Consider the following 144,179-nt stretch of genomic DNA (forward strand, 5'->3'; position numbering starts at 1 on the left):
AGATAAGAAACTTCTGCACAGTGAAGGAAACAATCAACAAAATGAAAAGGCAGCCTTTGGAATGGGAGAAGATATTTGCAAATGACATAGCTGATAAGAGGTTACTATCCAAAGTCTATTAAGAACTCATCAAACTTAACACCCCCCAAAACAAATAATCCAGTTAAGAAATGGGCAGAAGACATGAACAGACATTTTCCCAAAGACATACAGATGTCTAACAGACACATGAAAAGATGCCCAACATTACTCATCAGCAGGGAAATACAAATCAAAACTACAGTGAGATATCACCTCACACCTGTCAGAATGGCTAAAATCAACAACACAGGAACCAACAGATATTGATGAGGATGTCACACCATTGGTGGGAATGCAAACTGGTAAAGCCACTTTGGAAATTAGTATGGAAGTTCCACAAAAAATTAAAAACAGAACTAACCTATGATCCAGCATTTGTACTACTAGGTGTTTACCCAAAGGATACAAAAATACTGGTTTGAAGGAATACATGCACCGCAATGTTTATAGCAGCACTATCAACAATAGCCAAACCATGGAAAGAGACCAAATGTCCATTCATTGATGAATGGATTAAGAGGAGGTGGTGTATATACAATGGAATATTATCCATCAAAAAGAATGAAACCTTGCCATTTTGCAACAACATCAATGGAGCTAGAGAGCATTATGCTAAGAAAATCAGTCAGTCAGAGAAAGATAAATACCATATAATTTCACTCATATGTGGAATTTAAGAAACAAAACTGATGAACATGGGAGAAAAAGAGAGGCAAATCTTAAACAGACTCTTAACTATAGAGAACATACTAAGGGTTGCTGGAGGGAAGGTGGTCCATGGGATGGGCTAAATGGTGATAGGTGTTAAGTAGGGCACTTTTGATGAGCACTGTCGTATGTAAGTGATACGTCACAAAATACTACTACTGAAACTTATATTATACTCTATATAACAAGCTGGATTCTAAATAAAAATAAAAGAAAAAGAAATTATAAAAGAGTAGAACTTGAAGATGTGACTGAATTGCTGCAATCTTATGATAAAACTTAAATGAACAAATTGTTTCTTATGTATGAGCAAAGGAAGTGCTTCCTTAGAAGGAATCTACTTCCGGTGAACATGTGCAAAGATTGAAATGACAACAAAGAATTTAAAATTTTGTATGAATTTAGTTGATAAAACAGCAATAGGGTTTAAAAGGACTGACTTCAGTTTCAGAAGCAATTCTACCTTGGGTAAAGTGCTATCAGACTGTACCACAGACTACAGAGAAAGGGTTCATGAAAGGAAAAGTCAAATGAAACAAGCTTCATTGTTATCTTATTTTAAGAAATTGCCACAGCCACCCCTCCTTCAGCAAGCACCACACTGATCAGTGAACTCCCATCACATAGCAGCAAGATTCTCCACTAGCAAAATTGAAAGTTTAGATAATTGTTAGCATTTCTTTGCAATGAAATATTTTAAAATTAAGGCATGTATGTTGGGTTTTTTTAGACATAATAACATTACACACTTCATAGACTACAGTATAATGTAAACATAACTTTCATATGTACTGGAAAACAAAAAAAAAATTCATTTGACTCAATTTATTGAAATATTTGCTTTATTGTGGCGGCCTGGAACCAAATCCGCTGTTATCTTTGAGATATAGCTATAAATAAGCAAAAAGTATAATGGGCAAGAAAGAGTAATTTCTGAGTCCAAATTAATTTTGTGGACATTGGCTTTGCCAATGATGTTTCTTAGATTAATCTGAGTCTGAACTGAGGGAAAAATATCTAAATCCTTTCTGGCAAGCGAACACTGAGAAAATTTATTCAGAAGAATATCTTTGGTACAGATTTAAGCAAAGCGCTCCAATTTTCCCAAACTGACATCAGTTGAATACCCAAATTCAGCATATTGGTGAAAACTTCAAATGTTATCAGGGTGGTTTGTTTGTTTGTATTAGAGAGAGAGAGAGAGAGAGAGAGAGAGAGAGCAGGAAGTGGGGGGAGGAACCGAGGGAGAGAGAGGATCTTAAGCAGGCTCCACACTTAGCGGGGATCAGTCTCATGACTCTAAGATCCTGATCTGAGCTGAAACCAAGATTTGGTTGCTTAGCCCATTGAGGGTTAACCACCCCACAAGGTGGTTTTTGAAATGTAAAAACTTCTTTGTATGGATGAATCTCAGTGCAACAATCTATTGTAGAAAATTTTGGTCATGTACACATCATAAAGCCAACTGGTGAATTTTCGTTTACTGAATAAATTTTGATGCCCACTACTGTAGAGAGTAGTGTCTCTATATCTATCTATATCTATATCTGCTGTACAGAAAATAAATATAATGAGTAAGAATATAAGAAACTGAACTGGTTCAAAATTTATGTAGCCAGAAACATAGATACATATATACACATACATGGAAGGAAGGAAGGAAGGAGGGAAGGAAGGGAGGGAGGAAGGAAAGAAAGAAATTTCAACCAGTCTAGCTTCTCACATTTTCATCTGTTACATTTATTTTCCATATCCTTATTTCTATTAGAGCTTCTAGTAACAGCTCTTACCTCTTAGCACAGTAATGCAACAGTGCATCTCTACCCTTTTTCTCACCAGTGCCTTTTCCTATCACTAAGAAGGTACTTTCATCCTTCATTTTGGGCAAAGAGTTGTATTCTGTAGAGCAAAGTGTATAAAATAGAAAAGCAATGGATTTGAGAGACAAGACAGAGGTTTAACCTGAAAGAGTTGATGGTTGGAGAACTAAGACAAAGAGGACAAAATAGAAGAGGTGGAGAGGAGGTTTTGTCTGAACGTTTCAAAAGACAGAGCCAGCACAGGGCAGGGTGGGGCAGGGTAATGGGTGTAGCCTGAGTATAGTGAAACAGAGGAGGGCTGTTTACAGGAACGCTGTCTACCAGGGAAAAATATCACTTTAAAAAATTCATTTCTTCCCTGCATTAGCTGACAAGACCATGTATCCAGAACCTTGGACCTCTAGTGATCTCTATTTTTTAACAAGCCTATATCAAGGTGCTTCTACTGTTTGAATAACAATCCTCACCTAAAGGCCAGCTTCACTGTATAAATAGCATGCAAAAGCAGTTCCTATGGTGCTATATTTCATAATGACAGAATGGCTAGAGTACTTTGCCAACTACCATGGTTTTATTTTATCAATGCATTCTACACTTCAACTCAGAATATCCCATTCTATTGTTTCTATAGTTTTCAGACCTTGTATTTTACCCACATCTGCAATTTTACAATAAAAAAATTACCTATAGGAACATGGTTCAGATCGACTGTCAGATCACACTAAAGACTATTTTAAAGGTACCATTAACAGGAGTTGAACTCTACTCCTGGAGAGCTTGTTTTAGTGAGAAATTTTCCTGGATCTCTTTTAGCTTACTCAACCATATTAAAGACACTGATGGGGGTGCTTGGGTGGCTCAGTGGGTTAAGCCTCTGCCATCGGCTCGGGTCATGGTCTCGGGGTCCTGGGATCAAGCCCCACATTGGGCTCTCTCTGATCGGCGGGGAGCCTGCTTCCCCCTTCTCTCTCTGTCTGCTTCTTTGCCTACTTGTGATCTCTGTCAAATAAATAAAACCTTCAACAACAACAACAACAACACTGATGATAGAAAGGTATTAATTCTGTGGCTTTCACCTACAATTCCTGCCACCTGGATGGATTCCCCACCCCCACCAGTGTTCTACACAGGACCAGGCAGGATTCTGTATCCCTTGGGGAGCCCCTCACCTAGTAACTATGAGCATTGCATGTTACCTTGATAGAGTATCCTAAGTGAAAAGTGCTTTCCATCTTGTTTCAAAAAGAATTTAATAAAGTTTTATACAACTAAGTACTATGATTTATGGCAGCCAATGCTGGGAGAGATTCTTCTAGCACCAAGTGAGCTAAGGAGTATACTTACCAGCCAGTGGGCCTGGGACCTCACTGCAGTTCTGAGTACCATCATTGACTCACTGTTTACTTCCAACACTGCCTCCTGATGGCCAGGAGGGAGAAGCTACGCCAGAAGCAGAGCGGTATCTCAAAAATAGACCTGAAAAAGAAATGCTGTGGGACAAAAAATCATGCTAGGGTGAGAAGAATGATTATCTAGAACTCTATCTCGAGGGATTAATAATATAGAACCATATGATTATTTTCTTCTACAGGCACTCCTCTCAGTTTCCTCCTGAATCAAATGGTACGGGAATTGCTTTAAAATGGCTCTTGACAGCCTCTTCTTTCTGCCTGCTCTTGAGTCTCCTTGTGTCATGAAGGGAGCTATTCTACCTGTGGCTCATTGACTTCTTACATTTTACACTATGCAGATTTCTGCCTCTGTCCAGGCACCCTCCCATGGAGGGTTTAAGAGTATTTGTTTGAGAAGGACTGTGACAATTTAGGATAGATTTGAAATATAAATGATAGCAAGTCCAATGGAAGTAGGCAAAATATAAACTAGGCATTAAAATATATAACAATTGGGTGGTAGAAACTATAGTTGCTTATATTATAAAAAAAAAAAGCTCTGGTGAATTTTTATGCTTTTGCTAAGGTTGTATGGTCGCATCCTGATTGAGAGTTGGTAGGCAAACATGTATAATCTAAGTATAAACTTAGAATTATTGAAATAGTATTGAAATACCTATAAGATATATTGGCCAAAGTTTGATAACAACCAGCATATTGTTATTAATATATTAGAAATTCTGCTGTTTGTTAAACTCAATAAAATGGTAGAGCTGATTGATATTGCTGTTTCATTAAGCAGAAATATCTCAAGAATGTGTATACAGAATACGAATAAGTGACACTGGAAAAAGAATAAAACAAATGAAGTTTTGAAGGAAGCATAGTAAAGCCATTTATGCTTCTATATGATTAAGTTCCAGGAAGAACTGGGGTTTCATTGGTCATGACATAAATTCAGAAATTGGTATTTCTGTTCACATGCACGGGACAATAATCTCAGTGATAGACCATATTCACGCAATTAATTAATGCAACTTGTTAAATGTATGAAGATGAATGTTTATCTGAGATTTAAATATAACAATATCAGTAACAGTAACAAAAATCCTATCATCACTTTTTTCCCAGTGATCTTTAAATACTGGTTTATAACATAACTTCCTGTTAACATATACATGCAGTGTGAATGTGGAAATTCTCCTGAGTTAACTATTCCTGCCTCAGAGCCTCAAAAGCCATCCTCTGATTTGAAGAAAAGCAGAATTGAGCTGTAATTAAATTCTAACGTTTTTGTGATCTGTGTAAATGTTATTGTGAAGGAACAATTCCCAGAGATGAAGAGGTACCTAAAAAAAGAGATGCCTGATGAGGTTGGAGACTCCAGATGATGCAGGTATTCTGGTGATAATAACAAATGACAAAAGGATCCTCTAAAGAGAAAAGAGGGACAAAAAGGAGGAAAAGGGGAGGTGGGGAAGAAAGAAGCCTCCAGATGTTGGCTATGTAGGGGCATTCTAGTTACAGGGACAGAGGAAGCTGCTCAGTAGTGAAAGTGAAACTAATCAGGCAGTCAGTAGGCAAAGCCCTGAAAATTACAATGGCTCAGATGTTAAGTGGTTAGAAATATAGACCTGAAGTGGTCATGAGGGGGAGCATGTAGTACCCAGACAGAATAGAAGTGGGGAAAGTCTAACCTGAATTGCCACAGCCTCTCTCCAAAAGGTGCTGTTATATTTCTATGACGTGGGAACTGGACAGAGGCAGAAACCCGGGACATGCAACATTAAGAACCAGAGAAGCTTACTTCATGAAGGAAGGACACTCAAGAGGAGGCAGAAAGAAGAGGCTGCCAGGAGCCCTTTCAAGCAATTTCCCATATCATTTGTTACAAAGGTAGTGATGGAAGAAAATTGAGTTGTCAGACTGGGTCTAGAAATAGAGGTAAAGTAAATTAGGAGGAAAGAACAAGAATAAATACAGGGAAAGAGAGTCTAGGACATATTTAATAAATATAGGTCAACAGAAATGATTACCCTGAGAATATAGATATGGATATAATTATAAATATATAATTTTACTTAAGTCTTTATAGGATATGACCAAAGTATGGTGATTTGTTTATGGTGCTCTACTAATTATATCTTTTCTTTATCAAAAATGAAGTCTCTTTTTGATTATAAAAGTAAAATATGCTCATTGAAGAAACTTTGAATAATATGTACACACTTTAAAAAAATCAAAATTGCCCGTAACACTGGAATACTATTCAGATATAATGGCTGTACACATTTTGTTATATTTCATTCCTATCTTTTTTCTATACATTTTTTATCTGAATTGAGAGCATACTAATTACAAGTTTATATTCTTTTTTAAAATGGTTATATAATGCATTCCTCATGTTATCAAAGCCTCTTTTTAAAAATCGGCTCTTTTAAAAATTTTTCTAATGGATGCATGATTCTTCATGCTATGGATACACAAAATTTTCTTCTTCTTTCTATTTTTGTAAAGTTAAGCTCAACCCCACCAATTTTTGCTTTTGGGAAAATTACTATTATAAAATCATTTTATATATGCATATTTCAAACTCTAATTTTCTTTTGAGTTCCCCAAATGATTTTCAGATGTTAAATTATTGCATTGAAAGGATAAGAATTTTTTTAAACTTTAAAATACAATTTCAAATTGTCTTGGGAGAAAAATCAGTTTCTACTTCATTATAGCCCTAGTTTTAAAATTATTATTATTCTAAATTCAATAATATTAAACCTATTAATAGTTTATTCAAATATTTATTATTAAATTTAATAATTATTAAATTTACATTTATTTTTATTTTACTTTGACAATCTGAAAAACATTAAGATTCTAATGTGTAGATTTGTATTGCTTAATAGAATTGAATATTTTCTCTAAGTTTATGAGCTTTTAAATTTTTTTGTATTCTGTCCAGTTACTTTATTATAACATGGTAAGGACATTAATTCCTTGAAGCTCTATTCGTGATAGATAATATTTACCACATGTTTCTCTTTTTAAATTATATTTATAGTTTTATGTTATTGAGGAATTTAAATTTTTATGTGATCTAGTCTGTTGAGTTTAGAAAATCATCACTCAGACCCACAGTAAAAACATATACACTTATATTTTCTTATGAATTTGATTTTCTATTTTCTTTCCTTTTTTAAAAATTTTTAAGAAAGGGCGAAAGGGAGGAGGGGCAGAAGAAGAGAGGGAATCTTAAGCAGGCTCCTCACTCAGTGCAGAGCCCAATACGGGACTCGATCTCACAATCCTGAGATCATGGCCTGAGCTGAAATCAAGAGTGGGACATTTAACTGGCTGAGCCACCTAGGTGCTCCTTCTTATAAATTTCAGTTCTCTAATTAAAAAAAATATATATTTAACTATGGAAAACTAAAATGTATTATGGTTAAAAGCATAATTCTAAAATACTTCTATATTTTTTGTTTATTTATAAATATTTATTTAAACTGAATGGGTGTCATGCTCTATAGTAAACTCTTTGGGTATCAGTGAACAAAACAGACAAAGATCTTTGTCCTCAGGGAGCCTACATTCTAGCCAGGGGGTGGAGCTATATACACACCTACGTATCATCTCTCTCTAAAAATATAAATATAATATAAAATACACATAATCTATTCATCTATCTATCATCTATATAATTTTTGTTCCTCAATTTTTAAAGCTCTCTATGAAGTAAGATGTAGAAAGTAAAAGCAACAACGTATTATATGCGGAAGGATGGGCTGGGTGTTCTAGAGGAGACAAGAAGGTAGGGAATTATTACAGGGGGTTGTTGGCAGAGTAAAGAAACTAGGTAAGTATAGTATGATTTCCTAGCAGTCTGGAGATCCTACCTGAGCTTAGTAAAAATTAATGGAGAGAAAAAGCATTCAGAATGATTTTAAGCTTTTCTCCAACCACATTCAACCACATAGGTACAAGTATAACGCGGGCAGAGTTGAATTTACTCAGTCTGTGAGTACAACTGAGTACAAAGAGGCCAGAAAGGGAGAAGGAGCAGAAGGTGTATATATAAGGGGATGATGATGATGGAACTGAAGATACTAAAAAAGAAAATGAAGGGTTCAAGGGGATAAAGGGCTATTAAGATAGCAGGATCAATCAGTTGGCAGGATTGGAGATTTATTGGACTGGGGTATGAGAAGAGTTGGAAATGTAGGACATGGAGGTTATCAAAGGGTTGCATTTATTGGCAGTGAAGAGAAACTGGCATGCCTCCTTAAATTTTGTACCTGCTCACCCTAATCTCATCCTTGCTAAAATATGGAAATGGTCTAAAAATAAGAAGACATTATTAGCTAGAATAATAAAAAACTGAGAAAAGTTCTTGAAAAGTGAGAAAGAATGTCCTGAAGAATAGCAGATGACAGTCAAAATGAGGGACAGAGGATGATGTGCTGTGATTACCTGTGACAACTCAGAAAAAAGAAGGGGGCACAGCAAGAAGGAGGAGCTCCACCTTTAGACCCAATGAGATGACCCCAGAAAAAGGAAGTACAGATCACTGAAAACAGAAACGTAGAAGTAGTATTCAATGCTCATAACACTGGAAACTGGCCCTTGAGCTCCCATAGCTACCATCTGTCTCAGCCTGATCTCTTTTTGTCTCTGCAATCTGCTGTCTGCTCTAGATTTTCCAGTTTGGCAAACCAATCGTTCAGTTTCTCTGGCTCTCTACTGTTTCTCTTCATTTCCCAGCTGATGGCTTAATTTCCCCTCTGGCCTACCACTTGTTTTGAAAAATGCTTCTTTGCCTTGGCTCAGAGACCTGCTTCATGTACGTGCCTCAGTAGTCCTGTAGGATGTATGCAGGAATCATGAAATACACACCTCTCTTCTTTGTTTAAATACAGCTAACAAGAAAAGCACACTAATGGGGGCAATTTTAACAAAATGATCTTGATTTCAATCACAGTAGAAAATTATATAACTTGATCTACTGTCCATTTGTCTCATAGAAATTTGAAGTGAGGAAATAGCAAAAAACTAAAATTCTACATCAGTATCTCAAAAAAAAAAATCACTGGACTCTGTTTCTCAATCTATTGCTTTACAGATTCCTGCTTAAATTAAGTCTCTTCAACTTCAAGCCAAAGGAAGCATTCAAAATCTCATTTCTTTTGCAATAGATATTTATATTCATTAGAGAATATTATAAAGATATGTAATATTTCAATATCTGGTAAATGTAGTTCCAGGTATTTGTTTGTTTGTTTTTATCATTTTATATTTCAGGAAATCCCATATATCATTAAGGTATATGATTTACAGTTAATTACAATGTTCTTTTACTCTTGAGGTCTAGATAAGAAATGTATCTTCTCTGTCACATACCTTGCTCCAATATTTATTCAGTTTGGTTTCTGTGCAGTAAACTCTTCTGTCCTATCTCCACTTACCCAAAACACTGGTAATCAACATTCCATTCCTCTATAAAACACCCAATGCTCTTAACTGATCAGCCACCATCCTATAGCCTTGAGTGCTCCTGTACTAAACTCTTTGACCTATATGTAAGTGTGATGGAAAAGTGTGCCCTTATATGCTTTAACTTAAAATAAATGTTAAAAATACATCACATTCCATGACTCCCCATTTAAGTCTAGATTTGAAATGAGATCAACTAAAGTTTCTAATAACATTAGATAGGATAGCATCTACTGTATGAATATTCCCCTCTATACTACAGTCTTCCTGAAACCAAAATTCAAATCTGTTCCATCTGAATCCAAATCCTTTGTTTTTAATCACTATGGTAACATTATTCAACTCTTGCCTAACTTTTCATAACTTCAAACAAACAAACAAAGGATAAAATCAACAAAAAACTTCAGTTTTATTATTACCTTCTAGCCAAAACCCAGTATTTCTCTTTTTCAAAGCCAAGTTCCTCAACAGAATGGATGACGATTTCTTCCTCCACTCCTTGTGCTCCTCGAGCTATAACAGATTCTGGCAGAAAACTCTGGTAAAAGCCTGGAGATACTTTTGGAAAATCCATTCAAGACTCTTTCAATCAGAATTTCCCAATGGATTCTTTTCATCCCCATCCTATTTGATCTCACCACAGTATTTGAGACTACTAGCTATTCCTTCATCTTCTGGAATAACATAATTATTATGTTTTTTACATAATTTATGTAATTATGAGCCTAAGAGATGGAGAAACAGCATCTATGGACTAAGTAAGACACTGGTGTCACTGTCAGCATATGTGGAAAAGTTTCATTCTATCTATCTGAGAGTCCACTGTCTTGGATTGATTAAACTGGCCATAAGGAATTTTCATTTCTTCAGGAAGCCCATTTAAAATATAAGATTTCTATGAAAAAATCAAGACATAGTTTTCCTTAAGGACAAATCTTGAGCATGTACTAGTAACTACAGAAGAAAGTAACTAGTGTGAGAAATGTATGATGATCAAGCTAAAAAGGGAAGAAAGTTTCATTTAAAAAGAATAGGCTAACATACTTTATTTATTTCACTATATAACCTGGTAATCCTTCTGTTTGAAATATTATAATACTCTAAATGAAAAATTATAATACTCTAAATGTCCTATAACTCACATGTTTTGCATTATTAACTCATATGAAGTATGCCATTCACATTTAAATACATTACAAATTTCATAGGCATTATAATATAAACCCCTAAAATACATGTTTCAGGAGATTTTCCTATTGAAATCTGTAGCATCGCTAAAAATTAGAATATATGTTCACATGTATAGTGTACACATTGTTTAGAACTTTAAAATTATTTAAAAATTAGGGCATTCACATACACGCACTGGAATATTATGCTGCCATCAAAAAATGGAATCTTGCCATTTGCAATGACATGAATGGAATTAGGGGGTATTATGCTAAGCAAAATAAGTCAGTCAGAGAAAGACAATAATCATATGATCTCACTGATATGAGAATTTGAGAAACAAGACAGGATTGTAGGGGAAGGGAGGGAAAAATGAAACAAGATGAAACCAGAGAGGGAGAAAAACCTTAAGAGACTCTCAATCTCAGGAAACAGGTTTGCTGGATTGGAGTGGGGTGGGAGAGATGGGGTTGCTGGGTGATGGGCATAGGGGAGGATATGTGCTCTGTGAATTATGTAAGACTGATGAATCACAGAGCCATACCTCTGAAATAAATAATACATTATATATTAATAAAAATAAATAAAAATAAAATAAAAATAAAAAATTAGGGCACATTTTATTGTAACAACTATGTAAATTTTGTATCACATGAAAGTTTATACACCTGCTACTTTATAACTGTGAGGTTCGCTTTATGATTAAATTGTCTTGAGTGAAGGGTTTCTTCACTTTCAGGTTACTTTATTTGTACTTTTTTCCTAATGATAATTGTCAAGGACTTTGAAGGATCTGAGACTCTGCCCTACTTTCTGGTAACAAGCTAGCTTGCCTTAGTTCCATAAATGCTGTCCCACATGCATGGAGTTCCGGGAGAGAAATAAAGGACTTTCTTACTCATGGCAGTAGCAACAGCCAGAGTAACAGCATTTTCTTGTGCTGGTTCTTCAAGCTCAATTTGCCTCAGAATAATGTGAAGCCAGGTGACAACTTCACACCCAATAGGTTACATTACAGAAGAACTCTGAACTTAGGGTCCTGAATGCTTTATAACGGGAAGATATCATGCCTGGAGGAAGGCATTCTGTCTAATTCCCAAGGATGTTTGCTATACAAAAAGTCCTTAAAAGGTGGTCCAGAGCAAAGAGCAATTAGTACTTGACTCCCAAGATGTGCAGAAATTTAAGACACTCAAGACACCCAATAATCATTTGTAATATGTTTAGTACTTTGTGATAATTTTTGAGCATACAAAATAAATACTAAACTACATATTCACATTAACCTTATTGGGATAGATGACCTCTCTTTTCTTTTACAGCTTTAATATTTTATGTCTAGTGACAATACCTGCCTATGTTTTAAAATTTTGAACCAGTTCTTTAGCTTTTCAAATACATAAAGCATGTAAGTAAATGAAGTCAGTTTGGGGCATTTTTAGAGCTAACTTGTGCCTGTGTTTTGTCCTTCCCATGGAATCTTGTAAAAAATAGTTTAGTGTTTTTAAAGAATAAATCTCCAAATAAATAGGTCAAGCATCTATCTCAGTCAAAATGAAAAAAAAAAAAAAAGAAAGAAAGAAAGAAAGAAAAAAGAAAAAAAAGCCAAGATAAGAAAATAGCACTTGGAAGAATTAGAATTATATTCATGAAATTTATATTAATTTTTTTAAATTTATGTATTCTCATTTTATGAAAACATACACAGTAGTACTTTATGCTACTTTGAAAATCATGGAGAATATTGTTAGTTAAGCAAAATTAGAATTCATATGCAATAAATAAATCAGTTTGCTACTGCTATGTACACTCATACACACATAATAGATAGGATTACTTAGGATGTTTACATCTCCAGAAAAGAAATATAGGAAAACCCCACCAGCATACCATTAGGAAACAAATGTGGCCCATCTATCTTTTAATCTCTCTAAAATACAGAGTATATTATATCTATAGTACATATAATAAATAGGTTATATATAATATTTCAGTATGGACAACTTGTTTTTAGTATTTTAGGTTCTCATATTTTGATAATACATATGATTATGTAGCATATGTTTAATTGAAAAATCCTGCTTTTCATTCTGCTTTTAAGAGTCGTAAAATATATTCATGCGGTGTTAAAATGAAAACATTTGAGAGGGGCTTGGGGAAAGCTGCAGACGAGAGGCTAGACAATCCTTCCTCAAAAAATAGATCTATCCACTCCTCAAGAATGATTCAAATACTCGTTATCACTTAGATACCTGCCAAGCAATTGAAATCCCTCTAATTGCAAGGACCCTAAATGTAGCTTATTGCCTTCCTCTCCCATCTCCTGACCTCTTTGGGTCATTTCATTTGCACCTCTCTTTCAAGCCATCTGGGATCCCTGGTACAGCTGAGTTTTAATGCCGAACACCTGGCCTGACAGTGTTTGCTGCTCTCTTTCACCTGCCAGCCCTTTGTTCCTCCCCAAGATTGAATGAGCACTGCAAGTCCTGTCAAGCATGCACACACAGCAGTTCTCCTTGCGTTCAATCTCTTCCTCTGGTCCTTAAGTCTGGTAAATCCTTTTATTATTTTGCCTTTCCCGTATAGCTGTTCCATCTAGTTTGTGATCTTTAGGAGCCAAAAATCCACACGAGAATTAAATCTAGATAAATGTGATACCTCTAGAACACCAGAGAGGTAGGGAGGAAAAGCATAAGTGAAGGAAATCACATAAAAGACTCCCTGCTCTTGCTATGAAATAGTTATAAATCATCTGAGTTTGCACTCAAATTTAAAAATTCAAAAGCTATGGGATTTGAAAAAATGTGTTATCAGTACTTAGAGCAATATCGAATAGCTCCTCCACAAAGCAGATAAACCCAACTTACCACCCAAGCCTTGGTTTTTCATTCTTTGTCTAGTACCTCCTGGGATTCATATCCCACCTCTTGAGCTCCTCCCACACACCAAAGCTCCTTTTACACTTCCAAAAATAATTTCTGATCTGACATTCCCAGTGATATTGAGTCTACACCTCAACTTCCATCTGTTTCCCACTCTCAATTTCTATAGACTATACAACTAAGAATATGGTACTTGGCTTAGCAATCATTCTTCTTAATTATTCAGAAGTCTTTCCAAACTTTAGCCTTTTCCAAGTTTCTTCTTTCAGTCAATACAGACAACTTTCCCAGTTTAACTCAGACACAATTATACTTCTCAGAGGCTTCTGTTAAAATGATATCATTCACTTCTGGGCTCAATAAAACAAATGTGATTTAAAATTTCAAAGCTTGAACAACTGAGAGCAAACAGGGTCCAGGGATTCATGTGGTGTAGGACTGACTCTGAGGTGTGCAAGCACTCGTGGCATTCTTCAAATGTGTAACGAGTAAAAACATTTATAAAAATGGGGAGGGAAATTTCAAAATCTGGAAAAAATATTTTCCATTCTAATTATATAGGATAAAAGAAAAAGAATAAGAAATCCTATAACTTTACTGATTAAAAGCCAAAGAAGTGAATAAGCCAGAATGTCACAGAATCTTATGGTAATCCTTTAGTCAAATTAGAATATTTCCATAGAAAACTATGGAGAAGCCAGCTTTGGGAATGAGGTAAGCAGAGTAATTTTATATTATATAGAAATCATGGGGATATGGGTCCTATTACAGAGGAGCTCAGAACAAATTAGGCAAGGCTTTGTTTTTGATGACTTATTCTTTTTTTTTTTTTTTTTTTTTTTTTTTTTGTCAGAGAGAGAGAGAGCGAGAGAGAGCACAGGCAGGCAGAGAGGCAGCAGAGGCAGAGGGAGAAGCAGGCTCCCGGCTGAGCAAGGACCCCAATGCGGGACTCGATCCCAGGACGCCGGGATCATGACCTGAGCCGAAGGTAGCCGCTTAACCAACTGAGCCACCCAGGCGTCCCAATGACTTATTCTTGATAAACCAATTCCAGAGAAATGTTTTCACAATGTGCTGGGGTCTAGCAAGTACCAACTCAGTCAGGTGACTGTGGAGAAATGTTAAACTCTGATTCTTGCCTCCCCCACTCTTGCTCTGTACACCTGCTCCTGGGGTCCTGCCTGCTGTCCCTTCTGTTTCATATCCTGCTGGTTGCCAGAAAGAAACCAATTTTCATAATTAAGCAAAAAATCAGAATTAATTAATCTATTAGTGATATAGCTCTGAGAAATCAGGTAATATGTTTAAAAACTGAAAGAGGGAGAAATAGGAAATTCTAATCTAAGAATTGAGGGAGAGAGAGAGGAACATTTCCAAATATAATCTCTGTGTGTACTATGGCCTTTGCTGGATAAAACATAGGATAAGGATTATCGGTGGCGAAAGTGACTTATAATTCACCAGAACATATTCTGGGGATGGTGTGAGAAACAAAACTTGCAGTCTCACGTATGTCTGGTGTATAAACTTAGTTAACTTGAGATTTTAAACTAAGGAAGTAAAAAACAGAACTGAACTTTTGTGAGACAAGGCCATATGTGGAAAGTGGAAGTGGAATGATTCTTGGCTTAAAAGATAAAGATGGGGGTGGGGGGAGCAAAGTAGCATAGAATACCAAGGGACTCTATAACCATAGAGAAGCCCATGGGATGCTGTGGGGGGATCTAGATGAAAGACAAAGGAGACATGAATATAGGTATACACTATAAGTCACCCAGCTGAGCCTAGAAAATGTCACAGAGGGAAAAATAAACCATGTTGAAACCAGATATATGAATATGTTTTAACTAATGATAGAGAAACTTTGGGCAGAGGATTACAGTAGAATGCTTCAGGAATCCTTTTATTGTCTCTGTTCTGATGGACATTTTTATCAGTGATTTGGACAAGGCCATAAATGACAAGTGGGTATATCTGCAGGAAGAACAAACTGGGCAAGGGTTTCAATAACTGGTTTATCAATTTTTCAACTCTTCAACTGGTCCCTCATTTTTCTCTCACTACTTATCTTGATTTCCCTATGTTTCTTCTTCTTTTTTCCTCTTTCCATACAAACTTCCTAACAATCTTTTTTTTCCCTAACAATCGTTTTATACCATGACAATATTACCTCAACAATATTCACATCTCAGATCTCTGATTACTGCCTCTATGGTCCTACCAGAACAACACTTGCTAATGTCCTTACAATGGTGTCCTAGTCATCAGATATAATGGACTTGTCTCATACCTCACTTTATCAGCCTCCTTGGTATTTACCTCCTTATTATATTCCAGTCACCTCCTTTGGGTCATTCTCCGATCGCCTTCCAACACTGCAGTGTCTTACAGTCACTCCTTGTCTTCTCATATTCAGCTGTTCTGAGGGCAAGTTCATATACTTTCATGATTGAAACAAATATCTGTAGCAATTATCTACTCTGAGTTCCAGGCCCAATATCTCCTTCTGAACATTCTAGAGGAAACTACAGTTTAACTAAACTAATACAATAAAACTAGTAATTTCCTGCTACATGAAATCTAACCCTCTCCTCCAGAAGGCATTGACTCAGAAAAAAAGAATGAGAAAACACACAGTCACCCATAAACTAACTCCATTTCTATGTCCAGTGATGGGTTGGAAGTTAGTTGACTATGGGCTTAACCAGCCATAGTATGTGTAGCAACAACAAAGGTAAGTTATTGATCACAGGTTACTTTTATTCTTATAAAGTCATCATTAAAATATCATCATTTTGAAGAGATATAAAATACCCACTCCAAATTCTTAGTGCATTATTTGCATTATTCTTTCTTTCATTATGTCACAAACTTAATTTTCCCCATTATATCATTCTTACTCCAAGGATAGAAAGTTTGTGTTCTATAAAAAACACCTTCCTGTATTAGAAAAATACAAATTATTTCTATATTAAAAAATTGCATGTTTAGTTTTTCAAGGAAAACAATCAATATATCTTAATTTAAAAATAGATGCTCTTAAAATAACACATTTAATTCTTCCTCCTGACATTTGGATGATATGAACATACATGCATTATTATTTTGGGGGGGGCATAAAGTGTTCCTCTACAACTAAACAAAACTTCCTTTTTCCTCTTGTATGCAACCTTTTAAAGTAGGACAGAGAAAAAGCTGGTTTGCCAGATTCCAAACACATGAAAACCATTGCACCTAAATTTAGAAATTTTAAAAATCTTTTTCCATATTCCAATTTGGCTTTGAAAAAAAATTGAATCCTTTAGCTGCACTTTAAAAGTTATTCCTTCTTTCTAGTTCTAGGCTCAGGAGCATGATAACACTGTTTGTTTGTATAGCACTTTATGTCATTATATGTGTTAAGTCTAATCCTACAGAGGAAGTGGGTTGTTATAAAGTCCCCCAATGTTCATTGGAATTGATGCAAGCAGTAGAATAGCAGAGCAAGAGAAGAAGAGTTATTTTATCCATTCATGGATGATATAGAAGAAATAGTTCCTCCTGTGTGTTCTCTTGGCCAGTACCATGAGCTTAGAAGCATAGGTATGAGAAGACTAGGAATGATTTGTTGACCATAGATAAACCGTGATCCCTTATTTTCAATGTTCTAACCATAGTTTTTACCACTCAAAAATATGCATGAGTTCAGTTATCTGAAAGTCTTTTTCCTCTTGTATCATTTAGGTATTGCTGTGTAGTGACCCTCCCTACTCTTCTACTTCTTCCTCACTCAAAAAAAATTTTTTTTTAAATTAAAAAAAATTTTAAATAAAAATTAAAAAAAAAGAAAAAAGGAAAAGAAAAGAAAAGAAAAAGAAGAAAAGAAACTCAGTAACCTAAAACAATAAACATTTATTATTTTTCAGTCAGCAGGTTGTTTTTTCTGGTTTTAATTGGGCTTTCTTGTTCACCTGTAGTCAGCTGCAGGTCAGGGACATAGCCCTGGTAGTCAAGGCTGTGCTCTCTCACATGATCAATTGTCTGTAAGCTAGTCTGGTTATGGATCTTCCATCAGGCTAGCCCAAACTTGAGGTGCAGTCAGGGTTCCAAGAGCAGAAGTGTACACAGGTTTCTTGAAGTCTAAGCTTAGAACAGATAAACCTTCATTTCTGCTTCATTCTTAGACCAGATTTGAGGGATGGAAAATAGATCCCACTTATTGATGGAGGTGTTGCAAAGTCACAACCCAAAGAGATTTGTTCCAAGTATTATTGTAGCATAACAACACCCTCCAAAACATAATTGCTTAAAATAACCATTTAATGTTTCTTACAGATTCTGTGTGTCAAGAATTTAGACAGACTATAGGTGATTCATCTCTACTCCATTATGTCTGGAAAGACTTGAAACCTAGAAGGAACTTGGCAGCTGGGGGCTGGAGTCACCTGAAATTTCATCACTCACATATCTGGGACCTGAGATGAGGTGAGGTGACTTGAAGACTAAGAGTGCTAAGTGGGGAGACTGTGTGTGACCTCTCCATGTGGTTTGGTTTCCTCATAGTATGGCAACCAAAAGGTAATCAATCTCTTTACACAGTAGTTTTGGGGCTCCAGACCCAGAGCTAGAAGGCAGAAGCTGCATTGCCTTGTAGGACAGAGCCCTGGAAGTCATACAAAAAATATCCCACCATACTTTATCTATCAGGGCAATCACAAGCCTTCTCTGACTCAAGGGGAGAAGAATTAGCACCCATCTTCTGATAAGAGAGTGCACCAAGATCCCATTGTAGATGATTGTGTAGGATAAGAGATACTGCTGCAGTCACTTTAGAAAAAACCACTCTGGGGGCGCCTGGGTGGCTCAGTGGGTTAAGCCACTGCCTTCGGCTCAGGTCATTATCTCAGGGTCCTGGGATCGAGTCCCGCATCAGGCTCTCTGCTCAGCAGGGAGCCTGCTTCCCTCTCTCTCTCTCTCTGCCTGCCTCTCTGTCTGCTGTGATCTCTCTCTGTCAAATAAATAAATAAAATATTAAAAAAAAAAGAAAAAACCACTCTGCTGTAATCTGTATTTTTAGCTACATCAATTCACGTTCCCCTAACAAGCAAAATACATTCAGCCCTTCTCCCCAAAACCTGCATTATGGCATTAGCTTGAAATCCAGTGTCTCATTATCTAAATCAGGTCCCATTGTGGATGAGACTCCTTAAGTGTAATCCCTTGACTACAGCTCCTACAACAGTTTCTCCAGTGCTCTCTAATTCTGAAAATCTTTCAACTAAAGAGTGTCCCTGTCAGGCTACTCTGGAACCCTAATTTTTCATAGAAACCTTCATAGGCATGCACTTAAGTCCTTGGAAAGATTTATTTCTGTTGGAAGGGCCTATGAAGTGTGTCTGTTAATATTTCTGAAGTCTTAACAAAGGGTTTGATCATCAATCCTTGGCTTTACCTTGATCCTACTAGTTGAAACAGTTATGAGCCCAGTCTACCTCTTGATGAAAGAGTGGTAAGATTACATCATGGAACAACACGTGATAGAGGAGATATTATTGCAACCATCTTTGGAAACCAGAACCTGCCACAAAAGAGATACCAGGAGGGATATCAGTGGGTGGGATATCAATGTAATTAATCTACCAGACCCTGCCTATAAAGTTGTTCATTCAGTTTTTGAACAAATATGTAAAGTATCTTCTATGCGTTAGGTACATTTCTGGGCATTAGCAGTGAACAAAACAAATATTCTACCCTCATAGGTCTTTAAATTTTCATTGGGGGACAAACATTATTAATAAGCCTAATACATAGTATATTAGATATGGTACATGCAAAGAAGAAGAAAAAAGCATAGGAAGGGAGATAGAAAGTACATGTCATAGATTGTAAGTTCATATGGGAATACCAAAGAAGGTCTCAGTGAAAAGATAATCTTTGAGTAAAGACTCAAAGGAGTTCAGACAGTAAGCCATAAAGATTGAGGAGAGAGGACTACAGGTAGAAGTTATAGTAGGTGCAAAGTTTCTAAAGCAGTAGTGTGCCTGCTAAGTATTAAAGGAATAGCAACAGAATGAACAAGGGATAGAAAGTGAGGTCACAGCAGTAATGTGGGCCAGGTCATGTAGGGACCCATTGGCTATTGTAAGTAATTAGACATTTACTCCGAAGGAGATGAGAAACAATAATGGATTTGTAGCTCATGAATGAAATGAATGAACTCCTTCTTAACAGAATCATTCCAGCTCCTTTGTTGAAAATAGATTAAAGAAGGCAAGAACAGAACAGGAAAAAGATTAAAGAAGGCAAGAACTGAATAGGGAAATTGGTTAGGAAACTAGAATTAACACAGATTAATGGGCTAAGGTGGTAGTAGTGGTGATGAATTGTCTGATTCTGCATATAGTTTGAAGGTAGGGACAACAGGACCTGATGAGGTAGTGGATGTGGAGTATAAGAAAAAATTGAGGATAATGCCAAAATTCTTGGCTTGAACAATGGGGTGAATTTATTGGGGAGAGGAAGCTGGAAAAGTATGAGAGGGGAAGAAAGCTAAGTGCCTGGATATTCTACTGGGGTTTAAGAGGAGCATCTGATTCACAAATTGGTTCTTCTTTGCCAGACCAAGAACACCTGTGAGTTGTTTGTTTAACAAACAAAGGCGTACATAAATGAATTCTATCCTGTGACAAAAGGGGAAACCTTCTAGTCATCCAGTGCTATATCAAACAAGACTGCTTGGGAGTGATTCAGACAGATCGTGTCTTTTCAACACTTCAACAATTCCCTTGTGAATGGCTTCCACATAGCTAAAATTTCCACCTAGATTCCTATCCTTTTTACCTTGAATATTTTCAGCTTCCCAAATAGCTAGGGTTCTTAAGATGTCAAAAAGCTTTCTCAGTGAACTTAGCATTGTCATAAATGGGACACTTTGAGGCATAAATGCTGAAAGGGACAACTCCTCTTTAATTGCATTGATTACTATCAGTTGCCAGTCAGACAGTTACTTACCCTACCTGCTAACTAATCCCAGAGCACACTTATCTTAGACAAAGGCAAAAATTAAACTCAAAAAGCTGACAGTTTCAGCTGCTAACAACAGTCATTAATTAACCATTTTGCAGAAGATCTTCTAACTATTCATTGAATCTTTATTGTGATTACCAATACATTTACTGAGCACCTACCAAGTGCTAAGGGTCCAAAAATGGTACAAAACTCAGCCACTGCTATTGCTTGGATTGCAAACCATTAAAACACATACAAAATTTTCAGGTTTCTACATTTGTTTAAGGTTCTGGTGTGTACCTAACTGTAATAAGGGGAGAGAAAGGAAACCAAAGGCAAGATACGACAAACAGATGAAAAGACAGTTCACTATGTTTGCAGGAAGAAACATTTACCTAAAGCCTCCTAAGTGATGTTTTGATGAAAATGGTTTATCTATGAGATCCAATTCTATAACTGAGAATTTTCTTTGAAATTTGCTGCTGTTTATGTCTTTCTAAAAGGATTACTATGCAGAAATGCCTTTAATGTATTTTCTAATGGTAGAAAGAGAAGTGTAGAGTGATATAAAAGAAGTAAAGGAGGAAGAATAAGAGCACACAAAGGTAGGGATTATGATCGCGAATTCCCAGGATTCAGAATGGAGATTGACACACGTCATTGACATTGAGGCAGAGGCTCTGTAGTAGATATTTCCTAAAAGAATGGAGGGATGGTTGGATGGATGGATGGATGGATGGATGGATGGATAGGTGAAGATGTGAATACACGAATGAAGACATTCAAAATTGCAGTGACTAAATCCAGGTTAAAAATCTTCACTTGGGATAGAGGATGGGGACTTTTCCTTTAGTTAGTTAGTGACAGAGCTATGAATTTTGCTGTCTGGTTCATAACATGCTCATCTCTTAAAGAAGGTGGCAATATTTAAGATCATTTCTAGGTCTAAAGTACTTGCATAATAATGATGACTTTTACGTTTTTGAGCCATATATTCAGCCACAGTTCTCTCTGAACCAGTAATTTGGGAATCTATTTTTAATAATAAAATTTTAATTATAATTTACTGTCAGCATTAATTAGATATTTGGATTTAACAATTCTGCATGATAAGGGTCATTATGTGCCTCATTATACAGATGAGGAAAGTGAGGTAGCATTCAATAATTTGCTCAAGGTTGTAGAGAAGGGTATAACAGACTGGGACTCTGGATCACATCTGTCTGACTCTGATTCCCAGGTCCTTTACTGTTGTCTATTTATTATTCTATACAGCTTCTTTCATAAGAATTTTTTTTTGAAGTGTCCATTACTTGGGAACGGATGCAAATTTTCTTCCTTAGAGCTAGGGAGGTCATCAGTGTTGCTGCGCTGGGCATAGGACTAGGACTAGAAAGTGCCATCAAGCAGGAAACACGGCAAGGATAAATATCCTGTGTCAGTGTGATCAGGAGTCAGCCACGAGGCAAGGGGACAGATAACAAGGCACAAGGCACTAAGAATATAAGGCGTTTTGGAGGGATTGAGGAGGAGGACAGTTTGAAATCCTGGACAAGTGGGCAGAAATCAGGGAATATATCAAAGTAGAAAGGGTCAGGACAACAAGCAGGAGAGCAGAGCATTGTACAGAGTCCATCGACCTTAATCACTGAAGCATATCCCTCCTCTGGGATTCTTTACCGTTGCATGTAGCAGGCACCAATTCTGGATTGCTGGTCTAGGCACAGCATGAAAAAGCCGTATTGGCAGCTCTGGGCAAAGGGGGCAGGGGATCAGTAGCAGCTGCTGGTGAGCAGCTCCTGACACCTTAGCATGCCTTCTTAGCTCTTGAGAGATTTTCACTATCTGTTCAGTACCTTTTGCAAGGGGGAATTGGTTCTGCAGCATATATCGTAGCTTCCCAGCTGGAAGAGTGCAATTATGGAACGCTGGAGTCTACTGCAGCTGACAGGTTCTTTCTTTTTCTTCCCCCTGTCAGGAAAAAGTGACTCATAGCAACCATATATTGATATCATACACATGACTCTCTCCTCCCTGCTCCACTGAACCCTCCCCCCACACAATTACTCACTGTTGGCGTAAATCTACTTCTGTAACTCTACACTGCAAGTTGCTGGTATTTGCAAGACACAACAGTTAAGTGGAGGATAAGAAAAGATAAATGAGATATTATTTTACCTCTGAGGAGTTCATAGTCTCTATGAAAGAGAGATACAGAAGCCAATAATCATAGCTAACAGGTAGGGAGTACTGTAATGAGGTATGAAGTATTTATAACAGGGCAGGTGCTACTACACTTATTGTAAGTCCTAACTCATTTAATCTTCAAAGCCATCATATGAGGCAGGAGCTGTCTTATCCTCATTTTACAGATAAAGAAACTGAGGCACAGAGGTGCTAAATAAATCAGTCAAGGTCACTCAACTAATAAGAGTCAGAAGCAGGATTTAAAAGCAAACACTCTGGCTCCACAGCCTTGTGTTGAAAGATAATGACTTACTGCCTTCATACAAACAAAAAAATTACCAAATTTAATTATAAGGCCAAGAAGTAAGACCTGCAGAAGAGGCAAGCTGATTATGGAAAAGTGCAGATTTGGAGTGAGTGGCTTAAATGGGACTCTCTTAGCTGTTGTACGACTTTGGACACATTCCTCAATTTTTCTGAGTCTCAAGTTAATCGTTGAGAGAACGATACCTACTTTCAGGTGTTACTATAAAGAAAATAAGACTGAAAATACCTGCCACAGTGCCTAGAGCATATTAGGTCCTAATAAGTGATGCTTGCAGTTGTGGTGGTTGTTATGAAAGTATTGTGGGGACACACACACACAAAAATAAGGACCCACTCTGCCTAAGTGATCAGGGAAGGTGGTTAAGGGAAGGTCCTGCGAGGTTTGCCAAGGTGGGTGGCATTTGAACTGCATCGTGAAGGATCAGCAGGAATGTTCTAGGCAGGTAAAGGGAAGAAAAGCATTCTAATCAGAGGGAACAACATATGTATAACATGTTTGGGGAATATCAAGTTTTTGTGTTTGGGTAACTTATGGTCTGTGTGTGTATACACGTGTGTGTGTGTGTGCATGTACTGGGAGAGAGTGGCAGGAGATGACATGAAGGATTTGGAAGACACAAATCACAAGACACTAAAGATGGTCTGATAACTAACTCAAAGAGTTTCCTAGACCCTCCTAAACTGTTTTTTAATAGTGTGTTGTCTTTTGTTCCTCCTAAATATTTTAAGACATGTTAAAACTGCTGCACAACACAGGCATACAGTATTTTGTGATTGGGAAGACTGTGTTCTCTTTTACTGGAGTTATGATGGGTTCCCCTCTATCTACTGTAGCTCACTGCACAAATCAACCAGTGTGCAGAGGTGGATGATAAAGAACAAATGTTGCAAGAACGTCCCTTTAATTATGTGTTGGAACTGTTGTCTTTACTATCACCCTACTTTTTTTTTTTTAAGATTTTATTTATTTATTTGACAGAGATTGCAAGTAGGCAAGAGAGGCAGGCAGAGAGAAAGAGGAGAAAGCAGGCTCTCCACAGAGCAGAGAGGCCCATATGGGATAGGGCTCGATCCTAGGACCCTGGGATCATGACTTGAGCCGAAAGCAGAGGCTTTAAACCACTGAGCCACCCAGACGCCCTATCACCCTACTTTTGATTCAGACATAAATGTCAAAACACCAATGTCCCCAAATTGCATGAGGACCCATTTTTTTGGTTGCTGTTAAAATTTTAAAAAAAGATTTTATTTATTTATTTGAGAGAGAGCACGAGCAGGGGGATGGGCAGAGGGAGAAGGAGAAGTAGACTCCCTGCTGAGCAGGGAGCCCAACAGGGGGCTAGATCCCAGGACCCTGGGATCATGACCTGAGCTGAAAGCGGCTGCCTAACTGACTGAGCCAGCCAGGCACGTGGTATTTAAAATTAATTCTTCCTAAGTAGGGTAAGCTGCCTATGTGTATGGGACAAGACCCTTGCTTCTGTAACTGTTGCACACATTTGACATCTGTATTTCCCAGGATTTTTTTTTTTAAGATTTTATTTATTTATTTGACAGAGAGATCACCAGTAGGCAGAGAGGCAGACAGAGACAGAGAGAGGGGGAAGCAGACTCCCCTCTGAGCAGAGAGCCTGATACAGGGCTCGATCCCAGGATCCTGGGATCATGACCTGAGCCGAAGGCAGAGGCTTTAACCCACTGAGCCACCCAGGTGTCCCTGTATTTCCCAGGACTAAAACAAAAGAAAAGCATACCAAAAAAAGGAATACATGTGTAAGATATTAACTTTTGGAAACAACTGTTGAGTAAAAAAAGCATATAAGTTTTTCAAAGACTGAAGGAGTGGAAAAATAAAATGCTATTGTTTTCTTTGAGCTTTTGTCAGAGGGAAAATCTCAGTGTCACTGGTTTTGTAGTTACATGTAAAAGTTGGTGAGAAAAAGGTCACCTGCTCTCATGGCCAAGGTAGCACTGTCCAAACTGCTTTTGGACAACTGTTTATCCAACTGTTCAGCGGTTACTGGTATTATAACTGATTCTTATTGCATTATCCTCCTTTTGCCACATGGCCCCTGGAACACATCAAATGATTACATGGTAAATAGCTGTATAACGTGTTACAGCTGCTTTTTACCATTCTGTCAGAAATATATCATAGTTGTTTTCATGAAATACTAGATAATCTGGAAAATTCATAAGAATGCCTAGTGCTTCGTTTTTGTTTTCTGTTTTGTTTGGTTTTTATTTTATGCCTAGCACTTTGAATGAATGGAGTTTTACTGTCCTATTCTTTAGTGAAGAAAGTTGTTACATACTGTCCCTTGTACTTACTTTTCTCGGTTTATATAAGATTAATTATTTCAGTCTTTTCTTAGAAGTTCACCAGGCCCACTCCTTAATTTTTTTTACTCCCCATCTCATTTCAGATGTATTTAATTCTGCTTTCTTATTTTTGGGTGTATTGATAAATACTAAACTGTTTTCAATATTTAAATATTGGTGTCATCAGAAATATGAAGAGAAACAGTATTTTCCTCCCATTGTAAAGAGAACAATTAACATAGCTAGTTCTCAAATATTATGTTAGTTTTGCCTCTATTACATTATTAACAAAGTCAAATCTTTTATAACTGGATGCTAAATTCTTTCTCTATGTTATCTATGCCTTACATTTCCTTTCATAGGAAATTCTGCCATTTCATTCACCTGGTTTTTCAAAGTAAAAGGTCATTTTTGCTCACAAATACTCTTTCAAAATCATTTATCCATGTTGTCGTTATGCATGCTAACAGCACCCTTCAACTTAAGTATCATCTGCAAATTTCATTAACATATTGTTTACTCCCATTTCCAGGTGATTAATGTAGATATTAAACATGACTATACCTAACATCAATCCCTTCATGACTTGGTTGGATATTTCTTTAAAATAAAATAGCATTATTCATCATTGCTCCTCATTTACAGTTGTTCTATCAATTTTCTTTTCTGGTGGCACCAGAATATTCAACACAACTTAATTTTAAGATTCTATCTCAGATTACTAAAATCAAATATGTTCTGCCTGCTGCATTTCTCACATTCATTAATAATCCTGTAAAAACTATAGACACCCTAATTAGCCTGTAAAATTAATTTACAAATCCAAGTTATGCTTGAAACATGAAACCATCATCTTGGAGGGGTTTAGAGGCCTACAAAGTATTTCTAGAGCTTTATAATAAGCTGATTTTCTAAAAGTCAGTCTGAGAAGTGACATCTATATTTCACTTTCCAATATTAATTCATAGGCAACTAAGTCATACTTTGTGTGTGTGTGTATGTGTGTGTGTGTGTGTGTGTGTGTGTGTGAGAGAGATATGATTTTGAAGATACCTCAATAGAATTCAGTTGGTTCTGCACTCTATTCTAAGTTTACATGCCTTCTACTTTGAATTATTGCAGAAAATACTTTTTCTGGTTGAGCCAGATGTAAAAAGGGAAATGTTTACTAGTTACTCACAGTATATTTTTTTCCATAACAAAATTGATATTCAGACAGTAATCTCTAGTATAGCCTCTGTGTTTTTTTTCTTTTTTCAGTTGGCCTCCAGTTTTATTAGTTGCACACAGAAAGTAATCAATCTTTTTTTTTTCTCATCTGCCTTGTAGTCCAGAAATTAAAATCATCCAATCATAGGCCACATAAAAATGATAATTTAAATGAAAATATCTCATAACAGGCTGCCAAGAAGTTCCCAATACATAAATCGAGTCACATAATTATGAAGTAATTTTTATAATAACAAAATATATTTTATTTAACTAAATACTCCCATGTCCTCAAAAGGTTTTACTATTACACATGAAGAAGTCTGGCACTATAGTGGTAATTTTCCTCTTCCTCAGGCTGATTAGGCTAACCAATCATGCTAATTTTTCTGCTTCTTAGAGATGGGGAGGACTAAGGCAATATAGACTAGTGAGAGAGCAGGAGACACTTGTTGCAGGTTCCAGGAAAGGAGTCCCTGTCATGAATTCAGGATCTCCTCTCTTTACTCTTGACCTCTCCTTATCCCCCTGATACTCCCCCTGCCCCAAGCCACATGACTAGGCAGACAGCCCAGATTGCCACTGGGGGCAAATTTGCCACAACAGGGGAACCACCTGAGAATGGAATCTGAGTGTGGGTAGCCAAGTAGACAGAGAGAACCTGGTCCTTGCGACCTCACAAGGAACCAGTGAAAAACCCAGTATCTACCCTGAACCACAGCATAGCTAGCTCTCTAGACTCGCTCATTTACAAATACACAAACGCCCTTTCTTTATGTCTTACCCAAAAAGGATTTGACATTATGCATATGCTTTGTAAGCTTAAATTGTGTCTGATAATTTTGTATAGATTTGGTAAATATCTAGATTCTTGTTTATACTAGAAATCAAAATTATACTTTTCAATCTTAATGTATATTCTATGCCACGAGCCCCTATTAAGGGGAGGTTTGGTAACCAGCCCAAGGCCAGACAGCTAGTAAGTATAGAGTCAGGATTCACACCCAGGAGGTCTGGCTTCAGAGCACACACTCAGAAACACCATGCTGCACTGCACTACATCCCAGGAGAACGAGAGAAGACACCTTAGGGAATATGGACAACTGTGCTCAAGACGGAGGAGACCTGAAAGCAGACAGTGTCTGAAAAAAATGAAAAGAAAGAATTTCATACAGAATGGAATGGCCATTAACGTGAAACACAGCAGAACAATCAAATGTAAGAAAAACTAAAACTCAGCCTTTGCAAGAATTGGATTTTATTTATGAGCTTTGAAAAGCCAGGTACTCTAGTACTCACTGGATTATCCATCTTGGGTAGTGACTAAAATAATAAATGAGGGGAAAAGCAAAATATCACACACTTAATTTCTGAGGTAACTAAAACTGTGGTTGTTGTGTTCATTATAATAATAATTATTATTATTATTGTACCTCTATCACAATATAGAATCTTTCTCATCCCTTGATCTTCTCTATATATTCTCCAAAAATGATATGTTCTCTTGGAACCTTCCTGTGTTTCTCAGTATCTGTATCTGTACCTTCGTAAGTACAAGAACAATTTATATGTTGGAAAGCATTTATTGGTGTATACTGAATTAGAATCCCAGTTTCCCTTAACAACCAAACTTTTCTTTCATACAATTGCATTTGGCCTTAGCAGCAAAGTTTCTCAGTCAAAGCATTTATTTGCTATTGTACATACAACCAGAGTTATATTATACAATCACATCACTCTGGCATCTAAACAATAAGGCAGGTGGTTATCAGGTATTCAGGACAACCATATACCAAGAATTCTACAGGAAGAAAAATAAGAAGATTACCCTAAAAGGTAGAATGAATAAGGACAATAATCAAGCAGTGTCTAAATTAGTCTAGCTGACCTGGGTTGGAATTCTATTCTACTACTTCTCAGTTATGTGACCTTGAAAATTTCCTTAACCTGCCTGGGATTCAGGTTTCTCTTCAGTAAAATGAGGAGAATAATACTGACTTTGCAATATTGTTGTTATAATTAACCACACAATACAGGGCCTGATACGTAGTAGGGGTTGAGTAAATGATAGCCATTATTATTGTACGTATTTTTCTATCTTATGCCGACATAACTCTTAAGATTAGAGAAACTTTTCTCATGTCATATGAAAATGCAGTTTAAATGAAGGAACTGAATAGTGTTTTCTCAATACCACTGCATTGAAACAAGAAGAGTAAGAAGTGGGAAAGTTGCCACTCCTCTGAAAAGACATTAAAAGAGGTCCCTTCTCACCCTGTAACAGAACTGACAGGTTGAAATCTTTACAGAGATCAGGGAGACAATATAAATGATGAAAGCAGATGAGTATCCAGGTTCTGGGCTTGCTTGCCTTCATATACCTGGGTCTTTTTCTTGCTCTTCTCTGTGTCAGAGAAGGGCTCACCCCTGCAGGATGCATTTCCAGACTCCTAAGTAAGCTGGCTTTCTGCAGGGTGAAGTCAACAGTAGAAGACTTGAGAGCAAGATAAAGAGGGAAGTCAAGTTCTTCCTGCCTTCCTTTCTTTCCCTCTAATAGCTTCTCTAGCCACTGCATCTCCTGTGGGTTCCAGTACCCTTCCTGGAGCCATGGCTCCCAGGCTCCTGTAACACTGTCTCCTTTTTCTCTCTGGACAGGTGGTAGTAGTAGCTCCTTGCTGTGTCAATCTCTGGGTTATTTCACAGTGCCTTGTGTTTCTCTCTTCTCCTCCATTACCTGTGTCACTAGTTTCCTATGTTACGGTTTGGGTTTCCATATTCCTGTTTAGACTCTATGTCATGGAATCCATAAGCTTTGATACCAGAATACCTGATGAGATTCCAGGAAATGGCCAGAATCTTCTGGTCACTTATTCATCATCTGTGGCTGATTGGTGCATTGAAGGAACATGGGCACAGTGTAGTCAAACCCTATGAATTTTTAAAGGGGGCTGAACATTTGGACTTTTATGCAAAATCTGCTACTTAGAACATATTGGCAGCTAATTCAATATTTGTAAAGATTGCAGTCCAAATTAAGCACCTCTGCAGGCCCACTGTAACTTGAAGGTTGGAAATGTATAACTTTCACTTATTACTACTTATCTGACAGTGTGTTACTCCTTTCTCAGTATCAGGTCTTCTTTCCAGGTTTATGTACGCTTTAAGAAATACCATAGCCATCCTGAAAAACAAAACAAAACAAAAACTGTGTTAAGGTAATGCTAGGTGCTCGAACAAACCCCCAAATGTTAGTGGTTTACCACAAAAACATGTATTTCTCATTCATGTAATGGTTTGGTACAATTGTTTCCTTTCAGCAAAGGTTTTTCCTTTCTCAGTGATCCAGGATTAGGGCCCTACCCTTTCCTGGGGCCTTCAAGTCCTCTGCATCCAGCTGGCAGATGGAGAAGAGAGTGGAGAGGGCATGCACACTGTCTAACCATGCCAGCCTACATTTCTTTGGAGAGAATTAGTCACGTGGCCATGCCTAAATGAGTGTTGCCTTGGCTGGGCAGCTCTTTCCAGGCCCTGGTACCATATACTCTATGAAGCGTTTGTAACTTTCAACGTACAGACAGCAGACTCGGCCACACCCACACTGTCTAGCTCTAAGGCAATATAAAACTGTGCAAGGGAGCTTCACATATGAGGCAATCCATACCGATAAATACTTTGACTATCTAAACAGAGGGAAAAAGGATAATCAAGACTTCTTCAATAGTTAGCTCTGGTAAATAAAAAGAAAGAGCCAGGAAAAGAGCTTGATAGACTTATAAATCTCATTATAGCACAGGTTAGTGAATATTATCATTACCTTTAGACCAATGTGAAATCTGAGGCCTGGAAATATTTCAAATAACTGGTCCAGAGAATCACAACCAATAATTAGGGTCATTGTAGCACATGCTATTTTGGAATTCCCTCAGAAGTTTCTTTTAGATGGGGTTTATCATCTTGTAATAAAGTTGCTTTTAGATGGGGTTTGTCCAGTTGCAATAAAGTTGCTTTCAAATAGTGTTTATCCTATTGAGATGAAGGTACTTTTATTGCCTTCCATGGAGACAAAACAGAATAGGAAAAAGGTCTTGCAGAGAGGCACAAGGATATAGTCAGTGTTTCTTATCTTATATGATTGAGTCCTTGGGTTGAACTAACCCACAAAATAATTGGGTTACTTACTTAATGAACTGAAGGGAACTGCAGCTGTCATAATTTTCTAGGGAAAATGTGGGGGGAGCTGTGACTTAGTGACTTGATGCTATGGAACCTGCTGATTTGTGATCTGGAATTAATCAACATTGAAAATGAAGCACTACCAAGCTGCTGAATTTGTACATTGATTATTTCAAGAAACATTTTCAAGTGCCTACGCTATATTACTCACCGTGGTAGATGCCAAGAATACAAGAAAGAATAGTAACTACTATTAATTGAATACCCACTCTGAGCCAAGTGCTTATACATACATTATCAAATGTTATCTTTGCTATGATACTTCGATAGTAAGTGATACTATCCAGAAGTTTTATTTCCTTTTTGTACTTCCCCATTTATACATAGCTGGTTTGAAGAAGATCTGACTTAAAGTCATAGCAGACTGACTCTAAAATTTGTTTTCTTTCTGTTGTGATAACTGCGCTCATACTGGCTTATGGAAAAAGGATGATGCATGTCATTAAATAAGTTACAATTTGGTGGGGGTGGGGGACAAGTAAACAATTACAAAACAGTGAAGGAAATACCATGGCAATGGGTATATTTTAATCCTCCAAGCCTTGTGTTTATACAATAGCTGATTCAATACACAGCTTTACACATGAGTTTTCTTTCTTAGTCATACCTCAAGGCCACTTTTTCATAATTTCTAGGAAGCAGATGCTCAGAAAAGTTTTTTAACAAAGTAGCTGTGTACCATGGATGAAGATGATGAGATCATCTTTGATACTTGCAGCTGATAAAAATTTGAAAGATATTTAAATGTTTAGAATAATCTTCAAACACATGGCAATAGTTAGCATATAGACTGAGGATTTATGTACCTGAACTTATATCTGTGAACCCAGAACAAACTAAAAACTGAACATTACTTGGTGAGACACCAAAATGAAAAATATTTTTCAGTAGTGCATTTTATACTACCTATACTGTCCACACTGATTCACATTTTAAAAATATTAGAGTTTTCTCCATTTGGTACAATAACTAGTGCAAAGGCAAAGCAAAAAAAAAGTCTGGTCTTTCTACCGAGAGAAATTGCAAAATGAGTTTAATAATAACAACCAACACCTACAGACTGTATTCTTACTCTGGGTAAAGCACTTTTTCAAGCACTTGCATACATTGCCTCATTTAGTACAGCAAACCTTGAAGAAGCTAATATCAGCACCCCCAATTCGCAGAGTGTGAAACTGAGGAAGAAGCTACATAACTTGCCAGAGGTCACAGAGTACAATTTGCAGATCTGCAATTCACATGGAGGCACTTGGGTGTCACGCTTCCCTGTTCTTAACCCTGTCACCCAACTGCCTCTCCATAGAGGGCCAGGAATGCATACTGTATACAACTTGTGGTGCTATGCCGTCTCTCTTGGGTGACTTATAATCTAATTAGAGAGCCACAACATACCACCATCTAAATTTATATCTGTGTTAAATTAATTTTAAGGAAGTACCAAACAACGGACACTGAATTAATATTGTTGAGTGAATAAGAAAAATCAGAGAAAGGGAAAGTGGACTAATTAATTTTTATTGCCGGTATATACAAACATGGAATATATTTTGATTTGTGTAAATTGCATAATGGTCTAATGAAATACTATTAGCATCCCCAATTTACAGTTAGAGACTAAGTAACATGTCCAAACCCATGTAGCTGGGAGATGAGTGAAGGAAGGCAGTTGTACTCAAAGTGGGTTCCATGGACAAACAGCATCAGGACCTCCTGGGAGTTTGTTGGAAATGCAAATTTTCAGGCCTGACTCAGACCTATTGAATCAGGTTTCTGGGACTGGAGCTCAGAAATGTGAGTTGCAATCAGCTTTCTGGGTGTTCCCTGTGCTCACTGAAGTTTGCGAAGCACCCAGCTAGGATAGGATAGCTGTGAGATTTGTGGGATGTTGAGCCTCCTACTCTTGTTACTACACCATGCTGTGACCTGGGCCAGGTGAGAGGACTCCTGTAGGAGAGAAATAATAGGACTGTTCTCTGAAAGCTTTGTGTAACACACAAAGAAGAGAAAGAAGAGGCAATACAGGAAGGGTCATTTACTGGACATGTCACTCACAATGCCATCATCACCTTCTTCTAGGTACACTTATTCCACCTGAAACTCATGTTTAAGCTCATGTATTGGCCTCAGGGTGGGTACTTGATACAAGGTCAGCTATCTGCAGTCTTTTCAGTGATTCACGGAGAAGCTCTGCATAAAGTGCCCTTTAACAAACCCAATTATTTGGATTTGGATTGTGGACTATAGAGGGAGAATCAGCAGTGGGTAGTGAGAATAATGGAACAGGCATATTAGGAAAGGCAGGTAAAATAGAAGAAAAACAGAAAGACAAGCTTTTCCCTAGATTTTTTATCCAACCTTTTCATTTTTTGCCAGTCTCATTTCTGAGTACTCATAAGCTTCTTCTCTAGGTACACAGAGTAAGTACAATCTAAGGCTAACCATTATCCTTTATGTCACATAAGAAAAAAACAAGGAGACTTGAAGGAGCAAGAGATTAGGAGGGGACAGCTATGGGACCAATCTGAATGGTCAGGGCTCTTTCTGTCAGGAAGTGATAGGAGACAGGGCTGGTGAGAAAGAGGTGGGAAGATGGAAAAACAGGTTCTAGGATAAGTCCCTAGTGTACTTTCTCTCCCTTAATTCTAGCTTTCATGATTTTCATCTCCTACCATGCCACAACGGCACAAAGCCATGGACATTAAAATCTCTTTTTAAAAAAGATTTATTTAGGGGCACCTGGGTGGCTCAGTGGGTTAACCCTCTGCCTTCAGCTCAGGTCATGATCCCAGGGTCCTGGGATTGAGCCCCACATCAGGCTCTCTGCTCAGCGGGGGAGCCTGCTTCCTCCTCTCTCTCTGCCTGCCTCTCTGCCTACTTGTGATCTCTGTCAAATAAATAAATAAAAATCTTTAAAAAAAAAAGATTTATTTATTTATTTGAGAGAGAGCAAGAGCATGAGCATGGTGGGTGCGGTGGGGTGGGTGAGTGGAGGTGCAGAGGGAGAGGGAGAAACTTAAGCAGACTCCATGCTGAGCACAGAGACTGATGCGGAGCTCTATCTTAGGACCCTGAGGTCATGACCTGAGCCAAAACCAAGTCGGAGGTTTAACTAACTGCCCAACATTAAAATCTTACAGTGCCACCTTCTTTCACACAAACTACCTATACCTAATAGCAAAGGCATTCTCTCCTCTGAAGAGGCCAACTTGTACAGAGAAATCCACAAATTTTTGCTGTTGCTCTTCTGAGGTGCCAAGAAGTTGACTCCTCTGATGGCACACAGCAGCCCTGCCCTCGACCCTAGGCAAATTTGCAAATCTCTCTCTGCCCTTTCTTTTCTGTGTCACATTCCCTTCAGCCCAGCACAATGCACAAAAAGAAACCATTTATGCTCAGGTAACTAAACATGGTAATAACAATATTTATAGTAAATATTACCTTTCTACAGGGCTGTTTTAAGGATATAATGAGATTGTGCATTTAAACACAACTTGTAAATTGATAAGGAATAGATCTTAATGGTCATAATATTGTTCTTATTCATGGCTCCACTAGGTTTTCAAATTTTAAGTTGTTTTGGATGTGAATAGTAAGAATTTAGACTTTGTTTTCTAGTATCCTAAAGATTTAGAGCAGTGTTGTGACAGGTTAAAAGCCTGAGTTTTAGAGGGGAGGGTATGTGCTTTTGTGAGCACTGTGAATTGTGTGAAACTGAGGAATCACAGACCTGTACCCTTGAAACACATAATACATCATATGTTAATTTAAAAATAATAATAATAAAATAAAATAAAGAAATAATTAATCTAATCATAAAGTAGGGACCAGAGAGAGACAATACCAGGATTGGGAGGTTAATTTAGGAGCTTATTATTCTATACCTAGTTTCTTGGCTAAAAAACTGAATAGTAGTCAAGGATATGAAAAGGAAAGGATAATTTGATGCGGGATTTAGGCTGCTAAAACCACTCCCTGTCCTCCTCCCTCTCCAACTCCCCCTCCCCATCCCATTCTTTTGTCATTTTCCAGGCATACTTTTGGATCTTGGGGGCACTTTTATCACAACATAGGTCTTGTTTTCAACAATCTGGATCGAAACCACTTTTCTAGAATGGAGTCCTGATACAGTTCTGAGGTACAGAATCTTATATTGTCCTTGAGATATGGCTGAAATAGTGACCCCTCTAAACGAGACTGTCTGTGAAGGTGCTGGAAAGGGAATCCAGCTAGCTCAGCTCAGCTCCCAACTTATGCTCTTTGGTTTTTCACTTCTATTCCCTTCCATTTTAGCCTGGTGAAAATACTCCCCAAAGTATCCTATCATAGACGGCTATAGAGCTGCCACTGTAGTCCAGGCCTCTGAAAGAAATTTAACTAAAGATTTCAATCGGAAAAACAGAATTATTTATGTCTTGTAAGCACTGTGCTTGCACACACTCACAGGTATGTGAGAGAGAGCCAGAGACACAGACAGCATACAGTTTATTCAACATAAATATGTGGGCTTCTTTTTCCTCTGATGGATACATAAACAATTTTGAGAATTCTTTTTTTTTTTTAAAGATTTTATTTATTTATTTGACAGAGAGAAAGATCACAAGTAGGCAGAGGGGCAGGCAGAGAGAGAGGGGGAAGCAGGCTCCTGCTGAGCAGACAGCCTGATGTGGGGCTTGATCCCAGGACCCTGAGATCATGACCTGAGCCGAAGGCAGAGGCTTAACCCACTGAGCCACCCAGGCGCCCCAATTTTGAGAATTCTGTAGGGCAGCCATCATTCATCAATCTTTGATCTTAAAAATGACACTCTATTTTCTATAAACATTGCCTCTTTTCCCAAGTTATCGGTTTACTTTCACCCTGTTTTCATCCTTTCTTTAGGAAAAGATGGTGTTAAAAAGCCATCAAGTAGGGAGGAGGAGTCAAGATGGCGGAGAAGTAGCAGGCTGAGACTACTTTAGGTAGCGGGAGATCAGCTAAATAGCTTATCTAAAGATTGCAAACACCTATAAATCCAACGGGAGATTGAAGAGAAGAAGAACAGCAATTCCAGAAACAGAAAATCAACCACTTTCTGCAAGGTAGGACTGGCGGAGAAGTGAATCCAAAGTGATGGGAAGATAGACCGCGGGGAGAGGGGCCGGCTCCCGGCGAGCGGTGGAGCAACGGAGCACAAAATCAGGACTTTTAAAAGTCTGTTCCGCTGAGGGACATCACTCCAGAAGCTTAACTGGGGTGAAGCCCAGGCGGGGTCAGCGCGGCCTCAGGTCCCACAGGGTCACAGAAGGATCGGGGGTGTCTGAGTGTTGCAGAGCTTACCGGTATTAGAACAGGGAAGCCGGCTACAGAGACAGAGTGGAGGAGTGATTCTCAGCTCTGGGTTACCTTGAACCGGTCGCAGGCTTGGTCAGCTCAGAGCGCGGCCAGAGGCCAGGGTGACGGGAGTCATTGGGTGCTGTTCTCTGAGGGCGCACTGAAGAGTGGGGCCCCGGGCTCTTGGCTCCTCTGGGCCGGAGACTGGGAGGCCGCCATCTTCACTCCCGTCCTCCGGAACTCTACAGAAAGCACTCAGGGAACAAAAGCTCCCGAAAGCAAACCCAGCAAACCCAAGCGGATTACTCAGCCCGGCCCTGGGTAAGGGCGGTGCAACTCCGCCTGGGGCAAAGACGCTTGAGAATCACGACAACAGGTCCCTCACCCAGAAGATCAACGGGAAACCCAGCCAGGACCAAGTTCACCTACCAAGGAGTGCAGTTTCAATACCAAGGAGAGCGGCAGAATTCCAGAGGAGAAGAAAGCAAAGCATGGAACTCATGGCTTTCTCCCCATAATTCTTTAGCCTCGCAGTTAATTTAATTTTTTTTCTCTTTTTCAATTTTTTTTCTCTTCTTCTGCTAAATTTTTTTAAATTTTACCGTTTTCTTTTTTTAACGTTTTTTAAATAGTTTATCTAATATATATATATATTTTTTTCCTTTTTATATTTTTTATCGGCTTTCTTTTTTTAATAGTTTCTTTTTTTTTTCTTTTTTTTTTTCTTCTGAACCCCTTTTTATCCCCTTTCTCCCCCCTCACGATTTGGGATCTCTTCTGATTTGGCTAAAGCATATTTTCCTGGGGTTGTTGCCACCCTTTTAGTATTTTACTTGCTCCTTCATATACTCTTATCTGGACAAAATGACAAGGTGGAAAAATTCACAACAAAAAAAAGAACAAGAAGCAGTACCAAAGGCTACGGACCTAATCAATACAGACATTGGTAATATGTCAGATATAGAGTTCAGAATGATGATTCTCAAGGTTCTAGCCAGGCTTGAAAAAGGCATGGAAGATATTAAAGCAACCCTCTCAGGAGATATAGAAGCCCTTTCTGGAGAAATAAAAGAACTAAAATCTAACCAAGTTGAAATCAAAAAAGCTATTAATGAGGTGCAATCAAAAATGGAGGCTCTCACTGCTAGGATAAATGAGGCAGAAGAAAGAATTAGCGATATAGAAGACCAAATGACAGAGAATAAAGAAGCTGAGCAAAAGAGGGACAAACAGCTACTGGACCACGAAGGGAGAATTCGAGAGATAAGTGACACCATAAGACGAAACAACATTAGAATAATTGGGATTCCAGAAGAAGAGGAAATGGAGAGGGGAGCAGAAGGTGTTTGGAGAGAATTATTGGAGAGAATTTCCCCAATATGGCAAAGGGAACAAGCCTCAAAATCCAGGAGGTTCAGAGAACCCCACTCAAAATCAATAAGAATAGGTCCACACCCCGTCACCTAATAGTAAAATTGACAAGTCTTAGTGACAAAGAAAAGATCCTGAAAGCAGCCCGGGAGAAGAAGTCTGTAACGTACAAGGGTAAAAATATTAGATTGGCAGCAGACTTATCCACAGAGACCTGGCAGGCCAGAAAGAGCTGGCATGATATATTCAGAGTACTAAATGAGAAAAAAATGCAGCCAAGAATACTATATCCAGCTAGGCTATCACTGAAAATAGACGGAGAGATTAAAAGCTTCCAGGACAAACAAAAACTGAAAGAATTTGCAAATACCAAACCAGCTCTACAGGAAATATTGAAAGGGGTCCTCTAAGCAAAGAGAGACCCTAAAAGTAGTAGATCAGAAAGAAACAGAGACAATATACAATAACAGTCACCTTACAGGCAATACAATGGCACTAAATTCATATCTCTCAATACTTACCCTGAATGTTAATGGGCTAAATGCCCCAATCAAAAGACACAGGGTATCAGAATGGATAAAAAAACAAAACCCATCTATATGTTGCCTACAAGAAACTCATCTTAAACCCGAAGACACCTCCAGGTTTAAAGTGAGGGGGTGGAAAAGAATTTACCATGCTAATGGACATCAGAAGAAAGCAGGAGTGGCAATCCTTATAGCAGATCAATTAGATTTTAAGCCAAAGACTATAATAAGAGATGAGGAAGGACACTATATCATACTCAAAGGAACTGTCCAACAAGAAGATCTAACAATTTTAAATATCTATGCCCCTAACGTGGGAGCAGCCAACTACATAAACCAATGAATAACAAAATCAAAGAAACACATCGACAAGAATACAATAATAGTAGGGGATTTTAACACTCCCCTCACTGAAAGGACAGATAAACCAAGCAAAAGATCAACAAGGAAATAAAGGCTTTAAATGACACACTGGACCAGATGGACATCACAGATCTATTCAGAACATTTCATCCCAAAGCAACAGAATACACATTCTTCTCTAGTGCACATGGAACATTCTCCAGCATAGATCACATTCTTGGTCCTAAGTCAAGTCTCAACCGGTATCAAAAGATTGGGATCATTCCCTGCATATTTTCAGACCACAATGCTCTAAAGCTAGAACTCAATCACAAGAGGAAATTTGGACAGAACCCAAATACATGGAGACTAAACAGCATCCTTCTAAAGAATGAATGGGTCAACCAGGAAATTAAAGAAGAATTGAAAAAATTCATGGAAACAAATGATAATGAAAACACAACGGTTCAGAATCTGTGGGACACAACAAAGGCAGTCCTGAGAGGAAAATATATAGCGGTACAAGCCTTTCTCAAGAAACAAGAAAGGTCTCAGGTACACAACCTAACCCTACACCTAAAGGAGCCGGAGAAAGAACAAGAAAGAAACCCTAAACCCAGCAGGAGAAGAGAAATCATAAAGACCAGAGCAGAAATCAATGAAATAGAAACCAAAAAAAACAATAGAACAAATCAACGAAACTCGGAGCTGGTTCTTTGAAAGAATTAATAAGATTGATAAACCCCTGGCCAGACTTATCAAAAAGAAAAGAGAAAGGACCCAAATAAATAAAATCATGAATGAAAGAGGAGAGATCACAACGAACACCAAAGAAATACAGACAATTATAAGAACATACTATGAGCAACTCTACGCCAACAAATTTGACAATCTGGAAGAAATGGATGCATTCCTAGAGACATATAAACTACCACAACTGAACCAGGAAGAAATGGAAAGCCTGAACAGACCCATAACCAGTAAGGAGATTGAAACAGTCATCAAAAATCTCCAAACAAACAAAAGCCCAGGGCCCGATGGCTTCCCAGGGGAATTCTACCAAACATTTAAAGAAGAACTAATTCCTATTCTCCTGAAACTGTTCCAAAAAATAGAAATAGAAGGAAAACTTCCAAACTCATTTTATGAGGCCAGCATCACCTTGATCCCAAAACCAGACAAGGATCCCATCAAAAAAGAGAACTACAGACCAATATCCTTGATGAACACAGATGCAAAAATTCTCGCCAAAATACTAGCCAATAGGATTCAACAGTACATTAAAAGGATTATTCACCACGACCAAGTGGGATTTATTCCAGGGCTGCAAAGTTGGTTCAACATCCGCAAATCAATCAATGTGATACAACACATTAATAAAAGAAAGAAGAAGAACCATATGATACTCTCCATAGATGCTGAAAAAGCATTTGACAAAGTACAGCATCCCTTCCTGATCAAAACTCTTCAAAGTGTAGGGATAGACGGCACATACCTCAATATTATCAAAGCCATCTATGAAAAACCCACCGCAAATATCATTCTCAATGGAGAAAAACTGAAAGCTTTTCCGCTAAGGTCAGGAACACGGCAGGGGTGTCCGTTATCACCACTGCTATTCAACATAGTACTAGAAGTCCTAGCCTCAGCAATCAGACAACAAAAGGAAATTAAAGGCATCCAAATCGGCAAAGAAGAAGTCAAACTATCACTCTTCGCAGATGATATGATACTATATGTGGAAAACCCAAAAGACTCCACTCCAAAACTGCTAGAACTTGTACAGGAATTCAGTAAAGTGTCAGGATATAAAATCAATGCACAGAAATCAGTTGCATTTCTCTACACCAACAACAAGACAGAAGAAAGAGAAATTAAGGAGTCCATCCCATTTACAATTGCACCCAAAACTATAAGATACCTAGGAATAAACCTAACCAAAGAGACTAAGAATCTATACTCAGAAAACTATAAAGTACTCATGAAAGAAATTGAGGAAGACACAAAGAAATGGAAAAATGTTCCATGCTCCTGGATTGGAAGAATAAATATTGTGAAAATGTCTATGCTACCTAAAGCAATCTACACATTTAATGCAATTCCTATCAAAGTACCATCCATTTTTTTCAAAGAAATGGAACAAATAATCCTAAAATTCATATGGAACCAGAAAAGACCTCGAATAGCCAAAGGAATATTGAAAAAGAAAGCCAAAGTTGGTGGCATCACAATTCCGGACTTCAAGCTCTATTACAAAGCTGTCATCATCAAGACAGCATGGTACTGGCACAAAAACAGACACATAGATCAATGGAACAGAATAGAGAGCCCAGAAATAGACCCTCAACTCTATGGTCAACTCATCTTCGACAAAGCAGGAAAGAATGTCCAATGGAAAAAAGACAGCCTCTTCAATAAATGGTGTTGGGAAAATTGGACAGCCACATGCAGAAAAATGAAATTGGATCATTTTCTTACACCACACACGAAAATAGACTCAAAATGGATGAAGGATCTCAATGTGAGAAAGGAATCCATCAAAATCCTCGAGGAGAACACAGGCAGCAACCTCTTCCACCTCAGCCGCAGCAACATCTTCCTAGGAATATCACCAAAGGCAAGGGAAGCAAGGGCAAAAATGAACTATTGGGATTTTATCAAGATCAAAAGCTTTTGCACAGCAAAGAAACAGTGAACAAAACCAAAAGACAACTGACAGAATGGGAGAAGATATTTGCAAATGACATATCAGATAAAGGGCTACTGTCCAAAATCTATAAAGAACTTAGCAAACTCAACACCCAAAGAACAAATAATCCAATCAAGAAATGGGCAGAGGACATGAACAGACATTTCTGCAAAGAAGACATCCAGATGGCCACCAGACACATGAAAAAGTGCTCCATATCACTTGGCATCAGGGAAATACAAATCAAAACCACAATGAGATATCACCTCACACCAGTCAGAATGGCTAAAATTAACAAGTCAGGAAATGACAGATGCTGGCGAGGATGCGGAGAAAGGGGAACCCTCCTACACTGTTGGTGGGAGTGCAAGCTGGTGCAACCACTCTGGAAAACAGTATGGAGGTTCCTCAAAATGTTGAAAATAGAACTACCCTATGACCCAGCAATTGCACTGCTGGGTATTTACTCTAAAGATACAAACGTAGTGATCCAAAGGGGCACGTGCACCCGAATGTTTATAGCAGCAATGTCTACAATAGCCAAACTATGGAAAGAACCTAGATGTCCATCAACAGACGAATGGATAAAGAAGATGTGGTATATATACACAATGTAATACTATGCAGCCATCAAAAGAAATGAAATCTTGCCATTTGCGACGACGTGGATGGAACTAGAGGGTATCATGCTTAGCGAAATAAGTCAATCGGAGAAAGACAACTATCATATGATCTCCCTGATATGAGGGAGAGGAGATGCAACATGGGGGGTTAAGGGGGTAGGAGAAGAGTAAATGAAACAAGATGGGATTGGGAGGGAGACAAACCATAAGTGACTCTTAATCTCACAAAACAAACTGAGGGTTGATGGGGGGAGGGGGGTTGGGAGAGGGGGGTGGGGTTATGGATATTGGGGAGGGTATGTGCTATGGTGAGTGCTGTGAAGTGTGTAAACCTGGCGATTCACAGACCTGTACCCCTGGGGATAAAAATATATGTTTATAAAAAATAAAATTAAAAAAAAAAAAAAAGAAAGAAAAAAAAATGAAAAAAAAAAAAAGCCATCAAGTAAAAGAAGGGGTTTTATGCTGAGTTCTTTACATCAGTGAGTTTACATTTTGTAAGAACACCCTCAGGGGATTTCAACTTTGTCCCTTAAAAAGTTAAATGGATCCATTTCAGATGTGCACATCCAGCTTCATGGTCTAATGTGGCCAGATTGCCATAGCTTCAATTTAATGCACAGGTTTCTGGTGATAATATACATTTACACTTTTCCAGTATTGGCTGAGAATGAGAGTCTCCAAAGAATCTGACTTGAGTTATTAGTAATGAATAACTTAAATGTTTCACTCCAAACAGATGGATGGATTCTGCTAATGTTATTTGATGCTTTCTAAACATATACATACTTGCAGGTAATATGATTCATTTTCTATTAAGAAATATTATCATGTATATCTATGCAAAATATTTTTGTTGTGTGATAAAAGGAAAAATTGCTGCTGAAGGTCAAAAGCCAAAGCAGGCTATCACAAATACTAATATTAGTTCTGTAAAAATATAACTGGATTGCTTCTGTATAATTTAAAATGTGTCGAAATTAAATGTGCTTGATTTTTTTTTTTTTAAGATTTACTTTTTTCTTTTAGAGAGAGAAAGAGTGTGTGAGCTTGGGGAAGAGCAGAGGGAAAGGGAGAGGATCTCAAGGAGGCTTCCCATTGAGCACAGAGCCTGACTTGTGGCTTGTTCTCATGACCCTGAGATCATGACCAGAACCGAAATCAAGAGTCAGACACTTAACCCACTGAGCACCCAGGTGCTCCCATAAACTTCCCTCTTAGAACTGCTTTTGCTGCGTCCCATACATTTTGCTATGTTGTATCTGCATTTTTGTTTGTTTCTAAATATTTTTAAATTTCCTTTTTGGTATCTTCTTCCCTCATTGATTGCTAAGGAGTGTGTTCTTTAATTTGTGTATTTATGAATTTTCCAGTTTTCCTCCTGTTATTGATTTTTAGTTTCACACATTTTTACTCAGAAGAGATACTTGGTATGATTCTAATATTCTTAAATTTCATAAGGCTTGCTTTGGGACGTACCATATCATCTTTCCTTGATAATGCTCTGGGTGCACTTGAGAAGAATATTTATTCCAGTGATATCAGATATAATGTTCTGTGTATGTTTCTTAGGTCCATTTGCTTTAGGATATAGTTGAAGTCCAATGTTTGCTTAGTGATTTTCTATCTGAATATCATTCCCGTGTTAAAAGTGGGATACTGAAGTTCCCTAGTATTATTATATTGTTATTTCTCTTTACAAATCTGTTAGTATTTGTTTAATATATGTAGGTACTCAGATTTTGGGGACATATACACTTATAGTTATTACACCCTGTTGATGAACTGATCATTTAGCATTATATAATGACCTTCTCTGTGTCATTACAGCTTTTGGCTCTAAGTGTATTTTCTCTAAAATCAGTATAACTACCCCCACTTTCTTTTTGTTTCCGCTCACATCCTTCACTTTGAAGCTGTGTGTCCTTAAAGTTGAAGTGAATCTCTTTTAGACAGTGTATAGTTGTATCTCTTTAAAAAAAAAATGCCCATCCAGCCACTCTATGTGTTTTGATTGGAGAATTTAATCCATTTATATTTGGAGAAATTATTGATATTAATAATGATCAATTGATATTGATTATTACTAATGCATTATGTTGTTTTCTGGGAGTTTCATAGTTCCTTATTTCTTATTTCTCTCTTGCTGCCTTCCTCTGTAAATTGATGATTTCCCATAGTGGACTCCTTTGGTTCCCTTTCCTCATTTTTTGTGCATCTACTGTTAAGTTCCTGCTTTGTAGTTAGCAGGCTTATGTAAAACATCTCACAGATATAAATTTTATTTTATGTTAATAATAAATTACATGCAAAAACCTACTCTTTTTCCACCCTTTTTAGAGTTTTGATGTCATAATTTATCTTTTATATTGTATATTCATTAACATTATTATAGCTATATTACAGTATTACATATTATAGTATTCTGATTTTGACTATGTACTTCTCTTTACTGTGTGTTGTATATTTTCATATGTTTTCACGTTGCTAATTAACATCCTTTTATTTCAACTTGAAGAATCGTTTTAGCATTTCTTGTAAGACATTTCTAGTGGTGAAGAACTCCCCTAGCTGTTTTTTTTTTTTAAGATTTTATTTATTTATTTGACACACAGAGAGAGAAATCACAAGTAGGCAGAGAGGCAGGCAGAGAGAGGGGGGGAAGCAGGCTCTCTGATGAGCAGAGAGCCCAACGCGGGACTTGATCCCAGGACCTGAGATCATGACCTGAGCTGAAGGCAGAGGCTTAACCCACTGAGCCACCCAGGCACCCGGTTTTTGTTTTTTTTTTTTTAATTTTCTTTTACTTTTTTTTCAGTGTTCCAAAATTCATGTTTATGCATCACACCCAGTGCTCCATGCATATGAATTACCTTAGCTTTTGTTTGTTTGCAAAAGTCTTTATTTCCCTTTCCTTTTTTTTTTTTTTTAAGATTTTATTTTTAAGTAATCTCTACACCCAACATGGACCTTGAACTTAAAACCCCGAGATCAAGAGTCATTCCATTCTCTTCTGGCTCATAACTTAAAAGGTAGTTCTCTTGTAAGTTACAAAGTTCTTTTACCTTGATACTTTTGAGATTCTTTCTTTCTTTCTTTTTTGGGGGGGCAGTTTTATTATAATGTGTCTTGGAGAGGATTTCTTTAACTTTATTTCATTTGGTGACCTATGAGATTTATGAACTTGGATATCCAAAATCTCTCCCAGGATTTGGTTAGTTCTCAGACATTATTTCTTTAAGTAAGTTATCTTCTTTCTTCTCTCTCTTTTCTGGGACTCCAGTACTTCAGATAGTTTCTTTTGGTGGTATTCCATAGGTCATATAAGATTTCTTTACTCTTCTTCATTCTTTTTGTTATTGTTGTTCTTCTCTGAGTGGAAAATGTCAAAGGTCCTGTTTTCTAATCCACATTCATTCTGCTGATCTTTTTTTTTTTTTTAACTTTAGGGGAGAAAAGGCTTTATTTAATAAAAAGCATTATATTTATTCATTTAAGGTATATTGTTAACATTTTAATTTTTTTTAAGATTTTATTTGAGAAAAAGCAAGAGAGAATGAGCTGAGAGAGAAAGAGAGAGGGAGAGAGCACCCATGTGTGCACACAAAGAGAGAAGAAGAAGCAGGCTCCCCGCTGAGCAGAGAGCCCTATGTGGGCAGGGCTGCTGATCCATTCTTTTTGTTGATGCTCTCTCTTGCATTTTTCATTTCATTCATTGTATTCTTTAGCTCCAGAATTTCTGTTTGGTTCTTTTTTATGATTCTATCTCTTTGGTAAGCTTTTGTTTGGATATTGTTTTCCTGATTTTGTTGAATAATCTTTCTTTTTTTTAATTTAATCTTATTTTTTTTCAGTGTTCCAAGATTCATTGTTTATGCACCATATCCAGTGCTCCATGCAATATGTGCCTCCTTAATATGCACCACCAGGCTCACCCATCCCCCCCATCCCCCTCCCTTCCAAAACCTTCAGTTTGTTTCTCAGAGTCCACAGTCTCTCATGCTTCATCTCCCCCTCTGATTTCCCCCAATTCACTTTTCCTTTCCTTCTCCTAATGTCCTCCATGTTATTCCTTATGCTCCACAAGTGAAACCATATGATAACTGACTTTCTCTGCTTGACATATTGTACTCAGCATAATCTCCTCCAGTCCCATCCATGTTGATACAAAAGTTGGGTTTTCATCCTTTCTAATGGAGGCATAATATTCCATTATATATATGGACCATATCTTCTTTATCCATTCATCTGTTGAAGGGCACCTTGGCTTTTTCCATGGTTTGGCAATTGTGGCCATTGCTGCTATGAAGGTGAAGGTACATATGGCCCTTCTTTTCACTACATCTGAATCTTTGGAGTAAATACACAGTAGTGCAATTTGTGGATCATAGGGTAGCTCTATTTTTAATATTTTTTTAAGATTTTTTATTTATTTATTTGACAGAGAGAGATCACAAGTAGACGGAGAGGCAGGCAGAGAGAGAGAGAGAGGGAAGCAGGCTTCTCGCCGAGCAGAGAGCCCGATGCGGGACTTGATCCCAGGACCCTGAGATCATGACCTGAGCCGAAGGCAGCGGCTTAACCCCCTGAGCCACCCAGGCGCCCTCTATTTTTAATTTTTTAAGGAATCTTCATAATGTTTTCCAAAGCGGCTGCACCAACTTGCATTCCCACCAACAGTGTAAGAGAGTTCCCCTTTCTCCACATCCTCTCCAATACTTGTTGTTTCTTGTCTTGTTAATTTTGGCCATTCTAACTGATGTAAGGTGGTATCTGAATGTGTTTTTTTTTTTAATTTATTTGTTTTGTTGTTTTCTGATTATATTTTTAAACTTTTATTTATTTTTAAATTTTTATCACTAGTTATCTGTCTAAGCTCATTCTTGTCACCACTGGAAGTATACCCAGAGAGCCAGCCATAAGGTAGGAGTGCTTGTGGATGATGCATGTAGAATGCCGGGGATGCCCATTTTATAGTTGGGGAGATATGTGGGCAAGGCATTCACTTGATGTTCTCTCATGATGCAGTTAGTAGGGCTTATGTTCCATTGATGCTCTTCAAGAATATTATCTGTTTCTCTCTCACCCAAACCTTAATAGTCTGAATGGGATATGAGAGAGTCTCTTTGGTAGCATCCTACATAGCTGGGGAGCTTGGCACTCACTCACACACTATTCCCCTTGGAAGAAATCATGGGCCGAGAAGATTTCTCTTGGCACTGAGCTCCTTGGGGGAGGGGTCATGTGAATAAAGTCAAACAGTTCCTTATATACATCTGAACTTATATTTGTTGTGTCTAGCAGTGCGCTGGAACATCTTTTCTGGAATTTGGACTTTTGTAAAGGCTCTCTCATCTGTAGGTGACTATCTAAAATAGTGTTCTCTAGGGGCTTCCAGATTATGGGCAAGAGGAGCTGGAACTAGTTCACTGGCCACTTTGGTGTCTCCAGCTAAGAATAATGTCTATCTGCCTATAACTCAATGTAAGGGTATGTGAGACTTCTCCTAGGTGCCCTGTTATATGATGTTGGATCCCACAGATTCCACAAAGACATATCTTTTCAGATGCCAAATTACTGTTGTAAGAGAATATGATGAAAAACATCTTATTCAGCCATGTAGCTAATATTACTCCCTTACTGCCTCATTTTAAAGTAATTTTCAAATAATAGGATTTCTTAGTCCACTTGCGATGTTATAACAAAATATCATAGACTAGGTAGCTTAAACAACAAACATTTATTTCTCTCACTTATGGAGGTTTGGAGGCCCAAGAACAATGTGGACTGGTCGATTCAATGACTGGGAATAGAACAATTCTTGGGTTGCACGAGGTTGTCTTCTTTCCTTCTTACATGTTAGAGACAGGGAAAGCTCTGTCTCTGCCTCTTCTTATAAGGGCACTAGTCTCATCATGGTAGTTCCACCCTAATGAGGTTATCTAAACCTATATATATTCCCAAGGCCCTAGCTCCAAATTCTATCACTTTGCAGGTTAGGGCTTCAACATACGAATTTTGCAGCCACACAGACATTCAGTCCATACCACAAGGAAAAAAACATCAGCCATCACCACATACTCATGTTTTCTAGAAGATAATGTGGCTTTGTCGTTGGTGTTGTTTTTTCCCAGAGGACTTTCTTCATCTACTTTATTCTAGAGTTCTTTGGCACATGACACTGCAAACTAAGGTCATCTGAATATGGAAAAGAGATTAGCAGGGTTAGGATAAACAGAAAAGGAGTAAAAAACTAAAATGGGTAATTTCATTTGCAGGTTCTTTCCTGTTCAAGCTATTTTGTTTTTCCTTCTTTGTGAGTAATGATACCTTATATATCAGTTACATAATGCCACACTAATGATGTTTAACAAACCACTCCAAAATTCAGCTTTAAAGGACAATAATAATCTGTTCTCATACATATATGCAGGTCAGCTGGGGATCAACTAATCTAGATTGAATCTAGCTAGGAGGCTCTGCTTCAAGGTATAGGTCTGTTGGGCTTGGTTCACTCAGATAATTCTGGCTAATGGGGCAGCAGGGATACCCTTCTGTGGATATGGCAGATATACAAAGATGGCAAGTACAAAAATAATAATGCCCCTTCTTTTCTAAGCTCAGAATAGGCACACTGCCACTATTCTCCACATGCAATTAGATAATGCAAGATACATAGCTAATGTCAAAATCAAGGCAAAAGAAAGAGCATTATGCTCCAGATGAGGTCATAGAAGAATCTGGATGTAGAAAAGGATGAAAAACTAGAGACAAAATTTTAATCTACCGCAGTCTACACTCTGGCCACAACTACTCATTTGTAAACCCTCTCCCATGTGAAAATAAAACATCAAAAACTGAAAACAAAACACCCTCTTCCCAGAACCTGTAAAATCTTATGCCACATATTAGCCTCAAAGTCCAGTATCTTGTAATCCACATCAGTCCAGATGAAATCCTTTTTTGAACTGGAAACCTGTGAGTTAAAATGGCCCGTTATTTCCCCCAAACACAACACACATAGTTGGAACAGAGAAAGAATAATTGCAGTAAGCCTTCCCATTTGAAAAGGGGAAGAATGAAAAATGAAATATTGGTAGACATTGGTCTATAATAATTTTGAGATCCCATTGGGAAAATGTTAGTAGGTACCTTCTTCTAGAGATAAGTATGATCTTTGATAAAACCCCAGTTCTTCTTCCAGGGAGTGGTTCCCCAGACCATTATTCTCCTGGTCTGTTGCTCTACCCACTTGGCTATCCTTTCCCCAATTATCTTTTTTGGCCATTTCTAAAAAGAGCTTTGTCTCAAATGCTATTTAGGGAAGCTGAGCAGCTTTCTCAAACTCTTTCCTGCTTGTAGGCAGTTGGGAATCCAGAGGTCTTCTTACATTTCCAACAGACCCGGTCCCCCTCAATCCTGGATTTCAGTACTTTTGCCAGTCAAATTTCTCAAAAATATTGTGTCTTCTGTATCTTTTTAAGTATATTTCATGGGCCCAAAAAAGCAGTCACAATTTTCTCTAATGTGCACTTCTCTTTCTATTCTTAATCTTAGAAACACTAGACTTCTGTGGAACTATGCCTGTAAACTTTCATAACGTGACTATTTTCCCCAGAATACTTCATGTTTTTTAGTTAAAAAAAAAATTGCTCCTGATGATCAGAAACCAAAGTATTCTATCGAAAGTAAAATATTAACCTTCTTAAAATATATGACCTGATTCTTTTGTATAATTCAAAATGTGTATGTTAAAAATTAAGTTCACCAGATTTATATAAAATTGTTATTAATGTTAGTGTTTTATATGTCATAAATAAACAGTTAAAAAAATCAGGATCTTTTACCTGGAAAACCTTTCTTTTTTTTTTTTTTTAATTTTATAAACATATATTTTTATCCCCAGGGGTACAGGTCTGCGAATCGCCAGGTTTACACACTTCACAGCACTCACCATAGCACATACCCTCCCCAATATCCATAACCCCACCCCCCCTCCCTACCCCCCTCCCCCCATCAACCCTCAGTTTGTTTTGTGAGATTAAGAGTCACTTATGGTTTCTCTCCCTCCCAATCCCATCTTGTTTCATTTATTCTTCTCCTACCCCCTCAACCCCCCATGTTGCATCTCCTCTCCCTCATATCAGGGAGATCATATGATAGTTTTCTTTCTCCAATTGACTTATTTCGCTAAGCATGATACCCTCTAGTTCCATCCATGTCATCGCAAATGGCAAGATTTCATTTCTTTTGATGGCTGCATAGTATTCCATTGTGTATATATACCACATCTTCTTTATCCATTCGTCTGTTGATGGACATCTAGGTTCTTTCCATAGTTTGGCTATTGTAGACATTGCTGCTATAAACATTCGGGTGCACGTGCCCCTTTGGATCACTACGTTTGTATCTTTAGGGAAGGACCTCAATGTGAGAAAGGAATCCATCAAAATCCTTGAGGAGAACACAGGCAGCAACCTCTTCGACGTCAGCCGCAGCAACATCTTCCTAGGAACATCACCAAAGGCAAGGGAAGCAAGGGCAAAAATGAACTATTGGGATTTTATCAAGATCAAAAGCTTTTGCATAGCAAAGGAAACAGTGAACAAAACCAAAAGACAACTGACAGAATGGGAGAAGATATTTGCAAATGACATATCAGATAAAGGGCTAGTGTCCAAAATCTATAAAGAAACTTAGCAAACTCAACACCCAAAGAACAAATAATCCAATCAAGAAATGGGCAGAGGACATGAACAGACATTTCTGCAAAGAAGACATCCAGATGGCCAACAGACACATGAAAAAGTGCTCCATATCACTCGGCATCAGGGAAATACAAATCAAAACCACCATGAGATATCACCTCACACCAGTCAGAATGGCTAAAATTAACAAGTCAGGAAATGACAGATGCTGGCGAGGATGCGGAGAAAGGGGAACCCTCCTACACTGTTGGTGGGAATGCAAGCTGGTGCAACCACTCTGGAAAACAGCATGGAGGTTCCTCAAAATGTTGAAAATAGAACTACCCTATGACCCAGCAATTGCACTGCTGGGTATTTACCCTAAAGAAAACCTTTCTTTAAATGCTCTTTTTATAGTTGGAGGAGCTCTATTAGGCACCTACTTATTTCTCTCAGATTTTTTTTTAACAAATGGTATGAAAGCCAAAATCTGATTTGTTCTACGACTCAAGACTGTATACTAATATTGATTTAATTTTCCCTCCTATCCTGTATCTTAATCTGAGAATCTTTGACTAGTCGGAGAAGCTGAAGATGAGGAATAGTTTAATTTTCAAAGCCAGTAATCTCTAGATTTATAACATTCTGCTTACAAACTGGAAATTCCTTTCTGATCCCATCCCTTTCTTATAAAAATAGATTACTGTTGACTTTTGAACAACATAGGTTTTAACTGCCTAGGTCCACTCATAATGTGGATTTTTTAAAAAATCAATACAGTATAGTAATATAAATGTATTTTCTTTCCTTATGATTTCCTTAATAATATATTCTTTATTTCTAGCTTACTTTATCATAAGAATACAGCATATAATATATACAACATACAAAATATATGTCAGTTGAGAGTTTATGTTATTGGTAAGGCTTCTGGCCAACAGTAAGTTACTAATAGTTAAATTCCGAGGGAGTCAAAAGTTATGCATGGATTTTCAACTGTGTAGGGGGTCAGCACAACTATCCCCTGCATTGTTTGAGAACAAACTGTATATGCAGCTAAAAGAGACCAGATCACCCTCTTCATATTTTGCTTAGAAACCATCTTGCCCAAGTCTACAAATTGGTGAGGTACAATTTTTATTTTCGAAGTTATAGCAGGTTACAGTTTCACTAACTGTCTTGCTTCTTCACTATATGTCATTGTTTTCTCAGATACAAATCTCCAAATATATTTCAATTTATTTACCATTTTCCCAACCTTCACCTACTGCTTAGTCCCAAATTCAATGGTACATAATTTATGTTTTAGTTTTAGCTGCACCCTATTACCAGTACCAAGTTTGTGTTAGTTAGTTATTGTTACAATGAGCCTTCTAAACAAATGACCCCAATGCTCAGAGATTAAAACAAAGTATTCATTTATTCTCAGAGACGTGAATTTGATGATCTAAGTTGGGTTTGGCTGGGTGGCTCTTACATTAAGCTGCAAATCCAGATAAACCTGGTTCATTATTCAGTTCTACTCCACATATGATGATTCCAAGACCCTGGCTGAAAGAGTAATAGCTACTATTATTAGGAAGCTTATCTTGTGATGGTGGTAGCAGTGCAAATAGAAGAGTGAAACACTTGAGGCCCTTAAGGTCTACTCTTAGAACTGGCACTTTGTTACTTTCCCCACATGCCATTGACCAAACATGTCCCAAAGGCTAAGCCTAAAGCCCAGTAGCAAAGAACAGTATACCACTCTTGATGAGACCATGCCAAAATATCCATGCAGGAAAGAACTGGGGTTCAATATACCACATTTTGAGTATCACAAATAGGTCTGACTGCCACCCTACAGGGAATTTCAAGAATTATAAGTGGTTCCAGCAGAAAGAGCATTTGCTCTTTTTTTTTTTTTTAAGATTTTATTTATTTATTGGACAGAGAGAGAAAGAGAGTACAAGCAGCAGGCAGAAAGAGAGGGAGAAGCAGACTCCTCGCTGAGCTGGGAGCCCGATGTGGAACTCAATCCCAGGACCCCAGGATCATGACCTGAGCCGAAGGCAGCTGTTCAACCAACTGAGCCACCCAGGCATCCTGAGCATTTGCTTCTTTATCGCTAAATCCTTAATACTAAAATTATAATCAGCTGGTGTCCCATTATCCTATAGCTTCTAGTTTAACACTGGTGAGTAAGTATATGTTACTGTCAATACACTCTGAGAAATACCTTTCATTTGTTACTCATTTTCATGGTAGAAACTCTAATTTGGATGAACAGGATACTATGAGCTCATAATGAAAGATCATTTCTTATCTTCTCATTGTCACAACATTGGAACTGACACTAGATCCCCAAAACGCTCATCTTATCTGCAGTCACTTCGATAGAAGCTCTAATACGTCCTAGGTCACCCCTCACAAATGCTCTCATACTTTGAAGATAAAGAACTCTATATTCTTATTGCTTTTGAAACTTCCATCAGCTCTGATCTGAGAACCCCATTTATGCCATTCATTGGATTGGCAATTTTTACAATCTTTGTCAAATGGCCTATGGAACTAACTTTCTCATTTTCTCCATTAGTATTTGATAATTTTTGCTCTGCCATCCTGCACCAACATCCAGCAACTCACAAAGAAATAATTGATGCCATTCTAAATTTGGGGTATTATCTAATGATGTGTTTTTGTAGACTTCTTCAGGGTACAGTGATCTACACATCTATATTTCGGTCAACATGTTTATATTATCATAAGATGGTGGCAAAAGGGTTAGTCAACTTGAAAATGTTGCAATTAATAAGCAAGTCTTTCCTAGTCCAACTCTGTCACTATTACTTAATCCAAATTATCTAATTATTTGGGCTTAGAAAGTAATTCAAATGATACAAAGAAAATAATTAGAATAAATTTAACAAAAGATGTGAAAAATCTCTGTACTAAAAAGCACAAAAATTTGCAAAGAGAGAGTCAAGAAAATGGAAACAAATGGAGAAATGTAAAAGATTTATAGACTGAAAGACTCAGTATTTTTAAGATATCACTTCTCCCCAGATGGATTGATAATATTTGCTCTCTTTGCAATTTGGTATGTCTTCTTACTTTGTAAATAACATTTCTGGTTTTCTCCAAACTGATGTGTTGGTAGTTTTTCAAATGAGCCACCAACTATGCTCCAGTAAAAGGTAATATTAAATTCAGCCATCTCTGATTTTTTTTTCTCATTTCTATCCCTTCGGGGGGTAGTAATAGTAACCTACCTCATGGAATTTCTGTGAATTAAGTTAAATGAAATAATGCAAGCTATGTGGCATAGCCCATGGCAGATAATGAGAATTCAATAAATCTGTATTATCTAACGGGAAAAAAATAGTAATAGATGTAAATGGGAAATGGACACAAGCAATGCTTTGGCGCCTCACATAAAATTAGCTGTGAAATTATTAAACAAGATCAGTTTCAGGGCCTCAGATAGAGAAAAATTGTCTATACTAAAAAAAAAAAAAAAAAAAAGACTACTTTGGAGAAAAGTGAGCCACTTACTTACAGCATAAAGTTAGGATTCAATCCAGCAAGAAGAACTACTGTGACTGATAGGAATGAGGGATATATTTTAGAACTTACTGAACTGTGAGAACTGGTAATAACATCTATGAAAAAGTGTTGTCTCTGTGTCAGGTAGGACTGGCTGAAGCACAGGATGTAAGCAGGGCATACATATAAGATAAAAAGCTGGGCATGAAGTGGGTTGAAAGCAAAGGCAAACTGGAATCTGAAAGAATAAAGAGGAACCAACAAGACAAACTGGAAACTGCCCACAGCTATCTCTCATTGCATCTAAACCAACAATGATCTATGCTTATCTATATTCTGGTCAGTATATCTATATTACCATGACAAGGTTGCAAAGGGGCTACTTGAAAATTTTGCCATGTGGTAACCTGCATATCAGTCTTGTACACCTGACATCAAAGTTACATATGTTTCTGGCCTGAGTCTCAGAGAAGCTGCAGGAGAACATCCAGCAAAAGTCAAAGGAGCTGCAGACCCAGTCTGCTGCAAATCAAAAAAGTAAACCTGTAGATCAAAGACAATGTATGTAGACTGCAGCCATTTGGAATCCTGTGCTGACCTTCCAAGCATACTAGCTGATGTTTCACTTCCATCTCTCAAATCTTTCATAAATTTTCTTGTAGCCAATCCTAACTTGAAACCATACAGGGAAGAGAATTCTGGGAAATATATTTCAACTTAGCTAAATTGTAACTTATAAAACCATCACAAATGGATAAAGAATTATACACTTCTTTTCAGTATTTTTCAATAAGGCCATTTTTTTTACCCCCTGTGGTAAATTACTGTGTCTTGTTTTAATCATTGAGTATTAAATCTTGTGACAAAGATTTAAGAATAAATGCTTTACATGAGCTTGAGATATTAAGAACTATCATATATTGACAAATATAAAAGAGAAGTTAACTTTCATTCTATTATGTACCAGGTATATTTCTCAACACATTTCACATTATCATAACCCTCACAACTGCCTCGTAGATTTTCCTCAATTTACTATGATTTTCATTTAAAAACTAGGCTCAGATTTGCGACGATGTGGATGGAACTAGAGGGTATCATGCTTAGCGAAATAAGTCAATTGGAGAAAGACAACTATCATATGATCTCCCTGATATGAGGGAGAGGAGATGCAACATGGGGGGTTAAGGGGGTAGGAGAAGAGTAAATGAAACAAGATGGGATTGGGAGGGAGACAAACCATAAGTGACTCTTAATCTCACAAAACAAACTGAGGGTTGATGGGGGGAGGGGGTTAGGAGAGGGGGGGTGGGGATATGGGTATTGGGGAGGGTATGTGCTATGGTGAGTGCTGTGAAGTGTGTAAACCTGGCGATTCGCAGACCTGTACCCCTGGGGATAAAAATACATGTTTATAGATTAAAAAAAAACAAAAAACAAAAAAAAAAAAACTAGGCTCAGACGTGAAAAAAATTCCAAAGAACCCAGGATACAGGCTGAAACTTGAATCTGAACATGGGTCTTTGATATCAAGATCATGCATTTTCTACTGGATTACAGTAAGAAAGAAGAGGACATTGCGGTTAAAAAAAATGTTAAGAAAAAAAAAATCAAGAATTTTTACAAGCTTGAACAAGTTAGTGGCCAGTATGTGGAAGCAATGATAATTAGATGGGTTTAAAATAACTCATTTTAAAAAAGCATTCCACCCAGAGAAGCAAAAGTTGAAAGGTAAGGTGGTCTTTGCATATATGAAAGAGCCTCACTTGTAGGACTGCATGGTTATTAAAAAAGGTGATGACTCTGTGATTAACAGACGATACCAACTCATTCATGCAAAGGATAGAAGTTTTCCTAATGCAGGTAAAGGATATGTAATTTGCTACAAGCAGACAGCTAGCTATACAAGCCAGGCAAAACACTGTCACAGCCAGTCAGAGAGACAAGCCAAGCCTCCTGACTCAAGTCCTCACGAAACAGCCTTTCTACTTACTTACTACCTAATCTGAATGACGATTCTGTCACATCCTTCAAACAGACTTGATTTGTTATTCTCAAAGGTTCTGTAACCCCTGGCTATTTCTAGATTTTATTCAAACTCTGGCTATGTGCTGGACTCCTCAGCAGGTTCAAGAAGTTTGTAAAAATGCTCAGCACATGTCTGAGTCAAATTTTTCCAGGTGTAGCACGTTCCTAGCTTGCCCAGGTTTCCGGTTTGCCCATGATCCTTTCGGCTAGAAGAGTTTCCATATCCAAAAATGAGTGAGTAGAAAAGAGGAAATGATCTTAAACTCTGAAACTAGAGGTCTAATTTAGATATAAAAAGACATTTTATAATATGAGACTTTTAAGAGACAGGAATGAGGATTATAGAAGCTATGACATAAGTCTTCTTAAATAGAACAGGCCCTTTTCTCTCCAGTTTGCTTTAACGTCTCCAAATCCCTTCCAAAATTTTATTCATTTGCTTATTTAATCATTCATTTAAAAGAAAGTTATTGAATGTTCACCATATATCATATATCATATATGTCAGAAAAACAGAAGATTTGACTAACTAGGTTTCAGGAAGAGAATATAAAACCCCTCCAGGTATACACCAAATAAAATTATCAGACTTCAGGACGCCTGGGTGGCTCAGTTGGTTAAGCGGCTGCCTTTGGCTCAGGTCATGATCCCAGCGTCCTGGGATCGAGTCCCACATGGGGCTCCTTGCTGGGCAGGGAACCTGCTTCTCCCTCTGCCTCTGCCTGTGCTCGCTCGCTCTCTCTCCCTCTGTCCCTGACAAATAAATAAATAAAATCTTAAAAAAAAAAAATTATCAGACTTCTACACATGGTATTTTTTCCATCAGAACACATCTGTAGGGGCGCCTGGGTGGCTCAGTGGGTTGAGGCCTCTGCCTTCGGCTCGGGTCGTGATCCCGGGGTCCTGGGGTCAAGCCCCGCGTCGGGCTCTCTGCTCCGCGGGGGGCCTGCTTCCTCCTCTCTCTCTGCCTGCCTCCCTGCCTGCTTGTGATCTCTCTCTCTGTCAAATGAATAAATAAAATCTTTAAAAAAAAAAAAAAGAATGCTCACAGGATAATAACTAGAACTTTAAGAAAAAAAAAAAGAACACATCTGTAATTTGATACTTCCATTTCTTTTGTAAGTAACATACCTTTTCTCTATAAGGAATTTTCATAAATTTATGTGCAATTTCTTTGTTGCCTACAAATGTGGATTCCATGTGGATTAAGACTTGGCTACCACTATATAAAGTTATTCAGCAAATTATTCATAGAAAAAGTATTTTTAACACTATGGGACAATTTAGAAATTTCTTTTTCTCAGTAAATACCTCAAAAACTTTGATTAGTAATCTGCTACTATTAATTTTTAAATTTTCTGTTTAAGCAAAATGTAGCAGTCAGGTTTCTCACTACTCATTCTAGTAATATGGAAATTTCCTGCTTTGAATTTTTCCTCATGAAATTTATAAATAGTTGAACACAGTTTATAACAATAACAACAAGAACAAAAAAAAAGCAATTCCTCAAGTGCTTAAAGACAAATATTTTTAATCCTTTTAACTAACTTTTTAGTATTTTCTTCCATTTGCCTAAATATACATTGAAAAATTTCTTTATTTTACAGTTTTAGATATCTTCTATTGACTTCTTACTTTGGAAAATGAAAATCTGTCTCCTTTATATCACCTACAACTTTTCTTTCCACATGCACTCAAGCATGCACACACATGTCTCCTTACATCAACTTCCCAATAGCCACATAATAATTTTTAGCTGCATTAATCTTCAATTTTAACACTAATGTTTTAAATGTTTTAAAATAATGTATTTGATAATTTTCTATCCTATTTTTCTCCCTGCTGTCTCCTTTTCAACCCCTATTTTTTGAATGTTCATCGCCTACAGTGAACTCCTAATTTTATTCTCTATCTTTTCCCATTTGGGGAGAGATTTGCTAATTTAATGCTTTAGATACTTCGTCCTTGTGGTTATTTCCAAGAGTACTCTTATGTTCTTCTCTCATTTGAAATAGCCTCCTCTTATTATTTCAAGGTCATAGCATCTTCACTATTTATTTGAACACACCAATTACAAAATTAAAAAAATAATTCTATTCTCTGAACTGTATTATGATTCTTCAAACCTTTTTTGTCATTGGTTTATTGTCCTCTGTCTCCCACCTTATAAAATTTTTTTGGCCTTCCTGTTTCTGGAGAGCTTGGTTTTCTGTTGATATTTCGGTTGAGGTCCTAAGAAGTTGCTTGGATGCTCTTCTTCCACAGCCCAGGCTTATTTACTGGTTCTCTGCAGTGTAAGGTGATCAGCCTTGACCATTATGCTCAATACCTCTAAAATATCTTCTACCAAAAGGAATGCTTTACTTTCCTGTCTGGGAAATTTGGTCTGGCTACTCCTGTTCTCAGATTCAAGTAGGGAAGGAGCCTCATATAGAATGTAGATTTTTCACTTAATCTCACTGTTTTCAGCACAGACTCTCCACCCTCTTTGGTTCAAACTCATCATGGATTAAACCTTTGGTTTTCAACCACTCTAGAGGATGTTATGTGACCTGGCTTTTCGGGATGGAAATATGAAGTATACTATAACCCTTATAGAAGAACCATGCCTGTCCACATAAGTGGTAAGGTATTTTTAAACAGAATTGCAGTTGACTCAATCTCACAACTGGGGAAATAATATCCTTGAAGAGCTCAACATGGGCAATTCCAAGTCCTTATAGAACAATAGATAAGAAAGCTGCTAAGTTAATATAAAATAATGTCAGTAAATTTTAGAATTATATAATGCAATGAATATCAAGTCACAAAAATACCAAATTTTTTTAGAAATTACCTTAAATCCTTCATAAAGCCTTCCAATTCTATTTCTTTTCTTTCTTTCTTTTTTTTTAAGATTTTATTTATTTATTTGACAGACAGAGATCACAAGTAGGCAGAGAGGCAGGCAGAGAGAGGAAGGGAAGCAGGCTCCCACTGAGCAGAGAGCCCGACACAGGGCTCAATCCCAGGACCCTAGGATCATGACCCGAGCCAAAGGCAGAGGCTTTAACCCACTGATCCACCCAGGCACCCCCCAATTCTATTTCTATGATCTCTATCATCCTACATCATCCTGGAATCCTACTCAGTTCCCATAATCTCACTGGTTTTAGAGCTTCAAACTTTCCCTCCTGTGTCCTTTTGTGTCCCTCTCAGATATTTATTTTTCCTTAATCCCCAGGCAATTCCAGCTTTCCCTTTCTTTTATAACTTCCATCTTAATGAGGACATGTTTCTTCAGTCTCTGTCAGAATCATATTTATTAATATGCTTAAAAAAGAAAAATCTAATAGTACTCCTATAAACAGAGGACAAAAACCCCTCTCAATTTCAAGACAGGACAATATTTTATCCAGATTCACTACAGCTTCCCTTTCTTGTGAAGCTAGGTATGTTTTATGATAACCTAAAATTCCCTTTCCTTGGAATTCTTCAAGGAGAGAGGTGGGCCAAACATTAACCTACCTCTCCCCCCGAAATAGTTGGGTTGCTAATCCAACTAATGGTTCAGAGTGCATAAGGTAGGTAATTCACCATGACATCTAGCATTCTTTCAGGTCATTTGAAGTGCCCACTTAAGAAAGACCATGAGTTCAAATCCTGTATAGAGAAAAACTTATAAATGTATTAAAGAGGATGGACTGGGAAAGAAAATAGGAAGTCTCTCTTTCTCTCTCTCTCCCCCTCTCTTACAAACATACACACACTCCTGCCTTTGGCAGTTAAAAATCTGACCAAATGCTTAGTAACTCCCAGTTGCTATGAGCGTGTAAAAGAAGATAGCTGATCCCTAAGGTAACAAGGGACCAAATCAAATAAAGCCTGTAGGTTAAGTCAACACTTTTACATTAAAGGGAAATGGTATCCTGCACTGGTTCTTAAGTACAGGTGTCCCATAATCTCCATAAGCAATAGCCTTAACCAAACAGGTTGCATTTGGAGCATCATAGTTCAAAACTTCCAACCAAACTCTCAAGTTGTTCTGTTAAAGCTTTGCTTGGAATTATATGAGTAAATGTCTGAAATACAAGAGAAATTAAGACAGAAAAGACAAGGAGTCTTTGAGAAAGAGACTCTGTTTCTAACTGGGCTGGTGGGTGAAGGCCAGGAGTTGAGGGTCATGAATTTCCCTGGTGTTATCTCTTTATTTTAATTTATTTTATTTTATTTTAGAGAGAGAAAACATGCATGTGGGAGGTGAAGAAAAAGGGGGAGGAAGGGGGAGAGAGAATGAGAGAATGAAAGAGCATGTGTGAGGGAGGGGAAGAGAGACAGGGAGAGAGAGAGAGAATGAGAGAGAGACAGAATATCCCAGGCAGGCTCCACACCCAGCATGGAGCCTAACATGGGGCTCAATCTCACAACTCTGAGGTCATGACCTGAGCTGAAATCAAGAGTCAGATACTTAACTGAGTCCTCTGGCACACCCCATGATGTGTCTTTACATAGAACTAAGGCCCTGATGCTGAATATTTCAGTTGTTAGGGTCTGTGATGGTTTCCTTTCAGCAATGTGTTTCTGAGTATGCAGTGTACAAATACAAATAATATATTATTCTGCATATGTATATATTTCTTTCTTTCTCTCTTGTCTCCTCATTCATTCTTTCCCTCTTTTTAATCTACCCCCCACTCAGTACCACCTCTCCAATGGAAGAAACACAAGTGCCTAGTGAGAAAAATACAGGATTTAAAATCAGAATACTTATGAGTCCTCAGCTTTTATCGCTCAATAGCTGTGAAAATCAGAAGAATCACTGAACTTCTGTGAGCCTAATTCCTACTCTGTAAAATGGGAATAATCACCATACAATTATAAGATCAGGGTTGAGGATCAAATACGACATTTATGAAAGCATCATGCACTATAAAGTGTTATATTCTTCAGAGTTTGCAGGAAACAAGGATTTATAGGCATATGGATGGTAAAGGACCAACCTGACCTCACTAAGGAACAGAGATGTCTACATTTAAGCTCATTTTTAAAATTACAAACTTTAGGTTGGATTCTCTTCTAATTTTGATAGAATGTGGAAAATGTCAGGCCCTTGATATTTAATACTATCCAAATATGATAATGTTATGATAGCAAATAAGAAGATGCATTTTAATTACGAATTCTTTCCTTTAATTCTTCAAAGAGAATATTAATTATAACATCCAATGTTTCTTGGGTGCTTACTATATTCTAGGCAGTGTTCTAAGCGACTTATGTGTATCATCTCATTAAACCATTATAATAGCCCTAAGAGGTACTGTTTCCACTTTACTGAAGAAGAAACTGAAGCACAAAAAAACAATTACTCACCTCATGGAGAAGCAACAGTATCGGGGTTGGAACATAGACATCAGCCCCCAGAGTCTGGATTCATAATAGGTAGACTATGCGACCTCCCCATTTGACTGAGCACTACATACTGGGCGCATAGCTAATCAGTGAAAGTTGTAACGAAAAGATGCTAAGACATGATTTAGTCTATCCTCCCCTCAGGTGAGAAACAGAGGCCGTCTGTTTCAACATTGCTGAAAGATTGTCACACGGCCTCTGTCAAGCTGACACATTCAAAATTCAGCTGGTCAGCCTGAGCCAGCTCTGAGTGGTATCAAAACAGGGTGAAGAAGGTTTCCTGGCAACTAGAACAGCAACCTTGGCCTAACAGCCCTGGTCCTCAATGTTTCTTTCCCTCAGTTCCCTCATACATGGCTTTCCCGCCTTTCCCAAATATCTTCCTCTTGCCTTCCATGAGATAAATAAAAAGAATTAATGCTTGTTTTCTGAGGCCAGAAAGACGTTACCTTTAGAATTTGATATTCTCTTTTTGTTAGGAACGCCCCCCCCATTTCTGTAATAGATGTAGGTCACATGTTTTTAAAAAGTAAGTGAAAATCACATTCCTTTCTGTTTGATTATCATTTTGGAAAACGTGAGCATACCCTTTGAAAAAACTGTTCTGTGCGAGACTCGGGTTAAGGGTCCCGATTCCAAGTTCTACCTTCAGCTGGAGGACTGGGACCCCACTTCCCTCGTCTACCCTGAAGCAGCAGCAGGTGAGTGACAATGGAGTCAAGCATCAAGGACAAAAGAGGCACCTTCTTCCTGATGCTGTTTTTCTCACAGGTAAAATGAGAAATCAAATCCTCTCCTCTCCCTGCAGCACTGTCCGCTCTGAACATGACATTAACTTCCACAAAGGAGCCTGGTGGTAAAGGGGTGATTAGCTAGATAGGCCTTAACAGCTGGGCTCCAGGAGATGGAAACGAGGTGGAGGAGGGGCATTATCTGGCTGCGGGTCTTGTAGTTCTATCAACTGCGGCAGCAGCAGCAGATGAAAAGCTTCTAGAGGTGGGGGCAGGGGAGAGCCCAGATTGTAAACATCTCTTGCCTGTTGCCTAGAAGCAGTGGCAGCAAACAATCCAAAGACTGCTCCTAGGTTTTCAAAATTTCCTTTATACGCAGGGCTCTGTTTCTTTTTAAAATATGCGGCCATTTTATAAGGTCATCGGCACACGTGCGACGCGTGCGTATATCCTAATAATTTCCTAGTCACCATGTGTAATTGCTTACCTAAAGTGCTCAATTATTGTTTAACAAAACCTTGTTAACGTTAGTACATTAATCCTGGGGCTTTTATAAGCCTTTTAACGACTGTATTTAGGCACTCATATTTGTGAGAATCAACAGAAATAAAAAGATATGCGGTTTTGTTTATCGGGAAATTTGATAATTCCTGAATGATAGTTTTCTGAAACAAGCCTTGATGAAGGACGGGAGTCGCGTATTAGAAATTGGTTTAAAATGTGATAACAGTAATATTATAGGCTGTCTCTGCAGAAATGAACTATGAAATACCACACACACATACAGCAAGAAAAGGGCAGGGTAGTAATAGTGGAAGGTTTTAATTACCTGCGCACAGGACAGGCTTACATTAGGTGGAGGAAGGAGGGCTGGATCTGGTGCAAAGCTGCTTTCTCATTTAATGTGTGCGTCAATCCGAAAAGGGAGAAAAGAGGGCCACGTATAGGATTAAATAATGCTTAGGACTCAAAGAAAAGAGAGAATATGAAAAGCAGTGATTAAATCTCATTAAGCGTATGATTTCATCCCAAATAGAAGCTAGAGGTATTTAGAGACAACACGGAAATTTAGGAAGACAGAAAATAAAATACAGCATATAATCATTTATTCAAAAAGAGACAAGCCACTGAATTAAGGTCAGGGTAAATTGCAAAGAAGTGGTTTTTAAAAACACAACGTCACCCAGAATGCCAGTCCCACTAATAAGTGGTAAATTTGTTTAGCATTTTACAAGATCAAAGTGGAAAAGTAATGTCTCCAGAATGATGCAGCAAAGAAAAGGCTCCCCCTCCCTTTTTCAAGATCCAAAATTTTTAAAGGAATAGAAAATCAAATCCTCTATACTTTGGAAGGAAACTCTAAAAGGACCCAGGGGAGAAAAAGAGGCAAAGAAATTACCAAATCAGAGGACAAACCTCTTTTATGACATTAAAAGCACACAACCCAGCAAGGCACCCATAGGGCCATTAAGGGGATGAGTGGGAAGTCAGTGACAGATGAGGCTGCCATTGCTGAGAGCCTGAATGAATTCTCTGCCTGCGTATTTACGAAAGAAGCTGAAGGTCACGTCCAGGAAACCGGGATACATTTTCTTGAGGGGAAAAGTGAAATGTTAAAAGGATTTTATGATCACACAAGAGCAGATAGTTGCGCAATTATAACTATTAAAAGTTGACAGGGCACAAGACCCAGATTAAGTATGTCACAGAAATCTGAAAGTGCAAAGGAAACAGGAAATGCCTTCAGCAACGTTTCTGGAGAGCGAGCTCAGGAGAGTGAACAATCAGTGCAGCTGGAGACTCCTTTTGGACTAGGTGTTTGAAAGAAATCCTCAGCATCTTTAGAAATCTGGCCACCAACAACTGAGACACGGTGGCAAAGTGGAGAGTGTAGACCTTCGTTTTGCAATCTACGGAAATACACTGTCTAGCGAAGAGTTAACATTAGCTTGTTAAATCACAAATAATGGGCATTTTCACAGAAATAGGGCGTTTATTGCACCATCCCACACAGGCAAAAAAGGATGTAGGTACTGCTTCTAAATTTCTAAATTTTCTTATAATAGTGAGTTCCATCTGTAATCTAGCTGCATTAAATGAGGTAGTATAAAAGTAAACAAGAGTAAATCCGAACTACCCTTAGACCCAAGGGAATGTGTATATTGTGATATGGAAAGGAAGAACTGTGGGAGCTACTGCCATTGCTACTTTCCTCATTACCATCATCATCAACCTATTAAACACATACTTGCCTACAAGACACTTCAGCAAGGGAGCAGGCTGGTGGGGTTCCTTTCTTTAACTGTTGCAGGGTCTGGATTTCCACGCTGATTCATCTTATCCCTTTCCGTCATTATGTTACCAACCATCATGTCACCTTATTACTTTTAAAAATCAAAATAAAAATGTTCCACTCCTGGGGCTGTGCTTAGAGTAGACAAGTGTTCCATCCACCAGCCTCCAGCTGTGTTTTGATGAACCAATAAAAATAGTCACAACACTGTGGAGTTAAAATCTGAAGGAAAAATGGCATTACGTAACGTTCATTAATCACTTACAAATGTTATTTTCTTTTCCTTCCATCCTTCCTGCCTTCTTTCCTTCCTTCCTTGTTATGTTTCTTCTTACCTGCAAATATTTATTAAATTCCCTTTCCAGACTGTAAGATTTAGCAATAAGGCATGCAAACATCTATTATTGCTCTTGAATAATTCTCAGTGTTGTGGTGATATTAACAGTGTGATGGCATCGAAAACAGCACAAAGCCCAGGGTATCCTGAACTATTTAAGGAAGTGTATAAGACAGCCCAGGGTAGTCAAGGAGAGGGTGGGTTAGAAATGGAAGCTATAGGTGTTAACCAAGTGAAGGAGACAAGAAAAAGGATATTGTAAACATAGTATATTTATGAGGGCTTGGACGGGAAATAACACAGTGAAGTACAAAATGACATGACTAGATTATTCCCTCATCTGTATTTTTATATCTATTTTCTACCAAACCTTACCACACTAACTACTTTTATTATTGAATTGAAGTTCTTACATCTTCTTAGAAAGAAAAGAACAAAAGCAAGAAACAGAACAAAGGGAGAACTGGGTGAGTTAGAAAAAAGATACAATAAAAGTGCTCATAAATTTCAGAAATATACTGACTTTTGTTTAAACTTTTAATTAATGACCTGGAAGGGCATAATATAAAAGTGAAATTTCTGTGGCTTACCAATAAGAAACGAAGGAAGGAAGGAAAAGAAAGAAGAAGGAAGGAAGGAAGGAAGGAAGGAAGGAAGGAAGGAAGAAAGGAAGGTAGGTAAGTAGGTGAAGAGAGGTAGCAATATTGACATTATTGAAAGCATCAGGCTCTCTGGACCTACAAGAACAGGAATAATTCATGCGAGAGAGAGGATAATCACATCGCTGGGGCTAGCTATCCTAACACTGAATAAAAGAGTGCACAGCAGAAAATATAGAACCAGAGTCACCATGGGGGCCATCGTAGAAAGGTCAACATGAAAATAATGCTTCCTAATGCTTACCAAACCATCCCATTAGATTCAGGTATAGAATTTAGTGATTCATCACTGATGTAAAACACTTAGTGCTCATCACAAGTGCCCTCCTTTATCCCCACCATCCATTTAACCTTCCCCCACCCACTTTCTCTCCAGTAACCCTCAGTTAGTTCTCTATAGTTAAGAGTCTGTTTCTTAGAGAATTATCATATGATCTCCCTGATATGAGGAATTTGAGAGGCAAAGTGGGGGATCTGGGGGTTAGGGAAGGAAAAAATGAAACAAGATGGGATCAAGAGGGAGACAAACCATAAGAGACTCTTATTCTCACAAAACAAACTGAGGGTTGCTGGGGGAGTGGTAGGGAGAAAGTGGTTGGGTTATGGACATTGAGGATGGTCTGTGTGTGCTCTGGTGAGTGCTGTGAAGTATGTAAGCCTGAGGATTCACAGACCTGATCCCCTGGTGCAAATAATACATTAAATGTTAACAACAACAACAACAACAAATCTGTTTATTGGTTTGTCTACCTTTTTTTTCTCCCTGCATTCATTTTTTAAAATTCCATATATGAGTGAAATCATATGGCAAACCATGCCATTAGAAACTAGTGAAATCATTTCTTCTAGTTCTAAAGTTCTAAAGTTCTATGAGATTCCAGACCTGAATACACACCCGTTGCTCCTTATCCAGTGCCTATAGCAGAGCCCTGCCAGGAAATTGGCTTTGTACTGACCAGCTTTAACTTTTTCTTCCTTTCTTCCTTCTTTCCTCCTTCTCTCCCTCCCTCCCTCCTTTTCTTCCTTTCTTCCTTCCTTCCTTCCTTTTTAAGATTTTATTTATTTATTTGGGGAGAGAGAGACAGAGAGAGTGAGCAAAGGGAGGGGCAGAGGGAGAAGGAGAGAATCTCAAGCAGATTCCATGTTCAGCATGGAGCCTGATGTGGGGTTCTAACCCTTGACCCTGAGATCATGACCTGAGCCGAAATCCAGAGTCAGGAGCTCAAGAAATGGAGCCACCCAGACCCTCCACCTTTAACTTTCTTACCATCTTCACCTGAATGGATGTGGAGTCACTGTGCTTACTTTCATTCCTCAATCTTTGTGAATATCAGCAAGCAGGATTCTCAGAAAATGGGAATTGTTTTCAGTACCCCCAAGTCTCCTTTTTTCTTTCTGCTTCCACATGTTTGTGTAATCTGGTTTCCTTCTAACAATGTATCAAACCCAACATTTTGGAGAAATACCTGTAATCATTTCTCTATAATACATGATGTGTCAACTCCATGTGGGTTATTTCCTATTAAGTAAGTCATCACTAATTGTAGAAGACAAATCCTAATCCCTGAGTAAGAGGCATTTGAAAGAAACCTGGGCAAGATGAAAGATATTTGTCTGGAAGGAGGTGGGGACTGGGAAAGGGCTGTTATGGGACTTATCAGAGGCCCTATAAATATGACATTAAAAATATTGTACACCTAGCACCACACTACTCTTGTGCTAGAGTCCTGCAAAAATTGGCTAATATTTATATGTTAGTTGCTAGAGCATAGAGTATCCATGCTTATAAATCAAAATACATAAAAGCAACTTATTTCATCTACCTGACTCAGAAAGTAGGGTCCCTACTGAAAAGAAAAAAATGTTTGCATGCCACCTATGTTAGATCTCTGCTGGTTTGATTTTAAACCAGAAGTGGGTTATACCAAATAATACTAAATTTTTAGAAATCATATGTACTAAATGATTTAGAAATCATATGTACTAAATGACTTTATATGCAAATAAAAATAGGGTTTATGAGTCACTTTAGTTCTCAGACAGGTAATCGAGGAACAAAAATATCAATTGATCAATACATATATGTGATTAAGAGCACTGAGCTGATTTCAGCAAATTAGAGCTCAGGTCAAAGGCTATCTTTGATTTGCTTTCTGACCTTTGGCAAATCAATTAAAATTCATCTTTACTCACATGTCACATCTTTAAAATTGAAGACTTTTATTTTATTTATTTATTTTATTTTTTATTTCTTTTCAGCGTAACAGTATTCATTGTTTTTGCGCCACACCCAGTGCTCCATGCAATCTGTACTCTCCCTAATACCCACCCCCTGGTTCCCCCAACCTCCCACCCCCTGCCCCTTCAAAACCCTCAGGTTGTTTTTCAGAGTCCATAGTCTCTCATGGTTCACCTCCCCTTCCAATTTTCCTCAACTCCCTTCTCCTCTCCTATTTTTAAATCTCCCTATCCACCCAAACAATTGCTGAAATTTAAGACATGAACCTTAAAAATAACTGCAATAAGTACCATATGACGAACAGCACTTTCAAGTAATGCTATACATGGTAGAACCCTATAAATACTTGTGAAAAAAAAGGCACATTTCTGGAAACAATACTTGGATAAATTAAGACGTTGTCTCTCCTAGAAAGAATGGAAGCTTGAAGCCAAAATACAAGAGTGAAGGTGTTTGAGATATTGACACATGTCTAGGCATGGTTTCTGAAAGAAAAGTTTCCATTATGAGGGGAAATATTTCCCTATTGTCAACATCTCTTCCACATCTTTCCCTTGTTTGCTGCCCTGACTACACCGTTGCTGAGGCTAAGGCAAAAGCCAGAATGATACTTTAGTACGTGTAAGTTAGTTTCTTTGAAAGAATGGTTTTCCATCAAGCGGCATACACTTTGGTCATTCCAAAATCTTTTCCAAATTTAATGGACACGTTCTTTCCAGACACATTTTAGTCTGATTTTCTCAAGCAACAATCAATAATTTTATAAATTCTCCATAATTTTTAGCATCTATACATAGTCCATCTCCAACTTAGAGCTCCAAATACCAATTGTGTCTATGAATATTCCTACACAATTTACAGATATTTCTGAATTAAAAAAATATTAAAGAAATAATTTATAACCATATTCCTAAAAATAGCTAGGAATAGTCTGATAAACACTTTTTAAAAAGTCCAGAGTTGAGATTAAGCCTGTTCATGTGGGCAAAAATTGATTTTTAATAGCCCTCCCCCTTCCCCACAAAGATCATTTGGGTTGGATGTTATGCTGCTTTAAACATCATTTTAATTTGCATATGGTATTTTCATAAAAGTACCTTTGGAATTAACCAAGCATATGTTGCTACTATAGTATACTTAAAAATGTATAGAATATATGCTTAATCAACTGTGTTTAGATATAATACCTATGATTACTCTGTAAGGTTGCATGGTACTGACTTTGTAAACCCCAAATTTAAAAACTTATATCAAATTTTCCAAACTATGTAACTCTATCATATTAGATAATGTGTAAAGTCCTTAAAAATATAACACCGCATGGGAAGTTTTCACATTTATCCAGTTTTAGAAAGACTCCCAGTGTGAGGAAAACTCAAGGAAGAGGTTAGTGTAAGTTGTAGGAATAATGGTACCTTTCTTTGCTCTTGATCTAGGTGTCTGACTGATGGATCAGAGTTCTCTTAGATTGACCCTGGAAGAAGGGCAGCAGAATTAGCAACTGATCTTGAAAACAAGGTGGAGGATGCCATCAGATAATATTTATTAATATGGGAAGTCATTTAAATTCATTGTTAAAATCCAAGAGGAAAATTATAAAATAGTATGCACAGCAATTCATCATTTTTGTGTGCAAGGAATAAAAAATAATTAAGTACATATATGCATAGATTAGTAAAGATTATCACTAAGTGATGGAGTTATTAAAGACTTTTGCTTTATATGTAATTTTTAATAATATTACAGCAAACATTCTGTGAGAAGTTTTTAACTTTAAAAATAAAAATTTTGTTCTCTCCTCTAGATACTCTTTTAACATGCAGATTTGATAGTTAGAAGTAAATTTTCCTTCATGTGTCATGCATATTTATATGTAATGTATAGATTACATAATAAATGTATCTAGTAACTAATGACAGATTTATATGTATATAAAATTAGCCATATCTTTTAACCTAACTATTCAATTGCAACCAATTTTACTGAGATCCTTAAGTTAATTTTATAATGCTAATGATAGGCACATACTTTTTCAACTAATAAGCTCATATAAAACTAATAGTTACTGATTTGTTTCTCTAATTATATGCAGAGATTCTTAGAATCAGAAAATTTTATGGTATTGAAAGAGATCATTCAACTTAACCTATTAATTTTACAGATAAGGATGCTGAGTTTCAAAGAGACTAAGAAATGACCCAAGGTCACTTATTTAGTTCACTGCAGCCACGTGTTCTGATGTTGAGTACATTTAAGGTCATAGTGTATACAAAAGAGCCAGAGAGAATTTACTTTTTTCCTCTGAAATTGTTTGTTTTCCTTTATTTGAAATTCTGATGTTGTCATTATTTAAAGTAATTAGTTTATCCCTTTAAAATGTGTCTTTTAATCTTAATAAATTGTTTCAAAGGAAACCACATTGAAGACACTCATGGTTGTAAAAATGTATATTAAATATAAAGCTACGGCTTTAAAAAACGTTTTGATTTTATGTTCTGATTCCATTTTGCTGATTTGTTGAATTTTCAAGAGCAGTTTTAAAGATTTCAACTTAAAGGTCAAGTAGTGTAAATGCATGTGTCTGACAGTCTTACATATGAATGGTTCAAAAATAACTTAGTGTTACACATAGTCACACAAACACACAGACATACATATAGTTATAGCCATACATCTAGCTCATTTTGTAATAAGTGACATTGAGTATGATAATCTATTTTAACTGTTTTATATGGGGAATATCTTAAAACATTGATTACATTTAGGAAGCAATGTAGTAAAAGGTAAGGGCTCTGGAGTTTTAAACAGATGGAATTCCAATCCACCCATCAATATTCAGACCTTTAGGTAAATTGTCCAACTTCTCTGAGCCTGTTTTCTTATCTGAAAGTGGGATTTAGAACTACCTAGAAGTATTTTTAAATGATAAGAAATCTTGCATAGAGCACCTAGATTATTGAAGGACACACAGAAAACATTCAATCCATTCATTTTACCTTATTTTTCATTTAAAGTTTATATAAAGAATGCATGAACAATATTCTTTTTGAATTCCAATTAATCTATAATTTCCTTCCATTCATACTCATCTGATTGTTCACCATTATGATGACAGGTTGCAGGATCATTTTATCCCATAGCTCAGCAGACCAAGAAAGAATAGATTCCAGGAAAGACCTGATCTTCTCTGAGGAGAATAGGAAGCTTCCAAAAAGGATAGACTATATATTTTATATTTAAGAAGTTCAATCATCTTCTTCATTGTGCAGAGATAGCCAGATTGTGAATGATTCCAAAAAAATCAAATTTATAAGATTTCTTAAAAATTTGTTAGTCATCAGACTTTACATGAATGTAAACAGTACATATTGCTGAGGATATAGGTGTGAACTGTTTTTATCTCCGAAGTGTGAACAGCAAACGAAGGAAGACACAGCACAGCAGGACACAGCAGCCATCCCTGATTATTTAAATGGCTCTTAAGGGACATCTGGGTGGCTCAGTCCGTTAAGTGTCTGCCTTTGGCTGAGATCATGATCCAGGAGTCCCAGGATTGAGCCCCATGTAGGGCTCCCTGCTGAGCGGGAGTCTGCTTCTCCCTCAACCTCTGCTCTTCCCACTGCTCATGCTCTCTCTCTCTCAAATAAATAAATAAATAATCTTTATAAAAATTAATGGCTGTCATGTTGTATCAGCCAGGTTGCCAGCAACAGAAATGGACTTTGAATGGCTTAAGCAGAAAACAAGTTGTGGAGACTGTACTGGGTAGTTAACAAAATCACTGGTAAGGCTACAGAACCAGATTTGGACACTGGACATGAGCAAGGAAGGCTTAGTAGCAGCCAGGATCCCATCCCAAATTATCCCACAAAACCATTCCAGTGAGCATCTGCTACTGGACATGGGACCTCACAGCTTGTATTTAATGCTACCACCCCAGCTCTGACCTCTAAACATCGTGGCTGCTCTCCTGCTCGGCCTCCCTTAGAAAGAGAACCCTGCAACTGCGATCAGGCCACTGCTTGCTGCTCCGGTGCGTGGCCTGTGGCCCCCCTTTCTTAATCACTAGCACCAGATTTAAAGTTGAGCTAAGGGAGACAGGGAATAAATATCTCTGCCTTTGCCTCTCCCTTAGCTATACTACCCACCCCCACCCCCGCCCGAGTCACAAATCAGTGACTTCTCTAAACACAGGAGGGGTTCAGATGTTGGGCAGCCAAAGAAATACACAAAATAATCCACTACTTAAGTGGAAGGGGGAGGAGAATTTTTCTTAGTTTCTACAACAGAAAGTAGGACTAGGAAGTTATGTGGGGTGGGGAGGAAAGGAGGAGCCCGGGTTTGCAGATTTAAACATGATAAGAAATCATGCAAAATAAAATTATTAAAGAATGAAATAATAACTCTAGAAAGGTGGGAACTCCATGCTACTACTGGAGTTCAAGTCAGAGCTATACGGTCATCAGAAAAGAGTCTGATATCTCAAATAACCAATTTTTTTTCAGCCACCAAATCTATAACCTCATGCCAAACAAAATTTTACCAGAGTTATAAAGAATTTGCTGCTGAGCAGGGGCATTGGCACATTGGAAACCCAGTAGTGGCTGTCTTTTCCAGACTGGGACTAATAGTAGGAGATGCTGTGACAAAACCAGGCTCCAGACAAAATCAGCAAAGGGCATAGGGTCCAGACTACCAGAGATTAGAGGGCAGCACTTCATTTCAGAATCAAAGTGGATAAAATTACTTTCAATGGCAGCAGTATCACAAGGGCAGTGCCAGAGATGGGAGTGAAGTGTAGGGGTGGGGAGACACTGATTTTCAGGAATTTACTGAGGTGGTTCATAGAATGTTTTTAGAGGCAAAGAAGATGAGCCACTAATTAAAGAACTGCTTAAAAAGAGATCAAGAGTGAATGAGGAGAAGCCTGAGATCAGCTATCCTCATTGAAAGTCATCACCATCCCTTAGAGTTTCCAGGGTCATACCATTTCTAACACCAAAAAATCTATAACCAAAGGAGAGATACAGTCTTTCTAAAGAACTACCCTGAAACTGTAACATATATTCAAAAGTCTTTTCTTATTTCCCTCTTAAAGAGGTCTATGGTCATTTACTCAAGTAACCATACACAGAAGAAACAGCATGAACTTAGCTCATGAATGGTATGTTCTGTGAGTATAAGCAGAACATGGATTGCTCTTGCACTGTAGTCCCTACTTAACAATAACCCTAAAGACAGCAATGAGGACATCCTCACAAAGAATAGCTCTTATGTCTGCTCAAATACTTTGAGTGAAAATAAAAGTTGCCTGAGGTTACAGCCTCATGGACAGAGGTGACCAACTTAGCTTGCAGGGGAACCATGGAAGGGAAGATTCCACGATCAGAAACAGGCACTTCAAGGAAACAAGCAAGTTCAAGTGACTGGACCCATGGTTAAAAGCAAAACATGTTAGGAGCTCTGTACCACACATTAATGTTCATAAAAAACATCCACTGAAAAAGAGACCTGAATAAAACTAAGGCATAGGATAATTTGGCCAGTAGATGTCAGCCAGCCTCTCTCCCTGGCCATCTCAGTACTTCTAGAATAGGCTTATGAATAGAGTAAGCATGTGGAAGAGATGGGCCCAAGAACATGGACTGCTTCTCACAAAGGCTGATCTAGCTACTGCTGCTCATAAGGATCCAACCTGTCAGTGACAGAACTCAGTGCTGAATTCCCCATATGATACGAAACAGAAATGTGGTGGCATGATGGTTACCTTAGACCCTTTATATCATAGAAAGGGCAATGTTCCATCATGACCTTGGTTAACATGTATCTGGGAATAAGTTTTTTCTTCCTGCCTAGAGTGCCATAGAGTCGGCACCTTTCAAGGACTCCCAGAATAGCTTGAGCAATTGACATGGGATCTCTCAAAATGTTGTCTTAAACTGAGAGACTCATTTTATGGCAAAACAAATCTGGCAATGGGCATATAGCCATGAGATCCACTGCCCCTAATCATATATTATAACTCTCAGAAGATGCCATTCTGATAAAGTGCTGGAATGGTCTCCAGAAGTCTTATTTGAGGCACAGCTTGGAAGTGACAAGATGAGATCATTTTTTTCAAGATGTGGTACATATCTTACACCAATGGCCATTGTGTGGTGCCACATACCTAGTATATAGAATATTTGGGTCTAAGAAAGAAGGGTAGAAGTAGGAGTGATCTTGTTTGCCATTTTCCTTGCCTACTTAAGAAGTTTGTATTTTTTGTCTCTTCACCTTTACACTCTGTAGGTCTAGAGTTCTAGATTCCAAAGGGAGGGATACTTCCACAAGGAACTCAGTAAGTATCCCCCTCAACTTTATGCTGTAGCTACCATCTTAATGCTTTGGGCTCTTTGTGGTAGTAAACCAGTAAGAAAAGAAAACAGAATCTCTGGCAGACTTAACTGATCCTGAGCATCATGAAGAAGTACAACTTATCTTATATAATAGGGATAGGAAGGAATAAAGTTGACTCTCAAGTCAGCCATCCACTAACATGCCCATGCCCAGTAATAATCTGAGAAGATAACCAGAGCTCAGACCTCTTTGGCAACCTACCAAGCAAGATGCTTAGACTAGTAGGATGAAGAAGATGATGAGTATCACTCCCAGACTCAGGACCAATGGTGCAATGAGACCCATAGTTTTTTCTATTAATGCTTCTTATAAGTTTTCCCAGAAATTGTGACTGATCAGAAAATTTTGGGAAGCTATGCCTGGATTGAGTAGACTTAATTGAGAAGGAAGTAAATTCAAGTGTTTCAATAGGTAGACTATAGTGAATGCCATTGGTGACCCACTCTTCCTTACTAGCCACCCCTCCTACCCCAGACGTGATACATCCTGATAGCGTTTGTGAGTGTTAGCTAATAACAGCTCACATCCCTTTGTTCAGGGAATGGTGTTTGGTCAAACAGAAGCTAACACATCAAGGAGCTAGGGCCAACACGGGGGAGGGCGGACTAAATGGAAGAACAGGAGTTATTCTTATGTAGCATGTAGTGTTGAAAAGTGCTTTCAATGAAGAGATGACAATGTGAGCACCGTGCAGAGGAGAGAGAGCGTATTGAGTTCCTGAGTGACTGGAGCAGCAGCTCTCGCTTCATTGCAGTGTCACGCTGATATGTGGGGTAGCATGATGTGAAGAACTTGTTACTAATAATATTAAGGTATTGAGGTGTGTGGCTGATTCACTTAACTGAAATAAATTAGAGAACATTCAAAGCTCTCTCTCAAATAATGCCAGTACCTCATTCCATGCTGATATCTTCTGTGTAGTAAAAATTTTGGCCTGGCCCGAAAAGAAGTCAGGCCTTTGTGCCTGCCTCATAGGAAGTAACTTCTACATTTTTGGAACATCTCAAGTGATAGGAATGTCTTTGTTATTCATGGCGAACCCCTTCAACCACACCTGACAGAGTACACTAATGAGGTGATTCATGATAGACACCCTAAGGTCATGTGGTAGTAGGCCACCTTCTGGAGAAATGGAGCGGTTGAAGATAGAGTTCAATTATGTGAGCAATCAGTCAAACAAACATGCCTATATTATGAAGTATCAATAAAAACTCTGGGTACCAAAGATAGGGAGAGTTTTCCAGATTAGCAATACTTCTTGTGTATTAACACACATTGATTCCAGGAAGGTGATACGGCATAAGCACCGTGCAGACAATAGAGGTTTGCATTCGAATCCTCCCTATGTGTTTCTTCCTTTGACTGATTCTAATTTACATCCTTTCCCTAGTAAGCCATGAGTATGAATATAAAAGGTTTCAGTGAGTTCTGTAAGTCTTTCAAGTGTTATCAAACCTGAGGGTAGTTTTTGGAGGCCCCTGAGCTTGCAGTTGATGTCATAAGTGAGGGTGGTCTTGTGTGGAATCTTCCTTCTGACTTTGTATTTAGACCCTGAGTCCTTGCAGTCAGCATCAAAAGGCTTGGGCAGACCTGCAATCTGGAAGACTGCACCTTTAATGCCAGAGTTCGGCTGACTGTGGATACTTCCTTGATTGGAACAGTGAAGTCAAAGTGTGCCACCTTGTAATTACGCATAACCATGGGTCGAGCATGAGCATGCCATCCATCCCGTGTGTCCTGCTGAAGAAGGATGTGTGTGGGTGGCTGTGGTAGAAGATGAAGTCATCAAAGTAGGTATTGTCTAAACCAGTAATTTCTCTTTTATATAGTGGTATTTGAAATGGACAGTCACATGGTCTGGTTAAAATCTGTAATCTAGAAAAATCCCAATAGTTTACTGCAAATAACACAGTATTTGAAATCAGAGATTTATGCTGCTCTTTCTAGCTATGTGGGTTTCAGCTTCTTGTTTAGTCACTGACTTTCAGTTTCTTTATATATAGGATGAGGACAAAATAAGGAATAATTTAAAGAATTATGAAGTTTGAATGGAAAGCGCACCACATAGGAAGTACTTTATAAGCCTTAAAATGTTAATGAGGTTAGTAAATAAGAAGGATTTTGTTTCTTTTCTCCCATCAAACATTATGTGACTCAAAAATTTATTTAATCTTCTTCATACTTAGTTTTCTTGTCTGTAAATGATGAGATCACTTCCACTTCTCAGAGTTCATCTAAAGTCAGATACTTTCATCATAATCTTTCTTTTATATATCAAAATCCTGATGTGTTTTGTGTCTTTTTAAAAAAAATAACTTCCTTCCAAACCCAATGTTCCTGATAGAGAGAAGCAATCAAAATGAAAAATTGATCATTGGGTTTATAACTCTCTATTTGCCAAGACAAACATCATAATTTTGGCCCCAAACATGCTCAATAGTGATAGATATATGTTGCCTAAGGGAGTGAAAAGTAATATAAAAATTTGCCAAGCAAGAACTTTCTAATTAACTATCAGTGGAAATATTAATTAACAAATTATATTCATATAATAATTATATAATTTCACACATCATTGGTTGTGTTTTAAAGGAGTTTAAGTAATGAAATTGATACAATTTCAGTTCCTTGTTTTCTTAATTTCTTCATGGGAGCCAAACTGTTGCATTTTTCAGGGAAATACAGGTTGTGGTGGGGAGTGCCTACAATTGGTCATTAGTGATTCTGAGAAAAAGATAGATTCATTCTTCCACTTAGCAACTCTTATATTTATTGTAGCTGAGCACTATTTTGAGATAAAACAATTTTTTTTCTCTAATTTCACTTTTTCTTTCTCCTAATTCAAACAGGTGAGACATTACTTATTGCAGAGAGGACTGTGTGTGGCAGAGTGGAAAGCAGCAAGAGTAGCTTTCTGCAAAAATAATTCTTTGCTTTTGTTTCCCAAACCTAAAACCCAGGAGGAAAAAGGACAGTTATGGGTAGAGATAGATATCTTCACGAAACTTTAAAAAACAAAAAACAAAACAGAACAAAACCTCTTTCAAACCTAAAAGGGATTCTCCGTGTTGGGAGGAGGTAGGCGACAAGCGAGGTCTATTGTCCTGGATTGGCCAGGCCCTGGGGGGAGCTTCCTGGCTGTACCCTGGTGGCAGCAAGGCCCAGAGGGAAGTAGCTATGGCTAATCAGGGCTTTAGCCTTTGCCAAGAGTCTTGTTATCCAAGCAGAGAAGCAGCAAAAGTTGGAACTGAATGGCCTGCATGGGCGGGAAAATGGTTATCTGTGTGGTAAACTGCAAAATCATATACAAGACTAGGAGGTTGCCCCACAAACCTCCTAATATGTTGTCACTGTGTACAACTTTGATACAACCACAGTGAAGCCCCAAAGTGATTGCTACGGGCGACCAAGTGTCATACCAGACCAGTAGGAATTGAATTTGAAGTATTTTTAAAATGCCAACAAACAAGAGATGCAATATTTCTAGTAAATCTGGGTCTATACTCAATGTAAAATATAAAAGTGCTTAACTTTGACAACTTTAGAAGTAAAATTGGCACTTAACTATTGTTTAGATTATACCTATTACCAAAGAGATGATGAAACCAAGAGCATCCTATTTAATCAATCAACTTAAAATTCCAAATATTTGTCCAGACCAAATCCATGGGGAAAAAAACGATCTTATTGACTAACTTTTAAATTTCCTATTTTTTCCCTATCATCACTTATCTTCTGGTGTATAAGAAATACTGAAATTATCGAAATCTGTGCAGCCACAGAGAGAAGATACAGAAGCTAAAGACCTGGAAAATGAGCAAATTAGATGGGACCCTGGGTAAATAAAAATTAATTGGTAGATTGAATGTTGAATCAAAGGCTACTATTGGGTAGCAATTATTTTTGTGCTTTTTTCCGTATGCAGATACACATTGATATGTATGATACGGATTTATATTTATATTTTCTCATCCACTTAATGGAAAAATCACTTTCCTGTGCCTTTTCTTCAATGTTTTTACAGGTACATACGTATTAACTCTTTCAGAAAACATCAAGGCAGTCACAGCCAGTCTGCCAGTCCTATGACCTAGAAAGATTCTATTTTTTTAGCTTGAAGTTTCAAAGAAAAGAGAGATGTTAAAATAGAAAGTGAATTTCCAAACTGGTGTGAATACTAATCTGAGATGACCTGTCTTTCTTTTTCCCTCTGTAGACTATAATGTTCTCATTTTTAAATGTATTCTTTATTTTTCATCCCTTTATTGTTTATTGTATCCCAGCTAACTGCCTGACACTATATATGTTCTAGGGATAAAAATCTGGGAAAAAATGGAGTTCTTTGAGTGCCCACCCTCAAAGAACTCAAGTCTAGGGAATAGGTAAAAATTATGTAAACAACTAATTTTAGAGATTTGGCACAATCTGGTAAGTGATATAATAGAAATGCATTTAAAGTGCTGGGCGACCCCAGAGAAAAGCACGTTCACTCTTGCCCAGAAGAATGGGAGCAAGCATGCATCAGAAAGGGACTCATAAAGAGCTTGTTGTCTGGGCTGGCCTTTGAAGAATGTGGTTGGGAGGGGAGAGCATTCCATGTATATGAACTTGCATTAACAAAATAACAAGGATATGGACATAAAGATGCCCATAATTCAGGGGATGCTGACAAAACAGGACATTTGTGTGAGACAGAGAAAGCAGGCAGAAAGGCAGATGAATGAAGCAATACAAGGCATGAAAGATGGGAGATCCAAAGTAATCCAAAATTACTTTAAGCTTCATTTCTAACATTTACTTCTTACTGTATGTCTCCAAATATTGAAGCAGTTGACACAGTCCAGATAAAGGAGAATGACTAGTTTGAAATGATTTAAACCAACCCATCCTACCTCAATTAGCATTTTAAGAAGTCTGGCAAGGCGGACACAAAATTTTCCTTAGACCTTAGTATTAATGTGGGAAAGCATCATACTCTCAAAGCCTAGTCACTATTGAAAATGACTTATTTATAAAATCATAACCAATTTTTTTTCTATATGGTGTTTTGATTTCCATTGTTACCTCATGGACATATCCCCATCTCCATAATCTAGGTCATCCTTACTTCAAATATCATGGCTAAAATGGCTTTGGAAAGAATTTGCTGATTTAAGAATCTTTTGCCTTTCATTTTAAACTATAGCTGATAGAAAAGACTAATACTAATATGTCTGTCTTATGTCAGAAATTTATTACACACACATACACACACACACACATGTGCACGCATGCCCATGTGCATGAGAGTACCACACCATACTTTCTTGTATTTTTTCATTTCATTTCATTTCATCACTTGTATTCATTCTGTCTTAACTACTGAGTTGTAAGCTCTGTGAAGACAAGAGTCTTGCTTTGTATTTGGGTCAGTTTCAAGGTGCCCAGAGTAGTACTGAACAGACTTATGGCATTCAGAATGTGTTTGCTGACTATTTGATCCTTACTTATTCATCCTGCCTTTTTTGTTTGTTTGTTTAACAAATGAATATAAGCAGAGATAAGTAAATTTAATTTACAAGTTTGTCTGGGCAGTTTTGCTGTTTATTTATTATTGTTTTTGTTTTTCTTATTTCTCCACACCATCCCATCCCCCAAGAGTATCCACTTTAAAAATATAAGCTGAAAGAGATGTGCAGGTAGAGGTATAAAAATGTATGTAGTGAAATTCTGAGTTCCTATTCCTCTGTCTGGAAAAAGTCAAATAGCCTCACTTTACTTATTTATGCACATACTAACCCAAAGTTCACATAAAGGAAAAATGTACTGGTCTTTTAACATTCTCATTGGGACTTGAAAAGCTAAAGAAACCCCCCACAACACTCAGCAAATTTGCCGTGCCTGGCCTGGTTTGCAATGTTATTAAGTGCTTTACCCTTTCTGAGTGCTTTGCAATAATTTATAAATCACTTTTTACAAAATCCTGAGGGAAAGAGAGGAAGTACTATGGCTATTTTTTTTTAATTGCCAAACAAGAAAGGAAGAAAGAAGGTAAGCAGAGAAGGAAACAACTTTATGGTGTCTACTACCTTCCCTAACGTTTTTCTTTTCTGGCTTTACTTTCTTCCCTTGGTTCATGACTTTTGAGAGTATCAGTGCATACTGACATAAAAACTATGTGCAGGGAAAAAAAAATCACCAGTGTGCCTCCCACTGCTGAATGGCATGGGTTTTAATGCAGCACGGCTTACTGTAGCCTATGAAGCCATGCAGCTCAGAGGCCTAGACTCTGGGTTGTGAAGTCTTACATCCCACCTCTGCACTCTTTAATTTGGGGCCTCCCACATCTGTTATTCTCTGGAAGAATAGTGCTTTTTCCTGGGTGATGCTCCTTTCACTTCCCATTGAAGCTGCTGCTGCTCTGTCACCTGTCCTCCACACAGCTCAGCAGAATGCCAATGAGTACTTCAGGGAGCTTTATAGTCCTTCCATGCACCCCTCTTCTGCCTTTGATCCAGACTCCTCCTTAGGTGATTTCCTGGCTTGCTCCCTCCTGATTAATTCCTCCTGGATTCTCTAGTCCCTTTGCTCTTCCTGCTCTCTCTCTTGGAACACTGATTTCTGAAAGCTTACACAGGACTTCACCCTAACCCTCATGCATCCATGACATGACTCCTTGCTTGAGAGGTTCTCATTGTCTTTCTATAGACATGTAAAATACTAAAACCCTAGTTGGCCATTTTACCTCATTAACAGACTTTCCTTTATCTGACATTATTCCACCATCCAAACTTACAGTTTATGTGGAGACCTGAAGTCTACTCTCCCGTTTTAGAGTAAAAAGAATTATGGGTTTAAGTATCAGCTTTTTTTAAATAAAGAGAAGCACTATTTATTGCTAACTAATCCCAATGAGAATTTGTATTTGGCAGGAAAAGCTCTCTGGAAACAAAGGAACAGGTCACATTAGAGTGGAATCACTTCCTACACTCAGTGTCAGGCACTTATACACAATACAGGAATTACTTCGTTCTTTTTCTCCCTTGTAGAACAGTTCCTCTCAGGCTATGAAAAAAGAACTCTTTTATGCTTGAGCTTAGGTCTAGATCAAGGAATGAATCACCACAGACACTGCAGTTTTCTAGGGCCTCATGGTATCACTGGGTATGGCTGGGTCATGTCATTTGGCTTCTTTTTTATTAATCAATGAACAGTCTCAGACAGTAGTACAACTTGCAGCTCAGATTAGCACTTTGCCCTCATCTTCCACACTTAATAAACGATATCTTTGTTGAATCATCCTTAATTTTGAAATTTATTTACGCATAGGCATTCTTTCAACAACATACTATCAAGCACTATGGTAGGCTGAATTTGTGGTCTTAGTTCCTTATTATGCATCCTCACTGTTCTCATGTCCTCATGGTGAGAAAAGTATGATTTTATGCCCATTGATTTTGGACTTGGCCATGTGTCTTGCTTTGGACAATAGAATATAGTGCTCATGACTTAAGTAGGGCCTTGCACTGTGCTTTTCTTTTGTCACTGATGTGAAAAGAATAACCACTCTCCCTCCATCCAGTGGACCTCAGTATATGGTATATTGTACAGAGGTGCCCCAGCCAACCCACAGACCTACAGACTAAAGCTGCACTCTCCCAGCTGATTTCAGATACATGAATAAAAAATAAATATGGATTATTACAGCCACTGGGTTTTGAGGTGGTTTATTATGTAGCACAACACAATTTTCTTACTAGCTGACTGATTAATATAGGCTATAAGTTAAGGACATGAGACACAAAATCAGATAAAGGACTTTTAGCCTCCTCAGATTCATAGTTTATTAACAAAGATAGATGTATTAACAAATAACTTATAGCAGTAACATAAATTTTACAAAGAGGTATGAAGTACATGGGAGCATAGAGTTGAGAACTTTCTGTCTTGATAGGTTGAAGGAAAATTGTCCATAGAAGCAAAAACATTGACATTTGTAGAAAGAGGGGGGAGGAATAATGAGGATATTTTAGGTAAGAGAATATAGGTAAGATAGGACACCACTGGTTAAATTAAGCTTCTGTAGATGACCAAAGGGACCTTATCAGAGCTCTGTTAAGGGGTGCTCTTAAGCATTGATCTGTAAATGGTGCTGAAACTGAGGAAATGTTTATAGGAAATGGAAGGCCAGTTAACAAGAAGGAGAGAGTCCTTGTATGACTGGGAAAATAAAAATTGATTTCATTGCTTACAGTGTAGACAGGGACATCAAGTGGGGAAAATAAATCCTTGCAACATTGAGCTTATTGACCTTAACTGAATGCCTGTTGAACAATTGTTTAGGACTATCAGTTTGAAGGGCTGCCACATCATGTGACAAAGAGGGACACAAAGTCTTGGTCTGGCTTTGGTCTGTAGAGATTATCTAACTCAACATTTTCCTCTCACTGATGAGACAACTAAGACTTATAAGATAGAAATTTACCCAAAATAAAAATCTTGAAGCCAGAAACCTGATTTATCACTCCTAATCTCTTTTGACCATACTATACTTCCTGCTCAAAATTTGCCACAGCATGCAAGAAATGGGAAAGTCTGCCCTAAGAGAAGGATTATAGTTGGAGTCAAGAATATGTATCACTTAAGAAGTAGTAGACTTAAGAGAATAGTCCATGCGTAGAGACACCTATAGTATCATGACATCTTTTACAAGAATGTTTGGTGCTTAAATGGAGCTCTAGATGAAGACCTTCAGAATGCCACTGCCCAAGGTTTTGGGAAACAGACTTATGTTAGGAATCAAACGGAATGGGGTAGACTTTGATAGGAACAGCTGCTAAGGAACACACCTAACTAAGAACAAACTACAATTGGGTTAATATATTAACCAAGTTCTAACAGAACAGTAGGCAGTAGCATGCCTTCTAGTCAGATACAAGTGAAAAAGAAAACTGGACAAAATAAAAGGACACAACCTGGAAATACTAACTTTTTAGAGAATCCCAAAGCTACAGAGGCATTACTCTGTGCTCTTTTCCGCTTGAGAAGATCCAGTATCTTCGATAAGACTAAATATTTTAGTAAAAGAATCAGAGCTCTCTCTCTTCCATAGCAGGATAGAATATTATCTATCCCTTTATATGGCTTAAATTAAAAAAAAAAAAATAGGAGCAGAAAACGGGTTTTTCCTATACCATAAAATTCCCAGTGGTACATACTATAGTGAGGTACACTTCATAATCAACCAATTAATATTAACTGGGGGAAAAGTGCCCCCAAGATGCAACATTTCCCTCCTGTTGCTGTGGCTGCTTTACTTCATGTTGTCATAAGGTGGATTTCTAACATTTACCATACCTGTCCAGTGGAGCTGGTGCAGATTCTGAACCCTCATCTCTAAATGAAAGCTGGAAGTTAATTAAGTGTAGGTTTCAACTGAAATGAAGATAACATTGTATATCAACTATACTCAAAAAAAAAAAAAAAGTCTTATTCATTCCAAGGGGAATGACCTTAGCTTTGGGTGAATTAAATAAAAATAGAAAATTATTAAGAACTGTTATCAATACCCTAGAATTTGACTTCAAAAAATGTTCTCTTTGCAGAATATAAAGGTCAAGTGAAACATTAACTGTGACAAAAAAATGGAGGCAAGTAGGAGTATTTAAAAAATAGGTATTGATCACAAGCACCATCCACAGATCCAGAAATGTCTCTAAGACTAAAGATCTGCTATGGGTTCCTGATAAGCCTAGTAAACCCAGTAGATAAGCTGCTATATTTTAAACCTATTTATCCCTGAAAAAAAGCATAGAAAGATTCACTCACATCTTCCTTTTGACCCTAAGCTCTGACCTCCGTGTTCTGCTCTAATTCCCTTCATCACCCTGGCACTCTCAATGATTGTTTTGTTTCCCTTGATCCAAGCGCCTCGTATTCCAATCCAACCACTTCCTCAGTAATTTTGAATCTATATTTTTAATATTTCCCTCACCCACTTTCTTCTTTCCATTCTCATTGCCTATATCTCAGTATAGGTCCTAATAATTTCTCTTTTGATTTGTTACAAGGGCTTCCTAACTGAAGTGTCCTTTTATGCTAACTTGTTTAAAATATGGTTAAAATATTTCTAAATAGTGCCCTTCTCTAATCATATAATTTCTACCTCTTCCTTCAGATTGCTCAGTGTGGCTACTTTATGTTCCACAGCCTAATATTTAAAGCATTAAGGCTGCCACTGATCTCACTCTCAAGCTTATTTCATATAACCATAAGATAAGCTGAAGTTAACCATTGGGTTGTTATTTGTTAGGATATAAAGTTAGAAGTTAGAGGTTGTTATTATTTTGGTCCTTCTGTTAAATGTGTTCTTCCCATCTTCTTTATATATCCAAATACCAGTAATTCCCTAAGACACAGATCATTTTCTTTCTAAATGCTTTCCACTACTGGAAATAACTTCCACCCCAAAATTCAACAATGTTTCTCTGTGCTTCTGTGTCATTTGTTGTGACTCTCCTACTAGACCATAAGCTTCTAAGAGTAGACCTGTTTCTAATGAACACTGTATTTCTTAGACAAAATACTCCAGTGCCAATAATGTAGCAGAAATTCAATAAGAGTTTGCTTAATGTACAAATGAATAATCATGGCTAATCTTTTTATTTTTTAGAGGAGTGGCTACTCACTGTTGCATGGAAGTGTGGCTCTGTTCTCCATTTTGTTTTTGTTTTTTAAATAAAAAACGAAAGTTCTAAGTGGTTACACAACTGGTCTGAAGTCACACAGTAAATGGCAAGACTACATTCTCAAACTTACACTTCAAACATAAACCTCTCCCTTGATTCCAGTTCCATATATCCAACTGGCTTCTCCACATTTCCATGTAGGTGTTTCACACTCTTCTGTTGTTACAACTCTAAAACCTCTCCTTATAGTCCATTCTATTCAGTTTGGTCTAGACTATCATGACATGTCCAGACAACTGAATTTGCTTACTAACTGACTCTCTTACCCCATACTTTCTTTAAATTCAATTTGTCCTACATTTCTTTCTAAATTGCCATCTGTAATACTGTCACCATCCTGCTCTAGTATTTTCAATGGCTTTCTACTGACTATGAAAATAAGCCCCTTATTTTCATAAGACAAAGAAGTCATATCTTTTTTGCCTGGCAACCATCACTTTTGTCCAAATATTCTCCAACTTATAGCCTCCACACCAAACAAACTAGTCTCTTCAGGGCATTTGAACATACCATGTATATTCTTGCCTCCTTTCAGGAATTGTATACAAGGTCCTACTTCAGTGAAATACACTTCTTATTCCTATCTACTTGTCAAAGCCTAAAGTGACCATACGATTTATCTTCCAAACTGAGATTCTATATCAATTCTCATCTCTCCAAAAAATTTTCAGACTCCTTGGCCTTAAGAAATCACTCTCTCTTTTTAGAGCAATTTTGTGTCATAGCCAAGCAAACAAAAGTCAGAATTCTAAGAAAAAGAGCTGAATCTCAGCTCCTTTACTTATGAACTGTATGATCATGAGCAGTTCAGTTAAATTATTAGGTATTCTGTACTCATTTGTAAATGGGATTACTGTTGTCATTTCTGGTGTAGTAGAATGATAACCTACATCCTTTGCCTTGCAACTTTGTAGTGCCTTCCACTGTAGGTGGAATATACTTCTTTTTCCCATTGAAGTTGGCCTTGGCCACGTGACTTGATTTAGCTGATAGAAGGTTAAGAGATATAACATGGGCAAATGCTTTAATTGTGCTTTCATGGTTGCATTTGCCCTTGTGCTCTTACGATCCACATTAAGCATAACATGCCCCAGGAAGTCACTACTTCTTTATCCAGAACCTGAGAATGACATATTTATGTAGAACCAAACCTTACTAGAGGCTGAGTCAAACACAACTCCCCCCACCCCAATGCCAGGCAAGCCCAGACAAGATCATGAAACCAAAACCCACCTGTACATCAAAGATCAAGAGAAAAATGGTTGTAGCTGTAAACCACTAAGCTTTAGGGGTTGTTACATAGCCTTGTTTCAGCCCAAACTGATTGGTATAACCATCTTACCTACTTCTGTGAAACTCAAATAATTTATTTATGTGAAAGTGATTTTAGAAATTGCAAATCACAATTAAATGTTATTTATGATCATTGCTACTCAGTATTATGATTTAATTTTATGTACATATTTGTGTCTCCATGTCTAAATCACAAAATATTAGAGATAAGATCATTAGTATATAAAAATAATTATATAACTATTTAAGAAACAACTACATAAGATATTACATAAAAATAATAGCTATGTAAGAATTATATAAGATGTATAATTATATCCAATATTTGCCAAGTGTAGTGCATAACACTTTATATGCAGCAGGTGCTGGGGAAATACTGTACTACTACTGTCATACTCCTCCTCTTGAGTATAGGATCTCTGTTTTTGTTCTTTTTGATCTTTACTTTATGACATTTTCATGAGGCAGTATAAGGTTTTCTTAAAAGGGTGGATTATCAAATCAAACAGATGGATTTGGAAATAGCCTCAAACTCTCATTTTTTATGCCACCTCGGGCAAATTGCTTAAACCCTCACAGCTTTAAGTTCTTTGCTTATGAACCAAATAATAATAATAATAATAATAATAATAATGGTAATAATAATAATAGCCTCTTTGTAAATTAGTTTAAATTCATTAAAGTTAATCATTTAGCAGAGTGATTGTCGCAATTTAAAGCATCCAGTAAATCGTAGCTTTTATATTATCCATATAGTATGTGTTCCTTTCTCCTCTCCAGAAATTTCTAAGTTGCATTTTAAGACAATTCTACATTCTCCAGACAAGTATAATTCTCTTTATGATTCTCTAAAGAAACACACAGATACATACACACACACACACACACATGCACATGCACCCCTCTTATCCACAGGATTTACCATAACTAGGTTGAGGGAAGGTGACAGAAAAAATCATCTTGAAGGTCCTGTGTCCTCTCTTTGCTCTGTGGCCTTGTTCAATGTTTCCAATGCCCCAAAATAATTCACATCTCTATTTACCTAACTAAAGCTTCACCAATCTTCAGATTTCTACATAGAGGACACTGCCAAGTCTAGGTTAGGCACCTCCTTTGTAAAAGAGCTTTCATGAAATCCTAGTTGAGGGCACTTAAGCAAGGAATTGAAATTGCTTTTTGACTTGTCAATCTTCCCAATTGTACAATAAGGTCTCTGAGGGCATAGGCTATGTTCGTTACTCTTCACCAGCCCCTAGCTCAGTCTTGACATATATTAAGTATTTAAAGATGAAAAAGAAAAAAAGAAAGTAAGGAAGGGAAGAAAGGATGGAGAGACAGAGACAGAGTAAGAGAAGGAAGGAGGAAAGAGGGAAAGGTTATTTTTATTTTCTTTCTTCCCAGAAAAGAATGTTCAAAGGATAAGACAGTTACTATAATATCATTGAAACTCATTTTCCATCCAAATCTACATTTTGCTTCAAATCATATGTCAGTGTGTTCTCTTCCTCTCATCAGAGTAATAGGACATTTATTTTAAAATGCCAAGTCATCATAAAACCTATTTGAGGCAAAATGGAACAAATGGACTAAGGTAGATTTACTGAAATTCCTGTTCTCCTCCTGTTTCTTCTTTTTTAAAAAAAGCTCTGATCTGTTAAGCAAAAAACATCTAGCAAGAGACAAATATAGAACATTTATCACACCCACTTTTTAAAATTAAGAGCAAGAAACTTTAAGCATCATTCATTTAAAATACCTGCGCTTCATATGTATGGATAGGCAGTAGGGATTAGACGAGATCTGGTTAGCAATGGGGGAAAAAGATCAAAATAGAGCAATAGAAAAAGAATAACAATACAAGGGGAAGAAGAAATAGAAGAGATAATGTGTGCTCAAAGCTCTTCAGCTGTTTTCATACTAAAGCTGTTTTCATACTAAAGTCTAAATGTTCCTCTCTGAGCATGATTAAGAAAAAGATCCAATTGATTCTAAAATATCCTCTGAGGGGCGCCTGGGTGGCTCAGCGGGTTGAGCCGCTGCCTTCGGCTCGGGTCATGATCTCAGGGTCCTGGGATCGAGCCCCGCATCGGGCTCTCTGCTCAGTGGGGAGCCTGCTTCTTCCTCTCTCTCTGCCTGCCTCTCTGCCTACTTGTGATCTCTCTCTGTCAAATGAATAAATAAAAAAATCTTTAAAAAAAATAAAATATCCTCTGATACTAAGAAGCAGGACTAGAGTGATATTTCTCTAGAATTTGGTGAAATCTAGTTGAAATTAACATATGGTCATCAAATCAGCAATTCAACATCTTTGGCTAAAGGAATAATAGATTAGGTGTTAATAACATCAAATAACAGATTTCATTTTTCTTAATTTAAGTAGACAAAGGTTACATGACATTTTTGTGCTTTCTGTTTTAATATTTTTTAATAACCACCTTCAAAAGTCAAAGAATTCAAAGAAGAAGGGGCAAAAACAATTAGGAAAAAAGATCTCAGTAACTTTAACTGTCCACATACATAAAAATGTATTTGCCTGAGGTAGAATCATCCCGTGCCTTGGCCACAAAATACACAGAAAATCATTAGTGGTGCTATGTTAATGTATGTTAGTTTCCACTATATAGATGTGCTTAGCTCTCCTCATACATTTACTTTTCTTTTGTGTGCCTGGCGAACAGAAGTCTTTCAATAAATGTTAGCAAATGAAAAAACTAGGATTGAACAAATGATCTCCTGATTTACCATTAGGGTCAGGGCCATTGATGAATTCCCAACATGCACTCAAAGCTGATTGCTCTAGAAGGAGTGGAACTAAAAGAAGACAACATCTCAGAGGAGGAGAGGCAATTTCTATCCAACACCAGACTGCTAAGCCTCTGGTCAGAACCAATGCTACATCATCAGTGCCAAGAGGATGGGGATCCACATACAGATGGCTGCCTGGACACATCACAGGATTGGATTCCCACCACAGCCCATTGTTATATTTATTGCTGACAATGTAATTAATTGGCTGACTCCTTGTTTTTAAACTGGTCACCCTCCATGGACAGCTGTCGTTGGGGGTTGTACTAACGGTGCCTCTGAAGGGAGTGAGCGCCGCAGGCCAGTTCTGCAGCAGTGCCTCTGTGACGTCATCCCTTTGCTGCTGTAAGGAAAACATGCTTCACTCTCTCTCAGTGGGCCATTAACAGGCTTCCTCCTGCCCAGGAAACACATATTTTTTCTTTCCTTCTGAGTGTTTCTCTTTCTGAAGTATAATCCAATGGGAAAAAAAATCATTTCTCAGTCTCCTTTTCCAGTGAGAATTTCTTAATATAGAATGAAATATCACCTTTAATAATCGCTATAGGAAAAGACTGCAAGAACTCTAGGTATTACCCAAATTGCCAAATTAAAAGGGAAGCTAGAGGTCATGTGGGAGCATTTTAACTCATTTCTGAGTCCAGCAATTGAGTATGTATTTTTATTTCTATACCATGAAGAGTGATCTTTATTTTGTTTACAGAATGGTGAGGATTAGTTAAATAACACCTGCTGAGTATTTTATATCAAAGAATTCTAAAGGTATTTTTACAGTGAGAATGCCTCATATATCAAGCACAGCTTCCCTGCTAGTAGCACAAGACTAGATTCATGGCATAGACAACAATCTTTCTACTGGTCTCATGCCCCTTTCTTCACCTGTAAAATGGGAGTCAGTGCATTTCACTGATTGAGTAAATTTGGGAAAGTCATGAGACAGCTCTGTACCTTGGGGTTTATTTTATAAAATCAGAGAATGAGCACAGTGAATCTCTAAAACTCTGTGGCTTTACCTGGATATTGAGGCAAGTAAAAATTTTAATATTTTTTTCAAATTAATAAATTACATATGAATATACAATGTGAGGAACATGGATTAACTAAAAATGTAGACAATTCTTGACGTCTTTTTATTATCACAAATATTGGTATCCACGATTTGACAGTTTGCTTATGAAAATGTCTCTTACATTTTCCTTTTTCTGGTTTGCTAATTTTCCATTCTGTATTCCAAGGCAGGCCAATAGATTGCAATGAAATCAGGTTAAACATTGATCTTCCGCCCTGACATTGCATTAACTTTTCTAATAAACATCTTCACTGTGTCAACCAGCACTGTGTTTACATATTGAGCCCAGCAGCCAATTGTCTTGCTCCCTTTAGATGCTTTTGAATTCCACAAGGAATCTTATCTGGAAGACTAGAATCATGCATCTGCCATGCCTTTCAATTTTGTATTTCAGATTAACTGCTCCTTTCCTTCACATTCTTAAGGCTTTCTAAGAAATTTCCTTCCCAATTCATTTGGTAAGTGCCTGCTCTGGCTGTTATTCTTTAATGAATTCATGTCTTTTTCTCTTATTTTTCCCATGCCTCCCATGTTATCGGGAGTCAGGATTCTGAGCTCTGACCTCCCTCCTTGTCCTGCTGCCTGAGGAGAATGGAAGGCAGATACTCAGACTTCAAATATTCTAGATCCAGCTTTGACTGGGATGAGGCTAGGACTGGGGTGGAAATGAGTACTGCATTTTTAAAAATTATTATTTACAGCTTCCTGAAAATTAACTATTTCTGTTCATATTCATGGGTTTAGTAAAAGTATGAACCAGTAGATGTACCCTAAAGGTCCCTGATTAAATAGTCTGTTTTGTTAAATTCTATGAGAATATTTGTTTAGAGATTAGTTTTCATATCTGCAAATTGAGCCAGTGCTGCTTGCTTCACTAAAGCCACAGCCAAAGGCAACTACCAGAGAAGGCTGGGAAGATACTCTCCATGAAGTGAAGGAAAGCCTTTGTTTCTGAGTGATTACCTCTCTCACCAAATGTCAAAGAAAAACATCATAAAATATGCAACTGAGTCTCCAAAGGACATATAATACCTCATTCTTCACGAATGGTCTAAAATTGAAGGGTTGTAATTACTTGGCAGGTCATAAAATGTACTGTCTCCATGATTCTCCCTATTTTAGCAAGAGTACCTAAGGACACCTGCCAGAATCTTAGATGCCTAGGAAAGCATCCTATCCACACAGGCTGAACCAAAAAAATCAGTCACAAAACAGAATAGCAGTAGTGAAAGATCCATTAGACTAATTCCCACTATTAGCTAAGGGGTATTTACACCAGATATTATATTACATACTTAATAAACATCTCATTGCATTTCCTTATAACAGCTCTATCAGTTACATGTTGTTATTCCTACTTTATGAACAGGAAAAAATAAGTTCTGATAAACTAAGTAACTCCTCCAAAGTTGCACATCTGCCACATATACCAAAATTGCAATGCAAATCTGCCTGACTCCAAAAGCTCTTTCTCTTTCTGCGCTATGCTGAATAGCCACACCAGTAGAGAGCAGTAGAGAATAGGGATGCAGATATAATGGGAGCCTTCACATATCATCCCATATATGCTGAGGCTCTTCCATCCAGGGGAGATTTGACCCTTCCCTGATAGTATCTCACATAGACTTGATCAATACTTTCAATTCATTGTATTGGGATTTTAAGTTTCAGAGTTAGAAAGAAAGAATAAAACAGAATGGATTTCTAAGTATTGACTCTCCCATTTTACTATCCTGCCTTGAACAAGTTACTAAATATCTCTCATCCTATTTTTTTCTACTTCTTAATCCCCTTCACCTATTTTGTACATTCTCCCAGCTACCTCCTCTCTGGCAACCACCAGTTTTTTTTTTTCTGTAATTAAGACTCTGTTTTTCTATTTGTTCATTTATTTTGTTTTTTAGATTTCACATATAAGTGGAATCCTATAGTTGTTTGTCTTTCTCTGACTTATTTCATTTATATAATACCCTCTAGTTCCATCTATATTGTTGCAAATGGCAATACCTCATTCTTTGCTATGACTGAGTGATATTCCATTACACACACACACACACACACACACACACACACACCCCACATCTTCTTTATCCAGTCATCTACTGATATACTTGGGTTGCTTCCCTATATTGGCTATTATCAATAATGCTGCAATAAACACAGGGTGCATATATCTTTTCAAATTAATGTTTTCATCTTCTTTGGATATATATCTATACTGAATTACTGAATCATCTGATATTTCTATGTTTTAACTTTTTGAGGAAACTTCATACTGTTTTCCACAGTGGTTGTACCAGTTTATATTCCCAACAGTTCCTCACATTCTCACCAACATCTGTTATTTCTCGTCTTTTTGATACTAGCCATTCTGACTAGTGTGAAGTGATATTTCAGTGGGTTTGATTTTCATCTCACACTAATTTTTTATCTACAAATGAGAATAAACCATTCCCAATATATGAGTTTTAAGGATAATAAAATCAGGGAACTTCGGAATAATCCTTTGTACATATAGACACTTAGAAAACTTTGCCTCTTTTTTCCCTCCCTTTGCTTTATGTATCAATCTTGCTCAATGTACTATGGCCTTTTCAGAGCAGAGACCATAAACTATCACATTCACATCTCCTGACAAAATGCTTAACACATAGTTGCCCTTAATGACCTAAAATGAAAGGAGGATATTGAGAAATTATTTTCTTGCAACTCTAATAGTTGTTATAAACTTTAGGTTTCAGAATATATATTTACTTTTTTTTTAAAAACATGCATTCTTTTTTACATGTCATAGTCAGCCTCTTGGGCTCTCCACAAGAGGGCTTTTCTGGCTTTCTTTGAATCTCAGGCCAAGAGGATTAGAACACCCCATAAAATAAAATAAGCTACTTGGACAAAGGTCATGCTTCAGATAATTGGTTGATTTTGCATTTCACAAATAATTTTACATGTTTGTTAGTTTATATTAAATCATCCACTAAACAAATATCCATTAATGTTTATATTATCCTAGTTTATAAATATAAATAGGACAAATATCTACCAGGGATATTTTTATGGTTTAGTGACATGAGACAAATGTATAAACAAATTAAAATTAAATGTGATAATTTCCACAACATATATGAAAAAGGATTATGAGAACAAAGAAGACATGGTAACATTCTAAAACTTTGTTTCACTTCTGTTAGTGAAAGTGACATTTTTTTAGCCACAATTATGCTCCATTTTCTCCCCCCCCCACACAATATTTTTCAGTAAATTTTGAAAAAATTGTTTTTAAAATAACTTATAGTTAAGATTTTTTTTTGTGCTTCTTTTTGCTGTCTTTTAAACAATATAACATTTTCATGGAAACTTTGACTTTTATGAATTCACTAAATGTTTCCATTTTTCTTTCCGCATTAAGTACAAAACGGCACTACGAAGAGGTTGCCTTCCAAAAGTTTTCTCCTTTACTTTCAAATACATAAAATGAAAAACATCTGTGTCCCCTAAGAAGCTATTTTGCTTAACTAGCATAAATATGTTAGCCAGGTATTTATCTTAAGTTTCATTTGTCCTCCTCGGCCTAATATGTTTATTTACTTCCATACTGCCTTCTGTTTACCAGTTTCACACTCGTCAACTGTTTCCATTATATATGCTTTAATTATCAACTGCTGCATAGCAACCTACCTCAAAAAGGGAATATTTGGTCATTCCCTCACCATTCTGTAAGTTGATTGGATTCAGCTGGATGGTTTATCTGTTCCACATGATGTCACCTAGATCTGTAGTCGTTTGAGGGCTTGACTGGTGTACAACATTCAAAGGGGCTCCCTCACATACCGGCAGCTCTTGCTAGCTGTTGGTGGAGAAAAATACTAGCAAGCAGGTCTAAACTTACCTCCATATGATCTCTCTATATGGCTTGTTTCTGAGAGGGAGTACCACTCTCAGAAGGTATTTCAAGAATAAAAAAGTAGAAGCTGACGGTCTCTTAATGCCTCTTCTTGGTTGGACTCTTGTTGATCAAATGCCAGCCCAGATACAAGGAGAGGAGAAACAAATGTTCCTTTTGATATGAAATTGATATGAAATGTGGTTCATAGAGGGGAGAAATTCATGGTCATCTTTCAATACTGAGTATAAAATATAAATACTACTTAATTTCCAGAGCTTTCTTCACAAATGATTCCCTTCTCCATTTTACTTCTGTTCATTTTCCTTCTATATATAAGAATTTAAAAGGAGTGATTTCTTTCCCTGTACTAACCTAAACACATAAGTTGACCGTGTTTGGTTTTTATAGATGATGAATGTATCATATGATACTGAAGACCTGATGTTGTCTGTTAGGCAGTTAATTCTAATCTCTAACTCCTTCTTTATCTTCTTCTTTGGAATTAAAGAGAAGCTTTCAGATCTGAAATATACCAAAGGCTGGAATGGGCAGTTAGGAGGTGGGTAGTGAAATTGTCTCGAAAATATTACTTGTTTCTTACAGTTCATATATTTTGAACTCTCAATAATAAATATAGGGGCACCTGGGTGGCTCAGTGGGTTAAAGCCTCTGCCTTCGGCTCAGGTCATGATCCCAGGGTCCTAGAATAGAGCCCCACATCGGGCTCTCTGCTCAGCAGGGAGCCTGCTTCCCTTCCTCTCTCTCTGCCTGCCTCTCTGCCTACTTGTGATCTCTGTCTGTCAAATAAATAAATAAATAAATAAATAAATCTTTAAAAAAAAGAATAAATATAAAATTATTTATTACATGTCTATCATAATTTTAATTTTAAAAACAAATATTCAAACTACCAAATTTAGCTAAGTATTTAGCTAAGTAAAACCATTATATGCAATATTAATGCACAGGGATTGGGAAGAGGAATATGTTCTGAGTGTCCCTTTTATTTGTTCACAAAAGAATACTGATTAAGAGTCAAGGTAACTCAAACATGAATGTCATTGGAGTAAACCAGAAAACAAGTTTCATAAAAAAATTCTACCATGATAATCAGTTAAAATAATTTAAAATGAATGAACATATTTTGTATTTTGTAGGAAGAAAGACATTATTTCCATAGAGAAACATCTTAAAGAAATTTTCTGAAGCCCGAGAATCCCAGGGAGGAGAGAAAATGCAATATTACAGAGCAGAACTAAAGATTCCAGCATGGAGGATGACCTCATATGGCCTTCTTGTCAAATAATATGTAAAAACAAATGTTACAATAAAAAATTCACATTAATCATGGGAAAATTTAACAAATGAAATTGTACATTACTGATGGATCTCTTTGGAAAATGAATTTTCTTGCCATTTTTTTTCATTTATTAGACAGTAGGATCTTGGGTCATTAATTGTAGGAATACATAACAAGTAGTATTTCTATTGTGTAAGTTTTTCCTTGGGTAAATTAGACCTGAATATTCTTTAAATGGAAAATATTCTATGTTAGCATATTGATGCAATGTTGTGTGTATTGAACCTAACATTATTATTACTAGAGTAGTAATTATAATTACAATTTTGTTACAAGTCGTTAAGAAAATGTATAATATTTTTTTGTTTTTAGCCATACAACCCATGTAATAAGTAAGGCAGTGTTGATGGTGACTACAGACTACTCAGCACTGATTTATATTGGCTTCAAGGAGGAGGATCTAGAAGGACCTTAAGGCTGAAACCCAGGAGATAAGAAAAAGCAATACAGTGAAAGAACTTGATTTGATAAGACTCGTCATTCAACATTTGCTGTTACTAGACTATTTCAGTAGAGAGATTATGTTACTGGTGAGAACCAGTGTGGCATAATAATTAAGAGCACTGGATCTGAAGTAAGACTACCAAATCACTTACTAATTTTTAATGTCTCTTTGAATGTAAGATGGCAGTAAAAATATTGCTTACCTCATATTGTATATAATACAAGGTGTATCCACAAATACTGCCAAAATATTTGGGCTTTTAAAATAGCAATTGTAGAAATACAAGTGGTTTGACATAACGTATCATTAAAAAAAAAAAAGAAGAAAGAAAGAAAGAAAAGAAAAGAAAAGAAAAGAAAAGAAAAAGAAAAAATCTTGAAAGAAGCTCTTGGAGGGAGGTGGGGCATTTCCTGCAAGGAGCAAGGATAAGAAATATAGCAAATCTCTTCAGAAACTATGCAAGCAAAAAAGAAGTGGAGTAAAAAAAATTAAGTGTTGAAAGAAAAAATAACCAAGCTAAAATTCTATATCCAGTGAAGTTATTTTACAAAAGTGAAGGTGAAATAACAACGTTCTCAGAGAGAAATCTGAGGGAATTTATCTCTAATAGAGGAATAGTGCTTACCTCTTGGGAAACAGGGAATTGACATGTACTGGAAGGTAAGTTAAAAGATGTTCTTCAGAAGAAAGAAAATGATATAGACAATAACCTCAACTCTACATAAATAAAGGATGAATGTCAGAGAAGGAATAAATTAAAGGTAAAATAATGTTTTTATTTTCTTATTTATAATTGATTTATAAAAAATCTTTGTTAAAGTAAGAATAATAATATAATAATGTATTGGACAATTATAGCATGGGGATAAATAAAATTGGTGGCAGCAATGTCAGAAAGAATGAGAGGGAATAATCAGAGTACTCTTTTGTAAGTTATTGCACTATACTTGAAGCCATACAATGCTATTTGGAGGTGGAATTAAGTTGGTTAAAAACAAAGTGCAATTGGTTACAAACTCTATGGCAACCACTCAAAAATTCTAAAAGTAGTATAATAGATATGCTAATAGAAGAAAGAAAATAGAATCATATAAAATGTTCAATTAAGATTTTAAAAAGGGGGGCGCCTGGGTGGCTCAGTGGGTTAAAGCCTCTGCCTTCAGCTCAAGTCGTGATCCCAGGGTCCAGGGATTGAGCCCCGCATCAGGCTTTCTGCTAAGCAGGGAGCCTGCTTCCTCCCCTCTCTCTGCCTGCCTCTCTGCCTACTTGTGATCTCTGTCTGTCAAATAAATAAATAAAATCTTTAAAAAAAAATTTTAAAAAGGCAGAAAAAAGAATGAATACAGCAAATAGAAAATAGTTCCACTCATGAAATATATTTACCCAGTTATATCAATATTACTTTAAATGTGAATGGTCTAAGAACACCAATTAAAAGATAGAGATTGTCAGAATATATGTAAAAAACATGGAGACCAATCTGTATATTTTACTAGAAACACACTTTAAGAACTCATGTAAACTAATGGTAAAGGACTAAGAAAAATATATCATGCTAACACTAATCAAAAGAAAGTTGGCATCTCTATTAATTTCACACAAAGCAGATCTTAGGACAAGGATAACTGTCAGGGATGAAGAGGAGCTCTACATAATGATAAAAGGGTCAGTCTCTGACAAGACATAACAATCTGTAATGTGAATGCATCTAACAGCAGAGCATCAAAATACATGAGGGAAAACAAATAGAACTGAAAGGAGAAATACAAATCCACTGTTGAAGTTGGAGACTTCAACACCTCTCTTTCAGTAAGATAGATCCCACAGGCAGAATATCAATAAGAACACAGTTGATCTGAACAGCACTATCAGTCAACTTGATCTCACTGACATTATAGAATATTCCATTCAATAAGAGCAGAATATGTATTTTTGTCAAGCACACATAGAACATCATTAAGATGGACCACATTCTAGGCTATGAAATATACCTTAATACATTTAAAAGAATAAAAATCATACAAAATATGTTCTCAGATGACAATGAAATTATATTGAATCAATAATAGGAAAAACATCAAATATTTTGAGATTAAATAAACAGTTCTAAATTACAAATGAGTCAGAGAATAGTCTCTAGATGCATTAAAATGTTTTGAACTAAGTGAAAACACAACTTATCAAAATTTGTGGGGTACAGTGAAAGAATGTTTACAGGGAAATTTATAGCATGAAATGCATGTACCAGAAAATCAGAATGGTCTACAGTCAATAATATAAGCTTCCACCTAAGGAAACCAGAGAAAGAGAGAAATAGAGCCCAAGGCAAGCAGAAGAAAACAAACAATATAAATAAAAACATAAACTATTGACTATAAAGGAAACATTAGGTAAAACCAATGAACCCAAAATCTGATTCTTTGAAAAGATTAATAGAACTGATAAAACTCTGGCCAGGCTCACCAAGAAGTGGGGGAAGGTGGAGAAGACACAGTATCAATATGAAAAATGAAAAAGAAGTCATCACTATTGGTCTCATGGACAACAAAGTCATAACAAAGGAATACTATGAAAAATTCTCTGCATATAAATTTAATAACATAATGACATGAACAAATTCCTTGAAAGACACACACTACCAAAACCCACATAAGGAAAAACAAATAAGTACTTCTAGGTCTATTAAATAAATTGAATAGGTAATTACCTTTCAAAAAAATAGCACCTATCCTAAATTATTTCACCAGTGAGTTCTAATAAATTTTAAGGGGAAAAAAATGATACCAATTCTTCACAATCTTTTCAAGAAAAGAGAGAATGAATATTTCTTAAATCATTCTATGAGGCCAACATTTGCCCAATGCTAAAACTAGATAAAGACATCACAAGAAAGGAAAATTACATATCAATATCTCTCATGAATATAGATGCCAAAGTCCTCAGCAAAATATTAGAGAACTAAATTCAATAATATATAAATAATTATAGATCATGACCAAATGGAATTTATTTTAAGTATGCAAGGATAGTTAAACATTAAAAAAATCAGTCATTACAATCCATTACACCAAGAGGCTTAACATGAAAAACCATATGATTGCATTAATTTTTGCAGAAAAAGCATCTGACAAAATCTAACACCAATTCATGATAAACACCCTCACCAAGCTGGAAATAGAGGGGATAATTCCTCACTTTAACAAAGAACATTTACAGAAATACTAACATTATACTTGTAGTTGAGATATAGATGCCTTCCTCCTGAGATCAGGAATAAGACAAAGATGTCATTTTCTCACCACTCCTATTCAACATCAGAGTGGATATCCTAACTATTGTAATAAGATAAGAAAATGAAATAATACACAGACTGAACAGGAAGGAATAAAATTATCTTTGTTCACAGATGGCATGATTGTCTATATAAAAAATGTCAAAGAATTGACAAAAAATTGTTAAAATTACTGAGTATAGAAAGGTCACAGAATACAAGGCCATTATACAAAGTTGCTTTTCTTTATAGAACAATGAACATTTGAAACTATCTATATCTATATCTATATATATATAAAATAAAGCATGTAAAAAGTATATATATTATATATATAGAAGGTATTAATTACTAACATCAGAAACAGCAAGAAGGGTTTTACAGATTTTATTATTTACAGATTTTATTATTAAAAATAAGAGGATAATGTAAAACTTTGTATAATAAGTTTTCTTAATTCAGAAAAAATTCAAGAAAATTAACTATTTTTCAAAACAGACAAAAAAGGAATTTAGAAAATCAATTCAACAAATTGAAATGGGAACTAAAATCTTACAAAAAAATTCAAAGAAATGTAAGACCAGAAAATATCATAATGATTTCTTCCAAACATTTTAAGAAAAATAACAACCATCATACAAACTAGTCCAGAGAAATAAAAACAAAAATAAAACATAAGTAACTGTTCTCAAATCACTTTTCAAAACCAATTAAAGCTTGATACCAATGGTTAGTTCATTATAAGATGGAAATTTACAAGCTAATATCTTTCATAAACATAATGTACAATCTGAAAAAAATCTGAGCAATTCAAATTCAAATGTCTATTAAAATAATATTATATTTTAACAAAGTTGCATTTATTCAGGAAGGCAAGGTTATTTTAATATTCTAAAGTTAAAATAATTCACCATGTAAACAGAATAAAGAAGATATATCATATCATATTATGAACTCAATAGATGCAAAACAAACCACAAACATTTGAAGTAATTAAGCACCACAATTTAAAATATCACAGCAAAATGTAATTAGAAGAAAATTTATTTATGTAATACAGGGTATTTATAAAATAATAGCTACAGCACACCTCATAGTAATGCTGTCATTTTTTTTTATTTTTTTTTTATTTTATTTTATTTATAAACATATATTTTTATCCCCAGGGGTACAGGTCTGCGAATCGCCAGGTTTACACAATTCACAGCACTCACCATAGCACATACCCTCCCCAATATCCATAACCACACCCCCCCTCTCCCAACCCCCCTCCCCCCATCAACCCTCAGTTTGTTTTGTGAGATTAAGAGTCACTTATGGTTTGTCTCCCTCCCAATCCCATCTTGTTTCATTTATTCTTCTCCTACCCCCTCAACCCACCATGTTGCATCTCCTCTCCCTCATATCAGGGATATCATATGATAGTTGTCTTTCTCCGATTGACTTATTTCGCTAAGCATGATACCCTCTAGTTCCATCCACGTCGTCGCAAATGGCAAGATTTCATTTCTTTTGATGGCTGCATATTATTCCATTGTGTATATATACCACATCTTCTTTATCCATTTGTCTGTTGATGGACATCTAGGTTCTTTCCATAGTTTGGCTATTGTAGACATTGCTGCTATAAACATTCGGGTGCACGTGCCCCTTCGGATCACTACGTTTGTATCTTTAGGGTAAATACCCAGCAGTGCAATTGCTGGGTCATAGGGTAGTTCTATTTTCAACATTTTGAGGAACCTCCACGCTGTTTTCCAGAGTGGTTGCACCAGCTTGCATTCCCACCAACAGTGTAGGAGGGTTCCCCTTTCTCCGCATCCTCGCCAGCATCTGTCATTTCCTGACTTGTTAATTTTAGCCATTCTGACTGGTGTGAGGTGATACCTCATTGTGGTTTTGATTTGTATTTCCCTGATGCCGAGTGATATGAAGCACTTTTTCATGTGTCTATTGGCCATCTGGATGTCTTCTTTGCAGAAATGTCTGTTCATGTCCTCTGCCCATTTCTTGATTGGATTATTTGTTCTTTGGGTGTTGAGTTTGCTAAGTTCTTTATAGATTTTGGATACTAGCCCTTTATCTGATATGTCATTTGCAAATATCTTCTCCCATTCTGTCAGTTGTCTTTTGGTTTTGTTCACTGTTTCCTTTGCTGTGCAAAAGCTTTTGATCTTGATGAAATCCCAATAGTTCATTTTTGCCCTTGCTTCCCTTGACTTTGGCGATGTTCGTAGGAAGATGTTGCTGCGGCTGAGGTCGAAGAGGTTGCTGCCTGTGTTCTCCTCAAGGATTTTGATGGATTCCTTTCTCACATTGAGATCCTTCATCCATTTTGAGTCTATTTTCGTGTGTGGTGTAAGGAAATGATCCAATTTCATTTTTCTGCATGTGGCTGTCCAATTTTCCCAACACCATTTATTGAAGAGGCTGTCTTTTTTCCATTGGACATTCTTTCCTGCTTTGTCGAAGATGAGTTGACCATAGAGTTGAGGGTGTATTTCTGGGCTCTTTATTCTGTTCCATTGATCTATGTGTCTGTTTTTGTGCCAGTACCATGCTGTCTTGATGATGACAGCTTTGTAATAGAGCTTGAAGTCCGGAATTGTGATGCCACCAACTTTGGCTTTCTTTTTCAATATTCCTTTGGCTATTCGAGGTCTTTTCTGGTTCCATATAAATTTTAGGATTATTTGTTCCATTTCTTTGAAAAAAAATGGATGGTACTTTGATAGGAATTGCATTAAATGTGTAGATTGCTTTAGGTAGCATAGACATTTTCACAATATTTATTCTTCCAATCCAGGAGCATGGAACATTTTTCCATTTCTTTGTGTCTTCCTCAATTTCTTTCATGAGTACTTTATAGTTTTCTGAGTATAGATTCTTAGTCTCTTTGGTTAGGTTTATTCCTAGGTATCTTATAGTTTTGGGTGCAATTGTAAATGGGATGGACTCCTTAATTTCTCTTTCTTCTGTCTTGTTGTTGGTGTAGAGAAATGCAACTGATTTCTGTGCATTGATTTTATATCCTGACACTTTACTGAATTCCTGTACAAGTTCTAGCAATTTTGGAGTGGAGTCTTTTGGGTTTTCCACATATAGTATCATATCATCTGCAAAGAGTGATAGTTTGACTTCTTCTTTGCTGATTTGGATGCCTTTAATTTCCTTTTGTTGTCTGATTGCTGAGGCTAGGACTTCTGGTACTATGTTGAATAGCAGTGGTGATAACAGACACCCCTGCCGTTTTCCTGACCTTAGCGGAAAAGCTTTCAGTTTTTCTCCATTGAGAATGATATTTGCGGTGGGTTTTTCATAGGTGGCTTTGATAATATTGAGGTATGTGCCATCTATCCCTACACTTTGAAGAGTTTTGATCAGGAAGGGATGCTGTACTTTGTCAAATGCTTTTTCAGCATCTATGGAGAGTATCATATGGTTCTTCTTCTTTCTTTTATTAATGTGTTGTATCACATTGATTGATTTGCGGATGTTGAACCAACCTTGCAGCCCTGGAATAAATCCCACTTGGTCGTGGTGAATAATCCTTTTAATGTACTGTTGAATCCTATTGGCTAGTATTTTGGCGAGAATTTTTGCATCTGTGTTCATCAAGGATATTGGTCTGTAGTTCTCTTTTTTGATGGGATCCTTGTCTGGTTTTGGGATCAAGGTGATGCTGGCCTCATAAAATGAGTTTGGAAGTTTTCCTTCTATTTCTATTTTTTGGAACAGTTTCAGGAGAATAGGAATTAGTTCTTCTTTAAATGTTTGGTAGAATTCCCCTGGGAAGCCATCGGGCCCTGGGCTTTTGTTTGTTTGGAGATTTTTGATGACTGTTTCAATAATCTTACTGGTTATGGGTCTGTTCAGGCTTTCCATTTCTTCCTGGTTCAGTTGTGGTAGTTTATATGTCTCTAGGAATGCATCCATTTCTTCCAGATTGTCAAATTTGTTGGCATAGAGTTGCTCATAGTATGTTCTTATAATTGTCTGTATTTCTTTGGTGTTTGTTGTGATCTCTCCTCTTTCATTCATGATTTTATTTATTTGGGTCCTCTCTCTTTTCTTTTTGATAAGTCTGGCCAGGGGTTTATCAATCTTATTAATTCTTTCAAAGAACCAGCTCCTAGTTTCGTTGATTTGTTCTATTGTTTTTTTTGGTTTCTATTTCATTGATTTCTGCTCTGATCTTTATGATTTCTCTTCTCCTGCTGGGTTTAGGGTTTCTTTCTTGTTATTTCTCCAGCTCCTTTAGGTGTAGGGTTAGGTTGTGTACCTGAGACCTTTCTTGTTTCTTGAGAAAGGCTTGTACCGCTATATATTTTCCTCTCAGGACTGCCTTTGTTGTGTCCCACAGATTCTGAACCGTTGTGTTTTCATTATCATTTGTTTCCATAAATTTTTTCAATTTTTCTTTAATTTCCTGGTTGACCCATTCATTCTTTAGAAGGATGCTGTTTAGTCTCCATGTATTTGGGTTCTTTCCAAATTTCCTCTTGTGATTGAGTTCTAGCTTCAGAGCATTGTGGTCTGAAAATATGCAGGGAATGATCCCAATCTTTTGATACCGGTTGAGACTTGATTTAGGACCAAGAATGTGATCTATTCTGGAAAATGTTCCATGTGCACTAGAGAAGAATGTGTATTCTGTTGCTTTGGGATGAAATGTTCTGAATAGATCTGTGATGTCCATCTGATCCAGTGTGTCATTTAAGGCCTTGATTTCCTTGTTGATCTTTTGCTTGGATGATCTGTCCATTTCAGTGAGGGGAGTGTTAAAATCCCCTACTATTATTGTATTCTTGTCGATGTGTTTCTTTGATTTTGTTATTAATTGGTTTATATAGTTGGCTGCTCCCACGTTAGGGGCATAGATATTTAAAATTGTTAGATCTTCTTGTTGGACAGTTCCTTTGAGTATGATATAGTGTCCTTCCTCATCTCTTATTATAGTCTTTGGCTTAAAATCTAATTGATCTGCTATAAGGATTGCCACTCCTGCTTTCTTCTGATGTCCATTAGCATGGTAAATTCTTTTCCACACCCTCACTTTAAACCTGGAGGTGTCTTCGGGTTTAAGATGAGTTTCTTGTAGGCAACATATAGATGGGTTTTGTTTTTTTATCCATTCTGATACCCTGTGTCTTTTGATTGGGGCATTTAGCCCATTAACATTCAGGGTAAGTATTGAGAGATATGAATTTAGTGCCATTGTATTGCCTGTAAGGTGACTGTTATTGTATATTGTCTCTGTTTCTTTCTGATCTACTACTTTTAGGGTCTCTCTTTGCTTAGAGGACCCCTTTCAATATTTCCTGTAGAGCTGGTTTGGTGTTTGCAAATTCTTTCAGTTTTTGTTTGTCCTGGAAGCTTTAATCTCTCCTTCTATTTTCAATGATAGCCTAGCTGGATATAGTATTCCTGGCTGCATGTTTTTCTCATTTAGTACTCTGAATATATCATGCCAGCTCTTTCTGGCCTGCCAGGTCTCTGTGGATAAGTCTGCTGCCAATCTAATATTTTTACCATTGTACGTTACAGACTTCTTCTCCCGGGCTGCTTTCAGGATCTTTTCTTTGTCACTAAGACTTGTAAATTTTACTATTAGGTGATGCGGTGTGGACCTATTCTTATTGATTTTGAGGGGGGTTCTCTGAACTTCCTGGATTTGATGCTTGTTCCCTTTGCCATATTGGGGAAATTCTCTCCAATAATTCTCTCCAATATACCTTCTGCTCCCCTCTCTGTTTCCTCTTCTTCTGGAATCCCAATTATTCTAATGTTGTTTCGTCTTATGGTATCACTTATCTCTCGAATTCTCCCTTCGTGGTCCAGTAGCTGTTTGTCCCTCTTTTGCTCAGCTTCTTTATTCTCTGTCATTTGGTCTTCTATATCGCTAATTCTTTCTTCTGCCTCATTTATCCTAGCAGTGAGAGCCTCCATTTTTTGATTGCACCTCATTAATAGCTTTTTTGATTTCAACTTGGTTAGATTTTAGTTATTTTATTTCTCCAGAAAGGGCTTTTATTTCTCCCGAGAAGGTTGCTTTAATATCTTCCATGCCTTTTTCAAGCCCGGCTAGAACCTTGAGAATCGTCATTCTGAACTCTATATCTGACATATTACCAATGTCTGTATTGATTAGGTCCCTAGCCTTTGGTACTGCTTCTTGTTCTTTTTTTTGTTGTGAATTTTTCCGCCTGGTATTTTGTCCAGATAAGAGTTTATGAAGGAGCAAGTAAAATACTAAAAGATTGGCAACAACCCCAGGAAAATATGCTTTAGCCAAATCAGAAGAGATCCCAAATCGTGAGGGGGGAGAAAGGGGATAAAAAGGGTTTCAGAAAGAAAAAAAATAGAAACTATTGAAAAAAAGAAAGCTGATAAAGAAAAAATATAAAAAGGAATATATATATATATATATATATATATATATATATTAGATAAACTATTTAAAAAACATTAAAAAAGAAAAGTAAAAGTTAAAAAAATTTAGCAGAAGAAGAGAAAAAAAATTGAAAAAGAAAAAAAAATTAAATTAACTGCAAAGCTAAAGAATCATGGGGAGAAAGCCATGAGTTCCGTGCTTTGCTTTCTTCTCCTCTGGAATTCCGCCGCTCTCCTTGGTATTGAAACTGCACTCCTTGGTAGGTGAACTTGGTCCTGGCTGGGTTTCTCGTTGATCTTCTGGGGGAGGGGCCTGTTGTAGTATTTCTCAAGCATCTTTGCCCCAGGCGGAGTTGTACCGCCCTTACCCGTGGCCGGGCTGAGTAATCCGTTCGGGTTTGCTGGGTTTGCTTTTGGGAGCTTTTGTTCCCTGAGTGCTTTCCGTAGAGTTCTTTCAGATAGTGGTTGATTTTCTGTTTCTAGAATTGCTGTTCTTCTTCTCTTCAATCTCCCGTTGGATTTGTAGGTGTTTGCAATCTTTAGATAAGCTATCTAGCTGATCTCCCGCTACCTGAAGTGTCTTAGCCTGCTACTTCTCCGCCATCTTGACTCCTCCCTGTCCTAATGCTGTCATGTTTAAAGTTATCCCCTTAACACTGGGAATGAGATAAGGTTTTTTCTATAACATCTTATATTCATCATCATATTGAAACTTCCTAGTTGTATAGTAAAGGCAAAAACAAAAGAAAAAAGGAATGGAGGATAAAAAGAAATAAAATGCTTAAGAGTAGAAATAGAAGAAATAAAAATAATTCAACTTATATAATAATAGATTAAAATACAGAAGTACATACAGTTTAATTATTAAAATCAATAAGATACTGTAGGAATGTCTTTGCACAGAACAGCAATTTAAAGAAAATTAAAGGCATTTATATGTATGACCAATTAGAAGATAAAACTAAAAACATTTAAAATAACATAAAAAATCAAATATTTAGGAAATGTAACAAAATATGTGAAGTTATCAACACATAACACAATAAAATATTGTGAGAGATACTAAAACAACTTAAAATAATCAGAGGTTATACCAAATTTTTGGATTGCAAGACTCAGTATTTATAGATTTCAATTTTCCACAAATTGATTTATCTATTTAATGAACTCCTTTATGAATTTCAGCAAGTACTTTGTTTTTGTAAAGTAGCAATCAGGATTTAACCTTAATGGGAATGCAAATAGCCATAAGAATTGTGAAGAAGAATAAAGTTTGAAGACTTCATTGTTACATTAATATAAGATACATGGTATTGGCACTTGGATAGACAAACCAAGAGAGCAAAATAGAAAGTCTACAAATAGATTCTTATTTATACCAACACTTGACTTAAGACAAATATGATTTAGTGCTGTAAAGAAAAGATGAGCTTTTCAATAAATAATTCTGGGCTTACTGTATATTTAGAAGAAAAAAATGATTCTTAACACATAATTCACACCACCACACAAAAATCACTTCCTGGTGGATTGTAGATAAAATTTATATGAGAGAAAATACAGCTTCTGGAAGAGAACATAAGAGAATATCTTCACAACTTACTAGCAGCCACAGATTTCTTCAGAAATACACAAATACACTAACCATTAGGGAGATTATTGACAAATTATATTATATTAAAATTTATGGATTACATAAAATCATAAATAACATAAAAATAAAATATTAAAATTAAAAAAAGTTCATCAAAGACAGTATTTATTCAAAGGCAATCCAATAAGGATAAAATATTTGTCATACTTACAGCTGATGATTGTATTCAGAGTATTTAGAACAACTTATAAATTAATAAGAAAAAAATAATAAAAAATAAGCAAGGCTTAAAAATTCATCTCATTAAATAAGATATTGAAATGACCATTAAACACATGAAAAGGTATTTTACGTCTTTAGTCACCAGAAAAATGCAAGTTAAAACCACAAGTATTATTGTAATGTTTTGTTTGTGGTTGTGGATAGTTTTTACAAATATGTGTTCATGAAAATCCATCAAAGCATATATTTGTCATTTGTGTACTATGGTATCTATTTCAATAGAAATGTTTATTTATAACAAGAGATAAATGAGTGTGGTAACTAGGAGAATTTGGCTGCTAGAGGTGGAAGAAAAAGCTGACTAGTACCTAACCTCATATTTTCCAGGCTGTATCCTTTTCTCATTCTTTCACCTTTCTTTTCTCATGAACACATAATTTATAGTGGAAGTGTTTCAGTAGAAGTGTCAGCGATGGCATAAGGATCAGGTAGGATTGGGGACACAAGCAGCAGAATGGAGTTTCCTTCCCCTCTAAACCCATTGCTTCTCACATTAATTTTATGTTCCCTTCTGTATAATAAATACCAGAGCAGAAGGAGCTGAAGCATTGCAAATAGGAACTTAAAGTGGGGAGACCAAAGTTTCCTTTGATTTACCCAAACTTGACCAATTATTCTGTCTGCTTGATGAACACTGGGAAAGGTAAGAAGCAGGATTTTGGCTTGAGAAAGCACAATTAGTTATAGGATCCACTGCTATAAAGGGGAAGAGTGAGAAAATACCTGGCAGAGGCAATGAGTGAAAAAAAACAACACCTACAAACATATCCAGGCTGTCTGTGATGGAAGCAGGATAACGCAACATGAAGATCACCAGCTTTGGAGATAGACTACTGTTCGAATTCAATCTCATCTATTTACCATGTGACTTTGCTCAAGTTATTTATCATCTCCTAAGCCTCATTTTCTCAACTGTAGTACATATAAAATGTCTATGCCTATTTCATTAGATTACTGTGATGATTAAATAAGCATTATTCACATAAAATGTTTATTATATATGTAAAGGAATATTATACATACATAAAATACATAATATATACATACAATGGAATATTATTCAACCATAGAAAATGAAATCTTGCCATTCACAACAATGTGGATAAAGCTAGAGAGTATAATACTAGGTGAAAAATGTCCATCAGAGAAAGACAAATACCAAATGATTTCACTCATATGTGGAATTTAAAAAATGAAACATGAACATGGGGAGGAAAGAGAGGAAAATCAAGAAACAGACCCTTAGAGAACAAATTGTTGGTTACCGGGGGGAAGGTAGGAGGGGGCGGGGTGTGTGTGTGGAATAAGTGATGCGGGTTAAGGAGTACACTTGCTGTGATGAGCGACGGGTCATACATGGAATTGTTGAATCGCTAATTGTACACCTGAAACTAATATCACATTATATGTTAACTAACTGCAATTTAAATAAAAACTTTAAAAAAAGACCCTTCTAATGCTAAGGCCAACAATATCTTGCTGGTAAATGAGAACCCTCAATTTCACCTAACAGAGGTTCCCTCAGCTTGTATATTCACTAGGTTCATAAAATATGACCTGTTCCAGGTCATCAGTAATAAGACATTTTCACTAGTGGTAACTAGCATTTCATCCCTTAACATATCAGAGACTCTATGAAAAGCCTGACCCTTGGAATTTTGACAATTGTTACATATGCTGTAGTATTTCTTCTACCATCTTAAAATTTTTTGGTAACTGTAGATTGTACTGAGCACCTATTATCTATCCGGTACCATACATATTAAGCTCTAATAATTCAGAGTTAAAAGATAAATCTGGTGTTCTCTGGTAAATCATAAACTAAGTAAAACTAAAGACATTGTCTGGTCTTCTCTGGTAGGAGATGAATGTAATGTTGAATGATAGTGTCTTATAACAGACAAAAGCCAAGGAAATTGGGGAAGGATACAGGTAGAATACCCAAACTAAACTGGCTGACTTGGGCGGAAGCAGGACAAGGAAGGATGGCTGGGGAATGTGGCAGCCAGGCCGAGTTTTGACAGATGAGCAGGAATTAGCCAAATTAGAGGAGGTGAGGTCATTTTAAGGAGCTTGTGTGGAAGCAAAGTGGTAGGAGAGAACACCTTACATTTAGGGAGATGCAAATGTTTCTACAAAGCCACCTACTTGCATTTTGAATGCATACAAATTATTATGTGTCCATTTGTAGAGTTAAAACTGCATATGCTCTTATTGACCCATTATCAATAAAAAAGCAAATTGATAGTACGAACATGATATCTAAGATCTACTAAATTCCTCTGTGAATAGGAAGTGGAATGTTTTTAAGCCCTATTTTAGCATTTTGCTTAGTAACCATGATCCTCATCAGCTGAGATATCCTGGGAGGCCAGGAAAGGAATATTTATATTGCACTTTAGGAAATGCAGCCCTTAGCTCTTCATCCCAGTTTGCCAGAATGGGATCATATATATCTTTCTTTCTTTCTGAAAAATGATAATTTTGTCTTTCAGAAAAATGATAAAATTGGAAGAGAAGGTCAAGGAGCAGGTGTAGGGACAAGTTACTTCTGTAATTTTTCTGTGACTTTGTATTTGATGCATTTTCATTAAGAAAGTAAAAAGCAATTTAATTCTGGGAAAGTTTGAATGATGTTAGGTATAAAAACTATAGACTAAAGTCTATCTTATCCTATGCATTCAAGGATTATGTGAAACCCACCCAGAAAATTATAAATCATATTCTATTTAAACACTATTCAGATGGAGTAATACTTACCTGTTTTTCATATCTGAGGATCTGAATCCTAACTACAATTTCTAGTGTGGGTCCACCTGATATAAAAAACTTGTTATGAGGCACCTGGGTGGCTCAGTGGGTTAAGCCGCTGCCTTCGGCTCAGGTCATGATCTCAGGGTCCTGGGATCGAGCCCCGCATCGGGCTCTCTGCTCAGCAAGGAGCCTGCTTCCTCCTCTCTCTCTGCCTGCCTCTCTGCCTGCTTGTGATCTCTGTCTGTCAAATAAATAAATAAATAAAATATTAAAAAAAAAAAAAACTTGTTATAAATACCTACTTTTCAGACACCTTTTCCAGGATTTACATGAAAAAAAATCTTCAAATTACACAAGAATGAATAATTTAACACAAAATACATACTATAAAAACTATGTACAATCTATTAAGAATGGTATACTTTCAAAAAGTATTTGGTTAGATTTTCAAAAACTACACAGTATGAAAGTGATTCTACTTTAATCTCCATGCCACTCACATGAAGGAACAAGTGTATCTCAACACTTGTGTTGTCTGAATGTTTTGAATCTGTATGTGTGTGCCATGCCATAATGAAAGGCACTGAGGGGCACCTGGGTGGCTCAGTGGGTTAAGGCCTCTGCCTTTGGCTCAGGTCATGATCCCAGGGTCCTGGAATCAAGTCCCGCTTCCAGGTCTCTGCTCAGCGGGGAGCCTGCTCCCCTTCCTTTCTCTCTGCCTGCTCTCTGCCTACTTGAGATCTCTGTCTGTCAAATAAATAAACAAAGTCTTAAAAAAAAGAAAGAAAGAAAGAAAGAAAGAAAGAAAGAAAGAAAGAAAGAAAGGCACTGAATTTCAGTCGCTGGCAGAAAGTAGTCAAACTCTAGAATTCACCAAGAGTATTTCTATAGTTCTGTAGTTCTTGCCTGATCCACATAATGCTGAAATTTAAGGTGTACCTTATTTTAATATGCTCTGTAAAATATCAACTAAAGCTGCTTATTTCCTGGGGAAGACATCTCCTGTGCATTTTCTAATCTGTGCGATGGTGTTGTGTATGTGTTCACATAAGCACCTGAATTTTTGGCCAAGGGATGGTTTCATATTGGCAATATAGCACCTGAAAAATAGCTTCTTACTCTGAAAATTTTGGAGTCTATCAAAAATACTTTTTCACTACCATCTCCTCTCATTTCAAACCCTACCATTGTACTAGTTCAATGTTTTTAACATTTAAGTTTTGTGCCCACTATAAGCAGAACTCGCTACACCCATATGGACTCTGTATTTACTAATTGAAGACGAAGATGTTAAATACCATATGTCACAAAAAATTATATAAATCAATAGTTTGTAATTTACAAAACTGTTCAAATTAGAATAAGTAAGTTATAAATCAAATATGCCATTTTGTATAGTTTACTTTAGCAACTTTGAGATGAATGTGCCTGGAATATGTTTTAAGGATTTTTATTTTTTAAAATTTCATTAGCAAAATTTGTGACCCATATTATTCTTGCCCCAACCTACTTTTTGACTATCAAAATACCTTTCCTACCTGATCACACAATATACTAAGGTCATATAGAGACAATGGCATTTCTGTGAACTTATAGACAAAGAAAGGAAGATGCTTGCTTGCTTGACTTTGTTTTGATATGAAAAGGGAGTCTTTTAATCCAAGTCCATCCAGCCTAGTAAAAAAAGTACATTATTTACTTTTATTACCCTCATTAATAGATCCAATTGCATTTTTGTTTAGCCCTTCATTTTTCTTACACACTTTCATCTACCTGATCCTGCCTTTACTTATTTTATTAAGCTTTTAAAAGTTACCTTATTTCTCTATGCTCATAAGACTTCTAAGGAAATCTAACTAACAACTATATAGTGTCAAATCCAATTGTTCCTAGGAAATAAGTGAACACTGCTATCTCTAGTCAAACAATCTAAAGTTATGTACAATGATAGCTCTTATCTATACAAATCATGGAATTCATCACTTGAAGGCCCTCTGAAAAATGCAAATGGGTTAATAGTTTACCTCTATTTTTCTGTAAATTTTGTTTTGGGGGAGGACATATTTCATACTGCTTAAATACCATACACTTGGACACAAACCAGAATAAAAGGAAGGAGTAGATATAAATCTAGATAACTGCTCTTTAGTCCAGAGTGAAAGGCTACTTTCATGTCTCTTCAGGCAGGGAGCGAGAGATATTCCATGAAAACTCATCCATAGTCACCCTTCCACCCTGAACATGAAATACTAAGGTAGGTTCTAAATGAGCAGAACAAGCCTATATTTTGCTTTCAAATCATGAACTTTCCCATTTTATAGCTACAGTGGTCATCAGTACAACTGAGAACTTTGGGAAAGATGGCATCAAGCATTAAAAAAAAACACTTTCTTGTCTATATTAAATTCCTTGAGAATACTTATGAATAAATAAGAAGTAACTTTTCCTTCATTTCTCAAGAACTGGCTCAGGAGGAAAGGTAAAATACAAGATGTGGTGTATTCTAAAAACTAATTCTAAAAACTCATCTGAAAATGAGGATACTCTGGCCAAAAAACAATGAATAAATCACCTTCCTGGTAATGTAATTTTTACTTTAAGGATTCTTTAACTCTTGAGAGCTTCTTAACAGCATATTTTATTCATTTTTCTTCTATCTTAGTTTTCTATGACTAGTCTTCTTTCTTATTCCAGCTCCAACAAGTTTATAGAGCAAATAGTAAAAGTCATAGGGTAAATGTTTGAAGCAAGGATCACCTTACTCAAGGGGCCAAGTCTGTCTCACCAATTTTGGAATTACTGATAGCCAGATCTGCTCTTTTTCCCAATCCTAGCACTTGGTCTTTCAGACGCTGCACACAGGCATGTGGATACCCCAGCCTGCTTTGTTCAAGCTTGTCCACACCTGTGCGAATAGCCACTCCTCAGGCCAAGGGGTATGGTGCATGCTGGATCGGGTTTTGAAGAAGGAGGTCTTATGGGAACTGGAGGTTGGCCCAAGAAAGTCAAGCATGAAATTCCAAGGGCCTTTGTAGTAAAATCTTTTCAAGAAAGCACTGCTCTGGCTCTGGGTGAGCACATTCCTTTGGCCTTGTGGACTTTGAACTCCACATAAGATCAGCAGAGAGCCAAGGGGACAGCCTCTGAGTGAAGGACTCAGAGCTGGGCCCCAGTTTTCAGGTCAAAAGGTATTATTATGGAGAAGCCTACTGGATACATGTGAGAGAATAATTGATATCATTAAAAGAATTTTTCCCAGCTAGGAAGAGGGCAACACTAGGCCCTTATTTAATTATAAATGTGGAGTTGGAAAGGCAAATATGTGTTTCATAAGCAATTATAAAGAAAAATATTTAATAAGGGAGTCAAAGAAGGAAGTGGTTCTTTCACATCAATGAAAATGCCTTGAGAATTCTAAACTAGTATACACTCATTCTATAAATATTTTTACAGAATCTATTAGGTACCAAATATGATACTAGGTGCTAGGAATATATCAATAAAGGGATAGGACAAAGTTTCTGACCTCATTCAGTTTATGTTCTAGTGGGAAGGATGAACATTTAAAAAGTATTTAAAAAATAATCGTGTGTATAATCAAAGTAATTAGAAATACTGGTAAGTTTGATAAATAAAATAATCAGTGGAAGATAAGTATTCCAGGCAGGGACAAGTTGGTACAAAGATTCTGTGGTGGGAAATGGCTTCTCAGGTTAACATTAAAAGGTGAGGTTGGACGCAAAGTATTCAATGCCTTGTAGACCATGGTAAGGATCTGGAATTTATTCCGGGAGAAATAAGAATTCATTAAAGCATTTTTGGTAGAAGATTTTCAAGATGTGATTTAAATTTTTGAAAGACCACTTTGGCTGCTATGTGGAGAGAGGCAAGGATGGCAGCAGGGAGACAGGAGGCTATAATAGAATCCATGAGAAATAAGATTTAAGAATGTCATCACAGAGACTAGAGCAAAACAATATATTCAAAATAGCATGTTTTTGTATGTTATGATTTGAATACCAGATTCAAAAATTCCCTATGAACATATGGAATTATGTTTCTGCACTGTTTGTGCAGGTAAAAGATAGATGTGGGAGGAAAGTCCAAGAACAAGTCAGTCTTTTTAAACCTTCGCAGTTTGGCTTGTCAGCTGGAGAAATAACAGTACGAGATCGGTAGGAGTAAGTGAGTTTAGTGGATTTAAATCAAGTCTCCATGTAAAGAGTTCTTAGAATTGCACTTTTAATTCCATCTAAAATGGCTACTTTGGGATACAGATTTTGACCAAATAAACAGATAAGGCTAGGATGAAAAGAACAGGACATGAAGTCAAATATGCAAATTATTTCAGGTCTAGCTGATCCTGATGATGACCCTTACTCTTTTATTGTCCATGCTCCCTTCCTCCCTCCACCCCATCTTTTTACCCAGCTTCCTACCATTGACTCTGAATTTGCCCTGCTGTCTGGTCTAACCTGGTCTAGTCTGGCTCACTGCTTCAACTTCACTGGACTCTAGGCATTCACAAAGCACAACTGCTCTTCCATAAAGTCCCCACCCGGGCATTGTCTTTGACTTTTGATTTAAATGCAGATACTTCTGTTAAATTGGGTGCTAATTCAACTAGAGTTTGTGAATGAAGCATGGGTAACAGACCACAAGAAGCCTCATTTTGGCAAAACCTCCTAATAGCTTTCACAGCTTTAGAAAGTTGTCAGCTTCAACCGAGTGTGCTACTACATGTACAAAAAAGTAATGCTACAGCTGCTATTTGAGAGTGTGACAGTGAAATATACACTAGTTCCAGTCACTGAGAAAAATAATTATTAAAGTGTACACCAGAGTCACCGTAGACAGTATTATGTAGTATGGAGTATGCAACAGTAAATGATCTGGTGTCTGCTCTCATCCCGAATGCCCTGAGAACAAGGCCTCATTAATTCCAGAAGGCCCCATTAAAAAGGTGGCTGTGTTCCACAACCTTGTTTTCTCACCCATTAACCACAGTGCCCTGACCACAAGACGGCCTTTTTCATGTAGGATTACATGACACCACTCTGACTTTCCTGAACATAGCTCACATTATATAATAAGAAACAACTGGCTTTGGCTAAAAGAAACTCAGCTGCCACCAGCCTAAGTGATGCTCCTTCTTGTCATCAGGGAGTTATGATCTGGTTGGCAAACAAAAAAATGTGCTTAAATGAAATAATCATGGAATAATTCTAGGCAACATAAAAGTAAGATTTCTTTGTTCATAGATTGAGGCTATGAAAATGATGTCTCAAGTGAACTCTTATTTTTGCTAGCCTTATCATATGCTGCTAGTGAAGCTTAAACATTTCAAAAACTGTTTCATTCTTTAGGTCAAGTTTCTTATTTTTCTCTTGAGGAAAGTCTAGAAAGATACTTCTGGTAAAGCCCTCAGGACATCTGTGGACAGTAACTCCATTACTGCTGCTCTTCCAAAAACGACCCTGACACGATAGATAAGTGGACATGGGCAGCTGGCCTCAGTAGTAGAACTTTGAAATAGATATGATCATTGCCAATAAATCTATTTTGGCAAATGAACTTCTAATGTGATCCCCTCACATATAGAAATGATATAGATGTAAACAAAAATATGTATAGATAAATAGAAACAGTGCCTACCACATGCAAAGCTCCAACACTCCATTAGTGAATAGAAGAGACATACTTCCTGCCCATTCTGTGAGAGGAAATTGTCATTAAATAAACACAGATGATATAATGACTATCATGATACTTCCTTGAAGAAGAAATATAAGTGCTTTGAAAATGTATAACAATGTTTTGATCTAATCTTGGGGACCTGAATTAGCTGTCAGGATTCCATTTCAGTCCTAATTCCTTAACTTCTCATCACTTACTTGGAAGTGTTCTGGGCTTCTGCTATCCAATGGCTCCTGTAGCTTCTTCACTGGCCACAGAAAAGATCTGCTAGTTTTCTATAGGATTTTCACAATTTAGCTTCTAGAAAACTCTATGAGACCTAGAAAACTCTTCTAGAGTTCTAGAAAACTTCTTCTAGAAAACTCTGTGAGTAACGACTGTGAGACCAGTCATTAGAGGGAATATAATTAGGACTACAGTCCCTGTATCCCATGTTATTAGTTTACCTGCCTCAACAGAATCAGCCACTCCTCCCAAGTTATCCATCACAATGAGGACACTTGTCCTGCATGGTTCTATACATGCCCTACTGTCCTCCATCACTCTAGATCCTTGCCTTTGGTTTCTGGGACTTATCATCTATTACCATCTAATCCCTGTATCTTCACCCTCTGCTCAGCATACTTGATACCTTTGTCCTGTCACTGAAGCCTGATCCTCCCCAAGGTCACTACTTTCCCTGAAGCCTTCTCAAGTGATGGCTCTTTACTCTCCAACACCTTAAGCTTTACTAGCATTTGCTCTTCATTGCTGATTCATGTATGCCCTCTGATAAAAGCATGCTTACAACACACACACACACACACACACACACACACACACATTGAAAACTACTCCTGTCAGTTTCTACTACAAGCTAAGAACATTTACATAATGATTAGTGCCAGGCATGAATGTGATGTAACCTTCACAATAACACAATAACACATGGATGTGAGGTAAACTTCACAATAATATATAGTCCTAACCTTATTTTACAGATCCATTTGGAGATACTAGGATATTCAGTTAGCTGTGCACAGTCAGCTAGAAGATGTTAGAGCCTGACAGCCTAGAACCCTGACAATCCGGCTCTTAAAGTCCATCCTCTTAATTATGTCATACTGCTTCACACCATCTGGTGCCATTGTCCTCAGTCTTTCCAGCCACTGCCTCTTCTTCAGAGAAGATTTTAGCCCTAAAATCACTGATTTTTCTTCCCCTCCATTATCAGTCCTGTCTTCAATCTTGGTGACCTCAGTAGACATGCGGAAGATCCCTTCAACACTGAGGCCTCACAGTTCCTTGAAGTCATTCCCTCCACTATCGACACTTTTGAGTGCCCACTAGGTCTTGTGATTACCAATAATGGCTCCTTCCAAATCTCCCCCAATGTGGTCACTGCCTCTCAGCTTTCCACTTCAAACCTCTGGGACACCTACTCCCACAAGTTTTCCGGCTTATTTTCTCCTTGCTCACTTGGATCCCATGTGTTATTCTTACAATCAGTCCCTTGCGTGCACCTTCTATTTCTTTTCCCCTCTATGCCTCAGGCTTTCTTGCCTGATACAGCTCTAATCCATACTGAATCCAGTTCTTCACCCCTGCTCGCTGGTCTGTGCAGCTGAACTTGAAGAAAAATGCAGTCAGATTTACTTTAAGTTTGTAAAGGTAAATCTCAGCACCTCCTAGAAATTTTATATTTTACTCAGTTCTCTTTCCCAGTTCAGGGTAACAATTTTACCTACTGTCCTCCCTCTATAAACCTGCAGTATCACCTATTTAACCCTGCATAGGTGCTAATCTTGTTTCTTGTTCCTGAACAATAAGAATCCACAAAAAGAGACCATTCTTATCCTCTCACCTGCAAACCTACCACTCCCTGCATCCGCCCTCATATACTCTGTCTCCCAAACTTCTAAAGGGATGGCAATGTAAGGCCACTTTCAGCCACACTTTTTTTCTTATTTACAATATAATTCTTAGTACCATTTGTACACATTTACAAACCAATAATATATACTGAAAATTTAAACAAAATAAAACCAAGTAAACCTGCATCTAATGTTTGTTTGTTTGTTTGTTTAATTTTTAGCTTATCTACTGTTTTCCTCTTGGGAACTATCCCAGTAGTTATCTTCTCCCCAAAGTAATTGTGTACCTATCAATACGATTGTTTGCTAAAATAAGTAGATGTAGTATCTTCACTTCTTATTGGATTCCCATAATGCATTCTGCATTTCTCAGCATGTTGAGCTTTTAAATTATTAATCATGTACCATAGTCCAAAACCATATCCATAACATACAACATATATTATAGAGAGATCAAAGTACACCCTGGTGCCCAGTGTTTCTGGTGACAGGATAAACCAGAAGAGGAAACTTGAGCCATTTGCACATGTCACCCAAGATGAAAAGATAAAAACAACATTTAAAAAGTAAAGGGAACTTAAGCAAACTTTTATGCATTTACCTTCTGCATCGCGTGGTCTGATCAATCACACATATATTTTCTTAATTTTCCATCCCATTCTTCCAAAAAGAGGTATCCGTTAAGTTGTTCTAGAATGATAGTGCATGGCTGTTTAGATTAATACTAACATCAGCTTTATAGTTTAGTATTCCAATATAACACTTGCTTCAAAAATTCAATTATTCCATCCTTGTGAAGTATGAGAGAGGCAGATCAGAACCCTTGGTTACTTAGGTTGTAAAACTTGGTATTAATGTTTATTATTTTTCCTTTCTACCTCTCATCTCCTCAATAAACTGGAGCCCTGGTGATGCAGGGCACGCTGTCCTTAGGAAGCTTACAGTCTACTTGTGGAGAAAGGACGCATACATAAAAGCTCAGATGTTGGCCAGAGTATATAATTTAGCATATATTTATACTAAGAAGGAAATGAGTGTATTCCAAATTGAGAGATCTGGCATGAATTACCTGTGTATAATCAATTATCAAATTTCTTTTCCCTCTTTCTTCAAAAAACCTTCTACACAAGTCTTAATTTTGTTTTTAATTGTTTAACTATCCATGTCTTGATGTCATCATTCACACAGGGATTAATTACTACAACAGCTTCTTAGCAAGCCTCTTTATCCTCCAATTCATGCTATAGTTCACTGTCAATACATACGTTCCTAAACATTGCTTTTGCTTAAAAATGTTTTAGCTCTCTCTACTTCAAACTTTGTGTAGTCTTACTAAGTTGTTCGACTTTTAAGACATGTCAGAATCTAATCACATCCTTATTTCCTGGGAGGCCCCCACTCCTCAGTTCAATCAAGTCAGTATCCTCACAATGAAACTATGGAAATTCATTGTTTCTGAGCCCTTACAATTCTTCCCCCACTGAGGCAGCTTTCCTCACCTCTTCTGCCTCTGAAATTTTAGCCTGTCCTTCAAGACCCAGCTAAGACTCATTATCTCCACGTTACCTTCTAACACTGTATCTCTTTGTCCCCTCTCCTCTATGCTACTTAAAAAAAAAAAAAAAGATTTTATTTATTTATTTGACAGAGAGAGACACAGCAAGAGAGGGAACACAAACAGGGGGAGTGGGAGAGGGAGAAGCAAGCTTTCTGCTGAGCAGGGAGCCCAATATGGGGCTTGATCCCAGAACCCCAGGATCATGACCTGAGCCGAAAGCAGATGCTTAACAACTGAGCCACCCAGGCGCCCCTCCTCTATGCTTCTGTGATACCCATGGCATGTACCACATAGAATAGCACCTGCCTGCTGAATTTATGCAAAAACTGATTCTTTCCGATTATTAACTCCTAGAAGTCAGGAACAGCATTTTGCACAAATTCTACAGCACCTGTACAGTCATGAATACATAGTTGGAATTTATTAGATAGATACCTACTGTGTTTATAGCCTCTCTCTTTGCTGGTTTATATTTTCTAAAAAGAAATATTTACCTAAATAAGCTAGTAAAAAGAATTTTATGTGCGGTATGTAGTATAGATTTATAGATTTTATTTAAAGGATATTTCTGGAACTTTATTTTTTATTTTTTTAAAATATTTTGTTTTTAACTTTTTTTTAAAAACGGTTTTATTTATTTATTTGACAGAGAGATCACAAGTAGGCAGAGGCAGGCAGGGGGGGGGGGAAGCAGGCTCCCCACTGAGCAGAGAGCCCAATGGGGGGCTCAATCCCAGGACCCTGAGACCATGACCTGAGCCGAAGGCAGAGGCTTAACCCACTAAGCCACCCAGGCGCCCCTATTTCTGGAACTTTAAAAAGAATATAATAAACACTAAGATGATACTTCTCTTTTTCTTTCCATATTGTGAATCTGAGCAATATCCTGGGTTCTGTACCAAGAGTAAAAGCTAAGGAAGGTATCATGTGGCCTCTGGATAATGAAGAAGGTACTTCCCTGAAAACTTATGACTTACTTTGCATCTTAGACAAAGCTAGCCAGGTAAGGTTTTTTTCTATCATAGTGCCTAGTACAAGCCTGGGGATATAAGTGCTCAATAATTTCTTGTTCATTGATTGAATTGTTGATAATTAACTGAAGGGAAGATTCCACGTCTGCAATATGCTCATAATATCTTCAGGATTTAGCTCTAGATGGTATTTCTTAGGGCAATCCTTCATTCTAACTTCAAGAAGTGATGTAATTAATAGGAAGCTAATATTTTTTTTTTATAATTTTTTTTATTTTTTCAGCATAACAGTATTCATTATTTTTGCACCACACCCAGTGCTCCATGCAATCCGTGCCCTCTACAATACCCACCACCTGGTGCCCCCAACCTCCCACCCCCCACCCCTTCAAAATTCTCAGATCGTTTTTCAGACTATGGACTAGGAAGCTAATATTTTAATTAGCCATTTTAAATTTTACTATTATCTTGAGAGGTAGCAGGCCAAGGTCCTTGCTGCTGTACTTCTAGTAACCTTTTTGGATAACAAAAATTTTTAGAGCTAGAACCAGTTTTAGAAACCATTTATCCTAACCCATTCACTCTCTAGATGAGGATACAGACCCAGAGGAAACATAGATCAGGTCACTGAGGGAAGTCAAGGCAAGAATCAAGCTCTCTTAATCCAGTAACTACCTTATCTCCGCTTGAATAATAAGGGATGGCAAAATACCATCAAATCCTGGGGCTGAATAGAACATACAGATGGTTCATTATTCTTTGCTTTAACACTTCCAGTAATTGGCAAACAGCTCTTTCTACAATGGAAGGCCTCTAAAAATTAGAAATGTTCTTTGAAAGAGTAATTCTCAGTCTTATATTGAGTCAAAATCTGCCTTTGCACATCTCTGGATTCTAGCCTAGTCTTGGTTTCTTAAAGAATAATAGCCACCCACTGTCTCTTCCATGGGGCAGATATTTCCAAAGAAGACATGTGACGGGAAAGTTTCCCTCTCCCTGAGTCCTTCCAAACTTTCTTCTTATGGTATCACCTCTCTCTGTTTTGATAATAATCTTAGAATTTTGCCTTGGATGTGTTAGGATGCTTTCAGTTAAAGGTGATTAAGACAAAATAAAACAAAACAAGACAAAAAAAAACAAGAACCGCCTCAATGTGGCTTAAAGATTAACTAAAGCCTCCAGCCTCTGGGCAGTTTTCAGCATAGTTTGACCATTCTCCTTTGGTTTGCTGTTCTCTGCCGTTAACTCTGTGTTAACTTTCTCCCCAGACTGACTTCCCTCATAGTTGTTGGATGCCTGCCAGCAGCAATTAGTGCTGCTCGAAGCCTCATTCAGCAGGAGAGGCAAGTTGCTTCCCATTAACTGCTGGGAAAAAGAAAACACTGAGATTTACATCAATCGGCCACCCCTGAACCAATCCCTAAATGCCACACACTGATAAGCTTAGACCTAGATTAATTAAACCAATTATAGTGAAGACAAAGATGAAATTTTCCTGAGCAGCCTTTGCTAGGCATAGCCTGCCCTCGAAGCCGAGGTAAAGTCCAGTCCAGTCAGATCTGTATATGATATTCAGGATGGGTCTGACCAGACTCTAAGTTCATGAAATATTAGGGATCAGCCTTACCGCTCCTTCTCTCATTCTGGAAAGTGCTTCTCTATTAATGCAATCTTAGCTTCAATTCACTTTTTTATTTTTTAGAGCAGGTGTAAGTTTTGGAGCTTGTGGTTAACAAAAGGATTGTTTTATCTTTTATTTATTTTTAATTTATTTATTTATTTGAGTATTTATTTATTTACTTATTTGAGAGAGACAGAAAGAGAGAGAGAGAGAGAGAACACAAGCAGTGGAGGAAGAAGGAGAAGTAGACTCCCCACTGATCAGGGAGCCCTGACCAACCAGTCTCGGAGATCCCAGGACCCTGAAACCATGACCTGAACTGAAGGCAGACCTTTAACCAACTGAGCCATCCAGGTCCCCAATTTTTAAATTTTGCTTTGTATTGCTTTGAGATGAACTTTTAAAAACTCTAATATAACTGATTTTAAAAGCCAAAACTTCATATGCATTTCTATTACTAAATCTCAAAGCCCTGGTATTTATGCCTTGTTCTAGTTTCTAAAACATTTTAAATTTTGTTTCTTTCAGTCAGTATATTAGCATATTTCTTCAAGATTGATGTCTCTTCGCCTTGATTAGATTTTAAAATGTGACCAAGACAAGGCCAAGGACAAAGCCATGAGGTACACACCATGAGAAAACACCCTGCAAGCTAACACCAGATTACTAATTACATGCAGTTGTTCAGCAAACTATACATCCATCTACCCTTACTATCATCCATGCATATTTCTATACTACTCCACAAGGACATCCTGAATGACCTCATCAGATCCTCACCTAGATACAAATACTGCCACCTCCCAACCTCCAGAAATCTCCCAGGCTCCACAACCTACAGGAAACAAAATTAGGTTAATTTGGCAGGAATGTTTTTATGCTCTCAGACTGGCTCCTACAAGTAGTTTCATTATTTTCTAAGCACTCTCAATTCCTTGTTAGAGTAATCCATTCCAGGATGCTATTAATGATCAACATTGCTGATCTAATAGTTGCTAGAGTCTACCTTTTCATCCTTTGTGAGAACTGGGGTGATATTTGCTCAGATCACATCTCTTGGCACCACTCCCTTTCCCTACGATTTCTGTAGATTACTGCCAATCATTCTGTGATTGCATCTTTAAGTGCTTTCAACACCCTGAATGTAATTTGTCTATGGCTGCAAACTAGAATTCATTTAAATGTCTGGGTGGCTTTTTATAATCTCTTCTTTTTATTTTTTCTGGGACTTCAGTTCACTCTCAACTGTGTTTTTCTATCCGTTCTATTTTGATAATAACTTTTGCATAGTGGCAAGGACAGATAAAATAGGAGTGAAATGATTCTGTCTCCTGTCTGTATTTGCTAGCATCTCACCATCTTTTCTAAGCAGTAGGGAGATCTATTCTACATTTGTAATTATGATTCTTAGCCTTTACATGAGTCTTCTCCATTGGGAACATTCCTCTTGTTCTCAACCTCTTTGTTATTTAACTTTTATTCATTTATCAGGTCTTAGAGAGAATCACCCTGAGAAGCCTTCATTGATCCTCCACACCTAAACTAGGCACCTTCCCTATGTCCCAGGACACCTTATGACAGCCTTTCATAGCATGTAGCACATAATATTGTACTTGCCTATTATCACGTCTGCATTCCCCATGTAACTATAAGCTAGAAGGCAAAGACCTTATATTTTTGGCAGAGATTTTCATACTGCTTGGTACTGAAGGGGTGCTTAGTCAATATGATTAATAATTAACTGAATTAAAAGATATTTTTGTTAGTTTTAGCATTTTTCCAGTTCTTATTTTTTTTTCCTAAAATTTCTTTTACTGTCACATCACTGAACAAGTTTCCTTGGTGGTCAAAACTAAATCAAAAGTAACAGTTTCTTCCAGGCTTTTCCCAATGAAAAGGTTGGACCTTAGAGGTCCAACAAGTTTAATGAACTTAAAATTGTTTCTTAAAAAGAAAGGGGAAAATAATCTAGTATTCATACATACTCAATTGGAAAACCATGGTTCATTATAAATTTCTTTTTGAGTCCTATGGAATGCATTCCTACACTTGTGAGGACTTGTGAAAATCAAAGTGAGATGACCACCTTTTGCAAAGGCAAACTGAAATAAATTTCCTGGTTTAAGATTTTTTTAAAAATATTTCAATCATTAAGACAACTTAAACATTTTGAGAGCTTGGAAAATAATGTTTTTTATCAAATGTGCTTCATGAATTTTACATAGTCTTTACTTTTTATGTTTTACCAAGGGTATTTCCTACTGATATTCTTTTCTTACAATAAACCTCTTTAACTTATCCAATTTGTTACGTGTCCAATAGTTTATAAAATTTTAAAGCTAATGCTATAACAAACTCAAATAATGATATCTCATATTTATAAGTTTATCCTGGAATGAATAAATAATGAAGACACAGTCAGCTTCTGCTAAAAGTATAGGGTTGAATGTTTAAGAAGTTACTTACCTATGGGGAGGTGGAATCATTCTGATTTTATCTGATTTTATTTGATTTTAAAATTTAAGTAGATGTGATGCAGGTTGGTTCTTGAACAGGTCGCAAAAATACCATGTTTTGTCTCTCTCTCCTTTTTTTTTCTGTTCAGCACTGCATATGTAGCAATTGTCTTATTCTGCTACCATATATTAGCTGCTCCAGCCTTTTTTCAAACTCTCTTGGGCTATGCCTCCATGTCTGATGACAAACTTACCTGACCATACTTTTCAATTGTTCTAATCAGTCAAAAGCCATTAAAAGCAACTACAATTGATTGAGACCCTGAAGCATGTTTCTCTGATTAGGATTCAAGGAGAAAAATTGTTACTGATTGGTACAATTGAAGTTATGGTACAAATTATTCTGCAGCAGTTCTTTTGCTAAGTGTAATGATGAATCCTAAGAGAGAAGACCTTAAAAATAAGTCATTTTTAAATTTTTTAAATATTATTAATATATTTAGAATTCATTTGGTACCTGGTACTAATATGGCGATGAATTATCTATACTACCTGGGATAAATCACTTAATTTCTCGAGGTCTCAATTTTCCATATAAAAAAAATTAGGCTCTCCAAAAATTGCAATCTACAGAGTATATAGCACAGAGTTTTAAAATTATTTTCAATGTCAGAAAGCTATTAGGAACTTTGTACTAAACCACAATAAAGATTTACAACCTCACTATAGTTTCTGATACATGAAAACTACTCAATAATTAAAGAATTAGGGAATGAATAGGAGAATGAATGAAATATGAGAATGAATGAAAAAAGTAAGTTAATTTATAAAAAATTAGATTTTAGCTTCTAAGTTTATATCAACACTGTGGTATAGTCCTGCTCTGAAGTCCTATCATATATGCCTTTGAGTGTGGAAAAGTGAATCAAATTACTTCTTAAATACAGTTTGAGGACTAAAATGTTTTTAATATTCAAAGTCATAGGTATTAATAATAAAAATGATCCTTCATAGCAATGATATTAGAAACCACTAAAAAAAAAAGAGAGAGAAAATACTTCCATCTACATAGCTACTGTTAATCCTTTTCATTGTCTCTGTGACATTGATGAGGAGTTCTTGAACTTGTCCATAGGGATCATTGTCTATTACTTTCATCACCTTAGGGGGCTTTGATCCTATTTGTGACTCTCAGTCTAAAATCTCAACTAATCCTTGAAGTAAATCAATAAAAATATTCTTGTTTATATACTGGTTACAACTAGTATCCCATATAATCTCATTTGACTTCATTTGAAGCAATGTTTCCTTCAAAAATTCATTCATTCAAAAAGATATAATCCAAGAGTGAAGCATACTTCTTCTCTCCAGGACAAGAGGACCTCATCAAATGAGAAAAGGTAGTAAGTTTTTTGTAACTCTTTTCCTTAGGTCATATTATTAGTCCTTCTCTTTATGAAAAGGAAAAAAAAAATAAAAGATTTTACCCTGCTTTTATGAAGTCTTGTGTGATTAGTGTGATTTCTTCTGATTTACCCCTGAATATATTCCTGAATTCATAACAACTTGGCTCCATCTTTATTTTCACTACAGCTGAGTAGGCAATAAGTTCTAATGTTGTTGTAATTCACTGGCATTCTCTGTTATAAGATCTGTTTCTGGGATTTTTTTGCTTTTATTCACAGAAACAATTTCCTTGTATGTCTGGATATTTTTTTACTATATGTTAGACATTGTATTTGAAAAATTATTTGGCAACTACTTTTGGGGACTACAGTAATGGTACCTTCCTCTAAGTGTTATGCTTGTGTTTGCTTCAGGGTACTGCCAATTCAAGACAAGAGATTGCATAAACAACTCATTACCTGGACTATGTTATTCCAATGAATCTCATTCTAAGGTGTGGCACTTTGAAATTTCAGCTCATTGTGGAGACAATTTCCTGTTTGAATCTTATAAGAGCTCTAAGCTTTGTTTCTGAGTGCTTAATTTCCTGTACATTCTATAACAAAAGTTTTTTGTTTTATTTTGTTTTGTTTTGTTTTCCTCCTGGGATAATCAAATGCAGTTGGGGCAAAATAAGCTTCTTCTAACAATCTTCTGCACTAAATTCTCAAATAGTAGAATTCCTATTCAGAAATAAGAGCTTTCTTATGTTATTTGACTTTTAGTTGATGTTTTTTCGTGTGTATACTCACAAACTGATTTTTTTTTCTTCTACAAGAGAATCAACATGAATCCTGGTTAGTTCAGGCTGCTGTAACCAGCTGTCTATGTACTATAGACTGAGTAGATTGTAAATAGTTGAGACTTATATCTTTCAGTTCTGGAGACTAGAGGTCTGAGATCAAGATGTCAGTATGCTCAGGTTCTGGTGAGAATACTCTTTTGGGTTGCATTCAGTGATCTTTCATCCCAAAAACCTATTTTGCCCCATTGCCTTTGTTTCACTCTTCTGAGAGTGGAGATAAAATTATAGAACAGTTCAGCAACAACCTAGATCCACAGTTTTGTCAAATTTCCTAAACAATAGCATAGAAGTCCCTCACTATATAGTTCAGTGCAACAACAGCTTTTAGAAAAAATTTCAGAATAAAAAAAGCCTTTCTAATTAAACTTAAGCTTTTTTTTAGCACATTTTCTATAATAAGAAGTAAGAGAGTACACTCCTTTTAAATAGCTTAATGAGATATGATTTACATGCCATCATATTCACTCATTAAACTTCAGTGATTTTTAGTATATTTATTGAATTGTACACTATAATTATTATAATCTAATTTTAGGACATTTTCATTACCTCAAAAAGAAATCTGGACCTCTTAGCATCCACTTCCAATTTGCCCTCACCCAACCTCCCTACTCCTAGATATAGGCAATCATTAATCTATTTTCTGTGTTCATAAAATTGCCTAGTCTAGATATTTCAAATAAATGGGATCATATGTTATGTGGTCTTTTGTGACTGGCTTCTTTTACTTAGCATACTGTTTTTGAGGTCCATTCATGTTGCAGCATGTATCAATACTTCATTCCTTCCTATTGTACCATAATATTCCATTGTCTACATACACTACATTTAGTTTATTCATTCAGTTGTGGGAAATTTGTATTGTTTCAACTTTTTGGCTATTATAAATAATGCTACTGTAAGTATCTGTGTACACATTTTGATATTGATATGTTCTTGCTTCTTTTGAGTAAACACTTAAGAATGGAATTTGTAGGTCATATAGTAACTCTATATTTAACATTTTCAGGAACTGCCAAACTGTTTTCTAATGTAGCTGCAACAATGAATATTACCAACAGCAATGTATGAGGATTTCAATATCTTTGCATGCTCACCAACATTTATCAGTCTTTTTTTTTTTAATTGAAGTATCACTGGCATGCAATGGTGTATTAGTTTCAGTACAACATATTGAGTCAACAATTCTCTATATTACTCAATTCTCACCACAATAAGTATACTCACCATAAAGTGTCATTACAGTATTATTGACTATATTCCCTATGTTGTACTTTTCATCTCTGTGATTTATTTATTTTGTAACTGGAAACTTGTATCTCTTAATCCCCTTTATCTATTTCACCCATTCCCTGACCCACTTCCCCTCTGGGAAACGTTAGTTGGTTTTCTATATTTAAGAGTCTGTTTCTGGGCTTTATGTTTGTTTGTTTTTTAGATGTCACATATAAGTGAAATTATATGGTATTTGTCTTTATCTGACTTATTTCAGCTAGCATAATATCCTCTAGGTCCATCCATGTTGTTGTCAATGGCAAGATCTCATTGGTTGGTTGGTTGGTTGGTTTTTTATGACTGAGTAATATTCTAGTGTGTATGTGTTTTGTGTATGTGTGTGTAGGTAGTGTGGGATAACTGGATACACACACACACACACACACACACCCCACATCTTGTTTATCCATTCACCTTTTGATGGACACTTAGGTTGCTTCCATATTTTGGCTTTTGTAAAAAATGCTGCAATAAACATAAAGTGTATGTATCTTTTTGAGTTAGTGTTTGTGTTTTCTTTAGGTAAATACCCAGTAATGAAATTATTGGATCGTATAGTTCTATTTTTAATTTTTTGAGGACACTCCATACTGTTTTTCACAGTATTTTACATTTTACCATTTTACATTCCCATTGACAATGCAATAGGGTTCCCTTTTCTCCACATCTTCATCAACAGTTGTTATTTCTTGTCTTTTTGATACCAGAAATTCTGACTGATGTGAGATGATATCTTATGGTGGTTTTGATTTACATTTCCATAATGATTAGTGATGGTGAGCATCTTTCCATGTGTATGTTGGCTATCTACATGTCTTCTTTGGAAGAATGTCTGTTCATGTCCTCTGCCCATTTTTTAATTGGATTGTTTATTTTTTTGCTGTTAAGTTGTCTAAGTTCTTTTGTTGGTCTTTTAAAATTATAGTTATCAAGTGAGTTTTAAAGAGGTGTCTCATTGTGGTTTTGATTTGCATTTCTGTGATGATTAATAATGTTGAGCATCTTAACTTGTTTATTTGATGTTTTTATATCTTCTTGAAGAAATATACAAATCCCTTTCCCATTTTTTAATTAGGATATTTTTCTTCTTTTTATTGAACTTTAAGTGTTCTTCATATATTGTGGATATAGTTCTCTTATCAGAAATAAGGTTTGCAAATATTTTCTCACAAATATTTTCTCACAAGAGTTTGAAATTAAGATTGATGTAGTCCAATTTATCACTTTTCTCTTTTTTTTTTGCTTGTGCTTTTGATGTCATGGCTAAGAAATCATTTCATAATCCAAAGTCACAGGGATTTGCTCATATGTTTTTTCCTAAATTTTTGTTGTTTTAACACTTACATTTAGGTCTTTGACCCATTTTGAGTTAATCTTTGTGTACCATATTAGATAAGTGCAAAGACTCATTCCTGTGCATATTGATATCCAGTTATCTCACCATTATCTGTTCAAAAGGCTACTGTTTTCTCCATGAATTGCTTTGGGATCTTTGTCAGAATTGATCATAAATGTAAGGGTTAATTTGTAGACCCACAAGTCCACTTCATCCATATGTCTATTTTTATTTTAATACTACACTTCTTAATTGCTGTAACTTTGTAGTAAGTTTTGGAATTCAGAAACGTGAGTTCTACAACGTTTTTCTTCTGTTTCAAAGTTGTTTTGGCTCTTCTTGGTCTCTTGCATTTACATAGGGACTTAGAATCCGTTAGTTGGTGTACTCCTTTCAGAGGAACATATATATGTTAGCTCAGATAAATTCAATTTTAATGTCATACCTTTTTCAAAACATTTTCTAATCAAATGTTTCATTTGTTTCAACTTCCACCTTTCCATTGTTCTCTTCTTATTTTCCTTACATATTTGATTATGTTTGGATATTTCCATTCTTAAAAAGTTACTTCTTGTAGGGCACCTGGGTATCTCAGTCAGTAAGAGTCTGCCTTCACCTTGGGTCACGATCCTAGGGTCCTGGGATCCAGCCTCACATTGAGCCCCAGATTGGGCTCCCTCCTAGGCAGGAATCCTGCTTCTCCCTCTCCCACTCCCCCTGCTTGTATTCCCTCTCTTGCTGTCTCTCTCCCTGTCAAGTAAATAAATAAAATCTTTTAAAAAATCATGTCTTGACATTGACTCATTCTTCACAGTCCAAATTCATGAAAAAATAATCTCTATTTTTACTTTTATCTCTCTCTTAAAGCTATATAGTAAACAAGTTACTAATGACATTCTAATTTCCAAACAGAGTAGCACAGTCCTTACTCTGAAATGTGTCCGCATTCATCCTCTTCTCCATTTTCTGGCTCAATTCACCTCCTCATAATTTTTTTCTTTGGATTCCAGTAGGAGCTCTCACTCTATTTTTCTTAATTCCAAATATTTCTGTAAAATATAGAATTTATCACATCACTCTTATCCTTAAAACTCTTTCAGTGACTTTCTGTTATCTGTAGAATAATTCAGTCTACTTTGGTATTAAAGGTTCAGTGAAAATCAGTCCAAGCTTATTTTTTCAATAGTAAGTCCAATGATATAATTTCTCCTTCAACAATCTTTATAATCTCTCTGTTGCCTTGCTTCTCAGATATACCCCCAAATATATACCCTGCTGATTTAGCCATGAAGAGCTTACTTACTGTAAACCTCACACTACTCATGCATATGTATTTTCAGGAAAAACTTCCATTCTTCATCTCCCATTCTTCCATCCTTTCATCTCCCCATGACTCAATCTCATAAACTTAGGAAACTCTTAACTTATCCTCTTAGGTCAGGCCAAATGTAATATCCTCACTGTAGGTCTCTTTAGTCAAGTTTCCTCTTCTCAAAGCAGATTTAATCACTACATTTGTCACTATATATTGTTTATTTTACTGTTTTCTTTGCTAAAGTTTTCACTCTTTGAAGGTAAACACTAAATCTCATTCATCAGAGCATCTTTAGAAGTTTAACACAGACACTGCTACATTGTTGATGATAAATGCATTAATTAATATAAATTTTAATGTATAATATAATATAATAAATGTAATATATTACATTTATTATATTATACTATAATAATAATATATTATATATGTATTATATATATACATTATTGTATATATTGTATATATATGTGTATATATAATACATATATTATATATAATATACATAATTATATATATAATAAATATATATACATTATATATACATTATATATAATAATAAATATATATACATTATTGTATATATAGTATATATTGTATATATATTGTATATATGTATACATAATACATATATTATATAATAATAAATAAATATATTAAATATATTTAATATAATACATACTTAGTATATATATACTATGTAATAGTATATATATATGTAATATATACATAGTATAGTATACTGTAGTATACTATATTACTATACTATATATATATACTACATATATATAGTATATTAAACTATAGTATAATAAATTATTTCCAATCTATTAGTTAGGAAACAGTATAATTTAGTTAGTCCATTTACATTTATATAAAATATAATATAATAAATGTAATGTATAATTTAATATATTATATACATTATATACATAATATATTATATATATATTATAAATGTGATATAATATATTACATTTATTATATTAAAATATATTTTATCATTTTAAACTCTGGGTTGAACACTCTCTGTGTACACCTTTTCACAAGAAGCAGCTCCACCTTTAGGGACACTCTTTTCCTCCTCTCTAGTCCTGGCAGGGATCGTGGGCAGGTGGGAATTCTCAGGAGCCAGCTACAATGTCAGAACCTATAATTCACCCTCCACCCTAGTTCAACAAGAAGGCCATTCTGCTATTTTTCCACTCTGTAGCTAGTGCTGGGCTGGTGCTACTGTTATGTTATTGTTGTTGTTGTTTGTTTTTTTTTTCTCCTTATTATAGGAAATAATCCATGCAGGGCAATGCAAAGAAAAGCAGGAATTATACCTGAAAAGTTCCTGCCCTAATTTCTGTTGTCCTATGCACAGCTCTTTCATACCTAGGCTGTTCTTTCTCTTCATGCATGAAAACCAACTGGCTTATGTCTTCCTAAGAGTTCTTTTTATTTTAGTTTCTCAGAATCAACATACCATCACCTCTGTTACATCCACAGAATTATATCCAGAGGAAGAAGCTAGCAATGTCTATTAATTTGTTAAAAGCTGGGCAGGGATCCAATTATTTTATTCTACCCTATAACAAAGACCAATTTTACTGCTGTCCCTCCCTCTTAAACAACTTTATTTTTTACTTTCTGTTACAAACTAATTCAGTTCCACAGGATTCTATGTATCTAGGACAATGTATTGGATTAAAAAAGTGTATGCCATGATCCCACACTTATAAGAGAACTTTCTATTTTGCTGGGAAAGTCAATTTCTTTACTTAAATCTCTGAGGAATAACAAAATTGTCAAACTTGTAAATTGAAAATTCCTGAATTTAATATGGTAAAACCTCTCAATATTATGCATTTGGGGCAATAACTACATAGGTAATAAGGGTTCAGTCAATGCATCCTGTGAATAAATAGGAGCAGATAAGTAAGAAAGAACATCATGAGTTTCTTGCTTTTTGACACAAGTGCTCTTAAGTATTCCACAGTATTTTCTTTAGAGTGGAGGACAAACCTAACACTGACCTTCAACTGTTTTCTAGCACTCCAGAATACATTATAAAATAATGAATAAAAATATATAATAATGCTTCTCTCTGGCAGATTTTTAATTACAGATAAAGTATTTTTACATAAAGAAAACTCTTAAAACAGATTTATTTTCATATGTTTACAAATACTTATTTTAAAATCAACCCTGAGGGGCGCCTGGGTGGCTCAGTGGGTTAAGCCTCTCTCTTCGGCTCAGGTCATGATCCCAGGGTCCTGAGATCGAGCCCCACATCGGGCCTCTGTTCAGCAGGGAACCTGCTTCCCCCTCTTTCTCTGCCTGCCTCTCTGCCTACTTGTCATCTCTGTCTGTCAAATAAATAAATAAAATCTTTAAAAAAATAAAAAATAGATAAATAAATAAAATCAACCCTGAGGGGCGCCTGGGTGGCTCAGTGGGTTAAAGCCTCTGCCTTCAGCTCAGGTCATGATCTCGGGGTCCTGGGATCGAGCCCCGCATCAGGCTCACTGCTCAGCAGGGAACCTGCTTCCCCCTCTTTCTCTGCCTGCCTCTTGTCTACTTGTAATCTCTGTCAAATAAATAAATAAAGTCTTTAAAAAAATAAAATAAAATAAAATCAACCCTGACACTATTATCTTGATATTTCCAATGTCATGGCAGAATTGTCTGCTGACATTGACTATGATTAACTTGAATTGCTGTAAATTACCTCTCTCATTCAGAAATCTACATGTTTAAAATCAGACTGTTTTTTTGCTCTTACATGTGATATTATTTTATTTTTAGCTCTTCAATAGTTTGAAGCCATCTATATGGCCACTGAAGAAGAAATTCTTCAAGGATAATTGAATAAACAATTTGGTGAAAACTTCTGGGAAATTGCCACGAAAGACAAATCATAATTGGTGGTTCCAACAAGCAGAAAAGCTCTTAAGAAAAGGCTTTCAGCAGACTCTAAGAGTTAGAATCTCCTATAGGTTTTGTAAGTAACAGTCCTGGTTGCAAAACAAGGGTCTGACTTTAGGTACACAGAGCTCAGTCCAGGTGGTAACCGGCACAAAGGGTCTGCCCCAAATGAAATTGCAAAGTAAGTGAAATTCATCTCCCTGCACACGCAGTATCTTTCTCTTTCACCTCTCCCTCTGAATGCTCCTGCAGGCTTGAAGCTTTCCTCTTCGCTGAAAAGTCAGATTCATTTAATCATGTATTCATTCTATGAACAATTCGTAAGACTCAAGTGCCAGATGCTAGAATTATTAAGACACACAAGGCATATAGTATACATTTAACAACTCATAGTTTAATGGAGAGGAAGATGCAAAATAAATGCAATCCAAAGTGATGAATACAATAATTAGAATTAGATACTATGCATAAACTTGACTTACTAAAAAAAGTTATCAAATTCACTTAGAAAGTTCAGGGAAGGTTTTGAATTAGAAAACACTTGAACAGAGTCTTAAACCATTAGGTGTGAGGGATAAGATTAGAGGTAAGGTTTCCACGAGAATTAACTGTGTGCAAAAGCAGAAAAAGTGACAGCAGATTTCACACTGAAGTGAAATTGCTAGGATAAAATACAAAATTTGGGGTCTGAGGAATAAATTCTTAAAATGTGAATTTTTAGAACGTGAGAAATTAGGAATATTATTTGATTTTGCCGAGAAACCTTCCTAGAAACCCAGACAAATGATAGTTACTCTGCCTACTCTTAAATTTTTTTAGTCCTGGTCCCTTTACAGTTTGACTTCCTCCATCCCCCCATCCCTCTTGATCTATTTTTTATTTGTTTCACAGCATATTCACATACACATGCTCATTCACTCATTCTCACACACACATTCACACATGCATAGTAAGTATCGTCTGAAAGGGAACATAGCTCTATAGAATATATCATTTTTTCAGGCTGAAAAGAGAGTTTGGTCAAAATATTTGCTTGCCATCATGCTAATAGCTAAATCTCTAATCAGATTATTTTTCTACTTTGATTCATGGCCAGACTTAGGTAAAGGCCAGAAGGAGTTAAAGTAGAAATATTTTTAACTGGTTTGGGGATCAGGGTAATGCTGGCTTCATAGAAAGAGTCTGGAATTTTCCTTCTGCTTCAATTTTTTGAAACAGCTTCAGGAGAACTGGACAGCTATATGTAGAAGAATGAAACTTGACCATTCTCTTACACCATACACAAAAATAAACTCAAAATGGATAAAAGACCTAACGTGAGACAAGAATCCATCAGAATCCTAGAGGAGAACATAGGCAGTAATCTCTTCAATATCAGCCACAGCAACTTCTTTCAAGATATGTCTCCAAAGGCAAAGGAAACAAAAGCCAAAATAAACTTTTGGGACTTCATCAAAATCAAAAGTTTCTGCACAGCAAAGGAAACAGTCAAGAAAACAAAGAGGCAACCCACGGAATGGGAGAAGATATTTGCAAATGACATTACAGACAAAAGGTTGATATCCAGGATGTATAAAGAACTCCTCAAACTCAACACACACAAAACAGACAATCATATCAAAAAATGGGCCGAAGATATGAACAGGCACTTCTCCAATGAAGACATACAAATGGCTATCAGACACATGAAAAAATGTTCATCATCACTAGCCATCAGCGAGATTCAAATTAAAACCACATTGAGATATCACCTTACACCAGTTAGAATGGCCAAAATTAGCAAGACAGAAAACAACATGTGCTGGAGGGGATGTGGAGAAAGGGGAACCCTCTTACACTGTTGGTGGGAATGCAAGTTGGTGCAGCCACTTTGGAGAACAGTGTGGAGATTCCTCAAGAAATTAAAAATAGAGCTTCCCTATGACCCTGCAATTGCACTACTGGGTATTTACCCCAAGATACAGATGTAGTGAAAAGAAGGGCCATCTGTACCCCAATGTTTATAACAGCAATGGCCATGGTCGCCAAACTGTGGAAAGAACCAAGATGCCCTTCAAAGGACAAATGGATAAGGAAGATGTGGTCCATATACACTATAGAGTATTATGCCTCCATCCGAAAGGATGAATACCCAACTTTTGTAGCAACATGGACGGGACTGGAGGAGATTATGCTGAGTGAAATAAGTCAAGCAGAGAGAGTCAAGTATCATATGGTTTCATTTATTTGTGGAGCATAACAAATAGCATGGAGGACAACGGGAGTTAGAGAGGAGAAGGGAGTTGGGGGAAATTGGAAGGGGAGGTGAACCATGAGAGACTATGGACTCTGAAAAACAATCTGAGGGGTTTGAAGCGGCTGGGGGTGGGAGGTTGGGGGAACCAGGTGGTGGGTATTAGAGAGAGCATGGATTGCATGGAGCACTGGGTGTGGTGCAAAAACAAGGAATACTGTTATGCTGAAAAAAAAATAAAATTATAAAAAAAAAAAGAAAAATTTTTAACAGTTTGCAAGTAACAGGCCTGACACTGTAGGTAAATTCCAAAGATGTTGAGAATTGGGGTCTGTGGCTCCTCTCTTTTGTGGCTTTGTGATGTAACCATGGTCCCTCACATCCAGTTATCCACAAACATTTCTTTACACCCAGTCCATGCTACTTTGCAGATTTTTTGCCACGTACGGTCAGACGTGCCAGTTTATTCTTTGTTACAATTCTCTCTGTTTTGCTGTTGGAGACACCTAGATTTTCTATCTAAAGCCGTATTTTACCATTTCTTCTGGACACTGTATCCTCTATGAAGTTCTTGTTAATCCACCCATATTAGCTGGTTCACTGTAGACCTTAAAAATTTGAGAAATAGCCCAGTTGCAGAATGTTCAGTATAAAATTAAGTGAATCTCTCCCTTATTCACATGACAACACTAAGCAGTCTGTATTGAGCTGCCTGTGTTTTGACAGAAAATTTGTTGACCTGTATGTTATGCAGATGGGCTAAAAGACAATCCATTTGCACCTGGAAACTAAATTGACGATACATCTGAATCAAAAGAGTAAATTCTGAACATATCACTGGCAAGAAACCAAGATATGAGGAAGACCACCCAGATAAATTTAAAACAATTTTAAAAATCACCAAATAAATAAAATTTATTTGGGTAAAATATTGAATTCCAAAATCATCTAAGCCATGGCCCTAACTTTGGGTAACCAGCGTCCCAGGTAAATAAGCTAATATTATTTTCAAGTTAGGCTATTTCACAATTTTGAATATCACACTTTATTTTATGTCTTAATGGCATTGTTTAAAAGCCTTCATCATAGCAGACATATAGAAATGTATTCTGAGGCAATACACAGAGGAGTTTCTAGGGCTGCAAGAAACATTTAAAATTATGGATTAATTTTAAACAAATAAACTGGATAATGATCCAGTGGATTATTATCCACTGGATTATTATCCACTGATAATGATCTAGATATGGATAATAAAAATGAGTTCATAGACAAAATACTACCTCTTATTCTTTTCTGAAAATCAATTTTGTTTTAAAGTTTAGAAATTACAAATTAGTATTCTAAAATTCCACCAAGGCAATACAGCAGACAATCCTTCTTTTACATTCCTAGCCTACCAGTGGCCACTGAAGAAGAAATATTCTTATGGTCTACACCACCTCAAAGAGGGGACAATGACAGCTAGCTAACACTGATTCAGCCTCCACTGTCTTCTCGACCTGGGTGAGTATGTGGAACATAGGAAGTCCTCTTAGCATCTAGTGAAATTGGAAACATGGGGCATACCCTATAATAGTCTATATCTAAGAGGCTATAGCATATTCAAGTGTAAGAGAAATTCAGTACTTATAAACTATAACAATCCATTATTAACAACAAATGTTTGAGATAGTAACATTTTCAAGTCTCTTTTCCCTCGTCAAATGTTATATTTATGAAATAGAAAGGTGGGTTTTCTATTAGTCTACTCATCACTTAAAAAAATTCCCAAACTGGGGACGTTGGGGTGACTCAGTCAGTTTTGTCTACCTTTGGCTCAGGTCATGATCCTGGGGTCCAGGATGGAGTCCCAGGTCAGGCTCCCTGGTTAGTGGGGAGTCGGCTTCTGCCTCTGCTTTTGTTCCTCCCCTCCACTTGTGCTTTGTCTCTGGTGCTCTCTCTCTCCCAAATAAGTAAATAAAATCTTAGAAAAAGAAAAATTCCCAAACTGGAAGGGGCGAGTCCAAGATGGCAGCATAGGAAAACTCTGAACTCACCTCCTCCATAGAACATACCAAAGTATAATTATTTATAGGGCAAGTCTTGAAGAAGAACTGAGGGCTAACTGAACAGCTTCTGCACAATGAAAGATAGAACACAGCAAAGAACAGCAAGAGAGACAGAGCAACAAAACAACCCCCCACACCAGATGCTGCAAACTGATGTGGAAAGGGACAGTACTGAGAGACCAGGAGCAGATTTGTCTGTCCTTGGGCACAGAAAAACTTCATAGTTTAAAAAAGCAGCTAACATATAAAAAACCAGACCTAGAACTGCCAAATGACAGAATACTTGCTAGAATTCTCTCTGGTTAGGAGGAGAAGATGGACATGGTCTATACTCCTCTTTCACCTTGAAAACACAGGCCACTACAAAATCCATGTGCCTTGACTGGTCTGCTGCCCAGTGAGCCCCAGGACCCTAGCCCACACCAGCCTTAGCCATACCACCTAGGTGGCCAGAGGGTGGTACACTCTGGGACATCCCTGGTTAGTGCTCACTATAGAGCCAGCTATTACACCAAAGTGATAGACACAAAGCACCCCAGAGCAATTCAGGCCCAGATCACTTTGGCTTCAGATGGCTTGCTAGGGCACTCCCAGCAAAGAGCACTTTGGAACCTCCCAGCTGATGTCTACTTCAGATCAATCCACCCCACCACCGTACCCTTTGAACAGAGTACTGCCATACATCTCCACCTGTACCAGTCTCAGCTCATCATCCAGCCAGTGTACTGCCATGCTGAGTACCCCAGAATACCCTGTCAACACCCATTTCAGCTTCAGATATCCTGTAAAAGTCACCTTCAGTGTGAAGAGGCCCAGGATACCCAGGCTTGGAAGCATTTGGGCTTTAGCTGTCGTGTTAGGACATATTTTGCACAGAGAGCCCAGGTACCACAGCAGCTGATGACCACTTTAGATTTAGCCATCCTGCCAGGTCCAGCCAGGCAGCAAAAGTCACCAAGCATATACAGTCTACATAGGGAATGACCATACACAAGACCATTCCTTCAAGTTTATGAAAAGTAGCTGTTTTGCCTCATCCATAGAAACACAGAAAGTCAAGTAAAATGAGGAAACAGGAAAATGCTTCAAAAGAAAAGGACAATCGGAGAAAGACAACTATCATATGATCTCCCTGATATGAGGGAGAGGAGATGCAACATGGGGGGTTAAGGGGGTAGGAGAAGAATAAATGTAACAAGATGGGATTGGGAGGGAGACAAACCATAAGTGACTCTTAATCTCACAAAACAAACTGAGGGTTGATGGGGGGAGGGGGGTTGGGAGAGGGGGGGTGGGGTATGGATATTGGAGAGGGTATGTGCTATGGTGAGTGCTGTGAAGTGTGTAAACCTGGCGATTCGCAGACCTGTACCCCTGGGAATAAAAATATATGTTTATAAAAAATAAAATTTAAAAAAAATAAAATAAAATAAAAACAATAATTTAAAAAAAACTTTATTTATAATAATAGGTCATGATTTTGATTTGGCCCAAACTGAATATATTATACAGACCCTTGTATCAACTATAAAATTTTATGACCTTGAAATTATATGAGATATAAATGGCTTTTAATTTCTAAAATTAAGATAGCAGATAAAATTAAGTTAAAAAACAAATATCTAAATTCTACCACTGAAACTAGTAATACACTATTTGTTAAATAAATTTAATTTAAATAAAAAATAAAAAATAAACATAAAACATAAAGCAAAACCCAGAACATGTAATAGGCTCTCTCTAATACTGATGACAATATTTTTTACCTGTAAAACATAGTATTCAGCATTCCCTCTAAATAAACTTGATCCCAGAACCAAAAAAAAAAAAAAAAAAGGACAAAACCTTCAGAAAAACAAATAAATGAAATAGTGATAAGCAATATGCCTGATAAATAATTTAAAGCAATGTTATAAAGATGCTCATCAGGCTGGGGCACCTAAGTGGCTCAGTCAGTTAAGTGTCTGACTCTTGATTTTGGCTCAGGTCATGATGTTAGTGTGGTGAGGCTGAGCCTCATGTCAGGGTCTGCACTCAGTTAGGAGTCTACCTGAGATTCTTTCATTCCCTTCCCCACCCTTCTCTCTCTCTTTAAGATAAATGAATAATTTTTTTTTTAAAGGTGTTCATCAGGCTGGTGAGAAGATTGGAAGAATTCAGTGAGACCTTCATTAAAGATATATAAAATATATTTAAAAAATCAATCAGAGTTGAAGAATACAATACCTGAAATTCAAATATACATGAAATGAATTCAAAAGCAGATTAGCAGATGCAGAAGAATGTATAGAAGAATGTATGGAAAAGGTAGTGAAAATCACCCAAGCTGAACAGCAAAAAAAGAAAAGGACCCAAAAATTGAGGACAGGTTAAAGAAACTGTTGGGAAAAAGTAAACAAACATTTACATTATAGGGTCCTACAAGAAGAGAAGTTTGAAAAGGGCAGAAAACTTACTTGAAGAAATAATAGCTGAACAAGTCCTTAACTCAGGGAAAGAATTTAATACCCCATTCTGATCCATAAAGCACAGAGAATTCTAAACAATATGAACTCAAAAAGGTCCACACTACAAAACATTATAATGAAAATCCCAAAGTTTAAAGATAAAGAGATAATTTTATTTTATTTTTAAGATTTATTTATTTGAAAAAGAGAGTGAGCAAGCATGAGTGTGGGGAGGGGCAGAGGGAGGGAATCTTCAAGCAGACTCTCTGCTGACCACAGAGACTGAGCTGGGGTCAACCTGAAGACCCATGAGATCATGACCTCAGCTGAAGCCAAGAGTTGGATGCTTAACTGACTGTGCCATCCAGGTGCCCCAATAAAGAGAGAATTTTAAAAGTAATAAGAGAGAAACAAAAAGTTACATACAAGAGAAACTCTATAAAGTTATCAGCTGATTTTTCAGTAGAAACTTCACAGGCAAAAGAGAGTGACATGATATATTCAAAATGCCAAAAGAAAAACACTTACAACCAAGAAGACTCGTATATATAATGGAATATTGCTCAAAATCAGAAAGAATCAAATCTTGCCATTTGCAGTGGCATGGATGGAGCTAAAGGGTATTATGATAAGGAAATAAATCAGTAAGAGAAAGACACATACTATATGATTCCACTCATATGTGGAATTTAAGAAATAGAACAGAGAAGCAAAGGGAAAAAGAGAGAGAGAGATAGAGAAGGGCAAACAAAAAATAGACTCTTAACTGATAATCAACAGAGGGAAGGAGGTTGGGGGGACAGTTTAAATAGGTGATGGGGATTAAGGAAGGCACTTATGATGAACACCAGGTGTTGTATACAAATCACTATATTGTATACCTGAAACTAATATTACACTGACTATTAACTAACTGGAATTTAAATAAAAACTACAACAATAGTAGGAGAATTTAATACCCCATTTATGTCAATACATCATCCAGGCAGAAAATCACTAAAGAAATAGTATCTTTGAATGATACATTAGACCAGAAAGACATAGCAGATATATATGGAACATTCCACCCCCAAACAACATGATACATTTTTTTTTCTGAGTAGGTCACATCTTAGATCATAACATGAGTCTCACTAAATTTAAAAATATTGAAATCATTATGAATCTTTTCTGACTACCATGGTGTAAAACTAGAAATCAATCACAAGGGGGGAAAAAATACAACTAGAGGCTAAACAACAAGATACTGAACAAACAATGGGTCAAGAACAGCAAAAAAAAAGTCAAAGAAGAAATTTTAAAAATACACAAACACAAATGAAAATACAATAATCCTAAATCTTTGGAATGTAGTGAAAGCAGTTCTGAGAGAGAAGATATACAGAGATATAGACATACCTCAAGAAATAAGAAAAAGCTTAAATAAACAATCTAACCTTTCAGCTAAAGGAACTAGAAAAAGAACAAAGTAAGTAGAAGGAAGGAAATAATAAATTCAGAGCAGAAATAAATTATATAGACACTAAAAAATAATAATAACAGAAAAAAAATCAATGAAACCAAGAGCTGGTTTGTTGAAAAGATTGGTTAATCTAAACTGATGAACCCTTAGCCAGATTTATTAAGAGAAAAAGAGAAAGGACTCAAGCAAAGAAAATTAGAAATGAAAGACGAGTACCAACTGACACCATAGAAATACAAAGGATTACAAGAGAATACCATGAAAAATTACATGCCAACAAATTGGGCAGTCTAGAAGAAATAAAAAATTCCTAGAAATACACTTCCAAAACTGAATCTTCCAAAACTGAATCAAGGAAAAAGAGAAAATCTGAATAGACCACTTACTACTAATGAAATTGAATTATAAATCAAAAACTATCAAAGAAAAGTGCAGAACCAGATGGATTCTCAGGTAAAATCTACCAAACATTTAGGGAAGAGTTAATATGTATTCTCCTCAAACTATTCCAAAAAAATAAAAGAGAAATAAAAGTTTCCAAATATATTCAATGAGGGAAGGATTAGCCTATACCAAAATCAGACAAAAATACCACAGAAAAAGAAAACTACAGACCAATATCCTTGACCAATAAAGAGGCAAAAATTCTCAACAAAATATTAGCAAACCAAATCCAACAGTACATTAAAAAGATCATTTATCATGATCAACTGAGACTTATTATGGGAATGCATGAATAGTTCAATATTTGCATGTTAATCAGTAATACACCACAACAAAATGAAAGATAAAATTCATATGATCATCTCAATAGATACTAAAAAAACATTTGGCAAAATTCAACATCCATTCATGATAAAAGCTCTCAATGAAATAGTTACAGAGATATAACAACATAACAAAGGGGGCACCTGGGTGGTTCAGTGGGTTAAAGCCTCTGCCTTCAACTCAGGTCATGATCCTGGGGTCCTGGGATCGAGCCCCACATCGGGCTCTCTGCTCCACAGGGAGCCTGATTCCTCCTCTCTCTCTGCCTGCCTCTCTGCCTACTTGTGATCTCTGTCTGTAAAATAAATAAATAAAATCTTTAAAAAAAAATTACAACATAAAGGCCATATATGAAAAACCCACATCTAACATTACACTGAATGGTGAAAAACTAAGAACCTTTCTTTTAATATCAGGAAAAAAACAAAGATGTCCAGTCTTACTACTTTTATTCAACCTAGTATTGGAAGTCCTAGGTACACAATCAGATAAGAAAAAGATATAAGAGTCATATTGGTAAGAAAGAAGTTAAACTGTCACTATTTGTGGATGACATACTATACATAGAAAACCCTAAGATGTCACCAAAAACTATTAGAAGTAATAAATAAATTCAGTAAATTTGCAGGATATACATTAATACTGAGAAGTTGGCAGTGTTTCCATACACTATTAACGAAATAGTAGAAAGAGAAATTAAGAAAATAATTCTATTTACAACTGCAACAAGAAGAATGAAATACCTAGGGATAAATATATAACCAAGGATGTTAAAGACTTATACTATAAGAACTATAAACATTGACAAAAGAAACTGAAGACACAAATAGAAAGATATTCCTTATTCATGGGTTGGAAGGATTAATATTATTATAATGTCCATAGTACCCAAAGCAATCTACACATTCAATGCAATCTCAATCAAAATACCAACAACATTTTTCACAGAAGTAGTACAAATAGTCTGAAATTTCTAAAGAACTATAAAAGAATGTGAATAACCAAAGCAATCTTGAGAAAGAAGAACAAAGCTGGAGATAACATAATTCCAGATTTCAAGATATACTACAAAGCTGTAGTAATCCAAACAGTATAGTACTGCACAAAAAGAGACCCATCAATCAATAGAGCAGAATAGAGAGCACAGAAATAAACACATGTTTATATGGTTAATTAATCAATGACAAAGGAGGCAAGAATATACAATGGGGAAATGATAGTTTCTTCAATAAATGGTGCTGGGAAAACTGAACAACTACATGCAAAAGAATGAAACTGGACAACTTTCTCACATCATATACAAAAATGAACTTAAAACACATTAAAGACCTAAATGTGAAACCTGAAATCATAAAAATCCTAGAAAAGAGCATAGACAAATATACCTCCGACATCAGCCATAGCAACATTTTTCTAGCTATGTCTCCTAAGGCAAAGGAAACAGAAGCAGAAATAAACTATGGAGACTACATCAAAATAAAAGCATTTGCATAGCAAAGAAAACCATCAGCAAAACTAAAAGGCAACCTACTGAATGTGAGATATTTGCAAATGATATATCTGATAAGGGGTTCATATTATCCAACCATAAACAAGGAGATTTTTGCCATTTGCAACAATTTGGATGGGCCTAGAACACATTATACTAAATATACTATACTAAATGAAATAAATAACACCAAGAGATACAAATACCATGTTATTTACTCATATGTGGAATCTAATAAACAAACAAATAAAAAAAACAAAAAGCAGACTCATACGCATAAATACAGAGAACAAACTGATGGTTGCCAGAAGGAAGGGCCATGGCACTTGGCAAAATAGATGAGGGGGACTGGGATGCAGGCTTCCAGTATGGAATGAATAATTCACTGGAATAAAAGTCACAGCATAGGAAATATAGTCAATGATATTTTAATAGCAATGTACGGTGATGGATGGTAGCTACACTTGGGGTGAATATAACATAACATACAGAGAAGCTGAATCACTGTTGTATACCTGAAAATAATGTACATTGTGTGTCAACAATACTAAAAGAAAAAAAAAAAAGAAAAAAGAAAGAAATCCTCAATTTGGATCTTTTTCTGCAGCTCTGATGGTTTTCAAGATGCTTCTTTGATGTCATTTACAAGGAA

The sequence above is a fragment of the Lutra lutra genome, chromosome 2 (assembly GCF_902655055.1).
Source record: "Lutra lutra chromosome 2, mLutLut1.2, whole genome shotgun sequence".
In the NCBI taxonomy this organism is placed as follows: domain Eukaryota; kingdom Metazoa; phylum Chordata; class Mammalia; order Carnivora; family Mustelidae; genus Lutra; species Lutra lutra.